At 47.2% G+C, this 143,843-nt stretch overlaps 2 protein-coding genes and 1 long non-coding RNA gene across 6 annotated transcripts in view; 2 read left to right on the forward strand and 1 right to left on the reverse strand.

Annotated features, from left to right (window-relative positions):
• The first annotated feature begins 8,377 nt into the window (after positions 1 to 8,377).
• Positions 8,378 to 86,891, forward strand: PORCN (porcupine O-acyltransferase). Of its 3 annotated transcripts, XM_085629663.1 has the most exons (15): positions 8,749 to 8,882; positions 25,829 to 26,075; positions 29,548 to 29,740; positions 36,534 to 36,577; positions 37,478 to 37,659; positions 46,134 to 46,264; positions 48,055 to 48,072; positions 48,211 to 48,225; positions 52,471 to 52,596; positions 60,277 to 60,377; positions 66,315 to 66,391; positions 68,094 to 68,157; positions 75,371 to 75,456; positions 76,018 to 76,128; positions 85,953 to 86,891. In XM_085629663.1, exons 2-15 carry the CDS (start codon positions 25,940 to 25,942, stop codon positions 86,052 to 86,054), a joined length of 1,386 nt encoding a protein of 461 aa, XP_085485789.1. In that variant the 5' UTR covers positions 8,749 to 8,882; positions 25,829 to 25,939; the 3' UTR covers positions 86,055 to 86,891. The 3 variants fall into 3 exon arrangements, with proteins under 3 accessions (XP_085485788.1, XP_085485787.1, XP_085485789.1); XM_085629662.1 differs by lacking the exons at positions 8,749 to 8,882; positions 48,055 to 48,072; positions 48,211 to 48,225 and adding an exon at positions 8,378 to 8,548 and having other exon boundaries at positions 85,953 to 86,889; XM_085629661.1 differs by lacking the exons at positions 48,055 to 48,072; positions 48,211 to 48,225 and having other exon boundaries at positions 8,379 to 8,882; positions 85,953 to 86,889.
• A 2,675-nt stretch (positions 86,892 to 89,566) lies between these two features.
• Positions 89,567 to 120,827, reverse strand: LOC146797052 (uncharacterized). Its single transcript, XR_014969679.1, has 4 exons — positions 120,652 to 120,827; positions 100,780 to 100,811; positions 99,879 to 99,945; positions 89,567 to 89,965 (listed from the first exon to the last, which is right to left on the reverse strand). It is a non-coding gene; the product is annotated as an uncharacterized LOC146797052 (long non-coding RNA).
• A 22,751-nt stretch (positions 120,828 to 143,578) lies between these two features.
• Positions 143,579 to 143,843, forward strand: part of LOC146797053 (organic solute transporter subunit alpha-like) — a 165,555-nt gene continuing 165,290 nt past the window's right edge. Inside the window, exon 1 of one of the 2 annotated variants that reach the window (XR_014969678.1) lies at positions 143,579 to 143,843. This exon is cut by the window's right edge and continues 275 nt beyond it. The gene's annotated coding sequence lies outside the window, so the exon portion shown is untranslated. The other variant, XM_085629664.1, reaches the window with a different exon arrangement.

Raw genomic sequence — 143,843 nt, forward strand, 5'->3', positions numbered from 1 at the left:
TGGGATAGCATATCACTGGACTTCGTGGTGGGCCTACCGGTAGACCAGGGGATGACGGCAATACTGGTGGTGGTGGATTACTTGACGAAAATGGGGCACTTCATCCCCTGCAAGAGAGTCCCTACGGCCGGGGAATTGGCGTCACTACTCCTAAAGAATGTGGTACGACTGCATGGATTACCTGGGGTGATCGTGTCGGACCGGGGGTCGCAGTTTACTGCGCAATTCTGGAAGACTTGGTGCACTGCGCTGCATGTTAAGACCGCCCTGTCCACCAGCTACCACCCTCAAACGGACGGCCAAACCGAGCGCCTGAACCAAACGCTCAAACAGTATCTGCGATGTTTTGTGGACCAGGGCAGGGAAGAATGGGTCGACTTGCTATGGGTTGCAGAGATAGCCTATAACAACGCCACTCACGGCTCCACACAGTCATCTCCGTTCTATAGCAACTATGGCCAACATCCCAGGTTCTTGCCATTTCTACATCCGTTCAGAGAGGACAGGATTCCCGCCACAGCGGACAGGGAGGCACACATAAAAGACACATTGATGCGCTCAAGGGCTGTCCTAATAGAGGCCAAGAGAAGATACAAGGCTGCGGCAGATAGGAAGAGAAGGCCCGGGCCACTGTACCGCACTGGAGACTACGTCTGGATATCCACAAGAAACATGAGGTTTCGAAAGAACAGTGTGTTCCATCCCAAGTACATGGGCCCCTATCGAATTACCAAGTGTATGGGTCCCGTGAACGTGAAGGTGTGCCTGCCCCAGTCATTGCGGATACACCCTGTCTTTCATGTATCATTGCTCAAACCAGCACCCTCCAAGCCGTCTGGGACACCTCGGCCGGTATGCGTGGAGTCGGAGGTGGAGTATGAAGTGTCGGGCATACGGGCGTCCAAATGGCGCAGGGGGAAGCTGTGGTACCTGGTTGCGTGGAAAGGCTATGGCCCGGAGGAGCATTCATGGGAACCGGCTGAAGGGGTTCATGCTCCGCGCTTGGTCTCCTTGTTCCATCGGCGTTTTCCTGCCAGCGCTGGACCCGTGGGGAGCCGCTGAGAGGGAGGATGTACTGTCAAGAATTCCTGTCATACAAGGGAAACACGCCCTTATGTAAACAGGAGAGCTGTTACATAACTCAAGGAAAACACACCCTTATGTAAACAGGAGAGCTGTTACATAACTCAAGGGAAACACGCCCTTATGTAAACAGGAGAGCTGTTACATAACTCAAGGGAAACACGCCCTTATGTAAACAGGAGAGCTGTTACATAACTCAAGGAAACACGCCCTTATGTAAACAGGAGAGCTGTTACATAACTCAAGGAAAACACGCCCTATAAAGGGAGGAACCGGGAGGTACAACGCTGTCGGATATTGTGTTCACACCGACGTACCTGCTTCGTGAAGAGCAGTGTTCCGGAGTGGTGCTCCAGTAAGGCAAGAACGGAGGTAGGTCGAGTCGTTACTCCCTGGGCCGTGTCTTGCCCCATCGTCACCTGTGAAGGACCCGGAAGCTCTACCGGTCAACCATTGAGCTTCGCTTTTTGACTCGGCTGAGTCCAAGCGCAGTGGCACTTTTGCTGGTTGGAGTCGTAACTCCCAGCCCGACCAGAGACACAGGGACTGCCAGCTGTAACGCACACCAGGAGGTGTTTGCCGCGTTACAGACTCGGAAGTCCACAGGATCGATCGAGCGGCTGCTCTCGGTTCAGTCTTCTTGCTTGTGATTGGGGTATCGGTGACGCATCACCAGGAGGTGACTCCGCGTCCCGGTGCAGTCTGAGGAAGAGGTTGAGCGGCTGCTCCCTTCAGGTAGAGACCCCGGCTGGGTGTTTCCCTGACTCCTCGATTCTCCCCAACACTCTTCGTGCCCCTCACAGCCTACCGATTGGCATTGTCGGCCATTTCATTTCTGCCCTCTGTTGGCATACGCCGGGACCGGCGTATATGCAGAGGACGGTTAGGACCATCCGTGCTGTGGGCTGGTAACGTACTTAGCCTGGAGGATTCCAGTGACTATAACTTGTTTATTCTTTGTATTATATTTGCCTTCATTAAAACAACTAACCCTTCACTAGTGGTTGCGTCCTCATTGTCGTGTCTGTTAAACGATCCTGAGATGTTCAGGGCGTTACAATGCCCACTTTAATTAGTGGACAGCATATACCAGGCCAACTTCTCACACTGCACATCCACAGTATGAACAACACCCTGTCATTCCGTAAGACCATGAAAACGCACCTTTTCCCTTTGATTTAGACTCTGCCTGCTATCAGTAGCCTCCCAAGTCCTGCCGATCAACGCTGGGACCGTGGTCGAAGTGGGGGGGATCGGCAGGGCACGGCATGCCCCTACTTCTTTAATTCTATAGCTTCTGTTCCCCAACGTTTTTAGGTCTCGCTGAGCCAAAGGCTCGAAGAGACATTTTGTATGTGGGATTTTCAAAGTGCTACCCACAGTCTTTTGGCTGGCCTAAACCTTGAGTGCACGATCACATGCACGTGCACAGCTGCTCCCACTCCCCCCTCCCTTCTCTATAGCTTTGGCTCCTTTGTTTTTTATTACACCCTCCCTTCTCTCCCCGCTCTTTTCACACTACCCCCTCCCTTCTAATCAGTTTCCTTTCTGCTCCCCTCCCTTCTCTCCCCACCTCATCGCAGCTTGTTTATTCGCGCGGTCGTGTCACTTTTCAGCTTTAATCAGGCTCCTCTGATGCTGGCATTCCCCCCTCCCTTCTCGCCCAGCCCTTCGGCCACGCATCCGTTTTCGGTCAACGGTAGTCAGACCAAGTTTCAGGTTCGATGCAGCCTTTTGCCTGACGGCTCAGTTTCCACTGATGCAAGCTGCATGTTCGCTGCGTTGTACAGAGCACAGATCTATTGAGGCTATGGTGTAAAAGGAAACAACATTTACCAAATTGCCAATGTGTTCACCAAGGCATGCCATCAATATCCACAATCAGGAATGCTGATGCCTTTTTGTTCCGGAGCTGCAGCCGACAATGCTTTTTATCGACATTCACACCTGAAATAAATTAGCTCAACTTGCTGGTAACTAGCTGCACATTAATTGCGCTCCAAATTCTGTACATGTGACATCGTAATTGCCAACCGCTTTTTACCATCGAGTCAGTTGTTTCTGAGAGATCCCAAATATGTTTAAAAATGTTCACAATCAAATAGCAAATTGCTTATAAAAATCTCATTAGTGATAAAAGACAGAAGCTCTTTTTTTCTTATGATTTTATTCTTTCTCTTTATCCAGTAAGGTGCCTGTAAAGAGATTCCCGTAGGGGTGTAGCCTATTTCAACATAACAACCACGTATTCCGATGTTCCCTCTCAAAATGAGCACAACATGCGTTTTTTTGTTGTAGCATTTTAGTGCTTGTTGCACCAAAATCTACGCAGTGCGGTATTTACCGGGCATTCTCTCTCCATTAAATATCAGCAGGTTTGAAGTGGCAAAATTTATCCAGGGGTTTGAGGGGAGCAGACTTTTCACCCCGTCCCTCATTTTGAATGGCATGTTTTTTTTGTTCTGTTTTTTTTGTCATTGAGCAAACGAGTTTGCACGAGACCGGAAGCACGACTTTAGCAATAATTATGGCCATCAGCCGCCATTTTACCTCGGTGAATGTCGGCGGGTTATAAACTATCAAAATTATAGAGAGCAAATGCCCGTGCAGACAGGCGCATGCGGATTTTGGTGCGGAAAGGACCAAACCACACTTAGGGGCATATTAACAAGCCAGGCGATACAATTCCAATTGAAACCCATGTTAAATGTGAAGGACGTCTAACATGGGCTTCAATTGGAATTCCATAGAGCATATTATCAAGCCCATTATCGCCGCTTCTAAAGCGGCGATAATTTTATCGCCTGGCTTGTTAATATGCCCCTTTGTTCCCCTTTTTGGTAGAAAAAAAATCACATATGCAGTTATTTATTAGCTCTAATAAATACGGATCATCTGGTATTGTTTTCATCTTTAAAAACCCCTCACCACCACTGAGCCACAGGGCCTCAGTAATTAGTTACTGGGTGCCATAACAAACACTTCGCACCACTTGTAACGGCTCTCCCTGCTGCTGGGGAGAGATTGTAAAGTGCAGGGCACACAAAATCGATGTTTGAAATGTTCATAGTAGCACTAAGGTCACAGTGACAAATGTATACGCCTTTTAATACATGAATGTATGTGAGTGTAGAATGCAATCCGTGCCTTGTATCTCTAGCACTTACAGATGACCTCTCACAGAGCAGATTGTGGTGCAAGTGTAGTGTTCCATGTACACTGGCATTCTTTAACACTACGCTGTTACAGGCCATAACTACCTCAGGCCTTCTCAGTTCACACGACGGTACTTTGACAGCAGCTTTTTTAGTGCATTTTACTCGTTTTTTGAACGTGACGTGCACAAAGAAATCAGAAGTGGTCATTTTTGACATAAAAGTAACAAAGATGAATGTAGTTCTGGTTTCCCTATTTTGGGGGCATGCACCTCTTAGCAGTACATTGGTCTGTGGTGATGACCTGTAGAGAGGAGGGTTATCACATCCTGGTATGGTGGGGAGATGGTGTGATTTGTTCCTAATATACCCTAGTGTATACATTATGTATTGTATGTTCGTGACTCTACCTGGTTGTCGAAGGTCAAGAATCTTATCCATGTACTTAACCCCCCCACATGCAAAACCTCACACATCACCAACCAGATACTGTACTCTGGCATTAATTCTCAAACCTTGGTGGCCACCGAGAGAGAGAGTGAACAAGTGAGGAATACATTTCAGTTACTCATCCCTCAATCTGGCCCATATAGTTTTCTCATAAAGTCTGAAGCATCTTACTGATCTTACTCATTTTTGCCTAGGAGAACCGCCACCAGCTGTCATAGTCAGGGCCGGCATTAGTGCTGTTAGCACTCGGTGCGACAACCAATTTTGTCGCCCTGTATCCTATGACCGCCTCCTCAGATTCTGTCACTACAAACAGGACAAGCATTTGCAATGCAATAGGTTTCGCATTACGCAAGTATGTGCTATTGACATTGCAAATAACAATGCCTTTTATTTTTGTTTTTGTTTTCATTTCTAAAACAAAAGGCATTTTCATTTACAATGCCAATAGCTTAAACTCGCGTAAATGCGAGACCTATTGCATTGCAAATGCTTGTTTATTTTGAACGTGCGTCCCGGGACGTGAGAAATATCCACGGCCTCAGAGAAGGCTCGGCATTAGTGGCTGTTCGGGGACGGGTGGGGAGCAGGGAAGGAAAAGGTCTCCTTCTCTTGCTTCCTTCCCAGACGAGACAAGGAAGGTCTCCGCTTCTGCTCAGCCGCTGGCAGCTGCCCCCCCCCTCTCTTTCTTACTCTTATTCCTTCTCTGTCTGTCTAACTCCTCCTCACTTACCGAAGACCATGACTCAGGAAATGGTTCTCACCCTCTTTCTTTCTGTCGTTCATTTGTTCGCCTGTGAAATGGATGCAAAAAAGTAAACTTTTGCTGGAAATGCCGTTTTTACATTTTTCTATTCCAAAGTGCAGCCTCGGAAATAAAAGGTTCATAATATGAAAAATCAATAAAAAAAACAAGACTGAGTGTTCTTAAAGTGGCCATAATGGTTTATTCAAACTTCAAAAACATTAGCGTCACTTTACCGAGTTTGCCAGTGAAGCGCTGTTTTCCCCTTTGTGGGGAAATGCGCCAAACCTGGAGGTACTGCAATACCTGGTTGATGGGTGGATCGGAAAACAAAATGTACACGGCGGCTTTGTGTTCACGAACGTGGTCTTTTTAAACCATACTGCTTTTGTTTTGTAAGCATATAAGCAGTGGACATTGAAATGGGTCCTTTCTGGGCCCTGTAGTTTTCAGGAAAAAATACTCTTTGATTTCTGCATAATGACTGTAAAAGCATTAAGTTCACCATGTTGTTTCTGCTTACATTTCACATGCTTTATTTAACCTTTCATTCCCTATGAGTGTTTGCTTTTTCCAGGATGTTGTTACTTTTTCTTTTAGACAGCATATTGCTCTTGCCTAGTGCGTAATTTGAATTGAGTCGCATCCAGTTGTTTATAGCGGTTCAAATTGGATTGTAGTTGAAGGCAGTGTGAATTTCTCTCAGTGGGGCAGTATGGTGTTCAGTACGGGAGCGGATGTAGCACTGGGGCCAGAGCTGCCGAATTTAGAACTAGGGAACCAGGTTCAGCCTTCATGACCAGTCCACCAGACCACTTTCCTGAGGGAGCACATTCCCATGCTAGACCTTAGAAGGCCCTCCAAAACCGGAAAAGCCCTGGTGTCTTAGCACCAGTAGGTGGACCTTAGCAGTGGCAAGTGTGGGTTAACCTTGAAGGCTTGTCCACCACTATCCATACTGCAGTTCACCTCCAGTCTTGTGGGCAGGCCTACGAAGTAGCAGACCCTAAAGCAACAGTGACTGTCACTGAGGTCACAGGACCCCTGAGAAGAGCTGGCTCCAGGGCGGTGCGACCGGTGTGACTGCAACGGGTGTTGACTTTGAGTGGGGGCGTTGTAAATTATGGTTTTAAAAGCACTTGCTGCCTCCTTCCTGGCCTACAACAATTTTCAGCAATAATAAAAATGTCATGATAACTCCGGTGAATAAACTTCTTCCTAGAGAGAGAGCAGAGTTTTGTCTAGTGGAAGTTTTGACTCATGGAAAGATAGCGCAGAGGGTCAATGTGCCTGCTGCAAAGAAAATGTACCATGCCCATCACAAAGTGCACATATTGTAAATAGGTTAGTGGGTTACTGCTTTTGACAGTAAGATCCTTTTGCTACTTGCAGTTTTATAAGTTAAAATCCTAACAAAGAACAGTGAGCTATTAACTTTCATCTAAGAGCTGCATACAAACTGCAAGGTATAAACTAGAGCTTTATGGTTTTTTCCCTAAGCCTTTGATTATCCTAATGTTGCAAAAAGTGTTCATTTGGATAGAAATCAATAATGATTATTAAAGAGAACCCCCAATCATGGTATTAAGTTTTAAATTCTGAGTTTGTGTTTCTCCAGATCAATCACTATTAAACTATACTACCTACTAATATGGTTGTCATGTGACTCCTACATCTTGTAGTCCTTTGTCTTATGTAACATTTCCTATACAGTGATTTACACGCGTAAAAATGATTGGCTCTGTGTATATTGCTGACGACAGAAACTCCATGGCTCGGAAACAAATGGCTTGTGCTTCCATTTTTAAGCATATTTGGGACATTCTGTGATTAGAAACATAACCCTCTTTGTGAATTTATTTTAATGTCAATAACTCATATTAATTGTTAAATAATCATGTGGATCCATTGGTTGAATTACAGAACATAATAAGCTTTAACTGATCAGTGAAATGCCAAACAAATACTAAAGATTGGGATGTTTTGCCAATCCGGGCCACACCTCTAACTCCGCCCACTGAACCCATCCTCGGGATATTCCCGCCCTCTGGTTCTCCGCCCACAGTTCCCCTACTTTTTTTCCCCCACTTCGACCACCGGCTGGGACACCCCTTTGGTGGGGAAGCTATGCGCTTTACAAAACCCGTAACGTAACTCCTGTTTTAACCAAACGCTGACACCTTTTATTTTTTTATGGCACTTGTTAGCGTTGCAACTTGTCAATATGTAACTTGTTAACGTGATCAGCCCATCTTGTGTACCTGTAACTGTATATATGTAACTTGTTAGCGTGTTTAGTCTATCTTGTGTACCTGGCACTCCAATGAGGTCAACTTTGTAAATATGTATTTTACTCCTGTTTTAACCTAACACTGACACCTTTTATATTTTTTCCACTATAAATATGCAATTAGTTAGCGTTGTAACTGCATATATGTAACTTGTTAGCGTGATCAGCCCACCTTGTGTACCTGTAATTGTATATATGTAAGTTGTTAGTGTGTTCAGTCTATCTTGTGTACCTTTTGTAACTTACCTGGTTCTTTTCTAAAGCGCTCTGACACCTTTGGGTAAAGTTCGCGCTGTATAAAACTGCATTTAAATAACAAAATTGCACACACCTCTCACTGCTTGAATAGTGTTTATTATGTTCAGTTTTCTTCCACTTGTACATGTTGTGTAAACTCTTATCCGAATACTTTTCACTATAAAGCGCTCCGTCACTCAAGGGGCTAGCGGCGCTAAATAAACTATTTAGAAGAAAAGAGACACAAGAAACAAGACAAATATATAAACATTTCTTATAATAAAAACATGCTAATGCACAGTTATGAGGAACTCCGTTTAAGGAAAGCTCCTTTGGATGCATGCGTGTCAACACTCCTCACTCAGGCGGGAAACTCCCAGTTTAGCTGGAACGGTTTTCCTGCAGCGTAACTTTCTCCCTCTTAGTACTGCCTCTGCTACAAGACCGGCTGCTGTAGGAGCCTGAGCCCCGGGCTAATATTCCCTCCTAATCTGGAGTGGTCCCAGACATGCAGCGGGGACGTCGTGGTTGCCGCCAGGTCCTCGGGGTCCCCCCAGGTCTCGGGGGTCACCTACGGGTTACAGGGAGGTGAGGGGTGACGCCCGAGCTGCAACATTGAATCCGTTCAGACCTGGCCCAGGAAACCCCGATGCCCCCGGCCATTCCTGCCATACCAGGTCCAGCATCACAGCTTCCCCAGCCTTGTCCTCCTATTGGCTACACTCAACCCCGCCCATCCACTCTTCGCGCCGCTATTGGCTGCAACTATCTGCCACTCACAGCCCTGAGCAGGCAGCCCCTCCCGCCTCTTCCTCTCCCCCAGGCTTTCAATAGAGAGCAGAGGAGCGAAGGAGAGGCCCCCCACCCCCAGCGGACCGGCGGCTGCAGCCCGGGGTGCACCCCCAGAAAACCAGGGGGACAGGTACAGTGCAAGGGTTCCAGAGCTGCACCGCGAGGGGGGCAGGCACCCTGCCGGCAGTGTATGGGGGTCATTCATTCTTTAGGTGACCCCTGGTGGGGGGTGCTTACTGCAGGGACCCCCACCCGGGAAGACATGGCTCTCAGTGTGAGCTCGGGGAGGGCAGACCGGGTAAAGGCCCCCCCAGCCTTGTGCCATTTACAGGGGTGCTGAGGGGTTCATTCCTTGCCTGGAGCATCCTTCCATTCACGCCTCCCTGCATGTGAACATTGTGGGGTGCGTGGGCGGTTCGCGCGCTCTTTGGGGGTGTTTTTTCCGTGGGTGTAGCACGGAGAGAGCCGGCAGGGAAGATGCTTCCCAGTACGGGGCGCGTGAGGCCAGAACTGTTCATGGTGCACATCTGTAGCTCCCTGGTTACCTGGGCTTCTAGGCGCAAGTCAGACATTGAAGGGTGCATGCAATAACTTTCCCAGAGAGGTTTTTTTTTTAAATCTCTCGCTAATTACGATGCTAAATACTCGAATGCTGTCAACGTAGGGGGGATTCCATTTCACCCCCCCCCCCCCCCCCCCGGGTCCCCACCAGCCTTACATGCTGCTCTTGGTGTTACTGTAAATACAGAAAGGGAGGGTTCAGCCAGGGTCGAGTGGCCTATAGGGCAGCCAGGCACTGCCCAAAGGTCTGATCTGACAGGGCAGTGTGTGCGATGGTTTTTACTGCTGAGTTCTCGGATATCACTCCAAACGAGCTCAAATCTATGCAGTTCCCCGCAGAAAGAGTGTCTTAACCAGTTAAAAACTGCATGGAAATGTCCCGATCCGCCGGACCTGGGGGAGTGGCGCAAGGGAGTGGATTGGTGCGCGACCCAAGAAAAAGCCCTGTACATGGCTCGAGGATGCCCTAAGAAATATTGTAGGGTGTGGGGTAAATGGCTGGGCACTGCGGAAGATACTGAGGGATTTGCTAAACCATTTTGCCGATGTGTATTTCATGGGGTGTGGAAATGTGGGATGCATTGTCCTCCAAGATGTAACAGATCTATTGTCCTCTGTGTTTTTGCTGATTTGCTTATATGTTCTAAAATCAAAAAATTTGAGTATAAAAAAAAAAGAAGTTAAAAACTGCCTCGATTTGCAAACGTGGGCCCCTTCTTTGGCTCTCTGGTTCACTAGTGGGGGCTGCTGTTGTTGTGGGTGCCCGGCTGGGCCTATTTTCTGCCCCAATCCGACCCGGTTCCAGCTAGACTCATTGTGGGTGAAGTGGTGATCTGTCCTGTATGTTTGGTTCAATAAAGAGTTGGTAATGTTGACAGAGGGATGAATAGAAGGATAGGGCTGGTTGGAGCTGTGGGGCCAGCTTGAATGAATGGAGAGCCTGCCTTGCACAGATGTGTGAACCAGATGGCCTCAAGGTGCTTTCTGAGTGGAGGAGAGGAGGCACCTGGGATTCAGAGTATTTACCACCTGCTGTAGGGCAGCGCTTGGTTCCAAGGGCATGATCATGCATAGCATGCGGTCCAAGGACCTTGTGTCAAGCCTACCCCCTTGCGTAAAGATGGTGTTACTGTGGATGCTAGGTGAAGTTGGTTCAGGCATTGGAGAGTTGAAGAGGAAGATAAGCCGGAGAAGAAGGTGGTAATGGTGAGACGAGCCAAACACATATGCAAGAAACATAGAGTTATTTGTGCATCATAGCAACTCCTAGGCCTAAGCATGTGGTTTTACCTGTTGGACCCGTAATAGGCGACCAAGATAGGTATCAACTCTTGGGTTATTCACCCTCAATACCTCATTAACGGATGACACTGTAAAAGTATACTTGAATATTACTTGATCTTCGTATAAGAGAGACATAACTCTATATAATTCAACATCTACTGAATTAATACATGAGGACTCAACTTTAAAAAGGAAGAGGCTTTTTGAATTAAGAACACGAGCCCTGATGAAGTAAAAAAAAGATGCTTTGAACGAAACGCGTTGGCTGGATGTCCTTTGTACGTATATGGATTGAAAATTGAGATATTTTGCAATACATTTAGATTTCCACGGACTACAATTTCTTTCCGGGGGCACCTTTCCATTTGTGGTTTTAATTTATGTCTGCTGGACAGTGGTACCAAACCACGGCAGGTACTGGAAAAGTAGTGCATGGAACCCTAATTTGTTGAAACTCGAAGTGACGTGCAGTACCTGTGGTCCGCCGTTGTTTCAAGTTTTTTGGCCTTAGCACGCGGTGCTCTGAGTCCTGGAGATCCCCAAATGAATGAACATCTCTTCACTGATGGGCGATTGTGGCTCGTGTATTATTGAGTTGTGTTTCATTTTTGATCATGTTTGTTTTTACACAGTTCCTCTCTGCTCATGTCTAGAAATTGGACAGGCACATGTCCAGGAGCCGGTAATAGTTTTCTTAGTTGGCAAATGATCGAGATGTTTCCGTACCAAGTGGTCATTGAGGGATTTTGTCGAGAAGGCACCGAATTTACATGGTTGACGTAAGCTAGTTCAAGGGACATGAACTAAGTGGCGGAGTGTTCAAAACCTCTGCCACACCAGGAAGCCTGCAGACCGTGATCAGTTGGTCCACCCTGTCTAAGGGCACACTAGAGTCGAATAATAAAAGTAATCTGCTGATCTGGGGTTGAGCTGTTCGTGTGATGAAGTGGGTTAATTAAATGCCATACAGGATTCAGTCCAGCCATACTTGATGGTCAACTGGGGGGGTGTTGGCTGAAATGCTTGGGTGTGTGGTTTTGTTGTGCGTTGCATCTGGTTGAATGGAGTGGCCTTATGGTTTGCTTTGAGTAGCACAGAGAGTTGAAGTATATAGTGTTGGGCGGAACACCGGGTTTGGTTTTAGTTATGGCAGTGTGTTGACTGGTAGGGGACTGGGCTGATTTCATGAGTGTTTTGGGGTAAATAAAGGTTGGCACCTGGACCCATCTGGCTGGGGTGCCATGTTTACACTCCTGGGCTTTCACGTGAGAACCTAATTTGTGCTTGAACTTGTAGCCGTGGTTTTCTTACACTCAAGTAATTTGACTGACACACTGGAAGACGACCATGTTCAACAGAAAAGCCCGGGACACGCTGTGTGGACAACATGGAGCGAGATGGCAATCCTAGGTTTAATAGTGAAATTTGTGTGTTAAATGGCGCATGCATGGGTATCATTGTGGCATGCTTTGGGCAGCAATGCTAGATGCTCTCGGTTGCATTGTGGGTTGTATTTAATTGGGTACTAAATTGGGCTGCATTGTGGAATGTAGTGAATTGAATTATTGGATTGAGTTGCGGCATGTGCTAAGGTTGGCTTGCATGGTTTGTTCATTTTTGTGATGGAGTTAGTTGACTTGTGTAATGGGTTATTTTAACATGCAGGTAAGATTGAGTTGAATTGCAGCATTAGTTCAGGATTGGGCTTGTTTTGTACGGGTAGATGTTGAGGTAATTGTTTTCCTTCATTTTCAGGAGTTGGGTGACTAAAGGCAAAGTGTGTTGATGCATTGAGTTGAATTTTAATGGGGCTGAGGATGAGAAGTTGGGATGCATTTGAGTGGAGCTGAAGGGTATTTTGCATGTATTAGAGTTTGGTATATTTGAGGTGGTAGCTGAGGTAAATTGTGCACGTGCAGGGGTCAGGTGCCGTACACCGAGGTAATAGTGTAATCTCATAGGGCATGGGGTTTTCAGAAGGGCACTTGGTCGTTTCTGGGAGACCGGGTGCATATGCTGTTCTCTGTTTGTAAAGATTGGCCCTTCCATTGGTTGTGATAGTGACCATGTCACATTCTAAAATAGGCAAGCGTGTCTTGGGCTGAACTGAGGAACGGTTTTACTTTTCTCTAAAATGTACAGCTGTAAAAAACATAGAATGTGTGAAAAGGATAAGGTGTATATTCCCAGACAAATGTCAGCTTCAAGTGGATGATTCCTCTTAAAAGGGACAATGGCAAGGCATCACTCCAACCAACTAAGTAAATCTGTTTGCCACTTCCTCTGCCTGGTCTCCTGGAATCCTGTTTTGCCAGAGGAACCATTCTAAGCCGGAGTCCCAGAAGAAACTGCGTTGGAAGCGCTTTTCATGTGGTTTGCGAGTACGGATGGGCAGCGGTGCCTTCTCCCCCAGCGAAGGCCATTTCAGTCATTCGAGCTTTCAGGTGATCTGCTCCCAGACTGAATCTATGCTTCACCTCCTGCTTGGTTGCAGTTCTTCTGAATAAGCAGACATGAGCTCATCACATTGCACTGATTAGTGAAATAGCGAAATAGAACTGGATTCCAATTTCTTCAGGACTAGAACATCCCCGTGTCACCTCCATGTAGCTTTTTAAAGCATTGTTTTGTATTCGTTTTGTGAATGCCGAATTGGAACAAGGAATATGAGGTTCGTGGTTAAAGAACATAATTTGAACCCTCTGTGTGTAGTTCAGGAGTGTTTAAATTGTGCACAAAACACTCCTTGTATGCCATGCTGCTGTCCACGCAATAAGGCAAATTGGCCTGCAAGTACATTTGTGACCGAGACCTTAGGAATTGAATACAGAGACTTGCCCATAGCTATCCCTGGGCTCAAAGTTAATCGGTGTGTGTGTGTTTTGCGAAGTCTGGAAAAATAATAGGTTAGAGTTCGTTTTTGGAAGGTGGAATTTACCTTGGGCTGAAGATGGGAGGTGCAAGTTGAACTGAGGATTTCTCAGAAGCGATGGGCCTCAGCTGCTCTGTTATTTTAACACTGTGTCCTACTGAGGTCTGTGTGGGATGTGATGGCAGGTTAGAGATCTTTGTGCTACAGACTAAGCATGACCCAGAGTTGGTTAGAATTGGCAAGATCTGTTCTCTTAGCAGTGCCTCCATTTGAAGTTCAGAAGGTGGGTGGCAAGGTTTGTTATACCCTTAACTAGTAGTGTAGTTCCTATTTCCCTTATAGGCTCTGCACATTGGAATAATATACATTATAGTTTTGGCATAGGACCGAGGTCAGTATGCTCCTATCGGGTACATTAAACTTAATTACTTGTGTGCCAGCTAACTTAGAGATCACTAAAAACTTCTCGAATAAACAAGAAGGGATTAGTTTCTGACAACCGCATAAACGTGACCACTTTGTTTCCCGTAAAATCGGAACGCGTCTCGGAAACGATAGATAACAGTTTCACTCAGTCAATCGTGCATGCTTAGTTTCTCCAGAGTTACACAAAAATAGATAGACGGGCGTTTCAATAAAAGGATGTATTGAACAGTCTTGTTTCTCGTGTAAGAGATATGAGCTGTTACAATCATTAGATAGTAAGCAATATATAATACAACGCAGGGATGACAGCGTCTGGTCAGTGCGTCAGGCCGGGATATGGTCTCTTCCGAACTTGCCGCGGCGAACCGTGCACTCAAGTCTTGCCGAGCTGTGCCGTGGTTTGCCAAGGTAAGGGATGGTATATTTATACCTGGAAGGTGTTTAGGAATGCTAGCATTGACGTAAAGTCGGGCAGAGGAAGACGTCCTGGATGAACCTCTAAGGAATAGTAGTTCATGCATAATAGATGACTTCTTGGAGAAATCAATAATCCTAGCTAGGGAAAGTTCCGTCGGCTTAAGGGTCTGGTTTCTAAGAACTCGTTGTGACGTGGGATGGTTGGATGAAGGTTACCATGCCTGTATTTGGTTTGCATGGCTAATGCCTAAATAAGGACTGGGATTCTATGCCTAAAGAAGGGCAATGCGAATTGTGCCTATATAAGGACATGATTAAGGGGAACCTATGTACGGGCATCTAAATCGAAACACAACACCCACTCCATTGACGAATGATCAATACTGCTAAATGCTAAACATATAAAATTGAGCACGAAAAACATTTGTAAAAGCATATTTAAAATGAGTTCATATTAAAACTTTCAGCTAAACATGGAATGCAAAAAGTGCTGTACATATCAAAAGCAATGTTTCATCCTAAACATATGTGTACAGTGGATGCTTAATGAATAAACATACATATATACATATGATGAAATGGTTCGTAATTACAGAAGGAAAAAGTTCAAAGCCATTTCATATCATGGTACATAAATGCGAAGAAAGGTGACCATGTGTCCCTGGAAGTGTTTCAAAGAAGTCTGTTCTCTATGAATAGTTCTACTGTAAGCAGAGTTTTCAGCCAGAAAAGAAAAAAGTCAATATTCACAAAAGTGATCATAGCCAAATTTAGTCTTTTGTTTTGAGAGGAAAAAAACACAATGAAGGCCGAATTCATAGATTTTATGGTACACTGTGAGCGAAAATCAAGTTATTTGAAGATGCTGGAGAAAACATGAAATCCTCTAAACCTGTAGACAAAAAGTCGTCTACCGTTGTCGATGATAGCTCGATTACCTCGTTTAGAAGACTAACTGCACATAGATGTGATGCACCGTCAGTAGCAGTATTCGCTGCCGAAGTTACCTGTGTGCCTGTTGTACCATCTCGTACCTCAGCAGTAGCATGTTGCGTCTGTGAGATCTCAATGAATGCCGTCATCAGGATCTGTAGCCTCTGGGGACAACACAGAGCATGGGCTGTTATCGGATCCAGCAGAGCATTGATATCCGCTGGCATGACTGATGGGAGTGTTAGACAGATGTCTAGCACGCATTCTTCACCGCAAAGCAGGCAGCGTAGAACAGGTAAAGTGCAATCTTGCTAGATTGGTCTGAATGGCAGAAACCATGTGGTATTTAGTTCTCGTAGACTAGGTAAACCCAGTAGTTGTACTATGCGCTCACGACACTTCCTTTCCAGGAGAGCATTCTCCAAGGTGCTAGGAGTGACGCTGGTGGATTGGCTTGCCATAGCGCAGCAGTAGGAATAAAAATAGGATTCCTGCGACGATTGCTAGAATTAGCGGCAGACCACCAAACACCGAGTGCATGAAGTTTGGAATGATTCCGAGGACTGCCTGAAAAGGTGTTAACAGTCCTGAACATATGGTCTTAAATGCATGCACAATGCCGCTCGTATCAGACATGTTTAAGATACGTCCCAACATTGCTGCGAAATGTGTAGGGCAATTTGTCCTTAACAGAGCCTGTATCTCAGCCGAAGTCCTTGCAACTTGTAGATCATAGGTTTCTTTGGCCGAAGTCAAAGGCACGGTTTGTTGTAAAAGAAGGGCTTTTATTCTGCTCAAAGTATTAATTTGTATAGAAGAGATGTTCAGTGAAGGCCATAAAGCGACGTCCTGACTGTGTCTATTTGGGGGAACAAGACTTGCATATAGCAAGTGACCCTGGAAGTAACCTTTACTAGATATGGGATACCTGGCAACATGCCACAGCAGCTCTGATCATTCAACATGAAGTAACTCCCATTTGAAAGTTGTCCAAACATTGGATTAATCACAGCGGCCAGTGAACCTTGCAGGTGGCAGGATAAATTTGCCGTGGAACCGCTACAGGCCCCTTGTAAACTAATATCCCGACATTTGAGTGAACCGCTCAGTGAATTTTCACAGTGTGTACCGCTAAGAAACACTTCACGCCCCCCACTCCAACATCTGTGTGTGTAAGGTAAATCCCAGGATGTCCTGGTGTATTCTTTACCCAACCTTTCATATTTGCCTACTGGTATATTTTTAAGGCAATACTGAAAATGAAAAGTTGTAACAGGCAGTTATTTTCCCATGTATGATCCATTCTATAGCTGTTTTTTCTGCTACCGTAAATAGCAATTTTTCCAGTTTTTCATTGCTCAGCACTGTATACTTTGCTCCCCTTTGTGCCAGTTCGCTCTGTTTATCAGTGATATTGTAATCTGAAAACAGAGAAGACGTGTTGTTGAAACGCCAAGGCACATCGCCTGCACGCAAGTTTTGTAGCATCCAGCCTAATAACAGAATAGAACGCAATTGAGACTGGCCTTGACGCAGCAGGACCAAATCTTGTTCCACAATGTATGAAACGTTTTTGACGCAGTTTTCTTGGACCTAGCAAGAATTCCCTAAGGTTTGTGTCTTCTTTAAGTAAAGAGAAGTGTTGTTTCACACCCTCTAGTGTGGATGTCTGTAGCCAATCAAGGCATAATTTTCCTACGCTGTATGTTGTTACTACCCCTGGATGCTGTCTTTGAACATAGCGTGGGTCTGGCCTATTGATTGTTAGACTTTGTATCTTGTTCAGGAATCTTTCTTGACAGATGTTTGTGTCTGTGGGACAGCGCAATCATTTTTTTCATTTGAAATCTGATCTGTTGTTTTGTAAAATAGTATGTACGTTGACCACCCCCTGTGTAATGCTATTACTTGCAGGTGTAGGTATGGACGGTGTGTTCATGTCTTTGATCTTGGCTAACCCAAGGCAAGACGTTTGTTGGACTGTGTCGTTCAAAAACATTATCTGCTGTGGGATGATGCAGGCTCTAAACAAAGCTTCTATCCCCTGCACTTGCCAATCTTTTGTACCCCAGGCAGATTTTGTGTCTATTGTGTCTTTCCAAAAGTCGAAACCCTGTCTAGACAGTTGGGCAATAAAGGCTGCAGAATAAATCTTTCGTATAGGTTAACATATTTTTCACTCCGATTTTGTTCACATTTTTAAAGTAAAACGTTTCTGGATTGGATGTATTGTACCCTGAAAAATATGGAAACTTCATTGCAAATGTTTTAGAGCTACTCCTCGGTGGAGTAGGACAACCAAACAAGCCCCGTCTTTTTCGGATTCGGGGGCGTGTTTTTTACTTTCTTTCTCTCCTCTGGAATGTAAACATTCCAGCCAATGGCAAGAGGAGAGAAAGAAAAACACGCCCCCCAATCCGAAAACGTCGCTGCGTTTCTCCGAGACATTTCTGCTTGACCTCGGAGAAAGGCGGTGGTGTTCATGGCGTCCTCTCCCCCTGCTCTCGGCTCCCTCGGTGCTCCCGTGTCCGGCTGCTGCTCTGGTCTCCTCCCCCTGTCCTCTCAGGCGGTGCACGCAGGTATTTGCCAGTGCCTCTTCTACCCGGCTGTCTTTTATTCCTTCCTTTGCTCTCCACCCCCTCCATAAAGTGCAGCGCGTGCACTTCGCTCTTCTATGCCCGATGTTGCCTTGGGGCCGAGCTGCTGCCTGGCTTCGGCACTGGGAAACCAGTCCAGAGTCCCCGTTTGGCCTCGACATCCTGTGATTCTGGGCAAATCACTTAATCTCCAGGTGTCTTAAAAAATAATAATGTGACTTTGTGTAATGTAATCTGGAGGTCATCGAAAGCGCTCTAATGCCCTGGGATCAAATCCGCGCTATCTAAGACTGCAAAGAATAAAATAGAAATCCGAGCTCTCAGAGCCTTTCCTTCCTGCACATGCCAGCCCTCCCTCTCTTTGCTTTCAGTTGCTCTCTGTCCTTTCACTGCCTCCCCTCCCCGCTTGCTAGTCAGTTCCAGCACTTGTTTCCTTCTCTACCCCCATTCACACCCCCCCCTTCCACACACCTCCCATGCCTAAGTAGGCGCCTCGTACATCAGCCGCGAGCCCCGGAGCACACAGGAGTCGTGGGGCGTGCCGGGATTTGCCAGTGCCTCTTCTACCCGGCTGTCTTTTATTCCAACCTTCAGACTAAACATATCTCTGCAGTGAGCGCATTTACCCACTGAGCTGCTTTTACCAACTTTGCATAAAGGCGCATGCAGTAAAATCCTAAACCTTTGCTTCGTTTATTTTTTATGGGGGAATACCTCCACATCAAGGGCTTGGTTATTCATTGTGCAACAGGTCGGTGGCACCGGGACCCAGAGATGTGAGCGGGACCTGCTCCACAGTTACAGCAGTGTTTTAACTGCCAATCGAAGAGATGAGTGGTCCAAACACCTTACTTAATATCTCCCGACATCGAAAGTACGCCCCGCACAACATGTCAGCATCTCCATTAGCCAAGCCTACAAACGGAGTAAAAAGTTCAGAGTGCGTTATTTGAGAGTTCCCTTACTGGAGTGTCTTGAGAGGTGATTACATACCAGGACCTTCGTTTCGTGGTTGGTCTTCAGCAGTCTGCTCGTGTGAAGGTCGAGAGGTGAGCTAGGCAAATGGCTAGAGAGTGGACCAAGGGTGTCCAATGTAGGTCTTAGCGGCAGGCCCCATGCCAGCTACTGCCATATAACTGAATTCTCTTTTATAGAATCATACGTAAAATATGCTATGTGGATTCTCTGAAAATATGTCCTGGGTATGGTCCTCTTAGACCTACTTTGGACACCCCAGAGAAATCCCTTTCACCAAAATGCTTAAATTGAGTTTGGGCTTAATGGAGACTAAAGAAAGTTTACGTTTTTTTTTTTTTACAGTTCCATTAAAACGTAGCGCACGATGCGGCAGTCTTGCGGTTTCGTAGCACTGCGCTCAACAGGCCTTGCTTTTGCATAACTGCAATGTTCTTTATCAACAGCGGATGCACAGAGGCTGCAGTGGCGGGCTTGGCCTGTGGTTAAACTTCTGGCATATTATTGGCTGGTCGGACTGTGGCAGAATAAGGAACATCACCTGACCGACCGTATGCCGGACTGGAGATGAGCCGCTCAGCGGATTTGTGAAAAGGCACACACTAAACTTTCCCTAATTCAGACATATGGTCTAGAGGTTACACCCACGTCCCGCTTGCATGTACATCAGCCACCTGTGCTATTTCACTGGGACTATAACGTGCTCCTGCAGGGCGGATCTTCGCATCAGGTGAATGAACCCACTGAGAAAGCCTACTGGAATGAGAATATACAGTCAACATATTATACACAGTTTTCTGCTTTTACTACTTTAAAGGGATTAAAGCCAACGGAGAAAGGCGGTGGTGTTCATGGCGTCCTCTCCCCCTGCTCTCGGCATCCTCGGTGCTCCTGTGTCCGGCTGCGTGTGTGTGTGTGTGTGTGTGTGTGTGTGTGTGTGTAGGTGGCCCTGTGGGTGGCTCTATTTGTGTGTGTGTTGCTCTATGTGAGTGGCACTCTGTGGGTGGCTCTGTGTGTGTGTGGGTGGCTTTATTTGTGTGTGTGGCTCTATTTGTGTGTGTGGCTCTGTGTGTGGGTGCAAATGCAATAGGTCTCGCATTTGAGAGTGATTAAGCTATTGACATTGAAAATAACAATGCCGTTTCTTTAAATGTTTTAAAAACATAAACAAAAATGTCATGAGCGATGCCAATAGCTCCAACTTTAACAATGCGGAGACCGTTGCATTGTAAATGCTTGTTTTATAATGCTGGGGCCTGGGCTACTGCCCATTTCCTGGCATAAGTATGTTTTAAACTTATAGGAACATGGTTGGAAAAGGCTGGCATAATGATGTCTTCGCCATGTGGGCACTCCCTGACAAATTTCGGTGGCCAGTCTTTTTCTGCTAGAAGTATGTCCAAACCCCTTTGAAAGTTTTTCCCGAAAGAGTGCTTTCACTTTTCTTGGTATGTCTCCCTCCATCCGGAGTGTTATTTCATATAACTTTTGTGGAGAACTAACCCTGGTGTTTACAGTCCCAACTGTGATGTACTCATTCAAGTCCACTATCTCCAGAAGTTCCTTCAGATTCTGGCGAGCTATTGTTACTTCTGCTGCACTGTCCAGCATTGTCTGAGCCCATTCTCCGTTTTTGAGTTGTGTCCTCAGAATTCTCGGCATGACTGATCTTCAGACCTGCTACCTTTTTAGGCCTCGCTGGCGTTGCAGCGCGAAGCGCTGCCGCCAACGAGACTATTGTTGCCGTGTTTACTCCCCAAGGGAGACAGACCTGGGCACGAGCCGATTCCGGTCTGGGCACGAGCCGATTCTGGTCTTGTGAACGCGCTTCACAGTGGAACAGCTTGTGCGCGTTAATTCCAGTTGTGCTCGTCTCCGGAAGACGTGCTGCGCATTAATTATAGTTGAGTGCTCCAGCAGCCTGGGGCGCCTGTCGACATGCTGTGCTAATGATTACTGTGGGGTCTCATGCTGTGATAATTCTCACTTTCTGTGTTGTGATCGGGAGCAGGCGTATTACTTGCGCCACCGCCACGCCTTCATTAGTCATAAAAGCTGCATGGCAAGCGATAATTAGGGCGGCATGTTTTAGGACATTTTTAGCAATTACTTTGTTTACTTAGTGCTATTAGTGATATGTTTCGTGCATCCAGTGCTCTATTTAAACGTGCAGCACTGAACATTTTCAAAGAAGGCGAATCAGCGACATTCATTGGAGACACGACCTATTTGAAGACGCTTGTTTTACTGGGGTAAGTTCTGTGAACTGTTTAGTTTGTTTACTTTATTATAGTATAACTGGCAGGGTTGGCTAAACTATGCAAGAAAAGGAAAAATATGCAGGAGATGATGGTATGAGGCAAGTGTGGCAAATGTATAATTATGCGTACACCATATAAAAGCAAGTTGCAAAATGTCCGGTGTTGGGCGGATGGGTTCACTGTGCTGTTGCGTCGCCTGTAGGTGTGGTTATGAGTGCATGTGACTAGCTGGCGACATGTCCTTGTACTGTTACTTGCCTTTGCACTTGTTGATTTTTGTGTGTATATATATATATATATATAGCACAAACTCGACCCGAAGTTTATTGGAGCGCTGTACACGAGCACCGTATTTACATTACACATTCAGGCACGGGGAGATTAAGTGATTTGCCCAGAATCACAGGATGTTGATGCGACCTCGGGGCTCAAACTCTGGTTTCCAGCACCAAAGTCGGCAGTTTAGCCGACGGACCACATCCTCGCCCTTGCCCTGCTGATTTTCAGGGACGGCTGCTCTGTCTTCACAAGGGTCGGGCGAACTATGACTCCGCTGCCTGACCTGGAATAGATCTGTTCAGTGTTTGTATTTATTTTTAATTTTTTTTTATTTAGCGCAAAATCAATCCGTAGGTATTGGAGCACTTTACATGTATACCACATCTATTATAGAAGGACACATTCATGTTTGGTAGGTACGTGGATATTAAGTTATTCATAACCGGCGGAGCCAAGGCTGGTCTCTCTACCTCTGTGACTCCGGTTGCTGCTCGCGCCTCGTGAATAGCTGGTTTTCCTAGTTATCTGGTGAATACAAAAGCGGGCTTTGCTGTGTTTCTGTTTAAAGGCTACACATAAGGGGCTCAACTGATCGAATTGTAACCAGCTGTCCAACACAATACCGGCAGAAGGGCTCAGTGAGACGTACACGTGTAAGGGGCAGAGGTTACACTCCCGGCAAGTCTGCCTCAGCCTTCATTCTTCCGAGGTGGATCAATTGAATACCATTGATTGGGTAGTAGTTATATCTGTTAACCGAGCGTAGAAATGGAGCAAATTTAATACGGAGAGCTATTTGAAAAGTATAATTTTTTCCAATGTGCCAGATGAATTTGTCTTTAGGTTCTTGGGACTTCTAAGAATCTTGTAGTGTGTACATCAGGCGGGTCATGTGTCTTTGGAAAACGAGCACCTTTTTGTGATATTGTAGTTGCATGATATTTTCACATTATAATAGTGGGGGCTCGGATGTCAAACCTCCTTTCCGGGTGTTGGTCCTTGCCAGTAGTCATCACCTACTGCCAAAGACCTGCTTTTTAAAATGTATATCACCTGTCCACCTCCTTCCCCTTCTGGTACCCCCCTCACTAGTGCCCTCTCTCCCTTTCATTTTCACCCTTCCAGCCTCTCTTCCCCCGTTCTCTCTCGGTCCGCCATTTCTCTCCATGCCCCCATTTCTCTCTCCCTGTGCCCCCTTTCTCTCTCTCCCTGTACCCCCCTTACACTCCATCCCATTTTCCCGTGACCCATAGCTTTGGCTGCAGGTGAGTTGGCACAACTCCTGTGAGAGAAGTGTCTCTAGATTAGGTGGCACATGCCCCTGCTGGGACCATGGTCAGGCGTTTGTCTGTTACACAGAAAACCACGTCTCCGTTAAACTGCAGTTTGAGAGTATTTTTGGTTATTGTGTTTATGTACTGTACCAAATGAATCATGGTGGAACCGGGAATCTTATGCCAGAGCATCCCAGGAATCCAAAAAGTAAAACTGAAACACATTTTGGAGAAAAATCATGTGAGGTTGCAGAAATCGCTTCATCTCTTAGTGGTGTTTAATGTAGGTTCATTTACAAACCCCAGCCATCCTATAAGGTCTCTGGAATGCCTTAGACCTGGCAGAGTCTCTTGATGCCCATGAGCAACAGTAAAGAGCATGTTCACCGCTGAAGAGAGTGACCACTTCACCATTCATCCCTTTGTGCCTGCAAACACAGCTGAATACTTCACCTTTCACCACTTTGCATCTGCAAACAGAGCTGACCACTTCACCAGCTGAACAACATTTGCACAAGCGTCGCGGACACCCCGTACTACCGAATAGTTTTTTTATTTTTATTTTTTATTTTTATTCCATCGTAAATTTTTAGATCCTGTTTTTTGTATTTTTATTCATCCATTCACACTCCTTTACGTTAAAATAGCCATAGCTTTACTGTACAGTTGCTAGAATAGCTCATAATATGGTATAGTGTGTAATTTTTAAATCACTCCACTGCAAACAAAAACATTGATACAAAACACTGCCATTTACAATGCCAGCAGCTCCAACTGCAACAAATGCGAGACCTATTGCATTGCAAATGCTTGTTCTTAGTGAATTGAGGTTTTGGTTTGTTTTTCTGAATGTGTGGATCGTCCCTGGACTTCACGCGTTCTTATTTGTGATCTGACCATCCTCTTCTTTCGGATGTCTGTGAAGATATCTGAAAGGTATATGAGGAACGTGTATCAGTATCTTGATACCTGTCAGGTTCTTTCAAATTATCCCTATTCCTGAGGTTGTATCTCCTTTCGGGATTGAGAACCTTTCTCTTTTGAATGTTGTTTGCTATTTTCCCACTTCTTTTTAGAAGATGTAGGATTGTGTTTAATTAAGTTATTTTCAGTACCTTCAGACAGTTGTGGTTTAACTGTGTAATTCTTGTATTAGATTAAGTAATTCCTCATCTGACATTGCTTCAATGTCAGGATGAGGTATGTAGCCGGCTAAAATCGGCCATGTTGCACCTGGTCTACCTAGTGGACCGAGCCTGGTAATGTGATTATGTTTTAGGGCGCCTTTAAACAAGAGCTGATGCTCCTGGTATGTGAGTGGAATTTCAACATCCTCGAAGGGAATGTATTCCTCAGGTGGTTCATCTTCTTTGAAGAAGTGAAACACATGTTACTGGATTTGATTCTGGGAATGTAATCCATGGATAGAATACCTCTGTCTGAAAAGATTCATGTGCCTCTATCACGAAAACTGCTCTACCACCTCTTGGTGTTAGGCCATGTTTTATAAGTTTCAGAGTGATGGCTCTCCTTAAATTTGGATGGATGTTTATAACACCCTCATCGGTTTCGTTTAAACCTGTAAAATTAAAAGCTGTTACGACTGGGTTAGCCGCAGCTACAACGTTCTCGGTGTTAGTATCCCCGTTAAGGGACATTGTTTCTGAAAAATGTAGAACAAGTTTCAAGGAAACAAATATAAGGTGCACAATATTTTGGAACACTGTATCCTTCAACGTTGAACAAACCAAACAGTTAATACATAGGATTCTCGTCCTACTCAGCTATGGTGGATATTATCCCTACCCACTCCAGACGTCTTAAGGAGAATTATGAGTAGGGGTCTCTGAGAAAAGCACAACTGAGTTACTTCAGTATCTAGCGTTAAATTAGTGCCTTACCAAACCGTTGGGCGCTATGTAGTGTAGTTCCTATTTCCCTTATAGGCTCTGCGCATTGGAATAATATACACTATAGTTTTTGCATAGGGCTAAGATCAGTATGCTCCTATAGAGTACATTAAACTTAATTACTTTGTGTGCCAGCTAACTCAGATGCTACTAGAAACTTCTCAAATAATCAAGAAGAGATTAGTTTCTGACAACCACATAAACATGACAACTTTGTTTCCCTTCGAATCGGAACGCGTCTCAGAATCGTGGAAACAATAGATAAGTTTCACTCAGTCAATCGTGCATGCTTAGTTTCTCCAGAGTTACACAGAAATAGATAGACGGGCGTTTCAATAAAAGGATTTATTGAACAGTCTTGTTTCTCGTGTAAGAGATATGAGCTGTTACAATCATTAGACAGTAAGTAAGATATAATACGCACAGCGTAAGCAGTAAGAAGAAATAATACTGCAATAGCATTGTCTTTTAGCTATGACACATATTCATATATACATACATAAATTAACACAGGCTAAAGAGTGTATACTCGTCTGATGCTTCTAAATAGTTCTACCCCAGTGTACCTAACCTAAGTGTAGTGCGAGGTAGAAGTAGGTGTTGCTTTCTATAGTATGGTATATACTAAGTTTGTATGCCAAGAGTCCCTCTTAGAATGAGAGAGGTGGGAATCTCTTTGCGGGTCTCAAACTCTTAACACCCCGCGAAGGGAGTCAGAGCACTGGAAGCTGGATTCTCTGCGAGCAGGGATGACAGTGTCTGGTCAGTGCGTCAGGCCGGGATATGGTCTCTTCCGAACTTGCCGTGGCGAACCGTGCAGTCAAGTCTTGCCGAGCTGTACAGTGGTTTGCCAAGGTAAGGGAAGGTATATTTATACCTGGAAGGTGTTTAGGAATGCTAGCATTGACGTAAATTCGGGCAGAGGAAGAAGTCATTGATGAACCTCTAAGGAATAGTAGTTCATGCATAATAGATGAGTTCTTGGAGAAATCAATAATCCTAGTTGGGGAAAGTACTGACGACTTAAGGGTCTGGTTTCTAAGAACTCGTTGTGACGTGGGATGGACGGCTGAAGGTTACCATGCCTGTATTTGGTTTGCATGGCTAATGCCTAAATAAGGACTGGGATTCTATGCCTAAATAAGGGCAATGCGAATTGTGCCTATATAAGGAAATGATTCAGGGGAACCTATGTACGGGCATCTACATCGAAACGCAACAGCAAGGTTTGTTATACCCTTAACTGAGTTGAAAAGATTGACCCTGTGTATCCTCTTCCACCCTCAGGGCTTCTATCAGACGTCTACCCATGGTCATTTGAAGGAAGAAGGTTCAGTGCTGCAGAGTGGCTCCCTCCATTCCAGCTGCGATCTGATTTGTGCAGGATCTTGAGGTGTCATGGCACCCGTAAGCAGAAGGGACTTCTACGAGCAACTTCTCCATGGCTGCATCATACCGACAGCCCAACAGGGTTTGGAGCAGGTCTGGCTGCTGCTCCTTATCTGCCTGGGTTGCAGAGTCCTCTGGCGGCTGGGTAAGTCTGAGAAGAGCTGGCATGAAATGGAATGAGTGGCGTTAACGCTCATAATTAGAGTTGGAGTAATCATGGTGCTAAAGGATGAGTGCGCAAGGGAGGAGTTCAATGGAGTCAAAAGATTGAAAAATGTGAAAGTGGTGGATGTAAAATAGGTGGAACCTGAAAGTGTGAGCGAGATAAGACAAATCGACAGAGCAGGAAAATCGGGGTCAGAAATCGCACGTTTCAGGGTGAAGGCAAGAGAAAGGAAAAAAAAGTCAAATGGGCCCAGTCGTAGAACAGGGGGCAAGAAAGAAAAGCAAACTTGATAAGAGTTTTGGCAATTCTAAGGCGTAATGTGTTAACGTCGCTATCTGAATGTAGAAACTCTGCAAAGGATGGGAAAGAGAAGCACACCTGGGAATTCTAAGCAAAGAAGGCAATGAGAGTTCTGATTAATTATTCTTAGATGGAAATTACAATGAGATAACTGGCTAACTAACCCCTTGTAAACTACAACTGGCATTTTAATTTAAAATGTTGATGAAGCATTGTAGAATGGCACCAGAAAGCAACAGGTGGGCCAAGGTAAGAAAAGGCATTGAGGAGAATGAGATACGTCTTTGGTCTTTATATTTGCACGATCAACTTTCACAGGATGGGAGTGATTACCCCCCCCCCCCCCCCCGACCTCTTGCTTACATGAAATAAACATAGAAGAAATGGTGGTTAAGGTCGTTTGTCACTGGTGTCCTGGAGTCTCTCCTTCTACAGCGCTGCAATCTGGGCGAAGGACCGCCCTTCTTCACTTGTTTATCAGGGTAGTGAGTGCGAGCAGTCACAGGCTTCTCAAGGAAGTAGTCTGGGGGGCTAGTGCGCAGATTGCCTCTTTAAGTGATGTTCCCGGGGCCAGGACAGTAGTCCCATTCCTAATATGAGGGCATACTTGCTGCACCCCCTCCAAGTCGCAGGACAAGTCCTAGACTTCGCATTGCCATGAACAGGCATACGCTCCAGAGTCAAAAATAAAAGTTGGGATGCAAGCGACGCATGCAGTCGGGCACTCAGACCAGGGGTACATGCCTGTTTACCTTGCAAGGGACACTCCCACCCAACAGATTTGAACAGAAACTCTACGAAAGGCTTCAACTATTGAAAGATTCCTCATTTAATTGAAGTACAGAACCTCGTCTTCTGTATAATTCGGTAGCGAGATTAAAAAGGTATCTTCACATTGAAGTTACTGTGGGCCCTTCACCTGGGTCATTCATTCACTCATTCATTCATGCACTCGGTGACCATCACCTGATTGTATACTGGCAAGCATTTATGGACTAATGTATGGATAAATGATCGGCGTTCGGGTGATCCAGACATGATGTCCACCTAATCTTTAGCCCCTGTGCAGAGGAAATTACATTGGAACTTTTGTGAGTTGCTATTTAGTCTTTGGCGGCCTCTGGTGATGGAATCCTTAAGTCTCCATGCGTGCCAACCCTTCTTCTTGGCATGATCAAATGTAGATCGCACTGCATACGGCATGTCCACACCCTCCATGCCTCTTTGGTGTACTGACGCACATAATATATCGCTGAAGCGCAGTCTCTGAATGCCCATTCAGCCGTCCATCAGTCATGTGTGAATTTGTTCCACCGCATTCTTCATGTTTTAACAGTTTGTAAAACAGGTTAGCTGGTAACTTTACAGTTAACAACACTGTGGCGACTTCCTTTTTGCTTTCAAGGGATTTCTTGGTTGACCTTGTGCTGCACATTGTGTTGCAACATTATCAATGAAATTGCAAAGTTAACAAAGTCTCGCAGTCTGCTTCCGCTCACATACTTTTATTCCATGTGTGTACATTTTCATGTGACAGTGAAGGAAGTATTGGTCCTAAACCTGTGTCTGATTAATTTCTTCTCTAAATCCGGTGCGGCACACACATGGGCACTTAGAATCACATCAACTGTCTGACCTCATCGTGGACAGGTTTGAATTCCATACCGACTCCCTTGTTAAATCTGCAATAGATTTTGTACAACCGTATTGAAGTGTCATTTAGGTCAAACCTAAAAAAAAGTGGAAAACCTAACATTGATCATGGGTGAGGTCGATGCTTTTGAAACCATACTTCTCAAAAAGGGAAGTAGATCACTGAAAAGGGAGACGTTGGAGGGGGCATTTCAGATTATGAGACCAACACGAAAGGGATAAAGGGGGAAACTGTCTAAGGGACTGATTTAGATTTTGTCAGACGTGTTACTCCATCACAATTGTGGCGGATATCCCGTCCACCGAAATATAAAGCCCATATGATATTATGAGATTTATATTTCGGCGGACGGGATATCCGTCACCGTTGTGACTGAGTAACCAGTCCGCCGAGATCTAAATCCTGCCCTAAGTGAAGAAGCAAAAAACAAAAGTTGGTGTTGTGGTGGTGAAGGGGGTGTAAACATGTTCAGGTTCAGTAAAAGTCATTCCGCCACATATAGAGCAAATGAATATCTCACTTTTCACGTGGACGTCACATGGTTCAAGCACTCTCACAATAGCAAAACACATATCTAAAGTGGAGCTGACACTGTTTTAATGGTGACTGCAGGCAGCTGCCTTGCAGCACCTGCACAAGAAGCCTCTAGAGGGTGCCAGACTGTAAACAATGCACGACTTTGTTGCTAGTAGAAAGAGATTCCCCCAAGGGATAAATTGTCACTTTTTCAGGGGCTTCAAAAATCCTTGCAGCAGAGCTGCTCTGCCAGTTTGAGTCAAGTTAACTAACCTCAAGTGAACATGGTGCAGAATCCGAGTTTAACGTCTGATTCAGCGAAGCACACATGGTGGCAAATTAAAGAACATGGAAATATGTGCACTCCGATGTTCCTTTTAAGTAGTTAAAAATGCTAATGACTGTGGAATACCCGGGTAAACCAGGTACACGGTGTAGAAGGGTCTCTGATGAAGCTTTTCTGGTTTTGTTTGAGAGACCGCCTCCTACCAGTAAGACTCCAGTAGGCTGTGTGCTCTCTAATGCTTCAAGTGCACATGAAGTCTCCCACGCACGCCTGTTCTTTATACGCATACGTGCAAGAGGAATTTTCATTGTGCCCACCCACGTGTCAGTAATCTGTCTTTCTATGTGGTTGTAAAGCTCCACCAGAGGTTTTATTCATTGCTCAAGGTAAGATGTTTATTTCAGTTTTGCTAGGTGTGAACCAGATCAGTGCAGATGCCACATGGGAGTAGACAATTTACATTGTAGTCAAAGTATTTGGTAGGGCTGTAGTGATGACTTGGACGCTGAGGAGAGCATAATAGTGCCCGGGTTTGTGGAGTGTTCGCTGAGGCTAGCTGGTATTGTTGAATTAAGTTTCCTTGATCCAAAAGCTAATTCAAACACTCTGCAAGGCATCTGAAGTGTGTGAGCGCTGCAGTCAGCTGTGTGATCTGATTGGCTCCTGCCGTGTCCAATGGTTGTGTCTCCCACCAGGCCTGCCTTCCTACGTGAAGCACCTCAGCACAGTGGCCGGAGGGTTCTACAGCCTCTACCACTTCTTCCAGCTGCAGATGGTGTGGGTGGTGCTCCTGAGCCTCCTCTGCTACCTCGTCCTCTTCTTGTGCCGCCACTCCTCCAACCGCGGAGTCTTCCTCTCCGTCACCATTGTCATTTATCTGCTTATGGGGTAAGTACTGTGGCCGATGGTAGATATAAACCTTTTGTCGTTCGGAGTAATGCGCTAATTTGAATTCAGATGTGGCCAGCTGGAGTATCTGTTGCCGTTCTGGCTTGGACTTCCTCTTCAATGGCAAGAACATTCTATTGAGTCATGCATTAGACTAGAAAACACTTCTGTGTAAGTAGAAAGCGCTGTAGCGTGTGACTAAGAGTTTAAGAAGGTAACTGCACCTAGAGGTAGATCAGGAAGATTTCTCCTAGAAGAAAGTTCAGAGAGTAGAGTGAAGTTGAATGTGTTGGTGTAGCACACTACTGCAGACCTAATGGCCTTAAGAAACATTAGACAGCCACGTCTTTCAGGGGCTTAGATTTTCTTTAAACTCCTTGCCAGACCCTCTCAAGCAGTTGTGGGTGAGGTGGGCCCAAGGTATACAGGGTCTACTAGTCTCCAGCCGTGACGCTCAGGGTAGCGAGGGTGACCAGTCACAGTTGGGTACCATGCAGTGCTTAATTTGATCTTGTGGGACCCTACAGCACTTATTCTCCCTAATCAGACATTTAACACGGGAAAGAAAAACACACAAAGGTACAGGAGGAGGAAGAGAACGATGGAAAAAAGTCACAGAAAGCAGAAACTTGCAGGAGTGAGATAAAGGGGCAGGGAGTGTCTGGTGGTGAATTAAAGAGGCATGACGTGGAATCAGGACTACGCAGCCTAATATTTGGCATGCTAACATTTAATAGTACCACCTGTGGGCTTCAGAGTAGTGCTTTGGGCACCAGCATTAATTATTTTACAAACTAGGCACTGGTACCACGACTTATATTTAATCAGACCCAGAACAAAAGAGAGAAAGGCAGAAAAGGGGGAGCGAAGGAGAAAGAGAATGACTGAAAAACTGTGAAAAAGAGAGAAAGAAGGTATGAAAAAGAACCTGGAAAAGTGAGATAAAGGGCCAGTGTTGGTTAATGAAAGGGGAATGATGTGGAATTTGGCACCTCGATGTTCGGTAGCAAAGGCCATGGGCTTTTGAGCAAAATTTGGGCCCCAGCACGTCGTCTTTTACATATTAAGGACTTCAAGAGGTGCAAGAGCTAAGAACTCAACAGTCAAACAATTTAATATTTAGAACATTGCATGTCTTTTGTGCAAAATAAATTACTTTAATCGCACACCATAACCAAATACTACGCTATTCAGTTAGATTAGCAAATTCAGGCTGACACCCCTGCCTTGAATCTTCAGTAAGCACTTCATCCTCCATTCCCATTACTCTGCCTGTGTCAAGGCAAGCCTTGTAACTAGAATCTCCAGTGTTCTATAGGCAGAGACAGGAGTAAGACATGGGTGTACATTTGACCCCCGTGTTATATTCATAACTCCGTTCTATAGTTATTACCCCAGACATTGATTTGGGTAGAAATACTTGATTACTTGGCATGCATCATCCCCAGTGTAGTCTGCAGGCGAAGGCCTGTGTTGCCTGCTTAATGGTTCTGCAGGTGGTGTGTGAGTGCAGCCTGTTTCTTCTGCTTGTTTGGCAGACTCCCTTTGGAAGAGGAATTGTCAGATAAGTTTAGCGCACAGGGTTATAACTTAGTAGCACTGTGTCGTCAGCAGTTTTGGTCCTTCCAACTGAGTGTAAACTGGTCCTGTGGCAAGGCAGCTCTGCCCTCTCTCCCCTGCTGGGCCAATTCGTCAGCAGCGAGGTGTCTTCTGCACCCATGGCTTTCTCAAGCTGACCATGCTCCACTTCAGCGGCAACAATTCCTTCTCCTCTGGCGGCGGCAGCACCAGTTTGCAGCCCACAGCCATTGCCAGCAGACATAATGGTAGTTGGTGCATGTGAAGTGTCTTTGGAGAGTCTTTCAAGTATTTGAGGATGACAAGGTTTCAAAGCCCCTCCTATTACAGTGTGGAGTCCCTCAAGGCTCATCGCTGAGCCCGACTCTTTAACGTTTATATGGCCCCGTTGGCGGACATTGTAGCCCCATTTGGGATCCACATGGTAACGTACGCTGAGGATACCCAACTGGTTGTAGCATTGAATCCTGCAGATCAGAGGTCTAAAGGACTCCACTTATGTCTGGAAGAAGTCTCTAAGCGGATGGGCATGTCAGATCTTAAGCTCAACGGTGAGAAAACCAAACTTATGATCCTGGGCAATCCCTTACATTTTAAATCCAGCATGATGTGGCCAGCGTGCAAGGGCCCGGCACCGGTGCCAAAGACCGAGATAAAGAGCCTAGACATCTGGTTAGATCAGAATTTAAACTTTAAGGTGCAGGCTAGAAAGACTGCAGCTACTTGTTATGGCCTGCTCAGAATGGCTCGCAAAGTGCTCCCCCTCCTTCCTTCCCAAGCAAAAAAAGTTTTAGTCCAATCGCTTCTACTGTCCAGGATTGATTATGGTAACGCCCTATATTTGGGCGCCCCTATTGCAGTTGTCTCGAATCTTCAGATGGTACAAAATCGTGCAGCTAGACTTGCCATTCAGCAAAACCTGCACTTCACTCACTCCACTGGCGCCCAGTGCAAGAAAGAATCCGTTTTAAGGCCCTTTGTGTGGTCCATAAAGCCCGGCAAGGTAATGGGCCTCCTATAAATTAATCTATGATTTGCCCATACAAGGCTAAGAGGAAACTGCGATCAGATGAGCTCCATTTAGTTGAGGTCCGTAAGATCAAGAAGGCCAGAAGTGGAGGTCGGCTGATTTCGTATAACGCCGCAAAACTCTGGAACTCTGTGCCTTTGCTCCTTCGTAGGGAATCTATCCACCTGGCCTTTCGCAAACAATTAATGACTATTCTCTTTCCTTAAGTTCTGTTACCTGTCTCTAGTTCTGCCCAGCGCTGGGATGCTTCCGGGTAGCCATGCACTATACAGAAAATGCCTTTCATTTCTCAGCAGGAACAGCATAGAGAGACTGGGAAATCCACTCAAGACATGGGTCGTTTCCCGCTTCTCTCACTAGACTGCTTTCTCTGGGTGTTCCTCTTGCGGGAACGCACTGGCCTTCTCTGTCTGCACAGTCTCTTCTCCCCCAGGACTAGGCATTTAACCTCCCTTTCCCAGCAGGCAGCCAAACGTCTATGCACTAGGCAGACCCTCCGCTCCTCCAGCAGAAAGTGCAGACTTCAGGTGATACCCCTCACCTTTGTGAGACTGGCAGTCAGGCTGACATCAGCCTTGGTCAGGAAGCAGTCCTTCAAGTACTCTGCAGAGCATTCCCTTCATTGGTCATGAAGAACTTGAAGTTGTAAGAAAGTTGTGGTGTTTAGATCCTAGTTTTATGCATATTTTCAAGTCCGGCAATGTAGAGCACTCTCTGTGGCTTCAGAACCAGTTTCGAGTCATTATCTTTCAGGAGTTCTTCTTAAGCTGCTCTCCACACAATCTTTGTGTAAAGTGATGCTTCTCACTGCACATAGCAAATGGAGTGGCCCCAAGCAAGGAGTACCCAAACGTGGGCGAAATGAAGTGTACATTCTCTGCACTTAGCTGTGATCATCCTTCCTGAAGCTGTAGTGACAGACAGACCATAGGGCCGAAATGAACTAGAAACATCTTTACATTGAAGATACCTGCAGTCCCACCCATCACCCCTACCATCTACCAGATGGCAGTGCTCAGCAGGAACTCATTAGCAGCACCTTGCTAACAACATCTTCATGAATTTCTAAAGTTAGCCCTGTCCCCATCCTCCTCACTCCAGTGTTTCCTCTCCAGCTCCAGGAATGCAGGCACCGCACAGCCACTGCCTGGGGAAGCTATCCTCATTCTCCATCTTATGCCGTGCCAAAATAGGAACATCGTAAATTGACCCTCCTGCATTCTCACACACAGTCATGCATGCTTCTATAAATGTATAACATGCGCACTGTAAATAAACGACCACTTGCCATGCACACCGGAGGGCAGTTCAAGGTTCTGGGTCTTTACTTGAGAGGGGCCAGTAGACCATGCTGCCACCGACAAGGAGAAAAAGTCATTAGTTGTACTGCAAATCAAAAACCCAAGGTACATTGCTAGCACCGCTTTGTGTGGTGAAGACACACTTAGTGCACCTCTACAGATCACAAGATATGTTGCAGCCTATCAAGGATGCGCCTAGGCATCTGCACCCTTGCTAGATTAGGGTGACGTCAGGCCAAAATAAGTCCGGAAACCAGTTTCACATGCAGTTAGGCACTCTATGCAGGGGTACATGTCCATTTACTGTGCAGGTGGCTGTCCTGTTTGAACACTACTTGTGTTCTAGTCTCAGTGAAAAGTCTGGAATATTTTAGCAAAGTGGACCTTGCATCGAGAAACCTTGCTTCCCTGCTCCAGCCTGTAACATATCGGGTACAACTAGAATTCAAAATTATCGGACAGAAATTATTGAAATATTTCTGGACTTTGTTGGATACCCTGGGCTCCAAAACAGGATTTTGTTTGATGAACTTCTAGTTTTAAACTTGACTCTTGAAGCATCTGACGGCTAATGGAGGGACCATTGAACGCAGTAGACTGGATCCAGCAGTGTGTAACCCCCCCCCCCCCCCCCATGCGCTCGTTGCATTCTATGCCACATACAAGGGGCGCAACAAGGTGTAGGAGAGTCCACTGGTCAACCACTTGCAATAACCACAGCAAGTGTGTTCAAGATCTCCAGCATCGTGATCACCCTTGAGACTGAAGGGAAGGATTCGCTTCAACCAGGTTGTGGAAAGAGATGTGACCTTGCCATTGCTTCCGCTTGCAAGCCTGTTAACATACAGGTGCAAATGATGGTCACAAAACACCCCGGTGCATGTCACATTTGTTCTGGATTGCAAGCAGTATTTGTGGACGATTTGCACCTAATTTAGAAGCAAAACCAATGCAGATTCATCTTCACGAATGGTATTTGCATTCCTTAGAATCTCTTGGTAATGGCTCGAGCAAAAACAGCCAAGAAGTCTATTTGTGCTTAACCCCTGATCATCTCTACTGCTGAAACCGATGCAAATTGCCCCTATTTTGCCAGAGATTCCTCTGTTTAAGGTGAAGAGAGGTGAAGGAAGCAAATAAATATTGAAAGAGAGCCCCAGGACACTGTGGTCTTGTTGGGGTCCCAAAGAACATGTCAGTTTTACTCACTGATGTGGCTAAAGGCGTCCCCGCATCACCATTTTGAACAGCTCACCGACTCGATATCTTGTGTGGCAGGGCAGAGCAAACTAGGAAATCAACTGGAAACATTTGACCAGAGACGTTTTTTAGTAGATTGGACGAGAGTGTAGACCCCCTGTGGATCCCACAAGTTGCCATATATGAGAACGGTCTTAGCCTGATTGAAGCCTACCCGCCACGAAAAGAGAAGCACTGATGCACAGACTGTTCAGGCCGACTACAACAGAATTCAATAACCTTCCGTATTGCATGCACGCTGACAAGGCATATATTGCATAATGTTAGCCTTCGTAGTCTTTAATGAATTCAAGATCCTCTCTGTATGATAATTGGAGAATCGTCATTCCCCTCCATCTACCGTGGCCAGGGTTCTGACAATGCATCTGCTAGGTTTTTCCAGACTTATGGCCTTGTGAAATTCTCACATATTAAGGAACAGTAAAGGATGAACCTCTAGATTTTGTAATGAGTCTTTGAATTTGACCTGAGACAACCAGTTCACAGTCTGTGCATCTACAGAGATCTGTGATATGAAAGGGGGCCCTTCCTGTATAACCTGACCACAAGCCTGAGTCGCACGAAAGGCCATAGCAGGTGCATTACCGAAGGTAATGGTTGATGAGGAAATTAGATTTTTCCGGTGTCTTTCCCTCAACATATTTTATAAACAGGAACATAGGATTATAGGAAATGTTTTTTTCTTTTCTTTTTTGATTTTATGTTTCACTTTTCCACCAAGAGCTGACCCCACTTGCCACGTTTGGCTGCTCAGGACTGTGTGAGGAGCCTAACGATGGCTAAGGAGTGTCAGAAATAAAATCATAGTGCAAATGTTCCAATTTCCACCAACGTTTTGGCCATTAACGGAATGTTTGTGATTTGGAAGAAACTAGGAGTTCCTCTTTTGGCCCCAGCTGTGATGGCTCTTACGGGTGGGGAGTTGTAAGCTACTATTTGGGTAACTGGACCGAGTAGCAATTCGCTGCAGGACCCCGGAGCATTGCAGCAGAGTACAGGGCTTGGTTAACTGGAGGGAAGGTTTATACTCTTGAATATTGAGTGTAAGAATATGGAGGCGCACTAATCTCATGGAAACAATATCGAGGCAAAAAAAATCTAAAGACAGGCGCACGGAGGGAAAAATAGATTTACTATTCTTAACTCCATATCTCTGTACCTTGAAGATGGGAAATATAGATTTACTATTCTTAACTCCATATCTCTGTACCTTGAAGATGGGAAATATAGATTTACTATTCTTAACTCCATATCTCTGTACCTTGAAGATGGGAAATATAGATTTACTATTCTTAACTCTGTACCTTGAAGATCTGTATATTGTCACGGTGCATGTATGTGGAGTTAAGTATAGAACCTCTATGCATACTTACCTTTCAATATTGTGTCCTTCAATATTGTGTCCACCTTATTAGCGTCCCATGATATCGTGGCCTCTATATACAGGAGCCACCTCAAGGGAAGGCAGCGGAGAGTGGTCCTCGTCTGCCGCTAGGACCACCAGAGGGAATTTGTGCCCATATTTGGTAGACGGAAGGACCTGGAGCACAGAGTGCCCATTCTAGGTCTCCTTGTTGTTGCTTGTACTTGTTTTATATTGATTAAATATTTTCTTTGCTTGCAGGGAGATGCACATGGTGGACACAGTCACATGGCACAAGATGAGAGGTAAGGGACAGGCGGGTCTATCCCTTGTCCTCCCTTTGAAGGTTTGTTCCCGGTCTTCAATCGCTAGAAGATAAACCATGCGGCGCAGCGGCTCCCGGTGACGTTGATTCTCTTATAGACCTCCATTACTGTAGGCCAACTATCCTGATGCCTCTTAGCAAATAGCAGAGGTATGGGATGTTCTGCCCCTCCAGCTCCCTTTGGTGTTCACACTTTTTAGTTTATCTTCGACACTGAAGATGCTTTTCCACACTCCATTTTAGTGAGTCACACACTGATGTCTCAGTGGCAAACTGTCTCTGATCTTCCATTTTCTTTTGTTATTTCACAGCCCCGACCTTTGGCCTGCCCTGTGTTTCCATAGGTCTAGTGCTTCCATACAGGGATGTGCCCATTCCTTGCTTCTGTGAAGGGTTCTGCATGTCTAGTGCCCCATCTGTTTCCAAGTAGAGATGTGCCTGCTCCATATCTTTCCATGTAGGGATGTGCAGATCGGTCTCCCTCTGTTTCCATGTAAGTATGTGCCTGTGTAGTGCTCTACCTCCATGAAGGGATGAGCCTTTCTATGGCTCCCTGTGTTGTCATGGAAGGATGTGCAGGTGTAGCATCAAGACTTTGTATACACCTTTATAGAGTAGGCACAGCTTCAGGCATCTGATTGGGTGCAGTAATCTCTTTTGTTCTTACATTGCTGATATTGTCGCCTCACCCCATATGATCCTGTCAGTTTGGCCGCATCGAGGACCTGAAGTGCTCTACGTATTGATGATCGATCCACCCTGGTACAGATTGGTCTGTCCTCTTCTATCCGTCTGTGTATCATCCTCCTTTCTCACCCACTCTGAGCATGTACCACCATCAGTTTGAATAACCTGCCTGTCCTTTTTCGACCCTTTGCAGGTGCGCAGATGATTGTGGCCATGAAGGCCGTGTCCCTGGGCTTTGACCTGGACAGGGGCATGATCCCGATCATCCCGTCTCCGGTGGAGTTCATGGGTTACATCTACTTTGTGGGGACGGTGATCTTTGGGCCCTGGATGCCTTTCCGCAGCTACCTTCAGGCTGTGGAGAGCAGGAAGCTGGTGAGCATGTCACTCCTGTCTGCAGAGGCTGGGTGGGTTTGTGGGGGCAAGGAAGGCACAGCTGTGGTCACATTGTTCATGGATCCCATCTGGAGTATCACATATATGTACACTGGAGCATACACGTGCTTAGAAGGGTCTCAGAAAAAATCTTCAGAGGAGTGTTCTAGATGCCACATTTTTCAAACCTGAGAGCCAGGAAGGAGGCGTAAGTGCTGTAGCTCCACGCTGTAGCACATAGGATTCATTTTAACATACGCCTTTTATAGCACAGATATATTTCTCGTACTGCGTTGGGAATACTAGAAAGGTGTGCAAAATAATACAACATTGTTGAAATGAAGACACTCTGAAGCGGGTAAAGTTCAAGCGTCTTTATTCTGTCATCCACTCTCCGCCACTGACAGCCTGTTGAACATTCCAAGGTGAACTCTGAAGGATCGTACCAAGAAGGAGGAAAGGCGGGGGAGGAAGGAAGCTACCACTAGGAAAAGAAAAGGAAAGTCACCTCAGGGAAGGACCAGGGAAAAGGAGAGATATTACAACACATCTCCCTTCGAGGGAAAAGGAAAACCAGGGGAAAGGACAAAGTGAGCGGGTACCAAGACCTGTGAGTAACAAGCTTAATGTAACAGAGACATAGAAACCCCTAGAGTCTGGACGGCGGGGATCGCCAGCAGGGAAGGAAGGAAAAACCGCCCTAATTATCCCATCCTCGTCGCCAGTGTTGAAATGAAGACACTCTGAAGCGGTTAAAGTTCAAGCGTCTTTATTCTGTCATCCACTCTCCGCCACTGACAGCCTGTTGAACATTCCAAGGTGAACTCTGAAGGATCGTACCAAGAAGGAGGAAAGGCGGGGGAGGAAGGAAGCTACCACTAGGAAAAGAAAAGGAAAGTCACCTCAGGGAAGGACCAGGGAAAAGGAGAGAGATTACAACAAACATAGTACACATCCACAGGTTAATACTGAACATAATGCATACATTATATTTATAAAAACAAACATTGTTTAGCAAAATACCACTGTCATAAATACTGTTTAAATTAAATGTTTATTTGTGACACAATAAGTGTCAAGTGGCACTAAATAAAAACAAATGGTCACCTTGGAAGGAATGTTATTCAGATATTTTGTGCTGGAAAGAGGTTTCACGTGAGACAATGACCAGGCGCAGGTTTCTTTATTTAAAGTATTTTTTTCTTGCATCTGGTGGTTCCCAGAAACCGGTTTTGCATCTTCAAGCTTCGGCAGCTCTTGGCCTCTCTACTTCATCTTCTTCCATTCAGAACTAGGTGTTGCCAGATGAACAGTTTAATAAATGATGCTAGAGATCTTAAAGCACCATCTCTTGAGCTGGAGGACTGGAGGGGGTTGTTTTTCCTGCCCCCAGTGGTTTAAATATTGGCTTTAGTGCTGCTGAAAAGACCAACCAAGCCTTTCGTGACTTTTAGGGTCAGTTGAGGTGGGCGATGCTTGGGAAGTTGGAGTCCACAAATGGGAAGCACCTAATTATGTTCTCCTTTCACCTGAGGAAGGACTCGCTCTCTTTTTTCTATAAGTGCTATTTACAGCCCTGCTATCATGGTGACCCTTTGCTTCTCACATCACTTCATCAACAGTCGCACTCTCCATTTTCTTTGTTCCTAGAACGGTGAATAAATCTTCAAATATTCACCAGCAGACAACTAGTTGTTGTTAATGACCCTGTGCTCAAATTGTCCAAGAAATTATATGTAAAAGAGCTTCACGCAACTTAATCTTCAAAAGCGTGCCAGGTCTCTGGAAGTCTGTGTAATGAACACTATATTTAACGGTGCCATGGGCCAGTAGTCTTCCATGAAATCACAAATGTACAATTATTACAAGAAAAAAGATTTCTGTTTTATTCTCATTTTGCATTATAATTGCTCTATCGCCCACCATGCAATCGATTCTTAGCTGCCAGTATTAATCTTCCAGCTTGAATGGAGAGCTTTATGCTGTTTTATGAGTCTAGCTACAATAATTTAACTTTTGTGTAAATGTAGCATTTTGATAAATGTAGCATTTTAACACAAATGTGCAACTTCAATATTAGGAATATTATTGTAGCCTATATCCATGGTACTCATTTTATATATCTTGGAAGTAATGTTGATGGAAAACTGGTGGTGATGTCACATCCTGGAAGTTGAACCATTAAGCCCCTTCAGATCCTTGAAAGTTTGGTGCTGTGTTCGCTGTGAACCATGTTTGCAGTTCTGGGATTTCTTTTTTTACAAGTCATTATTTTTAGGTATGTGAGGCCTTTTTGGTTCCAATGAAGCCGATCTAGAATAGAACTCCTGGAATACGTATTTGTGAAATTAAATTCAGGATGGGAACCGTGGTATCCGAGCAGCCGTCATCAGATGACTCTAAACAAGTAACAACTTCCTATATGTCTCAAGAGGAGAACTGTGCTACAGAGAGCTGGCTTTGTGTTCAGAGAGAGATCGCTTGTCATGAGAAGACCCCACAGAACCTTGATGTTTGTGGTAAATCATAAAAGTATTATAGGACAGGGATAGAGCTAAACCTAATTAAATTTCAGCAATCTGATTTCTAACGGCAAAAGTAGTGTAGTGGCTATGAATCGTGCTCCGTTCAGCTGCCTATGCACGGAAGTATCCTTTTTTAGGTCTCGCCTAGCTATTGCGTTTACGCAATCGCTATGCGAGACTCTAGTAAGAGGGGCATTTCAAAGTGCTCCCAAAAGTGGATTGCATGGCGAGCACGCGCACAATCACGTGCATCGTGCCGCCATGCAATCCGTTTGGGGAAGTGCTTCAGCCCACTGGCGCGTGCATGTGTAGCCACAGCCTCGGCATCATACTTCAAAGGGGCCGCTCCCCCGCCTGGAATGCGCTCCCCCGCCAAGCGCGCGCGCCACGCTCCGCCGCGTCTCGCTGTAATTGTAAACATATGACAAATTTGTTTCAATTTCGCGCGGCGGGCGCTCGCGTCCGGACCACTTTAGAAGCCGGGCTTGTCTTGTGTCTATGATCACGATCGGTTTCACTTTCACGGCGGCCGCGCGGCATTACTACCCTGCTTTTTTCCCCTGTATGAATCCGGCCAGAAAACACATTCCACCAAAGCACTAAAAGATACCTTGTCCCAGGAGCACTATTGTTTCCGCTGTACATTTCAAAAGCTTCCTTATCCAATTTGCTAACACCACCATCTGCCTTCCTCTTGTCTGCTCTTTGAACGCACCTCCCCCGCCGCGTCTTGCCGTAACTGTAAACATATGACATATTTGCTTTCACTTTCGCGCTGCGGGCACTCGCGCCCTCACCACTTTAGAAGCCGGGCTTGTCTTGTGTCTATGATCGCGATCAGTTTAACTTTCACGGGCGGCCGCACGGCTTTCCATCTTTGATGAGAGCCATAATTCCTCAAAGGGGTATTGATGTCCTCTGTGCTCAATGTGAGAGCAATTTTATGTATTACAGTGACATGAAAATCTAACCTATATTACAATGTTGTCTACCGTACGCTCAGAACCCTCCTTGCAATAAAAAAAAAAATAGCTCGACGTTATCGAAAGTTATAGAGATAAAGGTCAGAGTTCGTCACGACGTCCATCCAATACCTGAAGAGGGAAGCTGCCAACATCTGTGATGCCACTAGTATTCCACCCTTACGCACATTTTCGCTTCACCCACCTACTCACCCAATGATATAGGAAGGCTGAAAGGAGTGACACTTTCATCACTCATCCTCCCTTCTGCTTACTGCGTGATACTGATTTGGAGTGGACGCTCACCGTGGACCATTCTTCGTGAGACAACCAGGATCATAAATCCTTCTCTCATTTTGCCTGTGCTTTGGCTATAACTTCAGCAAAATATCCTTGGTGCAACAACATCAACTGTTGCATGGCTAAACACTTATAAGGTACAAGGTTTCGCCATGCAACAGGTTATGTTGTTGCACCAGGGATATTGTGCTGCAAAACTAAATACTTATAAGGTCCCAAAAGCGAGACCGATTGGCTATGCCAATGCTTGTTTCTAGAGCACTTTGATTAAAGGGATATTTTTTACATCTCTAAATTCGACTCTTATAACATCGTTCGATCCAGTAGCCCACCATGCATCACCTACTGACACAGCCGCCTCCACTGAAATACCTGCCTTCTAATTGAAATCAGCTTTATTATAATTAAATCTTGCTCATCCTTAGTTTACTAAACCCTCTCCAGTCTCTACACGTTCCTTTGCCACCTGCTTGCCGGCTCTGATCGGTTATTCATCAACGCATGGACTAGTACTCACTGCTGTAAATTTACCTAGCGCGCACCTGTCACTTTGCCTATTTTCATATCGTTGTTATAAGAGACTGTAAATGAAAAGGCTGGAGCAGGATGGCTCGGCTCCACCGAGACCAGGGGAAACGATTGTATTCCATGCAGGTGGGAACAGGCAGTGATGCAGAACACCTCCAACAGGCGTCTTAAATGATGCCAACTGTTTTCCCCATGAAGCTGACTTGATCGTCCTGTTCGATTACTTGGCGACATTTAGCACCCCGGTCACCACGCCTTCATTAGAGGAATAGCTAATCCTGGTTTCACATGGTTGAGCTGTAAGGTTAAAAAACACCTTCTTATTAAAAAGCATTGTGAAGATAGTAACTAAATCCATGCCCTCCTAAGCATCCAGGCACCCCATCGAAGCCTAATGTTGGGGAAGACGCATGCTTTTCAGATTTGATCTGACTGCACTGCAAACTTTGCAAGATCATGACTGGGCGCAGAACAAGAGCATTCTTGACCCTGGAATGCTATCCATGAGGCTTTGTCGGAGGCTCTGTATGAGTGAAATGTTTTCCAACATCATTTGAAGACCTACAAAGTTTGTGTTCACCTATTTAAGGTTTAAAATACTATTGGTCACATGATTCTGTTGGAAAAGTTGGAACAATAAGAGGGCATAGCTGGGCTTGCTTGCTCTTGGATCAAGTCGTTCCTGACCAACTTAAGTCAACATATAAGGTTGGGGTCGGCTGAATGAGTCCAATCGCCATGGTTAAAAGCTGTGTCTGGTGTTCTTCTGAAGCAGTGCCGGAGTCTATGGAGATCATTGGAAAGCCAGTCTAAGTAGTTCGGTTTTCAGAAGTTTCCTGAAACTCTTGTCGTTGAGTTCAGATCTCTTGTTTGGGTTGAAGGCGTTCCACAGTCTAGGTCCTTGAACCTCATGGGTCAACCACCATGTTTCATAGTTTTGAAGGATTGTTGGTTAATCCAGTGGGTAGATGCTGAGTGGACATTTTTGGTGTACGCATTACGAGGTGCCCGTTTCTTTAGATATAAATAAAAAACGATGAGGCTCTTAGATGACCTAAAGCGAGCCGTTAAATAGACAAACCACTGCACTGAGGATGTGGGGCGTTAGTAACCCTATCGACCTCCTTGCTGAGAGCTGCTCTAGTTGCCCATCACAATGTTGACAATGGGAGTCTGGCACCTGGAGGTTCCTTAGCATTGACTATAATGTAAAATGCTGTGGAAGAACAATTGGTGGAATATCATTAAGACACAAGATACACTGTACCAGGGTCCAATGCAACAGAAGGGCCAACCGCTCAAGGGTGCGTTGCATGAGGATCCATTGCAGCAGAATGTACCTCAGCAAGAACCAATTCAGCAGAGTCCATCGCAGCAGGTGCATCGCAGCGGGTCCACCATAGCAGCGCGCATCATTGCAAAATGCATAGCACTGTGGTTTCACAAGCGGACATCATTCCACAGTAATCTCGTTCATTCTTTTGACCTTGTTACTTGGGAAGAATGGTTGGTGTGGCCTGCCTAGGTTTTTGAAATACCCTTATTACATGATACAAGTGATTGACCACCCTAGAGGGCTGCCTTTCCATTTAAAGAGCTCCCATGTGGAACTACATGTCTTTACACAGATGGTAACTATGTACTCATGAGACCCACAGACCTATGCACTTAGGATGGCGGAGTCGTCATCGCAACATTTGGCTGCTCTGAACCGTGCTACTGAAACACCCTAACATTGAATGAGCGTCAGAATTAAGCTCATTGTGCGTCCTTGGGTATTTCACAAAGTACGTGTTCTAAGTATACATATTTCATGTATCATAGAGCGCGGCGGCATCTGCAGTACTTTCACCTAATACCTTTTCTAATATTGGAATATCAATACGATGGGAGTTAACTGCTCAGTAACAGTGCTTCTCAGAACAATTTATCCTTTCAAAATATTTCATCAAATATTCTAGTCAGGTTTGCCACTTGTTTTATCATTTGCTTGGATGTTGACTGTGTAATTTTCGATACCTTTCCCACTTAAAGAATCCTACGGAACCACTTTTTCTAAGCTTTCCAGTTGGGTGAAGCAAAAGACAAGATCCCTATTTAGTCTGGGAAAGACACTCTGCCCATGTGTAGCCACACCCAGCCCTGGCATTAAATGCCCCTGGTTATAGAGGCAGCCAGCTGTGGCAGTGGAGCAGCAGCATTCGCATGGTGGTAGTGCTAGCCCCATGCTGATGTCCAGTTCTATCAAGTGGCCTTGAAGGAATTTGCAGTTAAATAGGGGAGTCCATGACTGTACATCTGGTCCTTAGACCCATGGTAGCAAAGTGTTTTTTGTGTTCGCAAACTGCCCGATTCTCAGAATCGGGCTATATGCAAACGCAAAAAGGCATTTTTCAATGTACAAAGACCCAATCTGTGATTTGGTAACCTATTACTGAATTGCAAATTGAGTTTGTGATTCAGTATTAGGAAGGGATTTTTAGGGTGTCCCTTCCTAATACTGAATCGCAGTAGTATGTGTTAATGTTTTGCAACCGAAATCTGGTCGCAAACATTTGCGTTTTACCACCTACTTCAAAAAGGTGGTAACCCATTTGCAAATGGGAAGGGATCCACAAGGGACCCCTTCCTCTTTGTAAATGTTTGTAAAAACATTTTTTAAGAGCAGGCAGTGGTCCCATGGACTCTTAAGAAAAGAAAACGTTTAATTTTTCTTTCTGAAACGTAACCTGTTTTCCTTTAAGGAAAACGGGCTGCATGAAAATAAAAAAATTGCATTATTAAAAAGCAATCACAAACATGGTGGTCTGCTGACACCAGCAGGCCACCATCCTTGTGATTTTTGCAGTTCCCAATTGGTTGCAAGCCGAGACCTACCTCATAAATATTAATGAGCTTGGTCTATTTGCGATCCACTGGAAATCTCAAAATGTGTCAAAGACACATTTGTACATTAGTGTTTACGATTACCAGATAGCAGATTTTTGTGATCTGCTATTTGGTAATCGCAAACAATTACCAACGTACATCTGACCCTAAGTGTGCAGCCTGGAATGAAAAGTTGTAGGCCCTGGAAGGGGGGTGGGGGAGAGGAGGGGCGAAGGGAGGGAGTACCTACTATTCAAAGCAGTACATGATTAAATTCCTGCGACGTCTGTGCCTATTGGGTTGTGTGGAACCCATGGGACTCAAATGCAAATAACATAACCAAAGCGCATTGGTGTGATCCATGTAGTATCACTGTGATCTGGAGCTAAGGCACATCCTTTTTCATACATTTTGATGCCCCACAAGTGGGGAAAAAATACAAAAGGGGCGCATGAAACTCTAAATAGTGGTGACATTGACATCTAGGAATTTATGCAGCCAGAGAGCAGTTTTATCTGGTGGGGGTATGGGCTGGTAGCGAACCTTCAAAAGACATTATACATGGAAATTGTATGGGTGGTTAGAGCTACTGGGTTAATTGATCAACTGTCCTTATAGTTTACAAAAGTATGACGAGGACATTTGATGGCCTGACATATTTTGGGGTGCGTAGAAAGAGGTTTAACCAGCGGACGAAAGGATGTTGTATTCTCACTGTGTTGTGGTGAGATCTCACCTGCAGCGTTGTGTCCAGTTGTGGCCGGTTCTCCAGAAGGATCAGTGGGACCGAACCCTCAGGAGAGCCATTGAGATGGTGCAAATTCTTGTTCAGTGACCTCTGTGGCAAATCTTTACAGTGTAGCCCCGGTCCTACAGAAGGCGTAACCTGACCTTCGTACTCACCCAAATTTCAGGCTTTTTTGGATTTTTTTGTTGTTTTAACAAGTGCGTGTCATTCATCTAGGGATTTCCTGTGCTTGAATGCTGATCTTGATTAAAAGATAATGTCTACATTTCCTTACACTGAAGAGGCAGCCCCATGGCAGTACGCTTGTAAGAAACGAGCCAGGTTACACAGACTATTGACCAGTGCGTATATTGGGTTGCTCACGCAAAGCCCCCTGAGGGTGGGTAAGAGCAAGCGTTCATTGCCTACATTTGTAATAACACTTTAAATGCAATGCTGCCCACGGGGTGTATTGTTCCGAATGGCCCTGGCTGCTCCTCTGCCAGCCGGGAATGCTGCACGACCAGGTGATTTTCGTACTTACGACTCTTTTTCTCTCTCCAGAGCTTCTCCTGGGTCCGGAAGGTGTCTGTCAGTCTGCTACTGTCCCTGCTGTGCCTCATAGTCTCCACCTGTGTGGCACCCTACCTCTTTCCCTACTTCATTCCCGTGTATGGAGACCGTCTCCTCAGAAAGTGAGTATATGCCACTGTACTCTTCCCTAGTGTGCCACCCTCAATCAAGAGATCCCCAAACTCATGTGGGTTAGAGCTGTACTTCATTTTTCCCTAATCCCTATGCTGCTTCCCCAGCAACATCAAGTGAGTTGGTGGCTCCTGCTCAGAGGTCAGCTGGCAGCTCCTGCCTAGAAACTCCCATGAGCTGGTAGCTCTTACCCAGCAATTCCCATGAGCTGGCAGCTCCTGCCTAAGAACCCCCATGAGCCGGTAGCTCCTGCCTAAGAACCCCCATGAGCCGGTAGCTCCTGCCTAAGAACCCCCATGAGCCGGTAGCTCCTGCTGAAGAACCACCATGAGCCGGCAGTTCCTGACCAGAAACACCCATAAGCCAGCATCTCCTGCACATGTACTCCCATGAGCCGGCATCTCCTCCACATGAACTCCCGTAAGCCGGCAACTCCTGCTCAACAGCTCCCATGAGCTGGTAGCTCCGACCCAAGAATTCCCATGAGCAGGTAGTTCCTACCCAAGAACACCCATGAGCCGGCAGCTCCTGCTCAGCAGCTCCCATGAGCCGGTAGGTCCTACCCAAGAACTCTCATGAGCGGGCAGCTCCTGCCCAGGAACTCTCATGAGCGGACAGCTCCTGCCCAGGAACTCTCATGATTTGTCGTGTTTTATTTCGTATTAATTACATTATTTGTAGTCAGGGTATACACACTTTAATTCAAATGAATACAAATAATGTAATGAATACGAAATAAAACCCAACAAATTATTGTCCGTACTGGAAAAAGTTACCCTTTGGTGAGAAGGTAAAGGTGATAATGAAGAGGTGTTTGGGTAATGATAAAATTAATGATATATTTATGCTGAGGAGACCATGGAATCCAAGATAATATAATTACAGTTATTGCAGGCGAGGTGACCACTTTGGAAAAGTTAGGGCACTGTAGAGGTAATGGCAGGAGAATGGATGGCATGTATCCATCTCAGTGGTGCTTATTGGGTAACCCATGTTAAATTTATTCTACTTTTGCACAGTCGCTGGCCCCTTTGACCACTTCTCGGGCCTTTATATCTAGGACGTTCGTGCAGAGTTCGAAGTTGTCTGAGTTGGCAGTCATTTTACTACATGCATAATTTATCTAGCAATGGACTTTATTGTATCTCTACAGCCTTCATTTAACTCGCTGAGCTATCTTGCCAGCCGTCGGGATGCTGCTCTGCAACCATTGCAGCCCTTACTCAGTACATGTTCCCTCAAGATTGACTTATTAAAAGTGCCTTGGAAATGACACTCGCTCAGGGCGAGCAAAACACTTTAATGGACAATTTAGATGGCAAGCAATGTGCTGCACTGGTAGTTTCTTGAATTGCCGAGTAAAACCGCGGGGCTGGTCTTGATTGAACTGTGCTCGGGGACATGGTGGCATGGTGGGTGCATTGGAGGACGGCTTCACTGTTTGAGCCTCGCCTCTTTTTGTGCGTCTTTCAGTCTTTTTCCAGCTGAGCAGTACTGCTGGACTTTCATCAGTTCACTGGATGGCTTCTCCCTCTCATTCATTTTCCATTCGCCTTCCCTCATACCTCTCTCTCATTGACTGTTCGTTCGATCTCCACTCTTTGCCCCTTTTATCTCCCTTTCCATTCGCTTCCCTCATACCTCTCTCTCATTGACTGTTCGTTCGATCTCCACTCTTTGCCCCTCTTATCTCCCTTCTAGCTGCCAGATTCTCACTGTACTTTTTCTTGCATTATTTTTTTTTCTTTGCCTTTGCACCGCTGACTCTCTCCGTCCGCAGCAAGAAACGGAAAGCCAGGTAACTGCTTTCACTTTGCTTTTTCTTACTTTTACTCATTGCAGTATTTTTTTCTGTCCTTAATTTTCCGCAAGTGTCTTTTCTAATCTCCAGTGTATTTCTTTTGTCTATCCTCTGTTTCTGCTCCACTGATGCTAGGGGTTCTGTGGTCAGGTGAGTGCTCACTTGCCTCTGATGGAGGCTGCATCAGAAAGGGTGGATGGATGTGTGGGAGGGTTTGAGAGGAGCAGGAGGGGAGATGTGCACCAGAATCAATATTGAACAACTGCAGGATAAACCCAACAGCCTCCAATTTTAAGGTTTCAGCCTACTAATATAACTGAAAATAATTGATCTGTGCGCCTACATTTTTACTTTTCACTAAAACCAAATCTACTAGTATGCATGCTACTAAACTTGTCTGTATGATAAATCTAATAACAATTCAAAGAAAAGGTTCTTGAGCTGCTTATCCATGTGCTTTAAACCCAATATACTCCTTGTATCCCGCTGTATTTCACGATGAAGTGGATTTGGAGTGGTTGGTGGAAGAGGGCACTTTTAGGCATGGTGTCTGGATTAGAGTATGGTCTCTATCTCTTTGCTCGTTTGTTCCTACGCAGGATGCGAGAATAGTTTTCCTTTGTATTGATGGCCCACGAGCGGAATGTTAAAGCTGCGCAGATCTTTGGCATCGACTGTAGGCGGGCTCATGGATCTCAAAGGTGGCAGAGAGGTATTGGATATGACTGTACACTATGGCTTAGGAATTTGAAAGTATCATGGCATGTCTGGGAGACAACAAAGGTTCTTTAAGAGAGGCAAGGTGTTTGTTTTTGCCATTGGCCTTGATTTTTTTTTTTCTGACTTGCCTTCAAAGGTTGTGGGTTTTCTTTGCAATTTATTACGTATTGTCTACATTTTGTTCTCTTAAATGTTAGCATAATCTGCAAACTTGAGAGCTCGAGGGCCGGCTTTCTTCTCTGAGAAATGATAATTGACCCAAGCAGGGTAATGCAATGTTGCTTATGGTGGGAAATGAATCCAAGTTCAAGGCTGAGGGAGGCAGCTGTAGGCTTGGGTTTTCTTGACGCCGCGTTGCATTTGCTCAGTCTCTTTGGTGTTCGGATTTGGCCAGCCCTTCTACTCTTCATTGGATTGAACATTTAGAGTGTGGGGTGATGTCCCCTTTAAGGCTTTCTGTGAGGCTGGGGAGGTGATGTGTGTTATATTTATGTGATGGAAAACCAGGCACCAGACTAATGGAGCGACTTCATGCAGAGCTTGACTTAGTACAGGTTTAATACAGATCCTCCTAGGACAACAGGGCTTTGATTTTGATTTGATTTATGCATTTATAAAGTGCAGCGATCACTCTGGAAGGAGCATCTTGGTGCTATGCGGAGTGAGCGACCAAGGGAGTTGGGAGCTGTGAAAATCCAGGCCTCAAGAGCTTTCCTAACGAGCGTCTCTGACTCCAAAAGTCTTAGTTGAATGGGCAAAAGGTTCCAGGCTCTTGTTCCTAGACTTGCCACGGGCTTTAAGACACTGACCCTTGTTTATGTGAATTCGGTGTTGCTCACCATCTAGAAAATGGACGCAAAGTTGCTGGAAATTGCTGTTTGCCAGATATCATTTTTACCTACTCACAGAGGATTTTCAGATACCAGCTTTACTTGTTTATTTACTTCTATATAGAAAATAAGAAATTGATGGTGTCCCCAAATTTTCGTTCCATAAAGTTACGTTAAAGTATTGCGCCAGGTGTGCACTGGGGCTGAAGTATTGCGTCAGGTGTGCTCTGGGGCTGAAGTATTGCGTCAGGTGTGCACTGGGGGGGCTGAAGTATTGCGTCGGGTGTGCTCTGGGGCTGAAGTATTGCGTCGGGTGTGCTCTGGGGCTGCAGTATTGCGTCGAGTGTGCTCTGGGGCTGAAGTATTGCGTCGGGTGTGCTCTGGGGCTGAAGTATTGCGTCGGGTGTGCTCTGGGGCTGAAGTATTGCGTCGGGTGTGCTCTGGGGCTGAAGTATTGCGTCGGGTGTGCTCTGGGGCTGAAGTATTGCATCGGGTGTGCTCTGGGGCTGAAGTATTGCGTCGGGTGTGCACTGGGGCTGAAGTATTGCGTCGGGTGTGCTCTGGGGCTAAAGTATTGCGTCAGGTGTGCTCTGGGGCTGAAGTATTGCGTCGGGTGTGCTCTGGGGATGAAGTATTGCGTCGGGTGTGCACTGGGGCTGAAGTATTGCGTCGGGTGTGCACTGGGGCTGAAGTATTGCGTCAGGTGTGCTCTGGGGCTGAAGTATTGCGTCAGGTGTGCTCTGGGGCTGAAGTATTGCGTCGGGTGTGCTCTGGGGCTGAAGTATTGCGTCAGGTGTGCACTGGGGCTGAAGTATTGCGTCGGGTGTGCTCTGGGGCTGAAGTATTGCGTCGGGTGTGCACTGGGGCTGAAGTATTGCGTCGGGTGTGCTCTGGGGCTGAAGTATTGCGTCAGGTGTGCACTGGGGCTGAAGTATTGCGTCAGGTGTGCACTGGGGCTGAAGTATTGCGTCGGGTGTGCTCTGGGGCTGAAGTATTGCGTCGGGTGTGCACTGGGGCTGAAGTATTGCGTCGGGTGTGCTCAGGGGCTGAAGTATTGCGTCAGGTGTGCTCTGGGGATGAAGTATTGCGTCGGGTGTGCACTGGGGCTGAAGTATTGCGTCGGGTGTGCACTGGGGCTGAAGTATTGCGTCGGGTGTGCTCAGGGGCTGAAGTATTGCGTCGGGTGTGCTCAGGGGCTGAAGTATTGCGTCGGGTGTGCTCAGGGGCTGAAGTATTGCGTCAGGTGTGCTCTGGGGCTGAAGTATTGCGTCGGGTGTGCTCTGGGGCTGAAGTATTGCGTCAGGTGTGCTCTGGGGATGAAGTATTGCGTCGGGTGTGCTCAGGGGCTGAAGTATTGCGTCAGGTGTGCACTGGGGCTGAAGTATTGCGTCAGGTGTGCTCTGGGGCTGCAGTATTGCGTCGGGTGTGCTCTGGGGCTGAAGTATTGCGTCAGGTGTGCTCTGGGGCTGCAGTATTGCGTCGGGTGTGCTCTGGGGCTGCAGTATTGCGTCGGGTGTGCACTGGGGCTGAAGTATTGCGTCGGGTGTGCACTGGGGCTGAAGTATTGCGTCGGGTGTGCACTGGGGCTGAAGTATTGCGTCAGGTGTGCTCTGGGGATGAAGTATTGCGTCAGGTGTGCTCTGGGGATGAAGTATTGCGTCAGGTGTGCTCTGGGGCTGAAGTATTGCGTCAGGTGTGCTCTGGGGCTGCAGTATTGCGTCAGGTGTGCACTGGGGCTGAAGTATTGCGTCAGGTGTGCACTGGGGCTGAAGTATTGCGTCGGGTGTGCTCTGGGGCTGAAGTATTGCGTCAGGTGTGCACTGGGGCTGAAGTATTGCGTCGGGTGTGCTCTGGGGCTGAAGTATTGCGTCGGGTGTGCTCTGGGGCTGAAGTATTGCGTCTGGTGTGCACTGGGGCTGAAGTATTGCGTCGGGTGTGCACTGGGGCTGAAGTATTGCGTCAGGTGTGCTCAGGGGCTGAAGTATTGCGTCAGGTGTGCTCTGGGACTGAAGTATTGCGTCAGGTGTGCACTAGGGCTGAAGTATTGCGTCAGGAGTGCTCTGGGGCTGCAGTATTGCGTCAGGTGTGCACTGGGGCTGTTCTCGTCCGAGGCCTGGTTTGGATCCTGCAAGATCGCGTGCTCGGTAGAGAAGAATGCACCACCAGCGGTTTTAGGAACAATAGCACCAACATTTTGCTGATGATTGTACATAATTTGCAGGAGCCTATGTAAGTCATGTAAGGGAACCCTGTCTCTTGTCTATGTAGGGAACTCTGTACAAGCATGCTTTGAAGGGCAGGTACTCTGTGCAGGGGGGTGTTTACAAGCATACCTGACATCGTATTAGGGATCCCCTAAAAAAGTGCTTTAACCCCTTCCCTGCTCATGACGGAACCGTTCCGTCATGAGCACAGCCCAACCGTGGCTCATGACGGAGCGGCTCCGTCATGAGCACAGCGCCACTGCGCTGCCCCCCCGCACCCCCCAGCACCGCGGCGGAATTCCCGCCGCGGTGAAAGGGTTAAGGTGCAAGTAATGCGCTTGGGTCTGTTGGTTGATTTAAAAGTGGGCTGTACAGGGCTGGTAATGGGCTTGATGCTGTTTGTACCTCATGCAGGCATGGTTTGCAAGGTAGGGTGTGTGCCTCGCTTTGTGAGTTAGGCTTGCAGTCACGTAACATGCGTGGCTTTGTAAGAAGTTACTTATATGGCTTCTTGCCAGTCCTAGGCCTACATTTCTGCAATGCGTGTAGTGTATGCCTGCACCACCTGCTTCCCAGCTGCTGCTGCTGCCTGTGAATCCGTAATGCGCTGTCTCCTGACCTAATACTTTCCCTGTCCTCAGGTGGCTGCGGGCCTATGAGAGTGCACTCTCCTTCCACTTCAGCAACTACTTTGTGGGCTTCCTGTCGGAGGTGACGGCGACTCTGTCAGGAGCTGGTTTCACCGGGGAGAAGGAGAGCCTGAAATGGTGAGGAACAGGGTTAGGGGCTGGGCAGGATTTTTCCCAAGGTTCCCTAATGTACCGTACCAAGCTAACGCAAGTCTCGTCAATGTTTATATTTGTGTGGTATGCCTCTATAATGTTAACTTCCATTACTAGACATTACAACTGAACAGGGAAGCCTTCTTAAGGCATGTACTGTGCACTGGTCAAAATGAGTTTCACAGCTACATAATGACTTCACTGAAACCTATGGTTTTTGGTATCAAACACCATGTATTAATAAACCCACACTGATTCCAGTGCTGGATGCATTAATACATGAACCCAGAGAGTACATTAGAGGTACTCCCTGAACCCTACTAGCCTTTTAGTGTGCTGGCTGACTGGACTAATCCAGCCTGCCACCACAGACTAGTTTCTGACCCCCTAGGAGGTGAGATCTCTGCTGTCGGAGGACAGAAACAGTGCCTGCTCTGGAGAGAGGTGTTCTTACCTCCTCCACCAGGAAGGCTGGTAAAGCAGCATTCCAAGGCAGGTGGCTTCTAAGGCCTCTGCAGCCTTTGGTATGAGAGACGTGTCTTCCCCAGACAATAGAAAGGCCACCCCCTGCCCTCTGGAAACCAGGACAGGCGGGAAAGTTAGCTATGCAGGAGGCGTGTTGTACTGCCAGGCTGGACACTCCTCTTGGGTGACCTGCCTGAAGTGAGCACTAAGTTAGGAATTCCCCTATCTTGTGTGAGGTAGAATTTGGAATTCTGGGACAGGGTGATGCCCACTCCCCAAAGGAAGTGGCCATCTAGGGGATATAGTTTCCCCAGGGGTAAGTAGCCCATTAGCTACTACCCCTCACTTCTCCTAATGCCCTTAAATTGAGTATTTAGATGTGTAAGAGGCTGGCCTAGTATATGATGTCTACTAATGTAAGTGGGCACCTTGCACCAGTCCAGACAACCCTTATGGTGATTTAAGAGGTTTTAGACATCCTTAGAAAGCTCTCTAAGTGGTAGCTGTGGAGAGTAGCCTTCAGGCTTAGTCCAGAAAGAGTGTAAAGCAGACTGTTTTACCAGAATGCAATCCTATATTATAGATTAAGTGAAAAGAACCACAACAAGTATTTATAAAAATCTGTATTTACTATATAATACTCTCTAGTACGTTCCAATATCTCCAACATGGAGATAAACACAATACTTCAGCAAAGAAACACAGTAAATAGCATAAGATATACAGTGAACCCCAGAGGGGGACCAAACCATATACTAAGAAAGTGGTATAAGAACCATGATTCGGATCAAGACAGGGTCAAAAGGACGTAGAACTGCTGGGGACCCAAGGAACCACGCAAGGTGAGTAGATAGGGACCCCACGGAGAGGATGTGCAGTGTGGAAACATGACAGCATGCTTCGTATAGCTCTATGTGCAAGTCACGGTTGGATTTTTAAAGATTAAGGACCCTTCCCAGTGGACCCTGAAGAAACCCTGTGGAAGACAGAAGGTTGAAGAGCCACCCCACCCATGGATACCCTAGTACCCTCGTTACCTACACCACGGAAGCCGGACTTCAGGAAAGTGCCGCTGTGGAAGAAGGAAGAAGTGTCCGGTGGAATGCGAGGATGGATTCTTGATGAGCGGTACCTGCAAGCAGAGGAGACCGGGTCTGTCCCTCAGGAGTGACCAGGAGCCTTGGAAGACGAATGCGCTCCGATGTCGGGTGTTGCAGGATTGATGACGAGGTCCTTGACTCTGCAGCTGCAATGATTAGGAGCCATGCACAAGCTGTCCCACGAAGGATGTCGAGTGCTGAGGGGTCGGTGTCTGGCGGGAGCACCAACAAGCCTTGGCAAATGCAACCAACGCAGAAATCAAAGAAGGAGCAAGGTCCAGAGGACTCACCACAAGTAGGCTAGTCAGGCCAGGCCCCAAGCAGTCTGGGGAGCCCAAAAGAAACAAGTGTGACCCTCAAAGGGACCCACAGGCTGGAGACACTGAAGTCGCGAGAGGACCTCAAGCAGCTCACCAAAAGATGCAGTCCACGATGCAATTTGGCTGAAGATTCTGGTTACTGGAGGTGCCCGAGGTTGGGACTACTTGGAGCCCAAAGATCTTCTTGGAAGGAAGGAAACAAGCCTTTGCAACTGCAAGTTGGACGATGTGCACAGGGGTTCGGTTATTGCAACCCCCACGGAGGATACTGGCCTCAAAATTGGTAGGGGCAAGCCTCAGGAGCTTTGGAAAACCACCACCTGTGTTGCAGAGCCCACGGAGTCCGGAGGAGGTCAGGATCTGCGGACGGGCCGACTTCGTTACGGTGCCCGCGAATGCAGGGGAGTGACTCCTTCACTCCAAGGTAGATTTCTTCAGGTGTCTTTGATGCTTCACAGGCCTTGGAAGTTTCCTGTACGATGCAGCAGACTGGAAGGGAGACAAAGTCAGGCTCAAACAAAGTCCATCACAGTCCAGAGTGCCCAGACAGTAGAAGTGGTGTCTGTCAGGGGCGTAACACAGGCCCCCACAGCCCCCGCGGTGCGGGGGCCCCCCGAGCTACAGGGGGCCCCCTCAGCACAAAACTCTGGCCCAAGAAGTCTGGATTAAATCTGAAGTGGGGGCCCCTTCGTGTACGTGGCAGGGGGGCCCCCCTCAACTTTCGTTACGCCACTGGTGTCTGTCTGAATCTTATCCCATGATGAATCTAGGGACCTACACACAGGTAAGCCGTTAAGTACCCTAGGCAAAGGGTTGGGAAGATTCATGGGACCCTCCCAGGGGAGGGTCTTGACAGGGGGGAGGTTACTTTCATGTCCTTTGTCCAGTTTTGAGCAGGAGCCAACGGCTCCCAGAACTGGTTTGAACTGGACTATGCACTGGGACACCAAATATGCCCCTCATGCAGACTTTGTGGCGCTGGCAAACACACCCACCCGGTCCCAAAATACACTAACTCTTGTCTGGGAGGTGGTCACAGCTCATTGAGACAGAATGCCTATCGTTCCACAGAACAGAAATGTGTCTCTGGTCGGCAGCATCCATTTTGTGCTGTCCGGATCTAGAAGGTTGGCACCGGTAACACTAAGAGCCTAACGGGGGGCTCTTCCAGTGCTTTGAATCATACCTCCCCTCACACACTGTGTACGGTGTGGGGTATGATTCCAACATGTTTGACACCAAACATGATAGGATTCGTTAGTCGTTTTCAAGATGGTCATTGCGTAATTACGTGATACCCCTCTATATGGTATATGGCTGCTTCACTGACAACCCGGGAGAATGGACTCCGTAGGCTGCAGGGGTGTCCTGCTTATGCAGGGGCACCCTCTCACTTAGAACCAAGCACCCTGCCTTCAGGATTGCAATGGCCTGCTATAGGGGTGACTTATATGTTTTAAGTGCATCGACACTTTGCTATAGGAAACCTATATATTAAGTGGTGCAAGCACCATCTTACATAGGCTGCAATGGCAGGTCTGTAGTTCCATTTTGCATGGTCTCCCATGGATGGCTTAGGGCATGCTTCAGTCCATGGGAGATCTTTGGGGTCCCTATGTCCTGGGTACCTTAGTACCATATACTAGGAGCTGATCAGGGTACCCCAGTATCCAATCTGGTGTGTACCTAAGTACTAAACACAACCATTTAGGGAGAAAGCAGATCGACAGGGGTCCTGATTAGCAGGATCCTAGTCAAACTAGTCAAAAACAGCCTCACATCAAGCAAAAAGTGGGGGTAACCATAGAAGCAGAACCTGCTGCCTAAGGAGACTACCGACGCAACAGCCACCCAGGTAGAGGTATCCATGTTCCTACAGGTCAGATACGTCCTCCCTCCAATTGTGTGGCTGAGAGGACCGACCGGAGCTGCACAACACCAATACCTGGTGTACTGGACCCCTTGCAGCAACCAAGGCTTGTTGTGCCTAGACCGGACACCAACACAGGGAAAAACCAACCTGCACAGCGAGGGACTTCAGGAACCGTGAGAACCACAACGCGAGTGGTCCCACTGCCATGTTTGCCCCCTTCTACACAAGACAAAGAGTGTCCTCGACCATCGCCACCCAACACCTCAAAGCACTGCTGCACCTGCGCTCCAGAGCCTAACTCCGAGGGAGGTGACAGTGCCCTGTGGGTCCTGAGACCCACAAGACCCGGGCCCATCCTTGGGTTTGGCCAGAGTGGACTTCCAGTCTCCTCCTGTAGCCTCTTTCTGCAAGCCCTCTCCAACCGCGCAAGCCACCAGCACCGATACCAATGCCAAAAGACACCACTGCACGCAAGCCCCACAGCCCGAGGAGAAGTGGACCAAACGTTTCCCCACTTGCCCAAGCGTCTCAAAGGTCGAGCCCTTCCTGTGGGTTCCCCTAGACTGGTACCCGAGTCCCAGCTTGCAGCCTCTTCCTGCCTGGACTGTTCCCCAATTGAAGTGACTAGGACACCTGATGCCGTAACACATCTCTGCACCCGGACGCCCCAGAGCCTCCCGAGGTTACCTGTTGGTGTGGCCTTGTACTTTGCCCCATACTCATTTTAAGTCCAAAAGAACAGTCCCATAAGTCGCCGTTAAGTGCTCTAATGCAGCACATGTTTTTCCTCCATAGGATAACATTACCGCTCCCAAAAATTGCACTGTCAACTATTGAAAGCTGTAAAAATGTATAACTTGAAAAGTATTTACCTGATTCCGATGATCTTGGTATTTAAGTGCAAATAAAAGTATGTGTTATTTTTATAAATTGGTGTCTGATTTCTGTATTGAGTGTGTCGCACTCACTGCCTTTGTGTGTGCAATAAATGCTTAGCACTACCCTCTGATATGCCTAACTGCTCACCCACACTACCACAAAAGAGAGCATTTGGGTCATCAATTGTGCCTCTGTAAGCCAACTGGGGTTTGCCTGGACCTTTTACACTGTGTACCCCTTTTTGGTCCACTGTATAAAGAGCCACCTTCCTACAAGTGTGAACCTTGAAACTGTAAAGTCATGCTACATTACACTCGTATCATTGTAAAACATCTTTGAGATATGTCTGTTGTCAGCTGGTTAATCAATGCTGACTCTTCCCACAGTTTGAAATTATAATGTATTTGTTTGGAGTTTTTGGAAATGAGAAGTGAGTGTGCAGCACCCTCTTTTCACCTCTCCTCACAAGCGACCTCAGACCAGTTTCATTTGTATGGGCCTCATTAGTGTTTCCAGTGCAACATTTTTTTTATCCATTGTAGCACTGCACACACAGACTGGCCATATGCAAATCAATCCTGGTCCTGCTCCAATAGGAACCGTCGAGCCCACCCGCCAAGCCAGGCCCCTCCAGTTGGGAATACAAGCAGCCGCAGAATAAATGGTTCAGTCGCTGTAAATCCGTATTCTTTTGCCTTTAAAATCTGTCATTTACCTATAAATATATTTCCTTACCTGCATTAATGTTGGCATATGCTTTTAAAGGCAATAGATATTCGCTTAACAAATAAGCTTGGGTACTGCCAATAGGCTCACATTTGGGAATTATTGGCTTTGTCAATGCCATCTGGCGATGCTGTAGAGGATCAGCAAGATGCTGTGCAGCATGACCAAAAGAACAACAAAACAAAAAAGGTGCAATGATGTGACCTTTGTATTTTGTGGACAGGCGCGTGCACGCTTAAAATGATGCAGGTGGCTGACAATTGTTTTTACTTACCATTCCAAGGTGTATCAGTACATTTAAAAAGTAGTGCAAGGTTAGTGGCAGCAATTTGTTGTCTAGTCCTCCCCAAAAATAAAAAAAGATTTAATTTAAAAAAGACTGGGTTTTCGGGGCAACAGGGGATCATGTGAGGAGGAAAAGCATTGGGGTTTGGGCTGGGAGAGGGGAAAACCAGCACACCAGGGAACACAAGGGGAGGGAGTTTGGCTGGGAGAAGTAAACAAGAGAGAGTTTGCCACAAGCAGCACATAGTGCCGGAGGGGCTATTTGGTGGCAAGAAGCACACATGGGAGAAAGCTGGAAAATACATGCATTGTTATGGAGTGCTTAAGAAAAATAAATAATGAGTTCCCCAACAGTGAACTGGACAGGAGCCAGCAAATCAGAGAAATGGTAACGAGTCTATGCTTGAAGGGAGCGACAAACACAAAATGGGCAAGGCAGGACAAGGAAAACCATTGAATAAGAAGCAAGCAAATGAGAGTGAAGCTAAAGGTAACCGATGGTATGCAATGCGCGAGCTAGAAGCCATTTAAGTTATTGGTAAGCCCATCTTGGTCTGTGGCAAGCAGACAACTTGTGCTGTCTGGTAGGCTTGACCTAAAAACCTGTAAGCACTGTAGCTGTAACTGAAAATAGGTAATTGTTTACCTGATGAAAATATGCAGTCGTATAAAAGATTCAGTCTGCTACATGAAAATAAGAGCATCCAAAATGTTTTGTATTTATGAAAGAGCTAGGTACATCTTTAGTTTAAAGATTCCGTTTTCTTTAATGGATGAGAACAAACATTAAATTATTCTCCTTTTGGCGCTTTGGGGGGGGGGGGGAGGGGGAATAAAAATTTACTTTAACGTACCATGAAAATACCAAATGAGTTGGTTAGAAAAATAAATAAGGCAGTCGCAAAAATGTTTGGTCGATGAAGGAGTTGATCGGCGCGTTCCTTTTTTGTCTTCATCATCTGTGCAGACGATGCACTTAATGAGCTGTGGATTGTGAACTTTGCTATGCCTGTGTTGGCAGATAATAAAATGGGCAGCTTCAGAACTTCAAAATGAGCCACGTATTCTATGTGGCGGAATAAGAACCGTTTTTCCAGCAGATCGTACCTCTGTCAGTGAGTTTAGGGTGGTGCGAGTCAGAGTTTTTCTGACCAGTAGTGTGGTGTAACTATCAAAAAATGATAGTTCATCAAGCGAGTTGGGTACATAATGAAAGGCATTTTAGGGGAAAAGGAAACATTTCTTACTTGTTTTTCTAAGCCTATGATGGCAGAAACTGAAAGATTGAAATATTTTCCATTGTTATAAGTGGAATTTTGCCTTTGGAAAATACTGCAAATTCTCATTCATCAAGTAAGAATTTGGAAATTATGACCATAAAATGGGTTGTGAAATGGTTCCTTACTTTCCTGTTTACAAACACCAAAGCCATATATTTGGCAACGCTTTGCCCCCTGCAAAGCACACGCTCCTCACGCAACTGCATACCAGTGGAGACCTTTGAAGACACTTGCGGGAACGTAGTATAAGTTCAACAGAATTTTGTAGTCCAATAACTGGCAAACAGCCATCCAACAATACTAGCACTGCAGACTGGTTTTCATGGTAAAATTCAAATTCTAAAGTTCTCTTCCACTTACATCTGTAACAGTACATCGAGCAGCCCAGTCTTTAATGGCAAAGGCAGGGAGTCCAGATCTCCATGACTCGGGTCACCAAAAAAACCCACAGCTGTATGAAATGGACACCGCAGGTCTGAAAGTGCTAGCAGAGCAAAACAAATGGTAGAAATAGGCCATATAAATGCTGGCAATCTCTTGCACTCATGCAGACACAAACTATGCCAGCAGCAAGCAGTAAACCTAGAAGGGCCTCTGATGCGCCCTAAGAAGCAGGGTTTAAAATACATGACTATTCACTGCTGCTGTGTGAGGAAACGCCCGGTCAGGCAGGGCTTTGATTTCCTTTGTCGAGCTAATGCTTTTGTGTATGTTCTCTGCTTCTCTCTCTCCTGCAGGGACCTGACGGTGTCGCGCCCTCTGAACGTCGAGTTTCCACGGTCCATGGTGGAGGTGGTGACAAGTTGGAATCAGCCGATGTCCCGCTGGCTCCACTCCTGTAAGGCTGTTTCTTCTGTTGCGGTTTCCAATAGACCTCTCATCTGCTGTGCCTTGTGCACTGGGTGGCGACGCTAAGCTTTGTACAGGATGGGCCCATAACATTCCAGTTTGCCACAAATACCAGTTCTTGCAAACAGTCTCCTGCTCTTTACTGTCCTACTTTCTGTGACCAAAATCTTTGTTTACAGCATGTGCTTGTCTGCCGCATATTTAGCATAGTAGCCCTCTTTATTTACACATTTGTGCACTGTAAACATTCCATTTACACCATCACTGTCAATGATGGTGTTTATATGATTTCACCATCTACAAAATACTTACAGCGGGTGTCTCCATTTAGGGGATCGGTCTCAGTTTACGATGGATGCCTTGGTTGTAAACAGTTCTCTGTATGTACACACCTCTTCTTTGCTTTGTAACATCTGCCTAGGGTGTAGCCTGTGAAACTTTCATTACATTATACTTTTCCTATGTTTTCAGAACCTGTTTTTCAGCATCCACAGACATTCACTGTATAAGTCTCTTCATTGTTGGTGTTTCTCTGATTGATTTTATCATCTTTTCACTGCCCCTTGTGCAGCAATGTTTCCTACATACAACACATTACACACATTATAGCTTTTGCTTGTGTATTTACATCTTATGGCTGTTTCTTTACAGCATCAAGCTCTGTAGGATTTGCTTCCCTTCATGGTCCAAGGCCCTCTTTAGTGTATGACTCGGCCATAGCTGTTCACAGCTTGTTGCTCTTTATTTAAAGTCATTACAGTAGTTCTTAACTCTGGCTCCTGTAAATCCCCACCTTAAAAATTATTCAAATTAGTATTTCACCAACTTAATATGCAATTGATGAAATAGTTTAATTCACAAACGCAAAATGTAGAAGTACAGCAAAGCGCATCAATTTTCGAATTCCTGAAGATTGACAGTTTTAATGTTTGATTTTCAATTTTGTTTTTTTATGTATATATACTTTATTAATTTGCTAATATTTAATATTCTAAAGAGGACCCGCGGCACGTAGGTTAAGAACGGCTGTTCTGTTGCTCTTACAGCACAGACATGCCAACTTACTTTAAATAGAGATTGTTTGAACAGGTACCTCTGTTTACGGTGTGTGAAGCTCTGTCAAATATAGATGTTTGAGTTGCACACAGTTCCTATATGAATATTTTTCCTCTTCCAGTTTGGTACCCTTTGTTTATTTAATTCACCCCTTTCTTTACAATATATTATGTTTACAGAGGCCTGATTTCTAACATATCTGAACATACCTGTCGACACTCAATAAGTCTCTTGATTGTTGGCATCTCTTTATTCTCTCTATACGCGTTCTGCACTTCTAATCGTGGCTTGTACCTTAGTTTATCACTTCCAACTGTTTCTTTAATGCATATGGTTAACAATTTACTGCAGCTTAGGTTAGACTTTGCAGTTCTGTTTACTGTATGCAATCCTTTGTTTGCAGTGCATAGCTCTTTGCAACATTTAATTCTGTTAGATATATATACTTATATATATATATATATATACTGCTTCCCACTCCAAACGAAGAGGTAGAGGCCACTCAGGGATAAGTGCTGGGAAATCTTTATTCGGTACAGCTCACGCATAATGCATTTCGGCCGTTATGGCCTTTCTCAAATGCCGCTGTGTTCAAGGTGCAGCTCCTCCTCCACTTTTCAATGTTCAGAGTTCACCCCCATTGGCGGAAATCCGTTGACCAGTGGTATATATAGATATATATATATTACTATCATACAGCTTGGTACCTGCATTTGCAGTATTTGTTTAAGCACCAATTATTCCTCACCTTTGTACAGAGGTTTCCTGTACATCAGTTGTTTTCAAACCATTTAACGCCGAGCTCTCATGGAGTAAAAAAAGAATCCCCTCAAACGACTTAACTTCTATTTCTTGATTATTGCAGTGCCATTTACTTAGCTGCCCAACAAGGCCTATCAAAAAAGCTCCAGAGGCTGCAATTTGCTGCTGTTTGGCTCTTGAAAAAAGTGAAAAAACACGAATCAGCAAGAAATGGGCTCAAAGAGCTTCATTGGCTGCCAGTCAAAAGCAGAATTCATTTAAATCTCTTTGTGTGGCACATAATGCCCTTCACAGAACCAGCCCTGAGTACTTGCGAGACAAAATGAGATGGTATTCTCCCTATAGAAGCCTGCGTTCAGCTTCATCAAAGACCATGGTAGTGCCCAGGATTCATAAAGCTTCTTGGGGTGGCAGAAGCTTTGGACATGCCACAGCCAAGGTTTGGAACCAAATGCCACATCACCTCAGATTTCAGGCAAACATGCTCACTTTTAGGAAACAGTTAAAAAACTGGCTTATTTGTCATCCCTATTAGTTGTGGTTTCTTACCTTTTCCTCTGTTTCCACCCACTGCAGTTCTTGCCGCCCGTGCCAAGTTGCCCTTGTGAGCAATCGTTTGCGCTTTACTAATTTGATATTATCTTATCTTGGCAGTATACAATGTTAACTATTTCACATATTAGCAAGTTAATTGGTGTCTGAGGTAGAAAAAAAACCATGATATTCCATTGTGCACGGCCACAGGGGTGTGGAATTCCTATTGATGTCCAGGACAAGTAGTCTCAAGCCGTCCAACGCCCCCTTTTGGCTGCTGGTTTTCAGATCCGCAGTATGGTTGCAGGATTGTGTGCTCATCAGGCAAGCTATGAATCCAGATGTTTAAGATGCTTCTTTATTAGATGCAACTACGCGCAAACGAATGAAAGCGAGGCTGGTGATTTTATTTTCAAAACACATTGTACTCAAAAAATATTAGCAAGGGAAAAATATTGTCCCTGTGAGAAGAAACTCTCCTCCCACCCTGAAAAAAGTTTTTGTCGGGATTACGTGTCTGAACTTTTCTAGGGTCGGAAAGGGTTGTGGAATACATTCAAACATGCACGTTTATGAGGGTACACAAACTCACAGTGCAGTCCAGCCCTGGGACCATCACTTCCCTCCTTATTGTGGCCCCTGTGTGTAGATTTGCTCTCACCAAAATCTTTATGCCATCAAATTGAATTATGAGTGAAAAATCTACTTTTAGGTTTATAAGCCAAATTTAAATGTGTGGATCGTCTATTACGTTTAGACTCTGACAAGACTTTGCAGAGTTTATCTAGTTGTAAAGGGTAAAACATGTTGAATCATTGATATAGCACTCACAGCTTCACTTATACTTGGCTGTGGTGTGGTAAAAATGGGGAAGACCTGAGGGAAAAGTACATTCAGATATCGCACTTTTTCATCTTGTTTAAACCATTTCTGCATCAGTGCAGAAATGGTGGAGAAATCTGCGCTTAAAACGCGCAGGGGAAGTGGAAGTTGTAGAAAAAATGCGATATAAATGTGGTTTAATATTCCGCTTCTTATGGCACTTTTTCCTCCAACCCTCTATGGATTCCTTGTCTTGTCGCAGGATGAAAGTGGGGTGTAATTTAAAGGATGCAGCAATAGAGGTAGCGGTTTTCGGAGTCGAGCTTTTAAAGTTATTGCTTTCATATATCGTGAAGCATTTGTTTTTTCCACAAATGTTAAGCAGTAAACTACTGTACGCACATAAAGGCGATAAATGCCCGAGAATCCTACCAACCAAGCGCTTATCTGCCGCAGGCTATGGTGCTAAACGGGCATGGAATGCCTCCTGCGCTGACTGTGGAAACCTACACCTAATGTGTGCTAGTACTTCGTGTTCATTAGAACCACAACAAAACCACATGTTCTCAACAAGTGATTTTGTATATTGCGCTCTCCTGTTATCCGCTTATGTGGAATCGGAATCACCGCATGGGCAGATCTTTGAAGTTAAACTTGCTGTACTCCGTAGCAGTTGGTATGTGCTCATAATTATGGCAAACAAGGGAACTGCGGAACAGTGCGATGAAATGATGTGCCAAAGAACTAGACGATGTGGTCGAGTGGAGAATGTTGAGCTGGAGGCGGAGAACATCTCCTTAATCCTCAATTGGCAACCTAGGCTCAGCCACAATCAGAGTCTGAGGTTCTTTATGGTAATATTTTGTGAAATTGAGTGAATGTTTAAAAAACATGCCAGAGCAATTAACAAGACATTTCCTCAGAAACTAAAGTAACAAAAAAATAAAAGACAATGATGCACCTTGAACTCTTCTATAATCAAAACCCCTGCAAAAACAACAAGGTAATGGAAAGAATGCTTGAATTAATTAGGCCTGGGCTAAAATTCCGTTCGCGGAAATTGCGATAATTTGACATTTTCGCGTTCCGCGGAGAGCGCGAAAATGTCAAAATTTCTGCAATCCGCATCTTACCGAAAATGTTTTTCTTGCTCGCGCTGTAAAAAAATACATTCTTGCGTGCGCGCGATCGCCTTACCTGAATACCCGCGTTCGCCGACAAGTTTTCCCGATCCGGTCGCGTTCTCCACGAGATGTTGGTAGCCATTTGCACTGTCTCGCGACAGTTCATGCCCGCATTTACGTCATTTGTCACGCAATCACGTCATTCGTCGCGCGATCACATCTTTCTTCTCGTGATCATGCACCGCTAAAGTATGAGATGAATGAGATCTCGCGCCCGTGAGCAACTGCATGGGTAAGTTGGTGAGCTGCGATCACGCAGAAAATACCGCGAACGGCCGGGAAAAAAACTTCCGCGACTTCGCGATATTTCAGCGTGTTAGCAGAGATTTTTAACATTTTTGCGATAGTTTGCGAAAGTGAATTTCGCAGATTCCGCCTGCCCCTAGAATTAATCTCTGCCCTGAACATCACTCGGAGCTGCATTCCAGTCCACTGTTTTTCATCCACTGTGCCACTCTTGACAGAGACCAGCTATATGTAAATCAGTCTTGGTCCTGCTCTAGTAGGAATAGTCCAGATGAAACTGCCAGGCCCGGTCCTCTTAAAACAGAAACATATGCAACCTTGCACCGGTTTTGGCCTGCTTGGGCCTTGTGAGTTCTGTGGCACAGTGAGCACAGGACCCGTGTGTGGGCGGACCCGACACACTAAGGGCATCCAAAGCAACAGCACAACAAAGTGATGAAGGAATGCTTGAATTAATCTAAGCCATAGCCAAGAAAATGATCATCTATGAACTGCTTTACTGTAGTGACCTCTGTAGTTTAAGGTGCCTTTTAATCTATGTAGTGAATGTGTAAATTGTAACACTACAGGGGGACTAGTGCAAGTGAACGCACATCCTTTTTTCTAGCGCCGGTCAGTTTTCACTTGCCTAATCTTTTTGGTTAGAATACATTGTTTTTCACATAGAGCAATATGTTAGTGCTTTGTGATGCCAGCTGCTGCCTCCAGAGTGTTTCGTAGTTAAGGAATTCATGGTGATTGACAATAGAACAGGAGATACATGAAAACGTAGCTCTAACACAGGGAGAGATGAGACCATACATCTAGATCAGATTCAGGAAGTTCTTCTATGATGTAAGAGACGTGCCATGCGAGAGGCAGGAAGTGAGCACTCGTCCCCAGGCTGTGCACAAAGTCAGAAGTCCAGGACCATTCAAGCTAGTGACATCTAGAATAGTGGAAACAACCTGGGTGGGGGAGTGGATATGTCATAGCAATGAGAATAGCCTCCCAAGGTTATTGTGTATCATGGCTCTATATCAGTGATGCCCTACTTAAGTCCAAGAGGATAGATGCAGCCCAGATTTTCAAAACACCAATGACTTCCAGTCAGAATAATTATTAGGACATTTATCTTGGCTTGCTGGCCTGAAAATCTGACTTGGATCCGACGCTTTTGGTCTTACGACTCCTCTGCCCTATACATCCAAAACTTCTCTCCAGATTTATGGAACGCTGCTAAGAGTATATGTTATCTCTGCCAGTGTGGAGTGTACCTTTCAGTTACATTATTAAAATGTTCTCCTAGAATAACCATCCCTTACATCTTGTCTCTTTTCCAGATGTATTTAAAAATGCTCAAAACCTTGGGACGTTCTCTGCGGTGATTGTGACCTACGCCGCCAGCGCGCTGCTGCACGTGAGTATTGAACACGGTGCCAGTCCCTTCCTTACGCAGCTTGAGCTCTTTAAGTGGATCATTTCGCCCATTAAAAAAGTCCAGTTATTTATAGGCTGGTTCTAAGAGCTCCGAAGTGTTGACAGAAATGGAAACTCAGAAACATGGGGAAGAGGTCACCTGTTTGTGTTTGCACGGTGTTGGACAGAGGTGGAAGAAGGACTAGAATTCAGGTCTCCAAGATTCAAAGTCACATATGTATCCATTAGACTGCACCTAAGAATCCATGCATACGTAAAATGAAAGATTGGGTGTGGGCGCATTACCCATACCTGCCCTGTTTGCTTTCGACTCCCACCCTGCCCTGCAAGAAGTTATTTCCTTTAAATAAAGGAGCAGTTAATCCTTGCTGCCGGGCCTGGCTTTGAGAAACCTCGTGTGTGGCTGCATTCGTGACTGCTAAAGCTTTTGGGGAGAAAGGTGCTGGGGAAGGGGGAATTGAGCAGCATGGTACAGAGCGCTGAGGTGAAAACACTCAGAACGCAGAAGGTGATGGGTGGCTGCTTGCAATAAGTCTAACCACTGGCAATCGCTTTAGGTAACATTCCAACCCATCGTTCTTTTGCTCACCATGCCACCTCGGTTTGGAATCAGTCTTGACCATGCTCCAATGGGAACAGTCCAGCCTGAACTGCCAGGCCAGGCCAGGTCCTTCCCGAACTGGAACACAAACAACCCAGGACCCGTTTCGCCCACGTTATCAGCTCATTAGCCGGGCACAGCTTGGTTTTAGTAACACAGTGAGCATGGGACCCACATCTGGGCAGGCCCATGCCACTTAGGGTGGTACATGAAACACAAAAGGTGAAGGGAGGCTGCTTGCAATAAGTCTATCTGCTGGCAATCGCTCGGGGTAGCACTCCAGCCATCATTCTTTTGCTCACCATACCACCTCAGTTTGGACAGTATCCAAAGGGGTGTTGAGCACCATAGAGTATAGAAATGGGCTAGGGGCATTGAGCACGAGGAAAATACTGCACAGGTTAGGGGCATTGGGCACCACTTGCTTGATATGACTGGAAAAACTTTCAAGGGAGTGAGATGCTGGCTGTTGGGGGGGGTTGTGCTCTTGGACTGCGTAACCTGATATCCGACTATGCAGCCCTTAATCGAGAGCTGAGACCGGGTGTGGGATACTGTAGGGAAGGGGGTGAATTGTTTTGGTTAAAGAAAGCTTTTGTGGAGCTTGAAGTCAAGGAATAGGGGCATTGAGTGCATGGTGTGATCTGTGAAAGCTTTCATGTGACCTTGAGAACTTTCAGGCAGTATGGTGCCCACGATCAAGGGCATCGAGCTGAGTGGGTGTGTGGCCATAAAAGCTCTTGGAGTGTAGAGCAGGTGGCAAGGTGCATTTAAGTTGATGGGTGTATGGCTTGACATGTGAGCAACCTTGGTGACTGGGACAAGAGGGCAGTGAGGCATGTGGTCTGAGGATGCTGTGAAACCTCAGGTAGCCCAGTGCTGGGGGAGTGAGCATAGTGGGTGGAGAGCTACTGTGTGGGTTCAGGAGTGGCTGGGAAACGTTCCAGTGTGTGTGATACTTGGTGTGGGTAACAGAGTGCTGTTGGTGCATGACGTCATGTGACTGTAAACTTGTTGGGGTACCCCCTGCAAGCGGTGGGCTATTACTGAACTCACCTATTATTCCCTGTTTTTGTTTCAGGGACTCAGCTTCCACCTGGCAGCTGTCCTGCTCTCCCTGGGGTTCATCACCTATGTGGAGCATGGTAAGAGCTCTCCTGGTTCTTCTTTCCCAAACAGGGTCTGTTGACTCTCAGTGAAGTCTTCAAACTGACCGACACTTTGCCTGAGCCCTGCAAGCATCACCTCACCACCCAGAGGATGTCGCAGGGTTTCATCAAGTGTCCTCACCATGCACCAGGTGAACCTCTCTGCCTCACGAGTGGCTGCTGCAGCTGGTCTCGTACTACAAAGAAACCAAATGGAGTCATCGCCATCACCCAGCCACTTGTGTCTTTGAGAAACCTTTACACCTAAATTCCCTGTGTCATTTGGTAACGGGCCCACAGTTTAACCCTTACAGTACACCGCAAAGTTAGACCACTGGCATGGATATCACTGTGCCCATAACACCATTCAACCGTACAATCAACACACCCCATCGTACAACAGCACGTGTAAGTCTAAGTCATGACTCCTATTCAACACACTCCCGATAAACCAGCAGATGGATATTTGAGATCCCTCCACAGGCCAATACCTCCAGTCATTTCACACATAAACCGGTCTGCCTAGCTACTGCTCACCATATATCCCAGTTTGCATTTAAGCAATGTTGCTACACCTTCAGGTACATCCCAAAAACCTATAACACATAATTATCAACAACAAAACAACAAATATACTCTACCTGCTACTTAATACAATCCATAAACAACTCCGGTCTGCATAGATTTGAAACCAGGGATTTAAGGTACAGAACTCTATTTGAACAACATAACACGGCAGGTGCCTGTGCTATCCTTCTACCTTGTGAGGCAAGCTTGGACTACTGCTGTCTTTACTGTGCTTGGACTGCTGCTGTGTATCCTTTACCTGTTTTTTAGGTCTCGCTGAGTCAGCGCGCATGCGCTGCTCGGAGAGACTTTAGTAGGTGAGTTTTTAAAGTGCTGCTGGCTGGCGACAAGCTTGCGTTCACGCGAGCGCGCATGCGCGAACCGCCAGCCTTCAGCGCCCCTCCCCCGCCTTCGCGCTCTTTATTTACTTTACTTATAATGTCGTTGCATCAAAGCTGCCGCTTTACTTTTTTTCCTCTTTATTTACTTTACTTATAATGTCGGCACCCACGCTTTAGCTTTACACTTCATAAGCTAAAGCGCGGGTGCCACAATTACTTCAAGAGTAAAGAAACAGAGAAAATAATTTTTTCTATTTCTTTACTTTTTAACCATTCGCGGCACCCGCGCTTTAGCTTACTTAAGATGTTTAACGCTAAAGGTGAGTGCCGTCATTGTAACAAAAGTAAATAAATAGAAAAAAAAGTGGCGGCCGTCATTTATTTTCTATTTGTTTACTTTTCTTACAATGGCGGCACTCACGCTTTAGCGTTAAACATCTTAAGCTAAAGCGCAGGTGCCGCAAATGGTTCAAAAGTAATGAAATAGAAAAAATAATTTTCTCTATTTCTTTACTTTTGAAGGAATTGCAGCGCCCGCGCTTTAGTTTAAGATGTTTACATCTAAAGCACGGGTTCTGCTATTGATTTCCAATGTCTGTGTGTTCGGCAGACATTGCTCTAAGTCTCGGTTTAATCCTGCATTGTCTTGGTTCTTACGCTAAGGTTACTGCAGGAATTTCATTCAGTATATATAAGATTTTACTTTGAAAAAACAACATCATTGTGTTCCCAAATCTTCTTTCGTGTTCCATAGTCATTGGTCCCAGGACTACGCCTCCTGCAAATGTCCTTAAATGCGCAGACTGTCAAGAGCTTCTCTGCGTCCCCTGCATATTTCTGTTAATGCACAGTCAACGACAGGTCTGCGATCTCTGCACATCTCCGTTAATGCACAGACTGTCGAGATGGTCTGCGCCCACTGCATATCTTCGTAACGCACAGACTTTGTAGCTGCTGGTCTGTGCCGCTGAAGATTTCTGTTAATGCTCAGACTTTGTTGCCTGATGGTCTTCATCGCCTGCAGACATTAGTTGATGCCTAAATTGTCACCCCCGATCTGCGTCCCCTGTGGAGCTCTGTTATTGCAGTCTCTGTCACCATTTGGTGTCGAGCTGCATCAGTGCCTGGCCTCTGCCACCATTTGCCCTGCGCCCCTGCAGATCTCCAGTAACGCACATTGCCTGTTACCTCTACCTTGCTACCGCTGCAGAGTTCCGTTATAGCACCGTCTCTTTAGAGCTTGCTGTGAGTCCCCGGTAGAGCTCCATTAATGCCCAGTTTCTGTCACAGCTTGCCTCGTCCCGGCAGATCTACGTTAATGCCCCATCTCTGTCACCACTACCTTCCGCCTCCCTGCAGCCTTCAGTTAGTGCAGAGTTTGTCTCCTGCTAACAAAATAGATTTATGCGTGTACCCCACTCTAATTAGATTCCCGAGGTATGAATAAGCGCTCTTCTTCATCTGCACCCCCCTGTACTGCTGAGGTATTCCGCTTTATCATACCTCCCTTTCACCTACTGAACCATACCATAGTCTGATGCCTTTAAACGCCTCTCATACACATGCACAATATTTGTTCTCCGGTCACTCATGGCGCAGTGAGCAGGGGGACACGTGTGGGCATACCCGTCTCATGTAGGGCGTCCGCTGCAACGACACCTAACGTCCCAAGCAATCACCAGGCACAGAGATTAAATGAAGCACTCCTTTCGCCATCTTTTTTTGGTGCATACACCAATTCTGCCATTCTAGCGCTGTTAATAAGAGGCACTACTGTAAGGGTACCGAGTTTGCTGACCCCGTAATCATAGCCTAAGCTTTCAGTTTGTGACTCGTAGATCATCTCCTATGTCCACAGCAAGTGTCTTCCTCGCTTAGCCAGCTGGTTGCCTTTCCAGCTGCCAAATTCCTTGAGTTGTCAAAATGATGCACACTGCCGGTCCGTCCCTCCTGATGGCCAAAAAGACCATAGCACTACCTCGAGGGCAGAGGGGTTCTAGAGGACGTGTCTAAGACAACAGCATAGGCACCTTCCTTCAGAGATTGCTCACCTCCGCTATTTGCTGGACGTTTCAGATATCCTGTCTGCAAGTGGCCTTGACTCTGTGTCCTAGCCGAGTGCAGACAGAGAAGCTCCTGCAGGGAAATACTTCTTTGCTGAAAACCGTATCTTGGGCGCTATATTTGTGGGTGTCCACTGGCGCAGGGGCAGATGGGTTTTTAGACCCTCACCAGTCCCCGCAGGACAGGGAACTGCTGCTGTGTGAAAAACATTTTCTGAGGCGCTACCGGTGCAGGAACTGATAGAGATTTATAGCCCTTTGCCTGCAGGGAGAGGATGCGGTCGTGAAACAGTAACATTTGTGGGCGTCCACTGGTGGCGAGTGATACATATTCAGAGTCTCAGATGATGGAGATCCTGCTGTATGTTAGGCGCTACATTAGTGGGCGTGCACTGCTGCAGGCCTCATTAGTGTTTGTAGCCCATTGCCTGCAAAGAGATGCTGCAGTATTAAAAGCCGTATCCAAGGTGCAACATTTGTGGATGTCCACAGAGGCAAGTACTAATAAATGGTTAGCCCTTTTCCTGCAGAGATGGCGCTGTGCTAAAGCTGGTCCACTCTACTTTACTTCAGACCCGGCCTCTGCTTTACTCCGCTCCAAGCCACTCTGCTTTGCTCCATGCCACTCTGCTTTACTCAACTTCACTCAATGCCCCTCTGCTTTACTTCAAGCCACTCTGCTCCACTCTGCTTTACTCAATCCCGCTCCACTCCACTTTGCTTTACTTCACTCCCCTCAGCTCAACGCCATTCTCCTTTACTCCACGCCACTCTGCTTTACTTCAATCAGTGTCAGTCTGCTTTACTCCACTCTTCTTTACTCTGTGCCACTCTTCTTTACTCTGTGCCACTCTTCTTTACTCTGTGCCACTCTGCTTTACTCTGTGCCACTCTGCTTTACTCCGCATCACTCTACTTTACTCCATGTCTCTCTGTTATATACAACTTCACTCTACGCCACTCCACGCAGCGCCACTCTGCACCACTCCACACAATGCCACTCTACTCAACTGCACTCCACTCTACGCAATGCCGACCCCCTCTGCTCAACTGCACTTCACTCTGCACCACACCACGTATTATCAATCAATGCAGCGCCACCCACGCAATGCCACTTCTTGCACTGCCACTCCACACTACCCCACTCTGTTGTATGCAACACCACTCCAACCAACTGCACTCCACACAATGCTACACAACTGCACTCCACTTTATGCCACTCCACTCAACGCCACAGACCTGAAGCTTAGATCCTACCTATTTCTTCTTTTTCATCACCAAACCGGTAAAGCTATCTACACAGTTTAACACCACACAATTCACCTCCACACATTTGCAATCCACACCACATAATTTTACATCAAACTGCATAATACAATTCAACAACACAATTGCACAACACACTACATACATCTAATCCACACCACACAGTTCCACATCGTGCCTCTAACTTCAACGGCACACCATATAATTAAACTCCACTACATAGCACTCCACAACACAAAATAACATTCCACATAATTACACTTCATAACGCACACTCCCACTCCACATAATTCCAGTACACTCAATACCACATATTTACTATCCATATAATTCCGCTGCACACTATTCCATATAACTCCACAAATCCAATCCATGCCACACCACACAATTTCATGCCTCACAATTACACAACTAAGTAATCCAGTCCGACACACACAATTCCACTACACACCACATACATAATACATTCCATAACACATAAGGAACAAACATTGCCATTTACAATGACAATAGCTTTAACTCAAACGCGAGACCTATTGCATTTTTAATGCTTGTTGTGAGGGAAGCTTGCACTACTGCTGTCATTACTGTGCTTGGACTGCTGCTGTGCATTCTTTATCTGTTCATTGTGTGGGGACGCTTGCACTACTGCTGTCTCTACTGTGCTTGGGCTGCTGCTGTCTTTACTGTGCTTAGACTGCTGCTGTATGTTCTTGCCTGTTCTTTGTGTGAGGGAAGCTTGGACTGCTGCTGTCTTTACTGTCCTTGGAATGCTGCTGTGTGTCCTTTACCTGTTTCGGGCGAGGGAAGCTTTCACTGCTGCTGTCTTTACTTTGCTTGGACTGCTGCTGTCTCTACTGTGCTTGGACTACTGCTGTGTATTCTTTATCTGTTCTTTGTGGGGGACACTTGCATTCCTGCTGTCTTTACTGTGCTTGGACTGTTGCTGTGTGTTCTTTACTTGTTCTTTGTGTGAGGGAAGCTTGCACTACTGTTGTCTTTACTGTGCTTGGACTGCTGCTTTCTTCACTGTGCTTGGACTGCTGCTGTGTGTTCTGTACCTGTTATTTGTGGAAAGAAAGCTTGCAGTGCTGCGGTCTTTACCTGTCTTTACTGTGCTTTGACTTCTGCTGTCCTTACTATGCTTGGACTGCTGCTTTCTTTACTGTGCTTGCACCGCTGCTGTCATTACTGTGCTAGGACCGCTGCTGTGTGTTCTTTACCTGTTCTTCGCATGGAGGGAGCTTGCTCTACTGCCGTCTTTACTGTGCTTGGACTGCTGCTGTGTGGTCTGCACCTGTTCTTTGTGTGAAGAGAGACTGCACTACTGTTATCTTTACTGTTTGACTGATGCTGTATGTCCTTTACCCGTTTTGTGTGAGGAAAGCTGGCACTACTGCTGTCTTTACTGTGCCTGGACTACTGCTGTATGTGCCGTACCTGTTATTCGTGTGAAGGAAGCTTGCACTACTGTTGTCTTTACTGTGCTTGGACTGCTGCTGTCTTTACTGTGCTTGGACTGCTGCTGTTTATTTTGTACTTGTTCTTTGTGTGAGGGAAGCTTGCACTATTGTTGTCTTTACTGTGCTTGGATTGCTGCTGTCTTTACTGTGCTTGGACTGCTGCTGTGTGGTCTGCACCTGTTCTTTGTGTGAAGAGAGACTGCACTACTGTTATCTTTACTGTTTGACTGATGCTGTATGTCCTTTACCCGTTTTGTGTGAGGAAAGCTGGCACTACTGCTGTCTTTACTGTGCCTGGACTACTGCTGTATGTGCCGTACCTGTTATTCGTGTGAAGGAAGCTTGCACTGCTGCTGTCTTTACTGTGCTTGGACTGCTGCTGTCCTTACTGTGCTTGGACTGCTGCTGTGTTTTCTGCACCTGTTCTTTGTGTGAGGAGAGCCTGCAATACTGCTGTGTGGTTTTTACCTGTTCTTTGTGTGAGGGAAGCTTGCACTGCTGCTGTCTTTGCTGTGTTTGGACTGCTGCTGTATGTCCTTTACCTGTTTTGTGTGAGGAATGTTGGTACTACTGCTGTCTATACTGTGTTTGGCCCGCTTCTGTGTGTTCTGTAACTGTTCTTTGTGTGAAGGAAGCTTGCACTTCTTGAACCTGTGCTCTATCTTTTCCACGAGAGTGAAACCTGATTGCTGCATCGACTATATGTAACGCTTTACAGTTGGCTTTGCTAACTTTGTTTGAAGGAATCCTGCCCTGCTGCAGTGTGTGTTGTATGTCTGTAAGGGGAACATGCACTGCTGCATGTGCTGTACATGTTCCTTACATGTAGACCGCTTGTACTACTGCTACCAGCGATGTATGTACAGCGAGTCCAGATGGCTCCATGTAACTAGGGTAGCACTTTACCAGGTCTGAGCTTTACGTTTACCAGTAATTCCTTTCCTAAGGTTGATAAAATGAGAACCATTTAGTTTGGTAACGATAAACATGTTAATTCACCGCCAAGATAACCTTAGGGGTGCAAATGCGCTTTTTAAATACCCCTCAGCTGATTCGAGCGTGATATAAATTAAATTAACATAACATAAGAAATGCATGTTATGTTATGTCTGTAAGGGAAGCGAGCTGTTGTTATATGTGTTTTTCCATGAGGAAAGCTTGTATGAATGAAGCTTGTGTTATAAGTATGACGTCTTTACCGTACGCTTTTACTGCTGTTACCTGTGTTGTATGTATTATGTGTGTGAACAATTCCTGTGCTGTGCCCACATGTGCATCCTTGTGCGAGGGAGGATTGAATCGACAATGCCCATTCTTTCCTTAGTACATTTACCAGGGAAACTGGACCTTTTACCAGTCACGTGTTGCCTAGAAGTCACGGGCACTGCCAGCGCGTTGCTTGTGGCTAGTGCGAGTTTGTTTTCCCTATGCCTCCCCCCCCCCACCCCCCACTTTTGAAGGAGTAGTTGTCCATGTCTTTTGCTGATTTACTTCCCTTTGGGTTTTCCAGTTCTCCGCAGGAGGCTCGCGGTTATCTTCAATGCCTGTATCCTGTCCAGGCGCTGCTCTCCTGGCTGCACCCATCTTCACAAGACAGTAAGCATCTGCTGCCATGGGCTCCTTGGAGAGCACTGCCTGCTTACCCATGGGAGGGTGGAAGGGCTGCAGGGGAGGCTGCTGGCACCATGGAGAGATGGGTAGAAGTGAAGGGGTGTGTGTTGAGAGTCTGGCAGCACAGAGGACTCTGGGCTATACATGTAGGCCATCAAGGATGTCTCCAGCCTGGAGGAGATGGTCCTGAGAGCCTGCCAGTACTTGAGCGAGTAGAAGGGCGGGATCCTACTGCCTTGGGTGGAGAATGGTGGAAGTAGATGGATGAGTCCAGGTATCCCTCAGCCTGGAGCACTGGGCATGATTGTGTCTGTGACGGAGCCATGGACTGTGGCAAAGGGAGCCCCACGAGCCTGATTGAGAGTACGACGAAAGCCTTGGAGTCTGGAGGAGAGCATGGAGGAGGCTTTGGGTTGGATACAGAGGTTTAATAGTGTTGAAGGTGATTGGGGGGCTTCTCCAGAGCTTCTGCCAAGGGTGGCATGATTTGGGGTTTGTATTTGTGTTTTTACTGCTGTTCCCACTTCTCTTGCTTGTTTTTGCCAGGATCTCTGGGTCCGAGGTGTAAATCTCTTTTTTGGAGCTCTGTCCATTTTTCATCTGACGTACCTGGGCTCGCTCTTTGATGTTGACACCGAAGATTCCACGGAGGAGCAGGTAAGAGTCTGGTGTGTGTGGGTGAGGGTCAGGAGGAAGAGCTCAGCCCCAACTCTTGGTCAGTCCCTCTTGAGCCACCTACTCCCACTGTGCCCTTAAAACAGATGCTCAGAAATAAGACGGCCAAGTAGGAATGCGCAACATTTGCCTTTACAGGCTCCGCTGTCATTGGCAGTCTGTGCTCAGTTCACTGATCATAAATTATACTCCGTTTCTTGCTCATTCGCCCTGCTCGGCCTGAAGAACTGAGATATAGGGAGTGAAGCATGTAGCCGAGCCATGGGATCGCTTCATTCAGTCCTCCAAATTGCCACTTTGAAGCCCTTCAGAAATATCAACTTAGCTATTCCTGACACAAGGCATATCCTGCGCGCACACAATCCTTCCCGCCCCGTCAATTGCGCTGAGCACGTTCACACTTATAATACTTTGTCGATTTTGATCAAAACTACTCTGTCCTAATCCTAGAACTAAAGCACAAAAGTTAACTTTGAGTAAATCTGAACATTGTTGTATATTTTATAAAGTTGACTTAGTGGTTTTGACCAAATTGGAAAATAGATCAGATCTAAATGAAAGGATTTTTAAAAAATTGGGTTTATTCACTCATTACATTTTTACAACTTGTATCCCCATGTACTTAGATCCCACAGGAGTCCTTAGTTATACTTGTTTAACCCCTTCCATGCTGCGCAGATTCCGCCGCTGTGCTGGCGGAATCTTGCGCGGGCGGGGTCATGACGGAATGGTTCCGTCATGAGCACAGCTCAACCGTGGGTCATGACGGAACCATTCCGTCATGAGCACGGAAGGGGTTAATACAGTTTCACAGGGACAGTTTTGTTACAAACTTGTGCACTTATTTGGTTATTTTCCCTATTAGTTTCTCTGGTGTCAGCTCATGATGGCGTAAGTTAAACTTCCTCTGCGTTGGTTTTTCGGTTGCCCTCAGATAGTGTGTCTTCCCGATGTTCTAGTTCCGTCAACGCTGCTTCACATATCATTCCTCAATTCTCCTCCCCTCTTTCGTACCGCAACCTTCTCCTCACTCTGCGTTCCACTGTTACCCATTTAGCTAGTCTTCCTCCCACTTCCTAGTGTCGTTGCTCTCTTTGATTGGTGTGCATGTCTTCTTTTGGCTAATGTTGGCCCAGGCTTAGCACCTTCTGACAATGCCTAGTTGCATTTGCCGCGTGGTAAGAGTGTTGTTAGCCATAGGCGGATATCACACTGCAAAGCCTGTTGGCGTATGTAAGTTCAGTGTGCCTCTATCCAGAAGCTCTGTACTCCACTGTGTATGTATGTGCCTGCGTTTATCATGTATTTGTGGATGGTGTGGGTCTGTTCCGGGCTGATTCTCTGCATGAGTTGAGGTGTCCTGTATATCCCCTGCATACACTTATATTGATCCTCTTTTATCAGATGTTTCTGGTGACCTTTTTTCAGTATGTGAATATCTTTTGCCAGTTCTCGGCTCCTGTTTCTTCTCTAGGTCCCTGCTCCATGCTTCTTTCTTCAGCCTGACTTTTTATTCTCTGTGAGTAAGCAGGCCCAGTATTACCTGGTGATGAAAGTGCCTCCATCTCACAATTCTAATATATTCTTGTTTATCTAGTAGTGAATGTCCGGTTCCTTAGGGAAGTCTGCCCATCCCTTCTGAACTGGCTTTTCTACTCTCCCATGTCTGAGGACGTTGGCATTGCTAATTGTCCATCTAGTACAGAAGTTTACAAATTCCTTCAATCGCCCCTTTCCGTACATGTCTTCTGGTCTATTCAGTTTCCGGTTGCTGTCACATTAAGCATTAAAACTTGGTGGTGTGGGTGAATAAGGCTGCAGCTGTGTCGATAATTGCTGTGTGTACATATATTTGTGCCCCTTTAGCTCTGCTGTTGTATTTCAGACATGTATAATGGTTTGTATGTATGTGGGTAGTGTTCTGGTCTTTTTCTTTGCTAGCAATGGTGTGACAGTCAGGACAGTTGGGTGTTGATTGCTCTTGTTAATTTACCGGTTGGATCCAGAGCTCCTTCCCTGAACCAAGACAAGCCTGGAGTCTGTTTACAATCTGGAGCCAACGCACTCACCCTTCCTCACACAGCAGCCTTAATGTTTCTAACAAGACCCTCACTCTTGCCTCCCTCCCAATATAGTCCCCTCATTAGAGTGTCCAGTCCATGCAAGCAAGAGTCTGAAATGTGTCACCCTTTACTGTGGCATGTACTGCACTCGGAAAGGGACTATAACTTTACTTTAGGCTCCTTGTCCCATCAGGGACATCAGTTTTTTTTTAGCTACTTCTCAGTGCTTTTTAGGTCTCGCCTGACCCAGCGCATGCGCCGCTCTGGCGAGACTTAAGGAGAGGGCTCCAAAAAGTGCTACCAGGCCAGCCTAGAGCTACAGTGCAAGTGCGCGGGCGCGCGCGCCGCGCTTTACCGCGATTACTTTCACTGTCGCGGCCTAGCCAATAGGTCTCGCTTTTGGGACCTTATAAGTGTTTAGTTATGCAACTGTTGCATGGCTAAACACTTATAAGGTCCCAAAGGCGAGACCTATTGGCTATGCCAATGCTTGTTTAGAATGATTTTTTTAATCATTGCTTCTACATTCTATTTACAAAATGTATCCAGATCTGCGCAGATCAATCTACCCATATATTTTAATGGCCTTGCTTGTACTGCCAACAGGGATCCAGCGAGGCTTCCCTGGTCAAGCTCCCAGGGAGGGTATAATGTAGACTTGGGTTTAGTCTAAAGCCAGCCACATAATGATCCCACTTCTTGGAACATCGTTTCTGCCTCGTACCAGGGTCCTTGACTGCTTGTAATATGGCATATAATGATCTAAAATGCATTTTTTTCTACTAGTGTTCTATGTCTCTTGTTCTAAAACTCTCTATTTGTGCTTGTAGTTCAATTACCATTGCAAAAACAGGTGGTGACGTCGGACACCCTTAAACTCCTTCCGCTGTATACTTTACAACTGCCCGATATTAGTTTACCTGTTTTTCCTGTCACCTCTTCGTATAGTATGGATACCATCACAAGAACGGTTGGCCTAATCCATATCCCCTATGGCTTTAAACATGTTTTAAGTTTACTTACTGTATTGAAGGTCTTGTGTACACCAAAGCTGGGCAGTGCACAGACCCCTGGTGTTTTCTCTGTGTTATGTAATAGAAGTTCTTTCCTTTATTGCTATTATTGGGTTGTCACCTTTTTTTCGGTTCACTAACAAAGCAAGTCCTACCATCTCACCGCCTTCATGCTGGTGTTTGGTTTACCTTATAACTGTGTTTGCCTAGTATTTCTCTAGTTGCCCCAATTCCTTCATTTTCTCGGGTTTTGTTTCCTCTAAATTGTCACCTAGTGGTAGTTTTCTGTTTCTTTATTTTCTTTCTCTAGTTTATTGATTTCGGTTGCTAATGTTTTCCTGACCCTATTGTAGGTACTCATTGATTTCCCGCTTTTCGTGACTTTAAAAGCCTCCTGTAGTGTCCCTGCAAATTTCAGTGGAACTTTAAAATTCTATTATGGCTTCCCTTATCTCTCCCCTGAATGGCCAGCCAATGAGGGCTGTCATCTGTTGTCTCCACCGCTCTACCTCCATTTGACTGGCATTGATGCATGATCAAAAAATGTACAATCCAAATATTCTGCCCCTGGGAATTTCCCTATTTGTTCAGTGCATGTCATTGGAAAGTCAGTCCTCTGGTATGTGACATACAGTGATGAATAAAAGGAGGACCTTCTCACATCACCTTGTTGCATCCACCAAGCTGGATCCGCCTGCCCATGGTCACCATTATTGGCGTGGATGAGCGGCATGTGGTCTATCAGTAGTTCTTCATCGTTTATCCCATAGTCAATTAATGTCCCCATCCACAGTAGCTTATCGTGTGCCTACTGTATTAATACGTTTGAGATTTCTTCGAAAATGTTAGTAGTATCTCTATTGGGTGCGTTGGCATCTTTGTGTATTTTTTCTACACTCATGGGTATGTTTGGCGCAATCAATATTAGAACCGCTCTGATCGAAGATCTAAATTCCTCGTGGGGTTGCACTGCTCTTCTTTTACGAATCTGTCTTGTAGCTGTGTCTAGTCTTCTATTCTTCCTTTTGGAAGAAGGTTGGGTAAGGGGTTAGGTGGGGCCAGATTCCTCTGCTCTCATAATTATTTTTATTTGTTTAATGTTGCATTTATTGGGTTTTACAGTTAAATAAAGACATGACTTGCTTCTAATGTTAGACTACAAGGATAAACCATTACGTAATCTGCATATTTGAAGCATTCACATGAGTATATACAGTAAAAGAAATCATGCGAACCATTCACTAACAAACAGGAGCCACAGAGATGACATTCAGCGTACACAACAGGCACAATTCCATATCTCTTATACTACAATTCGATTGCCAGGTTAGTTACACCGGTCGGTCTCATATACCAGTGACATGTTGGATAATAGCATTTACAATTACATTGAGATGTCCACCGTATCAGGGAGCGAGTCTGCGGCCGGGAGAGCCTTCCCAGCGAGATAAGTTTGATACAATCCCCAGAAGTTTTTGGGACGACTTTGGGTGGGAAGTAGCTCACTATACAGTTCCGTTTGAGTGTTACAGTACGACATGTCTTGCGACCACTCCTGCATTGTGGGTGGAGGGCCTCTCGCCCAACACATTGCTATTCTACGCTTTGCAATTAACACTCCCTTTTCAACCAATCTACGAATTCCCTTCTTTATTTTCTTAGTGTAGCCCAGCAGGGCGATTAACGGATCAGGGAGCATTGTCGCCTCAGTAATGTCCCTCAGTGTCTGGAATACCTTTTCCCAGAACTTTGCAATTGTTGGGCATAGCCAGGCTACATGTAGGAAGTCCGCAGTACATACCCCCCACCTCTCACACTCAGCTGTCTCACTCAGCCCATACCAAAAGAGCCGCTCCGGCGTGTAATAGACTCTCTGTAAATATTGAAAATGGTTTAGCCAGTGTCGGCCGTTTAAGGAGACCCGGCAGTCGCCTCACAACTTAATCTCCTAGTGTCATCTATGACCGTATCCAGATCCTTTTGCCACTCAAATCTAGACTTTGTGTAATAGTTCTTACGATAGGCCTGTGCAACCCCATAAATATTGGACACTAGTTTGCAGGGTGTTTCTGCTTTCAGTATGATTGTGAGCGGGGTCACCTCAGAAGGCTCCGCCACGTCTTTGCCTAGTATCTCACGCAGAGCATGACTCACCCTATGGTACTGAAATTGCACTAGTGGGGTGACCGCAGTACCCTCTGTTACTACATCGCCCACGTACGAGCTTTCCCCTCCAGGAGGAGGTCACCCGCTTTAGTTACACCTATAGTCTGCAATGCTTTGAGTATAGCGCGATCTTTTCTCATAGGGAGCCAAGCGCACCATTCCAGCGGAACCATTGGGGAGTATAATATGTTACAGGCCTGTCTTTTCACCAGTCAATGCCATGCGTGAACCGTGGAGTTTGAGTCCAGGAAATCCCGTATGACGATCTGGGGGGCGAAATAGGCTAATGGGGAGGTCAGAAGGAGCAACCGCTACCTTTTCAATGTGTAAGTGCGGAGGGTCTAAAGTCTGGTGTAACCAATGAAACGCATGTGAGCTTTGTTCTACTCTGTAATACAAGTCCATATCTGGGGCTCCCAGTCCACCGAGATAGTAAGGTAGAGTGAGAACCTTCCACTGCACTCTCTGCTGCTTTCCCGCCCACGCCAGTTTAGTCAGTATGGAGGTGATAGTTTTTAAAAAGTGTACTGGGAGGACCATGGGGATATTTAAGAATAATAATAAAAACCTCTGGAGTATCACCATTTTCATCAGCAATATCCGCCCCCAGAAGCGAAATAGTCAATCGGATCCATCGATTAACGTCTTCCTCTAGTTTAGTGACCGCCCTCCCATAGTTTTCCTTAAAAACTATCTCCGGGTCCGTATGAATTTGTATGCCCAGATAGCGGAACGGTTCCGTGGTCCAAGTTAAAGGGAAGTCTAGCTCAAAAGGAGGGGTGGATGCCGTCGGGGGGGAAGATTATGGACTTGGTCCAGTTAATTTTTAAGTCTGAAAGTTCACCAAATCGAGCAACTTCCCTAACTACCGGAGATAGTGTCATCCGCATATGATGACACTATTAATTTATAGGCCGAAAACCGTAGCCCCCGAAAGCCATGGTATTCCCTGAGAGCGCATGCAAGGGGTTCTGCTACTATAGCATATAGAAAAGGTGACAGTGGGCAACCTTGCCTAGTGCCCCTAGAGGTTGTTACCAGGTGCGGTAACCAAATCTCCCGTGCGTATTCTGGCAGCGGGCAAATTGTACAGAACTGCAACCAATTTCAGAAATACTCCACCCACCCCCATTCTTTCCAAAACTGCTCGCATAAATGGCCATTCTACCGAATAAAACACTTTCTCTGTGTCTAGAAATATCGCAGTTGATTTGAACTCTGGGTTTACATGTTGGAGTGTGCCGAAGAAGGTGCGCAAGTTGTATGTTAGATTACAGCCAAGGACAAACCCTGCCTGTTCTGTGCTGGCGAGACTCCGTACTAAGGGAGTAAGACGATTGGCTAGAATGTTGGCATATATTTTGGTATCTATGTTAAGTAATGACAGCGGGTGGAATGAGGAGCACTCCTCTGGGGGCTTACCGGGCTTAAGTATAGTGACTATCGTGGCTTCTCTCAATGACTGGGGCAGTTCCCCTGATTCATAGAGCTCTTCGAATAGCGTTACTAGATGAGGAACCATGAGATCTTTAAACTCTTTGTGGAAGGCCACTGTTACACCGTCTTGCCCCGGGCACTTCCTGATCGCATATGGCATAAGGCCTCGTGTATCTCCCAGGCCTCTAGCGGCCTCATCGGGTACTCTCGTTGTTCATTCGTGAGCCAGGGTAATTTTATGTGCTCTAAATAGTCACGGATCATACTAACATCTGTTTGGGAGCGGGAGCGATAAAGTGATTTTTTAGTACTGCCTAAATTGGTTGGCTATGCTTTCAGGATCTACCAACATCTCTCCCTCCTCCGACCTGATTGCCGTAATCGTTGATGCTTCTCTCCTGTGCCTCAATAGCACCGCTCTCCCTCCCCGTAGCTTCTAGCAACTGCGGAATTCCTCATATGCTTAAATTCGCTATCAGTTGCCTCCTGATATTCCGCGAGCGGTTTTTGCAATTCGTCGTTTCCTTCCATCGCCCCATCTCGACGCAATACTGTCTCCAACTCAGGCAGATGTTTCTCCAGGTATTCTAGCCTGCTCCTAATAGCACGAAGCACCCCAGAGTGCTTAGATATAGCAATGCCTCTAATGTATACCTTAAATGTTTCCCAAACCGTGGAGAACTGCGAAACCGATAATATATTATTTGCAAAAAAATCTTCGATTGCCTCAGCCATCTCAGCTTTGAAAGCGGTGTCAAGTAGCGAGTATGGGGGAAACCTCCAAGTGAACGGGTTGGGCTGCCTCTGCGGACGACACAGTACCAAGAATATGGGAGCATGATCTGACAAGGTTCGTAGGTGAACCTTACAGTCTCTGACCTCCGAATAAATTTATCACAACAATAACCAGTAGTCTATTCTAGTGTGGAGACCGTGTGGAGCAGAATAGTGTGTATTGCCCCCTTACCCCGGGAATCTTGCCCTCCAGACATCCACCATATCTAGCCGTATTGTTGTGTCCGTAATGAGTTTCGCTGAGGCCGAGGTGCAATGCTCTGGGCCCCCGAAGGCAGTCTAGCATTGGGTCTAAGATGCAATTAAATCTCCTCCCAGTAACAGCAGTAGCGCTACATCGACACTGGGGGATGTGAAAAGGGATTGGTAAAAGTGACGGTTATCGTAATTAGGCCCATACAAGTTAATTACTAGCAATTCTAGGCCTTTCCCACTGCACCTGGAAATGGTGAACCACCCCTCTACATCAGCCACACACTGGTCTAGTTTGAGTCCTGACTTCGGGTTAACCCATGTGAGCACCCCTCTGGCATGGGAAGTAAACTTCGAGGCATGGAACGAGCCCTGCAACACTCTCTGCGTTAACATCATGCTATCCATAGGCAAATGAGTTTCTTGTAGTAGGGCAATGTCTACAGAATGCCGTTTAAGATCAGCGATAACATTCCGCACTTTACGATGATTATTAAGGCCCCGGACATTCCATGTTAAGAATCTGAGTAACTGACCTTCCTGATGGGTCATCTTAGAGAAATACGGGAAGCTATAGGTAACAAAATGGATCTTACACTGTCCAACCCAACCGTCTGCTTAGAGTAACTGGAATGTACCTTATGATCATTACTTTTACTGTGGCTCCAAAAAAAGTTCCCTACAAACACCCCTCTAACCACGTTGCGTCAACCCCAACTTGACACAAACTATTCGCTCCCCCCCCCATAACCCAAACAAGTATGGCTTTGTGCCATCAGGTGGTGCACACACAGGGGAGGATGTTGCCTCTCCGCCAGCGCACTCTCAGCAACCGCCAAGAGTAACAATCCGCCATTTCAATACCATTCTGGCAGGTTGCATCACGCTCTCATAAGAATGTATTGTAGTATTGTCTGGTCTCCTATTGTACTGTGGTAGGACTTGGAGTAAAGGGTTAGTTGTTGATGTAAATCCCTGCTCTTAACATGCGTTGTGCTAATGTCTGCCCTTCACAAAGAGCTAGAGAAGGAGTAAGGAATTAGTTGGAGCCATAATGCTCTTCTAGTGCACAGCATCATTGTAGCTAATGAGTATAGACGGTGTGTGTGTGTGGTTCAGTCCCCTCGCTCTCCTCTGTACCTCTGGCATGCTCACCATGCTTCCAAAGGGCTTCTAAACCCACCAATACTCTCTGCGAATCCTGAATGCCTCAGATGTGTGTGAAAAGAGCCCTGTGCTCTTCCAGTTCATCTCCAGACACTTGTTTTTAGGATGGGGACAAAATCGCCCCACCCCTCAGGTAGTCCAATCTTTCTGAACACAAATTCTGAAACATTTGTAGGAAGGAAATACATGATCCTTGGTGTGTTTGGTTAGTTTCTTGCCCACAGGGAAGCAATAAACAACCTGACCCTATAAAAAGGGCCAATGGAATTAGTAATTCGGCAGCCACAGCATTTTCTGTATAGTTATGGATTTGCCACCTAATCCATCGTCAGCCGCATATTTTACAGATTTTAACAAAAAATGTTTCTTGCTCAAAAGGATCAAAAGTGACTAAAGCGCTGTCACATTGTTTTGCAGTGAAGTGGCAGGCCCTTTGCGGTGCAGTGACAGGCTACCCTTTCCTGTGTTGGTTTCTGGATTTAAGTGTTAAACTGACACTCATGAGACCTCTGCCCACACAGAGTTACCGTTGTAAAAACGACAAACTAATGAAGCAATACTGCCACAAGTCTGCCACATAACACTGCATTTGTCTTTTTTCTGCATCATTTTGTTAGCTGCATCGCATTACTTGTTATTCCACTGCGGCATAATTCCATGTGCCCTGCCTAGAAGAGGTAAACTGTATAAAGGAAAGGTTAGAATTTCTCCCAGATCCTCCACCACAGAGGAGCTGAGCCTTGGTGTTGGAGAGTGGAAGCTCTGAAAGGCGGGTTTCAAGCAATGGTATTCTGTGGGCTGTACTCGAGGCCATTTCAAGGCACCTGGGCTAAAACAATAGGTTTGGGGGGGGGGGGGGCGGGAGATGTATTCTATTTTAAAACATTTATCACTTGTGCACCCTTGTGTTAAAGAACCAAAATGACATTTGTGTGAAAGCAGGCACTTACATTTTTGTCTCTTTTTATTGCAGGGATATGGGATGTCCCACACGGTTTACATGTGGTCTGAGCTGAGCTGGGCTAGCCACTGGGTGACCTTTGGCTGTTGGGTCTTTTACCGCCTGATTGGTTGATCCAAAGGGATCCAACCAAGGATGTCTTATTCCAAGCAGAGGGACTCTGCCGCTGTGGCGATCTGGATCTGTGCTCTGCCGCAACATCCATTCTGCTCCTTCCCCCTTCCGCAACCCTGTCCCCTCTGAAACTACATTACAGACTCGGTGTGAAAAGGCTGACGATCTACCTACTGAACCTTTTGGATGCTTTTCAATAATGTGCCAACCTGGATCTTGGCTGCTGCTGAAGATTTCATGCCCATGCCAACACGTGAACTCGAGTGACATCCTTTCCGACACTTGTAAAAAACATTGAGCAGAAGTATTACCGGCTTTTATTCCAAGTGGATATGACGGAGGTTCTTGGGGTGCAGGTAGCGGTACGGTATATGTGGATCTGGAGGCAGAGAGATCCAGCACCTGATGATTATTAACATGTGAACCATTGCGGTGAACAGGAACTGCTTGGTGGCCTGTGTTGTTTCTATTCCTTCAAGACCTACTGCGTTGTACTCTGTTACTGCGTGGATTTCCACACAAGACACTTGCCACAAGTCAAACCGACCCCCGGTCAGACTGCTGTTGGTTTGAACTGTAAATACTATTTGAGGTATATGTTCTTAACCTACCACGTGTACTGTCCTGTGTGACCTATAGCAAGCACGCCATTCCCACTGTGTCATCTCTCCGGACCCCACATGCGCCTGCCTGTGTGGGGAAGCTCAAAATAAATTCCCCTGTTGCTTGGGTGGGCAAGGGGACTTGTACATATTTTTCAGACATGGCTTCCTCTTTTGTATGTCCACTCCAAAGCACAGTGAGTTCCAGAGACATTAAAGTCAGTTTTATAACATTTTTGGGGCCATTTGTGTTTTTTAGCCACATGAAGGTTTGGAAGACTGAGTGGTGTATATAAAGTCCTTTTCTAACGTAATCTGCTGAGATCGAGCAGTGGCACACACTTCATTGCTTGACTTCAGTATAGTCTTATCTTTGTGTTTATTGTGACAGAAGTGAAATTGTGTTGTATAGCAGGGGTACTCACAAACTTTCTCTCGGGGGCCAAATTTACAGTGTGGTTTGTGGCCGAGGGCCGCACCTGTGGGGGCGGGGTCAGTGGTGGAGGGGGCGGGGCTAGAGCAACTAAAAAAAACTGACCATGAGGTTGAACACAGACCCCTGCCGCGGACGCATTCGTCCACTGAGCCACCAGACCCAGCATACACACACACACATATGTATACAGTTCATTGGGGATTTGTCCATCAGAAGAACCGCACTTGAACACAAGCTGCTTTTCCCCACAAGCTTTTATTAGGTATGGTTCGTCGCGCTTGCCTATAATTATTCACACCTGACTGAGCCCGACGCGTTTCGATGACTCTCTTCCTCAGAGGCTCACACAGTCAGTAGTATGCGAATGGAAGTTCCCCGAGTCCTTGTTTGGCAGTATATCGTACGCAACGTGCTGTCTCATATAGAGCAGCCCATTTGGTCATACGACATACTGCCAAACAGGGACTCTCTCTCTCCCGGTCTCACTCTCTCTCTCCCGGTATCCATCTCGCTCTCTGTCTCCCTCTGTCTGTGTCCCTTTGTCTCCCTCCCTCTCTGTCTCCCTCCCTCCCTGTCTCACTCCCTCACTCTCTGTCTCCCTCTCTGTCTCCCCCTCTCTCTGTCTCCCCCTCTCTCTGTCTCCCCCTCCCTCTGTCTCCCTCCCTTTGTCTCCCTCTGTCTCCCTCCATCTCCCTCTGTCTCCCTCCATCTCCCTCTGTCTCCCTCCCTTTGTCTCCCTCTCTCTCTCCCTGTTTCCCTCTCTCTCTCTCTCTCTCCCTGTCTCCCTCTCTCTCTCCCTGTCTCCCTCTCTCTCTCCCTGTCTCCCTCTCTCTCTCCCTGTCTCCCTCTCTCTCTCCCTGTCTCCCTCTCTCTCTCCCTGTCTCCCTCTGTGTCCCTCTGTCTCCCTCCCCCTCTCTCTCCCTCCCTCTCTCCCTCCCCCTGTCTCCCTCCCTCTCGGTCTCTCTCTCGCTCTGTCTCCCTCCCTCTCGCTGTCTCCCTCCCTCTCGCTGTCTCCCTCCCTCTCGCTGTCTCCCTCCCTCTCTCTGTGTGGCAGCTCGGGATGAGACAGCGTACCGGGCTTGGGTGGGTTTGGGGAGGCCGCATTGTGAGGCCGCAGGTAGGGCAGCACCAGCGATGCTAGCCTGTTCGCCACAGAGGGGTAGGAGCAAATCGAGGCTCGTGGGCCCTGGTGAGAGGCATAAGAGATGCCTACGGTGGTGTGCGGCCCGCAGAGGAGAGACTGCTGAAAAAGCAGGTCCTTGCGCTGCTGTTCACTCGTCTTATCTCCCATACAGGCCATCAGGCGCGCAACACCCATTGGACTCAAAGGGCTTCAGCCCCCCCCCCCGTCGCGTGTGGCAGCCGGGATGAGACAGCCTCGCTGCGCACACACAGCCGCACCCAAGCACTTCACAGGTCTTTAAAAGACCATTTGCATGTTAATGAGGCCTCGCTGTTTCACCCCTTCTAAGAGGCCCTGCAGCGCCACTCTGCCTATTGCTTAAAGATTCAGCCCCCCCTCCCCCGAAATCAGCTCCACTCTGCCTAAAGCTTAAAGATTCACCCCCCCCCCCTCCCCCCGCCGCCGAAATTTAGCTCTAGTTGCGCCTCTGCTTGCGAGGCACTGGTTTTGCGGATGCTTCTTTACCCAGTGAATGCGGCCCCCGAGGAATAACAACAGGCGGAATTGCAGTTGATTGCCAACTGTCTGTTGTTTTACTCGAGGGCCGCATGGAAAGGGCTGGCGGGCCGCAACTGGCCCGCGGGCCGTACTTTGAGTACCGCTGTTGTATAGTGTTGTGGCGGAAGGTACTTAATTGCCGTGGCAACTGAAGCCCTGGCGATACTGCCCTTTTGCTGATTGGTTTAGCAGAGCATATCTGCTGCCACACAGCACACCTGTATGAAGGGTGGAGGCGAAGGGACCATATATCGGGCGTATATAAATCAAGAGGTACATGGAGACTCACGCTGCAAGGTTAAGAGAAGCTCTAAACTGAGATTAATTGGCAGAGCAGTGTGTGGTTCTTAGTGTTGGAATGGCAGGTGGCGCGCGGTAGGACTTGGCTGAGTTGGAGCAGTAGAAGTGGAAGGGTATCCGTACTAGAATAACAGATGGTGCATCCTTTTTGCCTATATAATATTTATTATGTGTCATTGAAGGTAGGGAGAACATTTGTTTTGACTTTAATGCATGGTTTTGGTGGCAGATGATAATACATCCTCAAATGTCCCCAATCTGCTGAGTGTATTGTATTATAAGTTTTTCTGACGGAACCCTTGTAGTTCCTACCAGACTAGAGCTGTGATGTAGGTGTTAGAGCGGAACGCAATGAAAGCTTGGTTTAGAATGTTGAGTTTACAGTTACACGCATAAGTATAAAGAGATGTAATATTAAGGTCCGTGTGTGGCGTGGTCATTGGCAGGTACCCAGGCTGGGGTGGACGCTGCACTGAGCAGCAAGAGTCGGTGGAGGTGGTCTCTGGCAACAAAAGACAAATCTTTATTACATTCGCATTTATTGAAAATATAGGGACGGACAAAGCCTGTTCCATGTTCACGCAGTCCACAGTTGTTGCACCCACAAATAAGCAATATAGCGTTCTTGCGTGGGAGAGTCAGCACTTTGTCAGCCCCATCCACTCCTCTCACACGTGCACGGCGTGAGCTAGTTTTGACTGATGGCCTTGATCAGCAGGAAGGGCCTGACTGGCGGTGGTGGGCGGTGCCAAGAGACGAAGGGCTTGCTGGTGGTGAGGTTCTCTGCAGTCTCCCGCTGCATTTCTGACATGCGGCGGCAGGATCCCAGGAGGGTCTCCAGAGCCATCTTGACAAAGGCTTGGAAGTTACTGCTTCTCTCCCTTCGGCTGTCCTGTGGGGTCACAGATTGAAAAAGGGACAGATGAGAAGAGTAAGAACAAAAGCCCCAGTGATCACTTGAATGAGATGTGCATTAAATCATTGTCTTGCCACCGCCCCCTCTGCACATTTACGATGACGGTGTATGTTGGGCAGGGCTTGGTGCAGTAATGGTTGTTGTGTCTTAGAAGATAGTAAAGACTGTGCCTTGTGTCTGGAAGGGTGCCAACGAATCCCTGTTTGCGTCAAGAAAGGTGCTAAGGAACAAGGCTTTCTTTGTTTTAGAGGGTGTTAAGGAAACGCACTTTCCTATGTCTTGGAGGATGCTCAGGTGTTGGTGTTTCCTTTGCCTTGCAGTGTGCTAATGAATTGCAGCAGTTTGATTTGAAGGGTGCTTAGGAATGACTGTTTCTTATGCCCTGGAGTGTGCGAACAGTTGCAGCTGTTAGTTTTGGATGGTGTTAAGGAATGGCCATTGTGTGTTTAGGAGAGTGCTAATGATTGAGGACTTTGTGCTAGATTGTGGTTAGGAATTGTTTGCATGTCATAGCTTTGCATTAAGTCTCCGGAATCCCCTTTCATGTGTTGTAGAAGGTGTTTGGGAATCACTTTTGCTAAACAGCAGTGAGGAATTATGGTGTCTTTTGCTTTGTAAGGTATCTCTCATAAAGTTGTTAGGACTCACTATTACTACTTCTATCCGGGATGGTGCTAAAGAATGAGGGTTTCTAATGCTTTGAAGGGTGCTAGTGTTGGTGGTTTATTTTGGTGATTCTAAACAAATCCTTGTGTTTATATGAACTGCTGGTTTAGATACACATTCTCTACATACTCCTGTCATCAAGCAGGCATGGACGTCTGCAAGTTATTTTATCTTTGAAGAAGTATTTTGTTTCCAGATATCTCATGACTCCTTCCTTAGCCCACAATGCACCAGGATACAGACTCCAACCTCAGATTGTTGTTTTCCACCATCGGATTCATACGGTTGAGTTTGAAGTCTGAGACCGCTGACATCCTCTCGGGTCTTTCAGTCTGAGTTGTCATTTATCCTGATCCAAGAAGAATTGTGGATGGGAGAATCGTTCACCACCTCGCTTCATCTCCCAAACACATTGGAGCTATTCCTTTCCGACCCACTGGTCCTTTTCTTTAACTTTCTCCATGACTACACAAACCATCCCTCTTACAGCGGCCTGTTCCCTCCTTTCACTCAGACCAGGGGAGTCACTACGACCCCCACGATTCATATGGGTCTACTCCGTGCGCTGGGGAGGAGGATGGCCCTCAGGGACATTACAATGTTGAGAAACGTTGAGCTGCAGGAGGACTCTAACCAGCAGCTCTATCCAGTCCAGGCATCACCCCCAGGTGCCACTGTGGCACACAATGTTGGTATACAAAGGGTAGCTTTCCAACATTAAAAAAAAAACTTCATGTGGTTGAAGAAGATGACTTTTTAGTGGAGATACTTTAAAAAACTGAAAGGTCGGTCCAGTACTTACCCATGCAAAGAAACATAACCAAGTGGACCACAGAAAATATTAAGGAGCCGTTCAAGGTACATGTGGTCACTGAGGGTAAAAAAAAAAAAAAAAAGAAGCCTGCCCAAGATGACCCTCTGTACATTAGAGGACATGTCCCACTGGACTCTTTGGTTGCTCAGATGGGTAGAAAGAGCGATTGTGCCCAGGCAACTGGGGATGCCACTCACTGAACAAGGCAAGCAAAATGATAGATGCTGCAGCAAGTGGTTCGCCACTAGGGTGGCCACCAGGGTGATATTCTCAAATTTCATTGGTCTCTTTTCCAAGTTCCACTGGGGTAAAATTGCACAGCTGGTGACACATTTGGCGTAGACGCATTGAATAAGGTAAAGGGAGAGGTAAAGGTAACTCCAGCAGGGGAGCCTCCACCATTACATAGTGACATGCCCTCCACACACCCTGATCACACCACACCTGTGGCTGGTGAATAAGGATGATTCAACAACATTGTTCAAGTGGGTCTGCTTGGTAGCTCATTAGGATTATTATCCAGAGTGCTACCCCACACCACCAAACATAACGCCTTGCCAGCACCCTTGACTCAGGAACCTCTGTGACTATTGCAAGAGGCAGTACCGGCACTTCGCAGCAAGAGCGCCACTGTCCCAACACCCCCTCACCAGTGGGGACATGGAATGTGCCTCTGTACTTCATCAGTCTCAAGAAAGACGGCACCCTACGGCCTATCCTTGACCTCTGGCAGCTAATTCAGCCACTACATTCTGTTGGAACACTTCAAAATGACCCCCCTGCAGGACACCATCATGGGGCTCTGCATTGGAGACTACATGGTGACAGTTCACCTCCAGGACACCTACTGCTGTATCCCCCATACATTGCTACTACTTGGGCTTTGTGGTTTAATGGACAACGCTACCAATTCAAAGTTCTGCCATTTGTGATCACAACAGCCCCTGGGGTGTTCACCAAATGTTTAGCGGTTGTGGCAGCACATCTAAGAAGAAATGCCATGCACATCTTCCCATATCTTGGCACCTGGTTCATAAAGCGCAGCATCTGGCAATAATGCCGAGCACACACCCAGGAAGCAGTGTCACAGAATCGAGTTCATAGTCCGTGCAAACAAAACGCATCCACCTCTAGAGCCACAGCAGATCGAACGTTTTCTACGAGCTGTGTTAAACTTCATCACAGGGGAAAGGATACCCAAAGAAAGAGAGGGTGATGACATTCGAAAGACTGCCACCTCTTTTTGAGAAACAATCTCCCCTTAAAGGGGGGGACAGTGCTGGGGATGATGGCTTCATGTATAGGGATCATGCTTTATGCAAGATTGCACGTGTCCACTAACGAGTGTCTATCGAGGCAGTGGCCACAAGTGGAGGGTTATTGGGAAGATCTGGTGCTGGTAGGGCCCAGAGTTGAACACAATCAAATGGGGGAGCAACAAGAATTTGTTGCTAGGCCGGCCGTTTCTAGACTGTCAGCCGCAAGTGACCATTACCCCATATGCCGCACATCTCAACCACATTACTGTTCAGCGTACCAGGATGCGAAAACAGGAAGGTCACACCAGTTACCCAGAGCTGACCGCAATTCATGTTGCACTGAGAGCATTTTACACCCTCTCTTAGAGAGCAAAGCAGTCATAGTAAATGTACTGCTTCCAGAATCATAGGAATAAGGCGTCCGTCACCTGGAAGAGCGTCTATTGGGGTGGGCAACAATGTTTGTGGACCCGCTAAGCAGGACATACTAACAAGTGCTTAAATGAAAGATGAATCCCAAGTATTGTAAATATATTTCAAGAAATGGGCTCATCCCCACAGGGTATGGGCAATGCACTATTGTTGAATTGGTCGGAAAATTTGCCTACGCTTTTCCTCCTCTGCCTCTGATTCCATATGTGCTGAGGAAAATTGGGCAAACATCCGTGACTTTCATTCTAGTAGCGCCGACGTAGGCGAAGCAGCCTTGGCACTTGATCCTTTTGGAAATATCAATTCAACCGCATGAGAAATCACCAATGAGAACAGACCTCTTGCCGGAACATTAGGGTTCGCTCAGATATCCAAATCTCAAGGAAATGAACCTAGAAATCTGGCACCCGCAGTCCTAGAGGTGGTTATTTACCGCTTCCTCCGAAGTGCATGAAATTCTGTGTGAAGCACTGACTCATCCCTCCTAGAACCCCATCGGCACATATGTGGGACCTTACGGTGGTACTTTGAAGACGTATGGGACCTCCATTAGCGTCACGACACTCCTGTGAAGTGCAGTTCCTGTTGTGGAAAATAGCTTTTCCAGTTGGAATCACTTTGCTGAGGAGAGTTCGTGTTTTGCAAGTGACTATAGTGAAGTAACCCTTCATACGAGTTCACAAAGTCTGAGCACCCTCAGTGCAAACCCAAGGTAATTTACTATTTCCATGTGAATCAGAGTTGCCTTTCATCTTCCCACATCCTGAAATAGTGGTAGAAAGACATTAAACACATATTTCAAAAGGGCTCTGATGTATTGCATTGTTTGGACTAAATCCATCCGCAAACAACTTTTTCTTTTCGGGAGCCTCATTTACAAAATCCAATTTCAAAAGGTGGTTTTGCGAGATGGATAGTAAATCACATACATATACAATGTTGAAACAAAACGCGCACTGCACGCTATTCCCAAAGCACATTTCACTAGAATGAAGGGAGCAAGTCTGACTTTTTTAGGGAACATTCCAATGACGGATATCTGCGAGGCTGCTACATGGTTAACACACATTTACTCGGCACTACTGTGTGGATATTCAAGCCTGTGTGGATATTCAAGCCTGTCAGGATGCTTAAGAGCTTTATTTAACAAATCCACATCCCATACTTCCACATCTTATGTGCACTAGCCACTGCTTATCGAGGGGAAACTGTTTTACAGTCTGTTCATAATGTGTATCCACAGCAACCGTTACCCTGTATTTTTCTGTAGCTTGTAGTGCTGTAGATTCATATGTGCCCTCCCGCCTCCCCGGAAGCAACAATGACTTAGGATACTGGTTATTAGTCACAATACACTTTTCTGTCTTGCTATGGTATGGTCCATTTACATGACTCACAAGCTGGGAACAACAACTGGAGGTGTAGTCTTTCCCCTCTTGCACTGTGGGTAAGGAAGGAGACCCAAGATATCATGCGACCAAAGACTTCTTAGAAGAAAAACAACTTTTAAACATCCACGCCCAACACTAGATGCAGGAGTATGCAGTGCATGTGACTACAGGGTAGGAAACTTTTCCTTGTTCTGGAATCATTGAGTGTTACACCTTTGAGGGTGCTAAGAAATCACTGCAGTATCTTGTGGTTAAAAATGTTTCGAAGAGTCATTATTGTTTGTCATGGATGATGGTAAGAAATAGTGCTTTTTAGGTCTCACTGAGCCAGCGTGCATGCGCTGCTCGGAGAGCATTTATTATACGGGTTTTCAAAGTGCTACCCACATGATTTTGCAAGCCTGAAGCTTGAGTGCACGATGGCGTGCACGTGCACAGCTGCTGCTCGCACTCCCTCCTCCCTTCTCCCCCTCCCTTTTCGTCAGCTTTGATCAGGCTCCTCTGCTGCTGGCATTCCCCCCTCCCTTCTCGCCCAGCCCTTCTTGTCACCTCGGCTTGCACTCACCCCTCCTTTCTCCCCTTTCAGACGCTTTCGGCCGCTTTGATGTTCTCAGTGAGCCGCGCGGCCAATGCTGTCTTTCTTTTCTTATTTTCTTTAACCTTCTCAACAGTCTCCTCTGTTACTCCTCCCTTCTTTACCCTCTCCTGCTTCTGTAACAATCACCTTTTCGTTCTTGATACCCATTTGTTTAGGACATTGCTTATATACCTGCTTATTTTGTTAGTCTTTTTTTTACCTCTGCTTTTTTACCTGCTTGTTTTATCTTCTTGTGTGCTTTTTATGGTTTCTTCTCTTTATCACCTCTATTGCCATTGTTGTCATTCATCACCAGCTCCCCACTCACTGTCCCAGTCCCTCTTCATCCTCTTTCCTCACCGCACTCTCTCTCCCTCCTTCTCTTCCTTCCCTTATCAAGCCTGATCTTCCCCATAAGAAAGGACGGGACTCGTAAGGAACACAAGTAGACGTTTCCTTCCCTCAAGTTCTTCATGACAGACTGCATTGTTAACTAATCCAAAGTGGTGCTTGTGGCTGTTAAGAGACCTGCAGGTGATTTCTGCCTAAACCGAGGGATTTCACGCTGGGAGCCCCAGTGTTTGGATTACACTGTGATCGCTTCGATCAGAAATAGTAGGCTAGTGATGTCCCAAGTGGACTTTTTCCTTCCGATTATGTAATCAGTTAACTTTGCAGTTCATTGTACTGTGTAATAAATAAGGCCCGAGTTCTCTCCCTCCCCTTGCCTAACTAGGATGCCATCGTTTCCATATCCCATCTTCTGGCAGTGTCTTCAGCAGGACCGTCCTGCACTGGTCTCACGAGGTTTGCTAAGCCATGTCTCTGGCTGTCATCTGTACTCTTTGTTTTCGCACAGTATTTATGGCCACCCAACAGGCCTCTCTAAACATTGTTGACTGTTTCCTAGTACTGTTATCCACCATATGCTGCTTTGGTGCCGGTCTGGCTTGTTCATGTTTCTTGTGTGCATGTTGGATGAAAATATGCATTTGTGCAATTAGACACACCCCACCCTACATACAGTACTCCCACTCCCATGCAGTTGTCTATCCACCCACACATTCATCCATCCATCCCCGTATATACGCCACTCAACCATTCAGCCATTTTTTCACCGACACCTGTCCCTGTATTCATCCATTAACATAATCCCCATACATCCATGCATCTAGCTAGGTCTCTCTCCCATCCATCTGTCCAGCCAATCCATTGATCTTTGTATGAAGTTGCGTCCATTCATTCATCTAATCGAATGCATTGATACCCGTGCACCCATCAACATGTAAGTGCATGTATGACTGTCTTACTTTGGCTCTTTGTGGATTGTGTTTAATGTTGCTTCTGTTAAGGCAGTATCTTATACACTGCATATGACACAAAAGTGTACAGCCATTTCAACACAATCGCATAAACATAAAATAAGTAATATCTGAACGGTGTTTTCAACAGAACAGCATAGTAAGAGTTATAATGCTGTGAATGAAAATGCTCCCCACTTTTGTTTATGTAGTAAAAAACAGGCATAATTGGGGTGCAGTAGACACTTAATACCTCTATGCACAAGAATCTGTGCTGCACTAGTGACATCAATGCCACTATTTGCTAGCACTTTTTGTATAATTTCTATTACAGGGTTTTTATTGCTAATCTATTTATTTCAAAACACACTGTATTTTGGTCCATCGAAAGGCACTACAAAAACAGCTTGCATAAAGGAGCCTTGAGTTTTAATATTCTTTTAAATGCACCGTGTGGAGCGCACAGGATTACTCTGAAAGTTGTAATAGGAAGATCTCACCAGAAAGGTGTTCATTTGATATCTTGCCTCACCATGAACTGAGAACTAGCTCTGTTTATTTATAGTCCCGCTGCATTTAAGGCATGCACCAGGCCACAGCTCTCACCTAATCTCCTCCACCCCATTGCCATCATACCAGAAAGAAAACTCAGTAGGTTAATAGGCCTGCAAAGGTGTAAGTCACTTGTCACATGTTGGACTCCCAGTGGGTTGCTCAGAATTTTATCTGTCATACATGAGTGCAGAGCATTTGGGGCATGAATCAGAAAGCAGGTGTCATTCCATGCCCTCTGCCCAGGGCCATCATGCTAGATAAAACTTACTTATCACATCTCAGAATTACAGTAGGTTGAGCAGCATTTTGTGTCGTTAGAAAAGAGTGGGATTGAGTTGGGTAGCAGCAACATCTGTTTAGTTGCAATTCATACATGTGCACTTGCCACCCATCATTGTACTCGGGCATCCATTCAGTCTTCCATTGGTTCACTCTTGGATTCAGTCACTCACCCATCCACAATAAAACAAACAAACTCAACAAGCATTGGCATAGCCAATAGGTTTCGCCTTTGGGACCTTATAAGTGATTAGTTATGCAGCACAATATCCTTGGTGCAACAACATCAACTGTTGCATGGCTAAACACTTATAAGGTCCCAAAGGGGCGACCTATTGGCTATGCCAATGCTTGTTAGGTTGTGTTGGGAGTGCAAAGTGATTGTGGTTTATAGATGTTTCAGAATGCGGTCAAATACGCTGCCTATTCCTTGGAGGCTGCCAAGGGGCTGTGTTTACTGAGAATGTTGCTTAATGATTATTATCAGTAGTTGTTCTGTTCACAGGAGAGTATCATCCGTCGCAGAGGGAGTGTGCTGAAGGTAGCGCAGAAAATAGGAAGTGGTTTAAGAAAAGCGGAAGGACATTGAGTGCTGCGGCATCCAAGATTCATTTTAACTAGGAGCAAAATGCTGAACTTGGATTTGAGAAAACTGAAGGAGCAAAACAATCGAGGAGAATTGAGGGCTCATGAAGTTCATTGCACAGGGGAGTCAAAACCATTGGGTTATCTCATCCAGGGACTTAACATTTTTCAAAAGCAGGATGAACATTGCTGGGAGCTGGAATAGGCAGTGCAGGGTTGTTGGTGGAAGGGAGTTATGCTGCCCAGGTCTGGAAAATGTGTGGGTGGTATGCAGGGAATGGGAAGATGTTAGTGCAGTTCAGAGAGATGGAGGAGGAAGTGTGGTGCAATGCTGAGAACACGTTTGGGTGCAGTATAAATAGCACACAAATGTTTTGAACAGTGAGGGGGGTATGTTTGGGTGCAGGCTGCAAGCCAGGGAATTTAGGGATACAGTGAGGGATGTACAATCAAAAACCTTCTGTAGGAAGCATGGGTGTGTTCATTAGCAGGGTTTATTCCAGTTCTTTAGACAAAATCATCGGAAGGACAAAGAGAGAGTAGACAGGCCAGAGGAAGGCTACTGAGATAGGAAATGGAGATGCAAGCAATTAAATATGTGTAATCTAGAATGGTAAAAGGAATTTAGGAGAGAGAGAGAGAAATACAAGAACATCTTGTGATTTACATATCCAAAGACCATAAAGTGTATGGCTGCCCGGAGAAGGCAGTGCAGAGAGCCGGGGACCTTAGGAGTGCAGCGTGAAGAGCTAGTGAGTATCGGTGCAATGTGCGGAGAGGAGGTGGATGTCGTGGTCCAAATATGCAGTTTGGCAAGCAAGGGAATGGTGAGGTGCATAATACAATACGTAATTACAGGGATTTGTGTTTTTGCTGTAGGAATCACAAGTGAGGTATCACCTGCAGTATTATGTCCATGTCTGGAGAGCAGATCTCCAGAAGGTAAAAGACACTTTACAGTCCAGAGAGAGCTAGCGAGGTGGTGCTGTGCCTGCACCAAAAATGTTCTCAAAGAAGATGCAAAGATTAACATGTATGTTGCCTAGAACAGAAACTGTAGTGACATGGACACTTAAATACCTCATGGTATAAATGCTGTAAAGAAGCTGTGCATGTTCAGGTGTATGTGTGGCCATGGAACAAGATGTCCATGGAAAATATTTCAAACCGCCTGAAAGTGAGTGCAGTAATGTAAAATCAGTACCAGAATTTACGGTGGCTTCTGGTAAATGAGCTGTAATTGAGCAAGAGCAAAGTCTGCATTCGACCCAGTTACAAAGATACCATGTTGCCGCAGACCGAATAAGTGTGCTCATCGTCCTTTGGGACCCCATCTCTAGGACTGCGTGCCAATTCCCCAGTAGGACCTAGCCCCCACACCAGTGTATTTCGTAAACCAGGCTGCAAGTTGTTTCCTGCACATGAACTGCCTGCAGAAGTACTGTGAAAAGCAGGAGTATCATATCATTGCAGGGTGTGAAAGGAGAGGGAACACCTACATATTTTAGGGGGGGGTGAAGGAAAAAGGAAAATAAAAAAATGGAGCACATAATATTTATTCCTCTGAATGCTGAGTAATTTGTTTGCTTTGGGGTGCCATTGAAAATATAGGATTGTTATAGATTTCCAGGACTATATCTAGAATCCTTGCTGAATCCCATAAGAATGGGAAAAAGAAGACCCAGATTTCCAACATGTTTGCGGATCTTCCTCAACCCAGTTATTGCCAAGCTCCCACCCTCTGCTGCAGAATAACAAAACACACTAAACAAATCTCGCACTAAAGAACCGAGTGCTCCTGCCCATAACCTGTGCAGTCATTTGATGTGTACAGTGGGGTGAAACCCGGGGTGTCTCCATAGAGTGAAGTTTTACTTCTCTGTGTGTGTGTGTTGCATCATCCCTTGCTGCAGTGGCTTCTGCTTCCACAAGGACATGAGGTGATCACCTGAAAAGCCTTGCGTCCTTGATAAAGTGATGCCCTGGTCCTCTCCTACCCAGCCCGCAACCCCTCGACACCCAGTGCTTACCTCCCTGCTTCTTATCATCTGCCTTTTTAACCTCCTCCGCCTTCTTGGGCTGATCTTTGGGATTCGGCTGTGCGAGGGTGAGAGAGAGAAAGAGAGTTAAAAGTTAGTACGTGTGCACGTGCCACCATCTTGCCCCCAAGACCTGAGGTACCATGACCACCAAAAGCTCTGTGCACCATGGTTCTGCTGTCTAACTCGCCCAATGCCCCATCATCAACCTAGCGCCTTAGATTTACAAGAACAAGGTTGCAGCGGAGGTCTCAACATGCCGCACTTCTGTTGCCATTAGCGGATTAAGACCTAGAAGTGATGATAATCATAAGGTGCAAATCAATGGGGTCCTCTCATTGCATAAAGGTGTCCAGAATACTGGAGCCCAAACGGAATTCAGAATCGACTTGAGACTGGGTGTTGTTGGTTACATACTTGACTACACCAAGCAGGAAAGTCAAAGTTAGTGTCTAATCCAAATTCCTAAAACGTCCATGGTCATAATCATAAGGATTAATTTATAATATATTGTTTTTTATGTGCTGTTGTTCTCCATCAACATTAATAGCATCATAACATAACATAACACGTGTATTTGTAAAGCACACTTATTACCCATGGGTCTCAAGGCGCTGAATAACAGATGTTTATTGCACCATCCTATTCACCACTTCTACCATCCTCTTCGTACCAAAATTACAATATTATTTAGTATATAGTGATGCATCTGATGCTGCATAGAGGGCTGTCACATTAGATAAACCTGAATAAAGCCTGAATGCCGTGCGGCCTTGCCACTCCATTGTGATCCCTAAAACAGGCCCAGAAGTGTTGCCACCCTTTGCTGTTACAAAGCGTTATGATGTACTTCTACGCACCCCCTAGTAGGTACCTTTTAGACTGGACTTACCTTGGGAGAAGATTTCTTGTCTGACTTGTTGCCTGCAATTGAGAGAAAACAGATAATTGAGTTGGTGTGAGGCTTGGGTCAATAAGGAATCATGCAAGTAAAGGAATCTTGCTAAGGAGCAACCTACCCTAAAGGCTAATGCTACTGATTTTAGATGGATTAGTCACAATATACTAACATTGTGTTGATATTTGATATTCAATGTCAAAAAAACAATTTTACATAAACATATCTGTAGGAGAGTAGGGTCTGCTTTCTATGTTCACCCCCACTTTTTAGGTCTCGCGAGCCAAAGGCTCGAAGAGACATTTTATATGTGGGATTTTCAAAGTGCTACCCACAGTTTTGGCTGGCCTAAACCATGAGTGCACGATCACATGCACGTGCACAGCTGCTCCCACTCCCCCCTCCCTTCTAGCTTTCTTTCACTTTAGCCGCTCTGCTCCTCTGCTCCTTCCATTCCCCCCTCCCTTCTCACCCAGCCCTTTGATGCTCTGCTCGATTCGCTGCTCTAGGAGTGACCTATAGAAAGGGGCCATCTGTTTGTAATTAAAGTCGCCACGCGCGCTTGTTTATATTGCTCTACTCTCACTCCCCTGCCTCTCTCGCCCTCGTTTTCCGAAGCCAGGGCGCATTTCATTTGGAAATAAATTCCAGTCGCCACGCGCGCTTGTTTTATTTTATGTGCGAAGTGCGTGCTTTCCCGTTCCTTTTGCTCGCGCACGGCGTCTATGATGATCTCAGCTGCTGCTTGTTTCTCCACCACCCCTCATGCCGTGTCTTGTCTGCCTTCTGACCCCTACACAGTGGGATTTCCCCCATCTCTATCAACCCCACTCCGTGTCTTTTCACTTCCCAGCGCTCCTTTTCTCCCCCTTCCTTGACCCAGCTCACTTTCTTAGCCTTCCCTTCCTCCTGCTCGGTGTCCCCTCTCCCCCGTCTCCTGTCGCTTCCTCCCCCAGCTCTCCCCTCTCCACACTCCCCTTACCTCTAACCTCTCTTCACTTCAGCCGCTGGAGCAGAAATTCATTAGCAGCCGCCCTGGTAATGTCCGGCTTCCGAAAATAATTACAACCCTTTTTGAGGCACTGCTCACATACGATTCCTTCTCTCACTTTCGCTCCCTCTGCTTCTGTCTCTTTCTCTTCCTTTCTCTTCCTGTCTCTCTTTTCCTGTCTCTCTCCCTCTCCCTTACCCTCCCTTTCTATCTTGTCTCTGTCGCTTTTTCTCTCTGATACACAAACACAGGGACTCGGTGTATCTTTGTTACGTTCTCTCTTACCTATCTTTCTCTCTAACGCGCACACACGTCCTCACTCTCACTTTCTGTCTTTTTCTCTCTGACACATACTCTGTCTTTTCTTTCTCTCCTTGATACATGCACTCAAATTTTCACGTTCTTGCTTTTTCTCACTGACACACACTCCTGTTCTCTCTCTGAAACACACTCTCTTTAACAAACATGCTCTCTCTCTCTGTTACTCCCTCACTCTTTCTAATTCTCTCTGCCCCTTTCTCCTTTTCTCCCTTCTATTTTTCTGTCTCGCTCTCCTTCTGTATATACCGGTTGTCCCACTGAGTTGGAAAGCCTTCTGTGTACTCTGCAGTTGCTGGAGCAGAAATTCATTAGCAGCCGCCCTGGTAATGCCCGGCTTCCGAAATAATTACAACCTTTTTTGAGCCACTGCTCACATACCATTCCTTCTCTCACTTTCTCTGCCTCTGCTTCTGTCTCTTTCTCTCCCTGTCTCTCTTTTTCTGTCTCTCTCTCTCCCCCTTACCCTCCCTTTCTATCTTGTCTCTGTCGCTTTTTCTCTCTGATACACAAACACAGGGACTCGGTGTATCTTTGTTTCGTTCTCTCTTACCTAACTTTCTCTCTAACGCACACACACGTCCTCACTCTCACTCTGTCTTTTTCTCTCTGACAGATACTCTGTCTTTTCTTTCTCTCCTTGATACATGCACTCGAATTTTCATGTTCTTGCTTTTTCTCACTGACACACACTCCTGTTCTCTCTCTGAAACACACTCTCTTTAACAAACATGCTCTCTCTCTCTGTTACTCCCTCACTCTCTCTAATTCTCTCTGTCCCTTTCTCCTTTTCTCCCTTCTATTTTTCTGTCTCGCTCTCCTTCTGTATATACCTGTTGTCCCACTGAGTTGGAAAGCCTTCTGTGTACTCTGCAGCTTTTCAGAAATATGGAGATGCGGGAGGGAGCAAAATAAAAAGACACTGCATATTTTTTTTTTTTTATGTTTACATGGGAAGGAACATTAGTGAATGTGCTAACACCCTTGCATATATTTGTTACATATTAACAGCGCATATATTTGTTCATACCTTACCAGAACGTACCTCTTTTTGAACACGCAATTTTAATTCCTAGAGTTGTATGAATTTGACTGTTTCCTGTCTATAACAAGTATTTGCAATGCTCTAGGCCTCACATTTTAGAAACTTTGACCCATTGCTATTGTAAATGGCAGTGCCTTTTATTACTGCCGGTTCTTAAAAAAATAAATAAAAGACATTGTTATTTAAATTGCCAATAGCTCAAAATATCGCAATTGCGAGACCTATTGCATTGCAAATGCTTGTATTTCAATGTTACCAGTTCATGCAGAACACACAGCACACAGAGGAATACCTCCGTGCCATGACTGGTGGTAGGCGCGCAACACCCATTGAACTCAAAGAGCTTCAACCCCCCCCCCCGTCGTGTGTGGCAGCCCGGGATGAGACAGCTTCCCGGGCAGACACAAAGCCCCGCCCGAGCACTTCACAGGTCTTTAAAAAGACCATTTGCATGTTAATGAGGCCTCACTGTTGTTTCACCCCTTCTAAGAGCCCCTGCAGCTCCACTCTACCTAGATTCAGCCCCACCACCCCCGAAATCAGCGCCACTCTGCCTACTGTTTAAAGATTCAGCCCCCCCCCCGAAATTTGTGCTTAGCCCCCCCCCCCCGAAATGTGGCTCTAGTTGCGCCTCTGACCGGTGGGCTCTACTCACAGAATCCTCCAGTGCAGCCCTGTACCCTCCCACAGACATGCAGCTAAGATGGGTGGGCATCACCCGACCCCCGGCCCTGCCCTAGAGTCTGGTGACTCCTTGTGAATGAATGAAGCGGCGCTGCCATGGAAAGAACCAGAAGGGTCGCTGCAGGCGCTGCTTGCGAGGACTTTCACCTGATGGAAATGTTGTATATTGAATTTGAAATGTACTAAAGAAAGTGCTGCACAGACCAGGCCAGGCTGCCGCTTCTCGGGGCCCTTCGAAGTCCTTTCATGTTCTTGTCGTGAGCCGTATGCAGGAGGGCTGCAGCACTGAGCATCGCTCGCCGGATGATGTGTGTCTTTTACCTCCTCACACTGCATTGCACGTTTCTGTTCTCTGCATTTTTAACAGGTTCTGTTTGTGCAGCTGGGTCATGTGCCATCATTGACAACTTACATTTCAACAATATTAGGAAATCTCAAGTTGCCCTTCAGTTTTCCCCTCACGCTCCAGCACTTGACCGGCTTTTTTTGCAAACTCAAAACTACATGTACCAGAGTGCAAAGCGAAGCGCCTGTTTAATGCTGACTTGAGATGGCTGCACAGCCATCCAAGCTGCTTTGATTGCTGGTAAGCTCTACAGGCTGTAAGACGTACTTACAACTCACTGTCTCAGCAACTGGTACCTGTTGACCTGTTCCTTGAAAAATACGATGTGTTACAGATCCTGAAGTTGTCCGTGGCCTGTGCGTACAAAGAACTGTGCATACTGAGGGCAACTGCTGCGGCGAGTTGATAATACACAAAACATTTAGGCTTCAGAAGAATGCACAAAACCACTTCCTGCAAATATACACCATGTTGTACATCCTAGGACCGCACACAGTACTCTATGCCACATGTGATGGTGCACTGCAGAACACCAAGAACATGCACTGGCAGGGCATCAGAGCACGCACGAAGCGCTTGTAAAACACTGCAACAATAGCAGTTGTAGCACTCGCTAAAGCAGAGGCTGTTAAGTGGCACATGTACAAAAGATGCACTTATTTGACACGTGTTGTTTTGAGTGTTTAATGTTATGTTTTGCTATTTTAATTTTGCTACAGATTATGTATGCAAACATTTTGCTTTGCCAAACTCGCATTTTACAGGTTTGCCAGTCAGTCTGACTGGCAAACTTATAAAATGCGTTTTGCTAAGAGGAGCCAGCAGGGGGTTAGCGGAGGAGCATTTTGCCAAAGAAATTTTGGCAGCATAGGAGTAAATAACACCAGGTGTGTGAATTCGGCCAACAAATTATTCAAAAGTATTAAAATCGCTGATTTTAAAATACAGTCGGGGGCATACTTGCACAGCGCGATGGTTACCTAGAGGCTTCTGGCTCGAAGTGTAAAAAACAAAAAAACGGGGTCTAATACAAGGGAAAGAAAATAACATTCATATATTGAGAGGCTATTAGCAAAATAAAAATGTTATGCTTTGTAAACTGCCAAATGATCTCTGGTTTTCCGATAATGTCCACTTTCCCACATTAGGAAGGCAGTTTTATTCACTATATGGCATGACGTGTTTCGGTTAATGCCTTTCTCATATGCCGTGAAATTGCTGAGGTAACTGCTGCAGAGTCCTTAAAATAGTCCCGCCTCTCCTTTGAATGTGGAGGCCACACTTGACTCACATTTGTTCCAGAGCCATCGTTATGGTTTCAGGGCAAAACTTCAACTCCCACAATGCAGCTTGATGAACCGCCAAAGTGTGGAATGCCTGCAGCTTGGATATTGTTTACTTGCTGTGAGTTGAATGTTGTATGTGAGCGTGGTCAGGCTGAATTTACAGCTCAGATGACAACAAGCATTTGCAATGCAATAGGTCTCGCATTTAGGAGAGTTTGAGCTATTGGCATTGTAAACGACAATGTCTTTTATTTATGTGTTGCTTTTTAAAACATGAATAAAAGGCATTTCCATTTACAATGCAGATAGCTTAAACTCTTGCAAATGCGAGACCTATTGCATTGCAAATGCTTGTTGCTTTTGCTTTACTGGTTTTCGACTTAGATGTGGCTGTGGGCCTGCTAATCAGACCCACAGCCCTGCTGTTCTCTCTCTAAATTGATACTATGTACTTTAGGTGCATAACCCATTTGGATAGGCTCACCCTATTGGCCCCTGTACAGTGTACCTTAGGTACCCAGGGCATAGGTGTACCCTAGGCCTACCAGGGGCTGCAGCATGTATTATGCCACCCCTGGCCTGGCCTTCCATTATGACACAACTGGCTGATCACTCAGCTGGGGCAAGGTCGTGTAATCACCCCTTGCTTAGGTGTAGTATTCTTATACCTATCTTACATATAGACACATGTGTACCTATCAGCCACTCCTATCGCAGGCTTTAACAATCCTGGGGGCTGAGTGCTTGGTAACATGTGAGATGGTGCTCTAGCATGAGCTGAGCCTGTCTGCAGCTTTCGGAACCATGTCTTTATAGCTGTTCTATGATATAGCCTACCATATACTCTTAAAGTGCCTTATAATCTTAAACGGTTATGGTAACTATGGTTTGGCTGTATCAAAACATGTTGTGTAAGGTGTCAAACACTTTGGAATAATACCCCCATCCCATTTCTGGGGATGAGGATATTATCCCTCCCTTCTAGAGGGAGAAGACATGTTGAAACCTACTTACCCGGTTAAAGTTAACCAGAGCCCCAGCACCACAAAATGGATGCTGCTGCCACGACACAAGTCTGACCTCCTGCTGCTGGGAGTGATCCCGGCACGGGAGGCTTGGACAATAGGTTTCCTGCCTTGGGAGGTGCGAGCACCACCCCAGACAGGCCTTAGTGTATTGGGGCAGGGAGGGATGAATGAAACGAGACACTGCCTGGGGCACACAAGGTGTCCCATGCATAGTCCAGTTCAAACCGGTGCTGGGGCACACCAGCCCCAGTCCTGGCACGAAACTGGACAAAGGAAAGGGGGTGTAACCATCCCCCTCCCAGGTCCCACCCATATGGCGTGACCTAGCAGGCAACCCAGCCCCCCAGATTGGTATAAGAGTGGTAGCTGGGCCCCAGGATATTAAATTATCCTGAACCTGCATCTTGAACAGAAACTCTGGACCTTCGACATTCAACGAAAGAAGAAGACTGAAGAATCTCCCTTGTGGCCAAGGAGTGGCTACCCTGTGCAAACAGGCACCATCAAGAGACTTACCCTTTGCTTTGCTGAAGTTCTACGAGGGACCGACTGCAGAGCCCGACCAGAGCCTTGACTTCCAGACTTCTCCGACCCTGATCCACATCCACAGCCGAGCTGAGATCCGTGGAGGTGACAAGAGACGTGGGACCGGCTACCTGGGAAAAGTGGCGAGTATCTTCCAGCGCAGCTTCTGAGGTACCCTCGAAGTTGTGCACCGGGGATTGAGAAGCCCCAACCCCAAGCACCATCTGCACCGAAGATCAGCCCCCCACACTCCACGAGTCCTGTGTGGGGCCCTTCTGCATTTTCCTGCTTGCCGCGTCTGTCCGGTTGCTTGCCCGTTGGCTAGCGGCCTTTGTGACGACACACCTTTAAATCTTCACTGCTGGTTTGGCTCCTCCAGACTGGCTTCCGCTTCTCTGCAAAAGAGAAGCACCCCAGACCTTCCTGGTCTGCACCAGAAGCAAGTCCTCCATTCTTCGTGGGTTCCGCTTGCCAAGGCTTGGTGAGTCCTAACTCGACTTTGACGCCGCCGACAGCAAGAGCCTTCGTGGGACAGCTCGCCTCCTGGTCCTGGTCGTCCTCGACGTCTCCTGGGTCCCGTGGCTGCTGCGACAAGCTTCACCTCTCCACCTGCAATCTTCACGACATCGCCTGGTTCCTTCCTGGTTCCACGTGGTCACTGGCTAGTGACCTTGACTCTGTCCCTTCTGCTTGCAGGTACCCTTCCTTCTTGATCCCGGCCTTGGGATCCACCGGACACTCTGCACTGACTGCCTGTCAGCAACTTTCCTTCAGGCATCCATAGAAGCCCACGAAGAAACTCAACGCAAGTTCACACCTATGCACCCGCAGCCCGTGGGCTAGGTAACTTGGGTACTTCGGTGCTCACAAGGGTAGTAACTATCCTAGGGTCTAGTTTCCGAGTCTCGACTTTCTAGTTACTCCAGAAGTGTCCTAAAACTGCTTATTTCTAACTGCTAGTGATTCTATTGACTTTTACGCATTACGCATGAGTGTTTCCACTCTGCACCTGAGTGGGCCTCCCACTTCCTAACTGTTGGTAGTGTAGTGTAGCCCCAGCGATGGCCTAGGCCTATTCTATTTCCGTGACAGTGGTCCTTATACCACTGACTTAGTATATGGTTTGCGTGGCCCCTAGGACCTAACTGTATTACTTACCTGTGTGACTTAATGTATGCTTGAATAAGACTGTGTTGTACTTACCTCGAATCTCATAAAGAGTGCTGAGGGTTTGACTAGAATAAATACACTTTATTTTATATATATATCTGTTGTGGTGTCCTTTCATTTGGTATTCAAGTGATTATATATGGTATCACAGCTGGCTTCACATGCCATTCAGAGTTTAGCCTAAGACTGCTTTTGTCCATGCTACCACTAGGATAGCCGGTCTATAAGGTTGACTTTACAACCAATCACCATAAGGGTTGTTTGGACTGATATAAGGTGTACACTAGAACTAGTGACATCATACATCAGGCCAACTTCTCACAATATCTATTTTTCAAAATGACATTTAATGTTATGTTATGTTATGTTATTTGATTTTGTATAGCGCTCAGATGCCGCAGCAAAGAGGCGTCCTGGCGCTTTGGAGATAGGAAAACACAACATCACAGAAATAACCGGAGGGGAAGAGACTAGGCGATGGAGAATAGGAAGGTTTTTAAAGACTTCCTAAAAAGGAGCAGGTCCGGGATGGCACGAAGAGAAGCAGGCAGCGAGTTCCAAAGGGTGGCTGCCAACACCGAAAAGGAACGACCACCTATTCGCGCTTTCTTAAAACGCGGAACGATAGCTAAATTGGATCCTGCAGATCGGAGGGATCTGGAAGGAACATAATGAAGAACAGTCTGGGTGAGAATGGGAGGGGAGGCTAACTTGAGAATTTTAAAAGTTACGCAGAGTGCTTTAAACTTAATTCTCTGGCCTACTGGTAACCAGTGAAGATCTTGGATGGTATGACGAACAGAAGCAAACTTAGGAAGACCGACCAGCATTCTGGCCGCAGCATTTTGAACCCGCTGAAGGCGGGCTAGTTCTGCCTGATTAACACCCAGAAGCAGAGAGCTGGCATAATCCAGTCCGGTAAGAACCAGAGCTTGCACAATGATCTGTCTGGTGTCTGCGTCAAAAAATTTAAAAATGGGCCGAAGGCACTGCAAGGCACCGAAACAGGTGCCAGCTACACGTTTGGTATGGGGGGTGAAGGAAAGTTTATCGTCAATCCATACACCCAAATTTCTAACTTCAGCTACAGGAATGGGAACAGGACCCAACTCCAGTGGCCACCAATTGTCTCCCCATAGCCCAGTTTCCTTACCAAAGATGATAACCTCGGTCTTGGAGGCGTTGAGTTGGAGTCTATTTTCCGCCAACCAGCCTGCCACGGCCTTAAGAGCTGACTGAAAGGTAGAGGCATCCATAGTGGAGTCACCATTAAGTGCCACCGCCAGCTGCGTGTCATCGGCGTATGGCACCATGGTGAGACCAAAACTACGGGCTACCTCCGCCAATGGCTGAACATATAGATTAAATAAGGTAGGGCTGAGAGCCGAACCCTGCGGAAAACCCTGGGGAATGGGGCGAGGGGCAGAGACATAGGGCGGTAAAGATACCTTGAAGGTTCGATCCATAAGAAAGGAGCGAAACCATTCAAGAGCCAACTCTCCAACTCCTGCCTCCCCGAGACGCTGCAAAAGAATGTGGTGGGAGACCGTGTCAAAGGCGGCACTGAGATCCAATAGGATCAGTGCCGCCGTCTGACCCCGGTCCAGCAATTTCCTAATATGCTCCACCACCACCAGAAGAGCAGTCTCGGTACTGTGGCCCGCGCGAAAACCATTCTGAGATTTATCCAGTATATTGGCTTCCTGCAAATGAGAGGAGAGAATGCCATTCACGTGAGCCTCAGCTAATTTGGCCATCCAGGGGAGGAGGGAGATGGGACGGTAGTGTTCTAATTTAGCAGGGTCCAGGGAGGGTTTTTTAAGAATAGGTATGACGGTCGCCTGCTTCCAAGCAGTGGGGACACTACCAGTGCTAAGAGAGAGATTAATAAGGCTATGCATAGCCGGATAACAGCACTCAGCACATTCCCGAAACTGAGTAGGTCTCATAGGGTCATCAGGGGACCCAGATTTGACTTTGATTGTCAAAGCTTTGAACTCCTCTTGTGTAGGGCTGGGAATAACCTGTAGCCGCTTGGAGGTCAATGGGGCTCTGATATTCTCAGTGATGGAAAGATGTGAGAATGACCTGTAGATGGCATCGACCTTTTCAACAAAGAACGAGGCCAAATCCTCACAGTGAGCCATAGATGCTGGAAAAGTGGTGGCAATCTTTCTGCTAGTGAGGTCCTTACAAACCCTAAAGATAACCTTAGTCGGGTTCGTACTGTTCTTAATCTGCTGGGAGTAGAAGGCTGCCCTAGCTGTACATTTGGCCCGGTGGTACATTCTGGTGCAGGTCCTATAAGCTGATTTAAGGTCAGCATCATAGGTTCTGCGCCATGCGCGTTCCGCCTTTTTACAGGAAGATTTCATCAGCTTAAGGGATTCATTGTACCAAGGGCTGGAGGGGCTAGATCTAGTCTTACTCCACCTAGCAGGTATAAGAATATCCAATGAGTGGTTCAACCACTTACAGAAGCTGTCATAGCCAAGGGAGACTTCTTTAGGAGGATGAGGATGGTGCTTCATCAAAAGATGGTGAAAATGCTCTAAATTCAGGTTTCTCCAGGGGCGCTTGAGAATATCAGGAGTCTTATTCCTAAGGGGAGGAATATTAGTGGCAATATGCGTCTCGATCAAATATTGATCGGTCCAGGCCATAGGCTTGGGCTGGAGCACTGAAATATTAGTCAAGATATTCGTCACAAAGGGGTCAAGCAAATGTCCGCCAATATGAGTAGGTGATTCTACCAATTGGAATAAATGAAAAGCTTCAAGAGCAGCCAAAAAACTGTGCACCGAATTGGAGAATGGAGCATCCATATGCAAGTTAAGATCGCCAATGATCGTAAAATTGGCTGTTTTCAAGACAATAGAGGAGACCACCTCCAGAAGACTGAGACGGAAAGCGCTCTCGGGACCAGGAGGCCTGTAAATTAATAGTCCCGAGAGAGTAAAATGAGGATTTACAGTGATGTTAAAATGCGCGCTCTCACATCCAGCTATAGTGGTCGGATTCCAGGCACACGGATAACATGTTTTAACTGCAACCGCAATGCCTCCGCCTCTAGCGTGACGATGAAGCGAGTGCATAATATATCCCGCTGGGAGGGCTAGATTTATAACCGCCATAGACTGGTCATGAAGCCAAGTTTCAGTACAAAAAAAGATATCTGGGTTCTCATCAGTAATCAAAGAAAATACTTCGTGAGAATGAGAGGCCAACGATCTCACATTCAGGTGAAAAATTTTGAGGGCAGGATGGATGACTGAGCTCGAAACAGAATCAGACCTATAAGCCCTAGAGGCTATGGGTTGGCGACTCACTATAGGCAATGGAGTCAATAATTTGAAGGAACAAGTAGGACATTGATATGGTCCACTTAATGGATCCAAGGCACCATAGTGGCAACCACTTACCCCACCACGCAGCCGACGCAGGTCTCCGGCAGCTATCATCCTGAAACGACCAGAGTGCCCTGCCCTAGCCCTGCCTTAGCGCTGACGGGCGCAGACGGGCAGGACTCTGGCGAGACTCAGGCGTAGGGAAGGCGTGACCGCTGCGTGTGACCGCTTAGCTTCAAGCGAGCATTAAGTAGGTGCGTGGCGGCGAACAACGCTAGAGCGCTAACCCCCAAGAAGGGAATTGCCTTCCCGATATGGCGTCGTCCCGTGTCACGTGACCCAGAAGCCCCGGAACCCGGACCCGCAAAAGAGCGGTGATATTACTCCAATTATGTGCGGTAAGGGGCGGGGAGGGTCGCAGCAACAGGATAAAAGCAGGGGAAATGTAAGTAAATCAACATAAATACAAAATAGGGCAGTTTAAAAGATAGCGCGAGCCACAATACAGCGCTTGTCCCAGTAACGCTGCAAGCGCGGTGGTCAACTTCTCCAGGCTGACCCCGTGTCCAAGCTCACCTTAAGTAGGTGCGTGGCGGCGAACAACGCTAGAGCGCTAACCCCCAAGAAGGGAATTGCCTTCCCGATATGGCGTCGTCCCGTGTCACGTGACCCAGAAGCCCCGGAACCCGGACCCGGACATTTAATCATTGTTTGGGTCACAATAATATCTTGTTCAATTCAATAATACATGGGTCAGATGTTAGTCAAATTCATGCTTGCCCAATGCATTTCGGGCCTCTTTGCGGCCCTTCTTGGCTTGGGTCAACCATCGAAGGAGATTTATGAGGTCACAAATAACGTTTACTGTCATGATTTAGGCCTTTATATAGTCTGGAAAATCATGCCCACCAAAGTTTCACACGCCATGTTTCGGTTTCATGCTCCATGCACATGACGTCCTGGTAGGCCTTCGTAGTTGCTTCTCCAATTGGACCTCTCCTCTTCACCAACAATATCCATAGGTGACTCCTCTATCTATATCACTCCTGAATGGTTCATATTTTAGCCACATGTTCTTCCTATAATATTTGGGGTAGGGTGTGGTATAACAATTTTGTAAGCCTTTCGGTCATCAACGCCACGTGGTGCCATACAGCTGAGTTTGGTATTGTGTGGATGGGAGCGCTTAAACACACCTGTGACGTGAACGTTACTTCTACACATTAAGTCAAGCACTTGCTACAGATGCTCCAACAGAGAGAAAAGCACTCCCCATAGGTGTACCTTCTTCGCTGGTTTTGTAGGAGTTGCAAAGTCCTGACTTGGAAGTGCCTATGATATGCCTGGCGCTCTCCTGACCAGATGTGCAAAGATCAGAAAAATTGAAATTAGTTGAAAAATAAACAAGCATTGGCATAGCAATAGGTCTCGCTTTTGGGACCTTATAAGTGTTTAGCCATGCAACAGTTGATGTTGTTGCACCAAGGATATTGTGCTGCATAACTAAGTACTTAAAAGGTCCCAAAAGCGAGACCTATTGGCTATGCCAATGCTTGTTAAAATTGTTATTACTGCCTGAAAAAGCCAAGTGTCTGAAAGCTCATAAAATCAGAAAAATTTAGATCACTTCCTTCTGTGACCATTTTCGCACATGCCCACATTAGAAATTGTACCAGTCAAAAGCCTCGCTTTCAGCCTCACTTTCTCTTTAAAATGTCAGACGCCACCACAGGAAGATGCAACATAAGCTGAAACTGCAGTGGAGGCTGCAGGCATCGGTGCTGCTCTAATGCCCACTACCACCTCCGTGGCTCACTGTCCTTAAACATTCGCTCATAAGGAAGTGGGTTCTTCTGATAAATTTTGTTTGTGTGTAGGTTTCAATTAAATACCTGCGGTCTCTAGTGGAAGCCTGTTTGACAGCATTTACTACATTAGTCTCTTCTGGGCATTTAGAGCAGTGCAAAGTCATACCTCGGAGGAAGAGCAAACGTTGGTTATGAATCTGATAAAATTGGTAAAAGCGGTGTCGGATTTGGACAAAGAAAAGGCCACAGACACCATCATAAAACTGGCCCCCATTAGTGATTTCAAGCTATTCGTTCGACAGCTAAAAAAAGTTGCCCATGTTTGTAAATTGGTGCCGTTTTGTACTTGTAAAAGACACATTGCATAATTGTTCTACCAGGTGTGGGAGACCTTGCAGGCATATATGTGCGCATGCTGTCTGCAAGCAGGGGAATTCAACAATAAATAGGTCTCGCATTTGCAAAACTTTGACCTTTTGGTATTGTAAATGGCAATGCCTTTTATTAGTGCATGTTTTGAAACACATAAATAAAAGGCATTGTCATGTACAATGCCAATAGCACAAAATCTCTCAAAAGCGAGACCTAAGGCATAACAAATGCTTGGAGGGGGGTAACACAAACAATGGCAGAGTGAGAGGTGGGGTGAAGAATTAACACAGACAATGGGAGGGTGATGGGAAAGAAGGATAAACAAAAGAAGCAGCACAGGCAGGAAGAAGGAAAGAAGCAGCAGCAACACTGACACTGAGATAGGAGGAGGACACGGGGTGAGGCCGCCTTTAAAGTGGACTTGACAAACACTGCGATTCTGTGGGAAATATTATTTGAACAACACTAACTGGAATAGCTGCCCCTCAATCTTTATGTTGAAAAGAGATGTTAAACCCAAAAGGAAGCAACAAATGCAGATTAAAAGTGACATAAAAATGGACACAGACTGGTTGATAATACCGCACCGGAAGCCGTTAAGTCAAAGCTGGCCCATGATGTGCACGGCTACGTTGGCCCCTCGTTTCTTGTGCACAACTTCCTGTTTACTAAAGCATAGCCACCATTGTCTCATCAGGTACAAGTATAAGCTCTGTTTACAAAGCACACACTTCAAAGCAGTTTTAACCCAGTACCAAGAGGAATAACAAAGTAAAGAAGAAAACGCTACCTGAGTGTTAGAAAGAACTGGATACAAACAGTGTTCTGGGAGGAGGTATCATTCTAGGTAGATGTGTGAGCTGAGCTCCATCTTTCACAAAGAAAGTAGAGGTTAGCTTGTTTCTAGGTCTTTCACTTAGTTTACCATATTGGGATAGGGTATTTATTAAACATGCAGCGCCGACAGAACGGTTAAAGAATTCTGTTTTAATCTAATAATTGAACACAACTGCGACGCCCACATACCTGCACAGTGGGGAAAAACGGACATGCTTTGAAAAATCCTACATCTGAACACAACACTGCACAACTTTGCACTTTCACCAGGAAGTGTGATTTGCCCCCAGTCTGTTTCTGTCACTGTGGAAGACTAAAAGCAATGTGTATGTATGATGGTCATTTAGGTAGGTTTCACAGCTGTAATTGGGCAAGATGAAAACTAGGCCGGCTAAAAAGTGCACTCTTGTGCAGGGCCCGTGGGTCAAGGCACTGGGGTCAGCAAAGGGGTAGGCTGATATGCGTGGAAGGGAGTGTTATGTTGTTGTCTGTCGTACAAAGTGTTAAACGGGACACTTCGGAAGTAAATTGAGAACAACAAAAAACGGCAGACAGAATAAGGAGGTATAACATGTTAAATGAGACACATTGGAAGTAAATTGAGAACAACAAAAAAAGGCAGACCGAATACGGAGGCACAAGTCATCTGCAGTTCACAGGCGTTAACAAGTATTCACGACATATTAGCAAAGCAAAGGGCAGCGCTTGAGGTGCTGACAATGCATGATGCATGGTTACCCAGTGCATGCTTTGGGCTTTAAACTCTTGACATGCTCCCTTTAAACAAGGTGTCGAAATCACACTGTACACAATTGCCGCAAGGCTGCGACGTGCATTTATTTCAGTTTGTTAGATGCCTTTACAATGAAGGTGTTTGAGCCGTGCGGACCAAAAGTTCAAAATAAAGTGGGCTCAAGTATTGTCTGTTTGTGAGGCCTGTTGCCGGGAGCCCCCTGCTCAGTGATGTTTTGAAATAAAACATGGTTCTGTTTTTCAAACTTGAAAGCTGGTGCCGTGCTAAAACACAGCGTGGCGCCAGTGTACTTAAAACAGATGTGCGGCTAAAGTATTGCCTGTTTCTGAGGTCTGCGGCTAGGAGCCCCTGCTCGGTGAGGTTTTAAATAAAACAAGGCTCGTGTTTTCCTAACTTAAAAGCTCTGTGGTGGGGGGAGGGGCGGAGCGAGGCGCTTGGGAGAGCAAGGAAAGGGTGCCGCGAGGAATGCACATAATAAATACATTTTAAAAAGCAATGGCCGCGCGAAAGTGAAAGGAAAAAAAAAGCTGACGAAAGCCAGATGGCAGCTGTGCACGGCACGCGCGCTTGTGCGCATAACAGCAAGCTGGTGGCCCGCTAAAGCCTCTAGGTAACACTTTCAAAACCCGCTTACTAAATGTCTCGGTTGAGACAGCGCATGCGCTGGCTCAGGCGAGACCTAAAAAGGAGTAGTACACTTAAGTCAAACTCATAAGAATCAAAACTAAAAATGCAGAAAACCATTTGAAAAGAGTTTAGTGCTCTCTCTAGGATACAACAAACAATAACATGATTACTACAAGTTAATAGAAGAGCCAGCTATGGCTGGGGGTAAAATGTCCCACATACTTTGTACAATCACTCAACCCTTAACATCTAGCTAATTGCGTTTTCAATCTTATTCTGCCACAAAGCTAATTTCTTATTTAACATTTTTCTGAACGATATACTCTCAAACCTGTTTAAACTTTTTTTAAATGGAATATTAAATTCTGAACAATGCCTGTGCTTGGCGGCACTCGAGGCTTCATACTTTTGTCTTAGATTTAGAGTATGTTATTTTGGGGGCAGGTAGGGAGAGAGTAGCACTTGGAGTTTTTGGCATTATGTTTCTTAGTTATTTTGTGTCTGATGGTGGTTTTAAGAGGGGCGTTGTCCCAATTTTCTTTTTGGACAATGAATGATTGTTTTGCTATTATGAAGGTGCTTTATGATAAGGGGATCCGAGATGCTGCTTGGTGGGGGCAGCATTTGCAGGGACCAGGTGGAAAGGATTGCCTCCCGCCACCATTTTAAAAGTACTGGAGAGCTTTGGTACTCTACTTTGTGTATCTCTGCAAAAACTTCTCACCAAAGAGTTTGATTTATTTGTTACTTCATTTTCTTTTACTGTTGGACTGAAAGTTCCTGGCATGGTGCCCAAGTGGCAACCTGCTCCAGGTTTTATCATTCTCGCAGACCTGGTATGTTTTCTTGTGTAGGAGACTCGTGTCAAGAGTCTCTACATCATTTTAGCATTGCTTACCAACAGTGCGGGACTCTGTTGAGGGATACCGGACGTGACCCTCCTTTTAACTTTGGTGACTACTGCGCCCATGACCAGGCCATAAACCTACTAAAGTAATAGAGGGATGGAGGCCTTTTTACTTGCACCACAATGGGAAGCTCTTCATTGTAAATCACTGTAGAAGGTCAAGGATGGATCCCTGGTTGCAGGTAGTGTGCCCAAGAGTGCTTGAGTCCAACAGGAGTGCCCCCCGCCCCCTTATTAATGCAGCCCCAAAGTTAAAGGGTGCTCCTTCTCCGTGCATGTTGCCCCCCTTGCACCTCCCCTCTGATTCTGGTCTCCTTATAAAAATCATTGTAAAGGCAAGCGCAGCAGGAAGGTTCCTTTTGTGCCCACCTCATCAGGACCATGTCAGTTCTTGGAGGTTAGTCTGTTGCCTAACCAGAGCAACACCTAAACAATGGGGGACTCCAATGGTAGGACCACAATACTGCACACTTCACACAATGAGGTGGGCCCCCTGCTCATCCCCTACATCCTGTCTTACTCGGCTGGCGAAAGAAGATCCCAACCAAAGGTGCTGCAATGGCCATAGGTTGTTCTGGATTCCATGACCCTCCCAACGAGTGATCGGTCCTCTGTGGCTGGTTGCTGTTGTGCACCTGAAAGGAAAAGCCTCTTTGTGATTGACACTCATCGTCCATAAAGTTTTGGTGCTCACATTAGTCAGAGTGCAACTCTGAATGACTGTATATACGCTGACCTGTCTGGCTTATTAAGTGTTCACCTTTTATCGGAAGTTCAGCACGTATGCGTAGAGGAAAGCTGGGACCAGAGACAGAATACTTGGACTGGAATAAAACTCTGCTACTGTTAACTAAAGGATGAGAAAGGAGACAAAGCGTCCTGTGTGAAGAGAACCTTTTTCGCATTAGGACAGACCACGAGTTTGCTAATCTGGAGCATAGCAGCGAGAAGCTTGGGAACCATGTCTGCTGAGACTGTGGGCCAGATGAACTGCCCAACCCACCAGATTGTGACACCAAAGAGGTTGAGGTCCGTGTTCTCTGCTGCTGCTACACCAGCAGCTCTCCAGGAGCAGCTGAAGAAGAGTGCAAGACCTTTGTGGCTAAGCCCTCCACTGCATCTGTGACTTTCTCAATGGAGAAGAAACACATGAGGCCGCTGTCCCTTTGCTGGACACTTAATCTGTAATTTCTCTGATCCAGGAAAAGAAGAGCAAGAGGCCTGTGTGCCGGTGCCCACTGCTGCATCTTCGACTTCACTGGCTCGGCTTAAGAAGAGCAGAACCCCTGTGCCTGCCACTACATCTGCAAATTTGGCAACACCCTGCAAGAAGCCTGTGTGGCCTCTGTGTTTGTGCCACCACTGTATCTGAGATTTTCCGGTAAGCAGCTGAGATGGCATGCGAGGCCTGTGTACTTTGCCTTCACCTGCGGTTCCCTAAACTGTGGCAATGAAGAAAAGCACTAGTCTTTTCTGCCCCAAGACCATTGCCTCATAAATGTTTCCGGTGTGGCGCTGACTATGATTGCCCAACTGTCTACATAAGCAAGGCCGACTACAGCCTTATCGTCACCTTTCTGAATTTCTTAGAGGAGAAGCGGGTGGGCTCTGCGTGCCCCCATCTACCTGCCAACCACTGTTTTCTTTCAAATGGCAGCCCATATCACAGGATACCTGAGCTTTGCTCATACAGAACCTGAGGTACCATGTTTTTGAGTTCTAGGATGAAAGTATGTCCGCTCATCGCAAACTTAGTACGTTATTTAACAGTGTGTCTCTGATTAGCAAAGCCCTATGTTGGCTGTATCCTTTCAAAGTAAGACTTGAATCCACATGCAGACCCTCCTAAAGCTAGATTGTCACAACTATATCTCGCGCCCTCACCTTGCACTGCTTCTACCCCCGCATATTACAACACTCATGGCACGTTCAATGACTGCATTGATATCATCCTTAATGACATCTAAAATTACATCATTGATAACAACACTGCATGGCCAGGACATGAGTTCTCTTTACTTGAAATAATTATAATTGGTTGATTTCTGTGGTTTTGTTATTTTAAAACATGGTTTTAACTGACATTTTCACCTAACTATAATGTCCCTTTAACCTTTGGTTTTTGTGTGTGTATCTGTCTGTCTTGCATAAGGCAGTGAAAGGGCTTCTGGTGTCCTACAAATCACTGCATGCCCCTCCAAGAAACTCTCCTAAAAATCACTGCATGCCTCTCCATGGGACTCTCCTAAAAATCACTGCATGCCACTCCAAATGCCAGAGGAAATATGACCACTTCACACCCACCAGGATAGAACTCCAAGTGCTCCCCTTGCCGGTCTGCACCATTCTCAAAACCAGAAACATCATCTACAAAGCAGTCACGCAGCCTATCTGGCTGCTAAGCTCACCATCTCCAGTGACTTTTTGACACTACTGCAACCAGGACACCATCAGACTGGAGACAGATACGTTTACAAATGAGAAAACAAGGCAACAGACCTTCTCCATCTCTGCGCTCAGGATATGGAATGACATTTCCTTATCCAACAGGACCACCAGAACCGTGCTCCATTTTAGGGGAGAGCTGAAGACTTACTCCTTTAAAGAGCGCTCATCGCTAAACAATAATAGCCCACTTCCCCTCTCACAATCTCGACACTCGTTGACAGTATCTTTGTCTTTGACCTTGTACAGTGCTGTCCTGCCTTTTGTGTAGATTCACGGTTTACGAATATCACATACAAACCAAACATAATATCAATGTGAGTTGGAAATAAAAATGACAACTTCTTTGACTATCAAATACTATTGTCTGTGCTTCGCTTCTGTTACTCCGTTAAAAAGATCTGTTTTAACACTGTAGCGCTGGTTAGGGCAGTGGAATAAGTACCCTCTAAAACATTCCTCAAATACCAAGTTTCTCACTTGTCTTTTTCTCTTTCACCAGACATACCTGAGCTCAAAAGTAAATAGCTGCAGGTCAAATTCCAAAAGAATTTTAAACATCATCTTATTTATAGAGTTTAAAATGCAATGGATTTACAGATTTTCAAAGTTGAAATCCAAAATCTTGTTACTCTGTGCCAAAAATCATACATGCCAACATTTCAGAAGCGGACAGGGGAGATTTAAAAAAAATAATTGGGAGAATGTATGTTCCCCTATGACTTGTATTGAAGCAGAAGCAATCAGTCGGGAGAGACAAAATAAAGTCATTTTTTAAAACGGGAGTTTCCCGCCTGAGTCGGGTCTTTTGGCATGTATGCAAAATGTAACTTTGACCTTCAACTTTGAAACTATATTTGAAAACTCGTTGCATTTGAAACGCTATAAATACATTGTTTTTTATATATTTTTTTGTATTGGCCAGCAACGATTGACTTTTGAGCTCAGATACCTGGGGTCAAAGGGGGAAAGCCAAGTGAGAAACTTGGCATTTAAAGACTAAATGACCACTTATTGCGAGTGGTTCCTTCATAAAACAATTTCTGCATGATTTAGTTTGCATTTGGACATGTGTTCCTTATTCACACTAGTGGAAGAAAAGGCAAACCCTTTTGCAACACAATCCCATCCACGCCTGCCCCAGCTAACTTGTTCCTAGGGGCGAGTCGCATGAGACGCCCACGTATGACGTCAGCGGAAGCGAACAAACCTAACAAACGCCCGCGTATGACGTTATCGGAAGCGAACCATCCTAACAAACGCTGAAGTATTTTGGCCCTCACAGGACACCCTCCGTGACGCATGTCATTAACATGGTCGCCCTGTGCAGCTCGTTACCCGCCCCACACTGCCCGAGGCCCACGGCAGCGGCCTACCTTTCGCTCCTGGCATCTTGGCTCTCTCGGGGGGCGTCAGGGGTGGAGGGAAGCGGCTGCACGGCTGTGGGAGGCGGCGGACAGAGGCGCATTTATGTGCCCGGCCTTGAACACACCACTCCGAGAAGGGGCTGTTCTGGAAACGCGGCCCTGAAAGCGGGGCCTGCTCTGCAATGGAGAGGGCACCGTCAGCGCTTGCTGGGCCCCTGGGCATGTGCTGACCACCGGCCAAACGGCACCGCTGATGCCGCTCTCCAAACAATTCATCTGCCAACTCAGAGAGCTTGCGGCTCTGCTAAGAAAAGTCTTTCAGCACAATCAACACAGCACTGTTAAATGTATGAGTGTTGTGTTTTATTGAATTGGGTGACAGTAGAACCTGTTATTTACAACTCTTAGGAGTAACAGTAGTGAGGTACGAAGTACTGCATCAAAAATACAATCTCATTAAGGATGCAAAAAAAGGCCTAATACTGATATCCTTGCAATAAATATTACATGCATCTTCAAATTAAATATATATATATTACCTACTGGCGGTCGCCAGTAGGTAGTTATAGTTAGGACCCCTTTTCCATAGGAAATCCGCAACATTCTATTTTGAATAACTTTGGCGCCGGTCGACGAATCCTCGCGAATTTCTCAAAATAGGTGGGGCGCTACGCTCCGCTCCTACCCTGAAAGTCTCGGGGGGATTCGTCAAGCGGGGGCTGAGATAAAAGGGGGGTCCCAAAACGCGTTTTTCCCATGCATTTTTCCATAGGACCTTTAGAACGAGCTACAGCCCGAACGGCTGAACAGAATTACTAGAAATTTGGCAGAGAGGTAGTCCCTAGGTCAAGGAAGTGCCTTTTGTAGGTTTGGTGTAAATCTGTTCAGTAGATTCTGAGAAAATAGCCTTTAAATCAATATATATATCTGAGCCCGCTTACGGTACGCTTACCGTAAGCGTACGGTGGCGTGCGCGAGCGCGATTCTGATTGGCTCTTAGATCTTAGTAAACATTCGAATCGGCCGAAACCAGGAAGCGGCGTCCGCCATTTTGTCTCTCGCACTGAGTGTTATTTATCAAACATGATGCCCAAAAACATGTTACGGGGCTGTTTTGACAACTCCCTCCCACATAGTCATGTTGAGGGAGTCCCCAAACATCCCCCACGAGCAAAAACGGTATTATTTTTTTTTCGGCAATTTGGCCGATTACGCTTACCGTACGCTTACCGTACGCGTACGGTCAAAAATTATAAAAAAAAAAAATCCACACTTTCTCCATCCCGTGTGCAAATGGTGGCCGAAGGCCACCATTTGTGAATGGCTCATTAGTGCACAGAAATTCCCAAAAAAAATTCAACAGATTACCGATCACAAGGAAGCGCATAATATGTCCTCCATGTGCGCACGGTGCGCGAAGCGCATCGTGCGTACATGGCCCATCTAGCGTAACGTGGGCACGGCACTAACTGCGTAAAGTGGGTGCGCGGTGCGCGAAGCGCACCGCGTGCTCACTGTGCGCGCACGGTGCGCGAAGCGCACCGTGCGCGCACGGAACGAACTGCGTTAAGTGGGCGCGCACGCCACGAATGGCGTAAAGTAACTTAGCATTTAAAAAACCGTACAAATTCACTGAAAAAACCATAGGTTTCACACACGTTATAGTTAGGAATTAGCATTTAAAAAACCTTGCAAATTCACTGAAAAAACCATAGGTTTCACACATGTTATAGTTAGCGGAAATTTTACTGATAAAAAACCAATGAAATTGCCCCGTTATAGTTAGTGCTGGCAACTATAACTCACGCGACCGCAATCTTCTGCTGATGACATATGTTTCTTTATGAAAAAAAAATATTTGTAATATATGTATAGCTAAAACTGTATGGAAGAAGACATGGGCAAATAAGTGTCTAAATACAGTATTAGCATCAGCAGAGGATTGCGGTCGCGTGAGTTATAGTTGCCACCACTAACTATAACGGGGCAATTTCATTGGTTTTTTATCATTAAAATTTCCGCTAACTATAACATGTGTGAAACCTATGGTTTTTTCAGTGAATATATATATATATGTATATAGTGGCGGTCGTCCCAGGTTATTTACAGTTAGGTCTGCGTTTCCATAAGAAATGCCTTCTGTTTTGCTAATAAGTTTGGCGCTGTTGGAAGAATCCCTACAAAACTTTCCCAAGAGTGTATCTTTTCTGCCTAGTTTGTGCATGAAAGATTTCGGGGTGATCCGTCTCGTTGGTGCCAAGAAAAAGTAGCTTTTGTGATACTGAGTCAAAAATATTTCTGTATCTGGATGGTTGGATTCAAGGAATCTCTCGAACCCAATTTTAAAAAATAGAGCATTCCGATTAGCCCAGGTTTTTTTTTTTTTTCCCTTTGCCAATTGGCTCCCATGGGAGCGAGCACTCTTGAGGTGCCATTACAAGACTCAGGGACTTAGTCCCATGTCCTGAGCTTTATTAACAAAAAAAATATGAGGGTAGGGGGGATACTTTGTCACCTTAGGGCTTTTGGAGGGCGAGGTCTCAGACCACCCTCCCGCGGCCACACTAAAAAAAAAAAGAGAAACTCTTTATGTGTTTTAATTCTATTTTAATCAGACTGCTAAGGTGGGCCAGTTCCTGGGGATTTTCTCATTTTAATTTTGCGATGGGGACATGAGTGGGGCCACCCTCCCTGAGTCTATCAGGGCACTGGGTACCCCTTCGCCTGGAGCCCAATGTAATTAGGAAGGTAGGCATGCACCCTTCCTCCATGGCCCTCTTTCCATGGGGCCACATAATTACGACAAGCATTTGCAATGCAATAGATCTCGCATTCACAGGAGTTTGAGCTATTGGCATAGTAAATGACAATGCCTTTTATTTATGCTTTGAGTTTTAAAACATAAATAAAAGGCATTGTCATTTACAATACTATTAGCTTAAACTCTCGCAAATGAGCGACCTATTGCATTGCAATAAAGGGTCTTCTCAACCGCTTGTTAGATTGTAAATATCAGAGGAGGACACCGGCCTGCAAGGTCTTTGTAAATTACACAGATACAAAGTGTAAAGTGAGAGCTACATATGATCCGAGCTATAATCACTAACAGAGCGCCCCATCACCTTTCGCTCTGTGATTACACTGTCGCGGCTCAGGAGGAAGAGTGGGAGTGGGGGGCTATTTCCCGCCCTCTCTGTGATTTAAGTGTGCTGTGTGGCATTGCGTTATGTCATTGCTATCTTTGGCCTAATAAACACTCCAGCTGTAGTAGGGCCCTTGGCTTCACCTCCTTCAGGGCAGGCTGTGCTTTATGGCAGGCATGGCCGGAGGGAGGGATGGTCTCGGAGGGAGGGATGGTCTCGGCTGCAGCTCCGGCCTCGTACAGTGCCCACGCTATTACTAGTGAGCGAGATGCGCTGAGGTGGTGGTATTGGTATTAGTGGTGGTGGCATTGGTGGTGGTATTGGTATTTTTGGTGGTGGTGGTATTGGTGGTGGTACTGGTATTGGTACTGGTGGTATTGGTGGTGGCGGTATTGGTCTTGGTGGTATTGGTGGTGGTGGTATATGCATTGGTGGTGGTGTTATTGCTGGTGGTATTGGTACTGATGGTAGTATTGGTAGTGGCAATGGTGTATTAGTGGTGGTGGTATTTGTGGTGTATTAGTGGTGGTGTTGGTATTGGATTGGTGGTGGTAGTATTTGTGGTGGTGGTGGTATTGGTGGTGGTGATGGTATTGGTATTGGTGATGAAGGTATTGTTGGTGGTTGTGGTATTAGTGATGATGGTGGGATTGGTAGTGGTGGTGGTATTGGATTGGTGGTGGTGATATTAGTGTTGGTGTTGTTGGCAGTATTGGTGGAGGTGGTGGTACGGATGTATTGGTGGTGGTATTTGTTGTGGTATTGGTGTTGGTATTATTGGTGGTATTTGTGGTGGTGGTGGTAGTGGAGGTGGTGGTATTGGTGGTGGTGGTATTTGTGGTGGTGGTGGTAGTATTGGTGGTGGTATTGGTAGTATTTGAGGTGGTGGTGGTATTGGAGGTGGTGGTGGTGGTGTTGGTATGGCGGTGGTATGGGGGTGGTATTTGTGGTGGTGGTGGTATTGGTGGTGGTATTGGTATTGGTGGTGGTGTTGGTGGTTGTGGTAGTGGTGTATTGGTGGTATTGGTGGTGGTGGTATTGGTGGTGGTGTTATTGGTAGTGGTGGTATTGGAGATGGTGGTACTGATGGTATTGGTGGTGGTGGTATTGATGGTGGTATTGGTACTGGTGGTATTGGTGGTGGCGGTATTGGTCTTGTTATGTTATATGCATTTATTACGCGCACAGCTACTCAAGTGTCCCGGCGCGAATCTATAAAGGTAGTGTGCTCATCATCAAACAAAAAGAAAGGTTTTCAGTTTTTTCCTAAACTTGGTGGTATTGGTGGTGGTGGTGGTATTGGTATTGGTGGAGGTGGTACTGGTATTGGTGGTGGTGGTATTGGTACTGGTGGGGGTGGTGGTATTGGTGGTGGTATCAGTGGTGTATTAGTGGTGGAATTGGTATTGTTGGTGGTGTTGGTATTGGATTGGTGGTGGTAGTATTTGTGGTGGTGGTGGTATTGGTGGTGGTATTGGTGATGAAGGTATTGGTGGTATTAGTGGTGGTATTGGTGGTTGTGGTATTAGTGGTGGTGGTGGGATTGGTGGTGGTATTGGATTGGTGGCGGTATTAGTGTTGGTGGTATTGGTGGAGGTGGTGGTACGGATGTATTGGTGGTGGTGGTATTTGTTGTGGTATTGGTGTTGGTATTATTGGTGGTGGTATTGGTGGTGTTGGTGATATAGGAGGTGGTGGTATTGGATTGGTGTGGTGTTATTGGTGGTAGTGGAGGTGGTGGTATTTCTGGTGGTGGTATTTCTGGTGGCGGTGGTAGTATTGGTGGTAGTATTTGAGGTGGGGTGGTATTGATAGTGGTGGTATTGGAGGTGGTATTGGTGGTGGTGGTATTTGTGGTGGTGGTGGTATTGATGATGGTGGTGGTATTGATGGTGGTGGTGATATTGGTGGTGGTATTGGTGGTGGTAGTAGTGGTGGTATTGGTGGTTGTGGTAGTGGTGTATTGGTGGTATTGGCATTGGTATTGGTGGTGTTATTGGTAATGGTGGTATTGGTGGTGGTGGCGGTATTGGGGGTGGTGGTGTTGGTGATGGTAGTATTGATGGTGGTGATGGTGGTATTGATGGTGGTGGTGGTGTATTGGATTGCTGGTGGTGGTATTGGTATTGGTGGCGGTATTAGTGGTGGTGGTGTATTGGTGGTATTGGCTGTGGTATTGGTGGTGGTGGTACTGGAGGTAGTGGTACTGATGGCATTGGTGGTGGTATTGGTGGTGGTAGTAGTATTTGTGGTGCTGGTGGGATTTGTGGTGGTGGTAATTGTGGTGGTATTGGTGGTGGTGGTGTTGGTATTGGTGGTGGTGGTATTGGTGGTTGTGGTGGTAGTGGAATGGGTGGTGGTGGTATTGGTGGTGGTATTGGCAGTGGTATTGGTGGAGGTGGTGGTATTGGTGGTGGTGGTGTTAATAAAACAGGCTTTTGAAAACAACCCGTCCGGTGACTTTAGTACAGATGACATGTAACACAGATGTGCTCTTGTCAGCTTCAGCCCATTAGCACAGGATTATGTGCTACCTGGAATTCACATGACTTAATTTGCTAATCATTTCTAAATATATTTTACTTGGGGGGGTTGAAACAGACACAAGATAATGCTGGTTTAAAGTGATTGAAAGCGGGCGCCCGTGTTATGGGGGCGGCCGTGCTTTTTAAAAAAACACAAGCGGTTTCAACTGATGTTGCGCATGTCCGGCCTGTAGTAAGAGAAACTCAATAAAGTAAATAGTGCTTACAGACTAAATTACACTTCCCCGAAGTAAAGGGGCCAGTCGCCATGGGAGGGTAAAAATGAAGACCAGGCCATACTAAGGAGGGAATAACACGTTTATTCACGAATCCGAAGGCAGCATTTATGAAAGACAATGACACAAGTTTATGAAAAATATGGGAGGAGAGTGGACGCGGGTTCTCTCCCATACTCTACTACAGCAGAGTGAGCAGCGCATGCTCGCTGCCACTTGGCTCAACCTAAAAAGGGGAAAGGTGCCTCGTGCCCCCCTACCTCTGGTTGTACCCACCCCAGATCCCCAAGGCAAGATATAACACAGTATCTCGGACAGCCCACCCCCGGACACTGGTTTCCTTCACAGGAGAATGCGGGCATACCCTGCCCACAGTTTCCCAGACAGGGAACTGCACTTTGCTCCTTGCTGGTAAGAGCAGTAAACAATGCTACTCCCACGGGTGGGAGCAAAGGAAAGATGCCAGCCCCAGTATGGTGTGGCTGGGGAGCCAGTTAGGGTTGGTGGGCCCTTGGACTCCCCCCTACGACCCCCAACATAGTTGTTTGTACGTGAGCAAGGTGGGCCCCCACTAAAGTCCCTGGGGGATGCAGTCCCCAGGGCTGTAAAGGCCCAGGGAGGGGTTATTGCTCACCCCTGCCCTTATTTTAATAAAAGAGGTCCCTGGGTCATTTATTATTCACTGTTACTCTGAAAGAGCCCCCTGTAAGTCCCTGCAAGGGCTTTATTTTTTAAATATTTTTTTTAATTGGTGGTGTCCTAAAAGAGGAAGGGGCATCACCAAGCTTTTAGAAAAAAATATTTTGGGGGCTGCAGATAGTAAAGCAGGCCCCCAGCACCATTAAAATAAAAAAAGCAGTATGCCTCCTGGGTCATTGAATCCATGACCCCAGGAGAGCTTACCATATTTTTTTAAGGCACTCTTGCTGGAGCTCTGTGTTTTTCAGCTGGAGTGCAAGGTCCTGTCGTGGTTATGTTTATGATTACATATTCTTGGCAAAAAGATGTTAAAAGAAAGACTCTGATGTTTTTTTTCTTTTCTTTCTTTTTCCTTTTTTTAAAACAATGTCTTAGATTATTTATATTTACATGTTTCACCCAGAAAATGCAATAATAAAAATGATGCAAAAAAAGAGCCACAGGCATTTATTTTATTAAGACTTTATTAAACATTTATATAATAATCAATATTAATAAACATTGCATTGTGTGAATTACAAAAATATACATTTGATTAAACCTATTGGTGATTTCTGGAGAAAGGTGATAGGTCTGATATATATATATTGATATGCTCACCACTTGATAAAGCCAATAGGCTCACTTTTTATATTTTGATGTTGTGACTCTATGGCAGAGTCACTAAGTCTGCTTAAGTGCAGGGGGTTGGACGTAGGCCAGGCCCTGCAGGCAACCCCTTGCAGCACACAGCCTTTGACCGTGTGTGGCAGGTAGTTGGCCTGACATATGTTAATAAAATATTACTTAACGTTTAAAATATCCTAAAAATTCCCAGAAAAAAACAAGTGGCCTTAAGTTAGGTGGAAATCTCAGTGACAACCTAACATTTTAAATAGTCTGCTGCAGTTTATATAGACATATTTGGGCAGTTGTCACAACTCAAATGCCTAATTTTTACAAATCCTTTACATTCCAAAGGGGTCAGCCAATCAGGCTGGGATCAAGTTACCCTCCAGTGGGGTTTGGGATAGCTTGTGGACACAGGGTCAAAGTGAGCCTTCCAGGGGATTCTCCGATAGGAAGCTATGCAGGTCACGTACAGATGGCCATGGACAAAGAACGAGCAGGAAGAATGAGCCGGGATGGGATTGTCCTCTGTGCTCAGCACTCATCCTATTTCTTTGGAACAGCATTCATATATACTTAGATATATGAGGATGAATGCTGACTGTATCAAATAAAAATAGCCATGATTTCTTCATGTTTTGAGTCCCGGAGAAGCCTGGAGATAGTACTTGAGTAAGAAATTGTTACACAAGGAGACCAGTTGGTGACTCCTCCAGAATGCACCTTGGCATCCCTAAAAAATTTAGCTCATCTACCATTAACCTTGACTTGGTCAAGGGGTGATCAGGAGAGCTACCTCCTTAGGTCAAAGGCTTGGGGTCAGTGGGTGCCATCTTCTTTCAGGGTTCCCGAAAAGGTGATCTTAAAGTGCATAAATTGCACATTAGTAGCCCATGGGGTTTAGGAACCTATTTTAACTATTAACAAAAACAAAAAGCAGTGGGTAAAGAGGCGAGAAAAGGAAAATGACGCACATCAAGTACACAGAGTTATCAGAGTCTTTTGTCCTCACATCATCCCAGTGCCCGCACTTTCATCCTTGTTTTGGATTAAACAAGGGAGTGTGAACAGTATTATATGGTCGATTTTCATTTATATTTACATATAAATATTGCTTACGTTGATATGGAACATAAATAATTTTCTGTCAGTTTTCCCCAGTTTGGGTCAGTGAATGTTCAGTTCTCGAGGGTCATGGTGCTTCCATGACTCGTGTTGCTGTCAGTTAACATATACAATCTACAGGGTATGCGGGAGATGCATCTTGTTTGCTCTTGAACAGTTTTTCCGTGTAATTATGCCTTAACAGTGCTAACCTCTGATTATAATTTTGCTTTAATATAACTGATTCTTTCTGTTTTAAATATTTGAACCTTTACTAATGTCTGCAAAACCAATAGTTTAGTCTCTTTTGCTTCTTGGGGGCTCACTGGGTCTATGGCCTATGAGCAGCTTTCTTAAGTTTTCATTAGAAGCCTTTACCCTGCTTTACCATTTCCGAGTAAGAAAGTTGCCTGCTGAAAGTGAGGCAAGGCTTTGAAGCTTTTTGAGGGGGTCAGCTGAACTTTGTGTCCTATTTTGCCAGAGCTGCTTCCTGAGTTAACCACCAAACCTGTAGGGACATAAGCTTCAGTGCTGCGAGCCTTCATCTGATGTTCAGACTGTTTCCTAAAGACCATGAGGACCACCCACTCTGGGTCCCCCACGGACCCCTGCCGCCATCACATCTACCAGAGCGCCACAGACATCATCGCTTCCAAGCTACAAAGAATCATCAACTGATCCTTCGAGACCGCCTCCTTCCCCGATGACTGGAAACACGGCGAGATCAAGACTCTCCTAAAGAAACCATCGTTGGACCCCAGCGACCTCAAGAACTACAGACCAATCTCCCTACTTCCCTATCCGGCGAAAGTCATTGAAAAGGCTGTCAACAGCCAACTCGCCTCCTTCATCAACGAGAACAACATCCTCGACTCCTCCCAATTAGGCTTCAGGAAGAACCACAGCACAGAGACCGCCCTCATCGCTGCGAAAGATGACATCCGCTCCCTCCTAGACAGAGGAGAGACTGTGACCCTTATCCTCCTGGACCTCTCTGCGGCCTTCGACACAGTCTCACACCACACCTTAGCCTGCCTACTCCACAAAGTAGAAAACCAGAACAAAGCCCTTGACTGGATTTGCTCATTCCTCTCTGGCAAAACGCAGCAGGTCAGACTTCCTCCCTCCATCTCTAAGCCCATACCAACCACCTGCGGAGTCCCCCAAGGATCCTCCATCAGCCCTACTCTTTTCAATGTCTACTTGGATCCTCTCGCTTCCATCGTCCGATCACACGGACTCAACATAGTATCGTACGCAGACGACACACAATTCATTCTGTCGCTATCCTAATCCAACCATCCTCCATGAGTGCCTAGGAGCTGCCCCCCACCCCAGCCCTCGGGAATCCAACCACGGACCACGCATGCAACCTCTGAATCATCCTGGACTCCGAACTCAAAATGGACCACCAGATCAACGCCGTCACCTCTTCCTGTTTTCACACCCTCCATCTCCTACGTAAAACTTTCAACTGGATCCCCATTGATCAGAGGAAAATCGTCACCCACGTCATCAGCAGCAGACTGGACAACGGCAACGCACTGTACGCCGGGATCAACAAGAGCCCCACCCGCAAACCCCAGAACATCCAGAACGCCGCCGCCAGACTAGTCCTGAACCTACACGGCCACTGCCACATTACCCAACACCTGCGGGCACTACACTGGCTCTCCGTCGAGAAGAGAATCACCTTCATGCTTCTTCACCCAATCCCACAAAGCCCTCCACAACACCGGCCCCGCCTACATGAACCACCACTTCTTGATCCACGAAACCCAACGATCCCTCCGCTCAGCCCCGTTTTCCCTCACAATGGTACCACGCTTCAAGAAGACCAGAACAGGAGGTCATTACTTCTCCTTCCTCGAGGCAAAGGCCTAGAACACCCTCTCCAGCTCCGCTAGACACCCATCCTCCCCAACTTCCTGAAGGACCTCAAGACATGGCTCTTCAGTGAAACACCATGAGCATCCAGCACCGCACGTACCCTGAAAGGCCAGGTAAGACCTCTGACCCACTTGGCCTCCGACCGTCCTCCATGAGCGCCTAGGAGCTGCCCCCCCCAGCGCCTTGAAACCCTTCTGGGTGAGTAGCTGCCCTTAACAAACCCTTGATTGATTGAAAATATTTCCATAGAAGCTGTAATTAAAAGACCTGTTAACTTACTTAAATGTATGTTTCACCACAGGCCTACCACATCCCTGGTGTGTGGATTCTAACATGCCTAGGGTGTAGCGCGGTGGTCTTCATACTTTTTTATGCTGCGCCCCAGTGTAAAAAAGAATCAAAATGTTTCACAATTATTCTATTAAACTGGCAATGTTTTAATATGTCTAGAGGTATTTAAACATTGCAGTTGAGTCTTGATACCGTTTGAAGGATGTCATCAAATACTTGATTGCCAATCATGCTATTCTGGTCAGGCAGGCCTTAGTAAAGTGTAAAAGTATCCACAGTGTGATTATTAGAAGTGGGGGTTCTAAAGAGTGTTTGGAGTCCCTTTTGACACCCACTCCCAGCCAGGATATAAATGACAACAGATGTTAGTGATGGCCCATCACAGAGCTGCTTACTGCAGCTCATTTAGTTTTTAACTGATGATAAGGCACTGTCATCAGCATAATGCTTCTTATGGCCAGAGCCACCCTCATCCACTCCTGCCCCCCACCCACCGGGATCACTTGAGGCCCCTCTAGGTGGGCCCGTCCCCAGTTCGAAGACCCTCTGGTCTAGAGTCTACTGTCTCTAGTTCATCCCTAGTGAACACAGTCTAGCAGCCACTGGTGTCTAGAATTTTGATGCTGCACCCCATTGCCTTCTCTGTTGCCTCCTTGTTATCTCAAGTATAGAGCAGCAGAAGAGTCTAACACATTCCTTTAACACATTCCTGGTGCCTGGGGTTGAGTGTATTGTTGATGTTTATACTCGAGTTGATCCCTGGTTTCCAGCACACTAGCACATCCCCGGTCCCGACATCTACCGTGCCCTTGGTGTCTAGCACATCCCTGGCGTCTAGTGCATTCTTGGTGTTTATAGTGTCACTGTGTCTAGTATGTCGTTGTTGTCTAGCTTGCACCAGCAGGATATATTATATAGCACATCTCTGGTATCTAGCATGTCCCGGGTGCCTACTGCGTTGCTAGTGTCTAGTGCCTACTGCACACTTGGTATCTGTGTATGCTCCTGGTGTCTATTGTCTAGCACAACCCTGGTGGTGTCTCGTGTCTGGAGTCTAGCTCGCTCCTGGTGTTCTGCTAGTCCCTGGTCTAGCTCATCACTCATGTAAAGCTCGTCTGTAGCGGTTAAATCTTTCCTAGGCTCTAGTTGTCCTTTGTGTCTATTGTTTTCATTGTTTGTAGACCTCGTGGTGTGTCCTTCTGGCTCACTAAGGCCTGTCTGTATAAGCATTATTCCTGGCCCGCCTCCATTGTACACACAGTACTAGGCTGACACAGCCTCTATTGGATGAATTGCCTAGGTCTTCTTAATGTTACAGCCTCCATTGCACTGCATTAACAACTCCATTGTGTGCACTAGACTAGGCAGATCTTTCTTGCAAACCCCCCATGTTTGGGGTGTCTAGGCTTCTTGCTGACACAACCTCCACTGTGCACGCTGGGGAGTCTGACAAACCTTCCTTGGGGCAAGCTATGATCAGCCTGTTCCCAACACATCTATCATTCTGTGCACCATGCTAGGCCTCCTGGTGCGGCCTCAACTGTGGGTGCAGGACCTTTATCCTAATGCAGCCTCCATTAGTGCACAAGGCAGGCCGTCCTGATGCAGCCTCCATTGCGTGCACCGGGTTAGGTCGTGTGCCTGACACAGGCTCCACTGAATGCGCTGAATTAGACCTTCTTCCTGAGGCAGCCTCCTTTGTGGATGTTAGACCTTTATCCTGGTGCAGCCTCCATTGTATGCACAGAGCTAGGCCTTCTACTTTATGCAGCCTCTGTCCTGAAGCAGCCTCCATTGAGTGCACGAGGCAGGCCTTCCACCTGCTGCAGCCTCCTGTGAGTGCACGAGGCAGGCCTTCCACCTGCTGCAGCCTCCTATGAGTGCACGAGGCAGGCCTTCCACCTGCTGCAGCCTCTTGTGAGTGCACGAGGCAGGCCTTCCACCTGCTGCAGCCTCCTGTGAGTGCACAAGGCAGGCCTTCCACCTGCTGCAGCCTCCTGTGAGTGCACGATGCAGACCTTCTTCCTGATGCAGCCTTCTGTGAGTGCACGAGGCATGCCTTCTTCCGGACGCAGCCTCCTGTGAGTGCACAAGGCAGGCCTTCTTCCTGGTGCAGCCTCCTGTGAGTGCACGATGCAGGCCTTCTTCCTGGTGCAGCCTCCTGTGAGTGTCGAGGCAGGCCTTCTTCCTGCTGCAGCATCCTGTGAGTGCACGAGGCAAGCCTTATTCCCGGTGCAGCCTACTGTGAGTGCATGAGGCAGGCCGCCTTCCTGATGCAGCCTCCTGTGAGTGCACGAGGCAAGCCTTCTTCCAGATGCAGCCTCCTGTGAGTGCACGAGGCAGGCCTTCTTCCAGATGCAGCCTCCTGTGAGTGCACGACGCAGGCCTTCCTGGTGCAGCCTCCTGTGAGTGCACAAGGCAGGCCTTCTTCCTGGTGCAGCCTCCTGTGAGTGCACTAGGCAGGCCTTCTTCCTGATGCAGCCTCCTGTGAGTGCACGAGGCAGGCCTTCATCCTGGTGCAGCCTCCTGTGAGTGCCGAGTCAGGCCTTCTTTCTCGTGGAGCCTCCTGTGAGTGCACGATGCAGGCCTTCTTCCTGATACAACCTCCTATGAGTGCATGAGGCAGGCCTTCTTCCGGATGCAGCCTCCTGTGAGTGCACAAGGCAGGCCTTCTTCCTGGTGCAGCCTCCTGTGAGTGTCGAGGCAGGCCTTCTTCCTGGTGCAGCCTCCTGTGAGTGCACGAGGCAGGCCGCCTTCCTGATGCAGCCACCTGTGAGTGCACGAGGCAGGCCTTCTTCCGGATGCAACCTCCTGTGAGTGCACGAGACAGGCCTTCTTCCTGGTGCAGCCTCCTATGAGTCCATGAGGCAGGCCTTCTTCCTGGTGCAGCCTCCTGTGAGTCCATGAGGCAGGTCTTATTCCTGATGCAGCCTCCTGTGAGTGCACGAGGCAGGCCTTCTTCCTGGTGCAGCCTCCTGTGAGTGTCAAGGCAGGCCTTCTTCCTGCTGCAGCCTCCTGTGAGTGCACGAGGCAGGCCTTCTTCCTGGTGCAGCCACCTGTGAGTGCACGAGGCAGGCCTTCTTCCGGATGCAGCCTCCTGTGAGTGCACGAGACAGGCCTTCTTCCTGGTGCAGCCTCCTGTGAGTCCATGAGGCAGGCCTTCTTCCTGGTGCAGCCTCCTGTGAGTCCATGAGGCAGGCCTTCTTCTTGATGCAGCCTCCTGTGAGTGCACGAGGTAGGCCTTCTTTCTAGTGCAGCCTCCTGTGAGTGCACAAGGCAGGCCTTCCTGATGCAGCCTTCATTGCTTGCACCGGTTTAGGTTGTGTGTCTGAAATAGCCTCCATTCTATAGACAGAGATAGGCCTTCTTCCTGATGCAGCCTTTTTTGCGTGTGTTAGTCCTTTATCCAATACAGCCTCCATTGAGTGCACTGAGCAGGCCTTCCTGGAAGAGCCTTCTGTGAGTGCACGAGACAGGCCATCCTGATGCTGCCTCCACTGAGTGAAACAGACAGATCTTCTTCATGATGCAGCCTCTATTAAGTGCACGAGGCAGGCCTTCTTGATGCAACCTCCATTGAGTATACGCCTTTCTACTGCAGCCTCCTGTGAGTGCACGAAGCAGGCCTTCCTGATCCAGCCTCCATTGTGTGCACCGGGTTAGGTTGTGTGTCTGACACAGCCTCCACTGTAAGCATTTTCCTGATGCAGCCTCCTTTGTGGGTGTTAAACCTTTATCCTTATGCAGCCTCTGTTGAGTGCACAAGGCAGGCCTATCCAGTGCAGCCTCCATTGAGTGCACGAGGCCAGTCTTCCTGGTGCAGCCTCCATTGTATGTGCAGAGCTAGGCCTTCTTCCTGATGCAGCCTCCTGTGAGTGCACAAAGCAGTCCTTCTTCCTGATGCAGCCTCCACTGAGTGCATGAGACAGGCCTTCCTTATGCAGCCTCCTGTGAGTGCACGAGGCAGGCCTTCCACCTGCTGCTGTGAGTGCACGAGGCAGGCCTTCCACCTGCTGCAGCCCCCTGTGAGTGCACGAGGCAGGCCGTCCTCCTGCTGCAGCCTCCTGCGAGTGCACGAGTCAGGCCTTCTTCCTGGTGCAGCCTCCTGTGAGTGCACAAGGCAGGCCTTCTTCCTGGTGCAGCCTCCTATGAGTGTCGAGGCAGGCCTTCTTCCTGGTGCAGTCTCCTGTGAGTGCACGAGGAAGGCCTTCTTCCTGGTGCAGCCTCCTGTGAGATTCGCGGCAGGCCTTCTTCCTGGTCCAGCCTCCTGTGAGTGCACAATGCAGGCCTTCTTCCTGGTGCAGCCTCCTGTGAGTGTCGAGGCTGGCCTTTTTCCTGGTGCAGCCTCCTGTGAGTGTCGAGGCAGGCCTTCTTCCTGCTGCAGCATCCTGTGAGTGCACGAGGCAAGCCTTATTCCCGGTGCAGCCTACTGTGAGTGCATGAGGCAGGCCGCCTTCCTGATGCAGCCTCCTGTGAGTGCACGAGGCAAGCCTTCTTCCAGATGCAGCCTCCTGTGAGTGCACGAGGCAGGCCTTCTTCCAGATGCAGCCTCCTGTGAGTGCACGAGGCAGGCCTTCCTGGTGCAGCCTCCTGTGAGTGCACAAGGCAGGCCTTCTTCCTGGTGCAGCCTCCTGTGAGTGCACTAGGCAGGCCTTCTTCCTGATGCAGCCTCCTGTGAGTGCACGAGGCAGGCCTTCATCCTGGTGCAGCCTCCTGTGAGTGCCGAGTCAGGCCTTCTTCCTCGTGGAGCCTCCTGTGAGTGCACGATGCAGGCCTTCTTCCTGATACAACCTCCTATGAGTGCATGAGGCAGGCCTTCTTCCGGATGCAGCCTCCTGTGAGTGCACAAGGCAGGCCTTCTTCCTGGTGCAGCCTCCTGTGAGTGTCGAGGCAGGCCTTCTTCCTGGTGCAGCCTCCTGTGAGTGCACGAGGCAGGCCGCCTTCCTGATGCAGCCACCTGTGAGTGCACGAGGCAGGCCTTCTTCCGGATGCAACCTCCTGTGAGTGCACGAGACAGGCCTTCTTCCTGGTGCAGCCTCCTATGAGTCCATGAGGCAGGCCTTCTTCCTGGTGCAGCCTCCTGTGAGTCCATGAGGCAGGTCTTATTCCTGATGCAGCCTCCTGTGAGTGCACGAGGCAGGCCTTCTTCCTGGTGCAGCCTCCTGTGAGTGTCAAGGCAGGCCTTCTTCCTGCTGCAGCCTCCTGTGAGTGCACGAGGCAGGCCTTCTTTCTAGTGCAGCCTCCTGTGAGTGCACAAGGCAGGCCTTCCTGATGCAGCCTTCATTGCTTGCACCGGTTTAGGTTGTGTGTCTGAAATAGCCTCCATTCTATAGACAGAGATAGGCCTTCTTCCTGATGCAGCCTTTTTTGCGTGTGTTAGTCCTTTATCCAATACAGCCGCCATTGAGTGCACTGAGCAGGCCTTCCTGGAAGAGCCTTCTGTGAGTGCACGAGACAGGCCATCCTGATGCTGCCTCCACTGAGTGAAACAGACAGATCTTCTTCATGATGCAGCCTCTATTAAGTGCACGAGGCAGGCCTTCTTGATGCAGCCTCCATTGAGTATACGCCTTTCTACTGCAGCCTCCTGTGAGTGCACGAAGCAGGCCTTCCTGATCCAGCCTCCATTGTGTGCACCGGGTTAGGTTGTGTGTCTGACACAGCCTCCACTGTAGGCATTTTCCTGATGCAGCCTCCTTTGTGGGTGTTAAACCTTTATCCTTATGCAGCCTCTGTTGAGTGCACAAGGCAGGCCTATCCAGTGCAGCCTCCATTGAGTGCACGAGGCCAGTCTTCCTGGTGCAGCCTCCATTGTATGCGCAGAGCTAGGCCTTCTTCCTGATGCAGCCTCCTGTGAGTGCACAAAGCAGTCCTTCTTCCTGATGCAGCCTCCACTGAGTGCATGAGACAGGCCTTCCTTATGCAGCCTCCTGTGAGTGCACGAGGCAGGCCTTCCACCTGCTGCTGTGAGTGCACGAGGCAGGCCTTCCACCTGCTGCAGCCCCCTGTGAGTGCACGAGGCAGGCCGTCCTCCTGCTGCAGCCTCCTGCGAGTGCACGAGTCAGGCCTTCTTCCTGGTGCAGCCTCCTGTGAGTGCACAAGGCAGGCCTTCTTCCTGGTGCAGCCTCCTATGAGTGTCGAGGCAGGCCTTCTTCCTGGTGCAGTCTCCTGTGAGTGCACGAGGAAGGCCTTCTTCCTGGTGCAGCCTCCTGTGAGATTCGCGGCAGGCCTTCTTCCTGGTCCAGCCTCCTGTGAGTGCACAATGCAGGCCTTCTTCCTGGTGCAGCCTCCTGTGAGTGTCGAAGCTGGCCTTTTTCCTGGTGCAGCCTCCTATGAGTGCACGAGGCAGGCCTTATTCCCGGTGCAGCCTCCTTTGAGTGCATGAGGCAGGCCTTCTTCCTGGTGCAGCCACCTGTGAGTGCCGAGGCAGGCCTTCTTCCTCGTGGAGCCTCCTGTGAGTGCACGATGCATGCCTTCTTCCTGATGCAGCCTCCTGTGAGTGCACGAGGCAGGCCTTCTTCCAGATGCAGCCTCCTGTGAGTGCACAAGGCAGGCCTTCTTCCTGGTGCAGCCTCCTATGAGTGTCGAGGCAGGCCTTCTTCCTGGTGCAGCCTCATGTGAGTGCACGATGCAGGCCTTCTTCCTGGTGCAGCCTCCTGTGAGTGTCAAGGCAGGCCTTCTTCCTGCTGCAGCCTGCTGTGAGTGCACGAGGCAGGCCTTATTCCCGGTGCAGCCTCCTGTGAGTGCACGAGGCAGGCCGCCTTCCTGATGCATGAGTGCACGAGGCAAGCCTTCTTCCAGATGCAGCCTCCTGTGAGTGCACAAGGCAGGCCTTCTTCCTGGTGCAGCCTCCTGTGAGTGTCGAGGCAGGCCTTCTTCCTGGTGCAGCCTCCTGTGAGTGCACGAGGCAGGCCTTATTCCCAGTGCAGCCTCCTGTGAGTGCATGAGGCATGCCTTCTTCCGGATGCAGCCTCCTGTGAGTGCACAAGGCAGGCCTTCTTCCTGCTGCAGCCTCCTGTGAGTGCACGAGGCAGGCCTTCTTCCGGATGCAGCCTCCTTTGAGTGCACGAGGCAGGACTTCTTCCTGGTGCAGCCTCATGTGAGTGCCCGAGGCAGGTTTTCTTCCTGATGCAGCCTCCTGTGAGTGCACGAGGCAGGCCTTCCACCTGCTGCAGCCTCCTGTGAGTGCACGAGACAGGCCTTCTTCCTGAGACAGCCTCCTGAGTGCATGATGCAGACCTTCTTCCTAGTGCAGCCTCCTGTGAGTGCACGAGGCAGGTCTTCTTCCTGATGCAGCCTCCTGTGAGTGCACAAGGCAGGCCTTCCTGATGCAGCCTTCATTGCTTGCACCGGTTTAGGTTGTGTGTCTGAAATATCCTCCATTCTATAGACAGAGCTAGGCCTTCTTCCTGATGCAGCCTTTTTTGCGTGTGTTAGTCCTTTATCCAATACAGCCGCCATTGAGTGCACTGAGCAGGCCTTCCTGGAAGAGCCTTCTGTGAGTGCACGAAACAGGCCATCCTGATGCTGCCTCCACTGAGTGAAACAGACAGATCTTCTTCGTGATGCAGCCTCTATTAGGTGCACGAGGCAGGCCTTCTTGATGCAGCCTCCATTGAGTATACGCCTTTCTGCTGCAGCCTCCTGTGAGTGCACGAAGCAGGCCTTCCTGATCCAGCCTCCATTGTGTGCACCGGGTTAGGTTGTGTGTCTGACACAGCCTCCACTGTAGGCATTTTCCTGATGCAGCATCCTTTGTGGGTGTTAAACCTTTATCCTTATGCAGCCTCCGTTGAGTGCACAAGGCAGGCCTATCCAGTGCAGCCTCCATTGAGTGCACGAGGCCAGTCTTCCTGGTGCAGCCTCCATTGTATGCGCAGAGCTATGCCTTCTTCCTGATGCAGCCTCCTGTGAGTGCACAAAGCAGTCCTTCTTCCTGATGCAGCCTCCACTGAGTGCATGAGACAGGCCTTCCTTATGCAGCCTCCTGTGAGTGCACGAGGCAGGCCTTCCACCTGCTGCTGTGAGTGCACGAGGCAGGCCTTCCACCTGCTGCAGCCTCCTGTGAGTGCACGAGGCAGGCCTTCCACCTGCCGCAGCCTCCTGTGAGTGCACGCGGCAGACCTTCTTCCAGGTGCAGCCTACTGTGAGTGCACGAGGCAGGCCTTCTTGCTGCAGCCTCTTGTGAGATCCCGAGGCAGGCCTTCCACCTGCAGCAGCCTCCAGTGAGTGCATGAGGCAGACCTTCTTCCTGCTGCAGCCTCCAGTGAGTGCACGAGGCAGGCCTTCTTCCTGGTGCAGCCTACTTTGAGTGCACGAGGCAGGCCTTCTTCCTGATGCAGCCTCCACTGAGTGTATGAGACAGGCCTTCCTGATGCCGCCTCCTGTGAGTGCACGAGGCAGGCCTTCCACCTGCTGCTGTGAGTGCACGAGGCAGGCCTTCCACCTGGTGCAGCCTCCTGTGAGTGCACAAGGCAGGCATTCCACCTGCTGCTGTGAGGGCACGAGGCAGGCCCTCTTCCTGATGCAGCCTCCTGTGAGTGCACGAGGCAGGCCTTCCACCTGCTGCAGCCTCCTGTGAGTGCACGAGGCAGACCTTCTTCCTAGGGCAGCCTCCTGTTAGTGCACGAGACAGGCCTTCTTGCTGCAGCCTCTTGTGAGTGCACGAGGCAGGCCTTCCACCTGCTGCAGCCTCCGGTGACGGCACGAGGCAGGGCTTCTTCCTGGTGCAGCCTACTTTGAGTGCACGAGGGAGGCCTTCTTCCTGTGCAGCCTCCTGTGAGTGCACGAGGCAGGCCTTCTTCCTGCTGCAGCCTCCTGTGAGTGCACGAGGCAGGCCTTTTTCCGGATGCAGCCTCCTTTGAGTGCACGAGGCAGGACTTCTTCCTGGTGCAGCCTCCTGTGAGTGCCCGAGGCAGGCCTTCTTCCTGATGCAGCCTCCTGTGAGTGCACGAGGCAGGCCTTCCACCTGCTGCAGCCTCCTGTGAGTGCACGAGACAGGCCTTCTTCCTGAGACAGGCTCCTGAGTGCATGATGCAGACCTTCTTCCTAGTGCAGCCTCCTGTGAGTGCACGAGGCAGGTCTTCTTCCTGATGCAGCCTCCTGTGAGTGCACAAGGCAGGCCTTCCTGATGCAGCCTTCATTGCTTGCACCGGTTTAGGTTGTGTGTCTGAAATAGCCTCCATTCTATAGACAGAGCTAGGCCTTCTTCCTGATGCAGCCTTTTTTGCGTGTGTTAGTCCTTTATCCAATACAGCCGCCATTGAGTGCACTGAGCAGGCCTTCCTGGAAGAGCCTTCTGTGAGTGCACGAGACAGGCCATCCTGATGCTGCCTCCACTGAGTGAAACAGACAGATCTTCTTCGTGATGCAGCCTCTATTAAGTGCACGAGGCAGGCCTTCTTGATGCAGCCTCCATTGAGTATACGCCTTTCTGCTGCAGCCTCCTGTGAGTGCACGAAGCAGGCCTTCCTGATCCAGCCTCCATTATGTGCACCGGGTTAGGTTGTGTGTCTGACACAGCCTCCACTGTAGGCATTTTCCTGATGCAGCATCCTTTGTGGGTGTTAAACCTTTATCCTTATGCAGCCTCCGTTGAGTGCACAAGGCAGGCCTATCCAGTGCAGCCTCCATTGAGTGCACGAGGCCAGTCTTCCTGGTGCAGCCTCCATTGTATGCGCAGAGCTATGCCTTCTTCCTGATGCAGCCTCCTGTGAGTGCACAAAGCAGTCCTTCTTTCTGATGCAGTCTCCACTGAGTGCATGAGACAGGCCTTCTTTATGCAGCCTCCTGTGAGTGCACGAGGCAGGCCTTCCACCTGCTGCTGTGAGTGCACGAGGCAGGCCTTCCACCTGCTGCAGCCTCCTGTGAGTGCACGAGGCAGGCCTTCCACCTGCCGCAGCCTCCTGTGAGTGCACGCGGCAGACCTTCTTCCAGGTGCAGCCTACTGTGAGTGCACGAGGCAGGCCTTCTTGCTGCAGCCTCTTGTGAGTTCCCGAGGCAGGCCTTCCACCTGCAGCAGCCTCTAGTGAGTGCACGAGGCAGACCTTCTTCCTGCTGCAGCCTCCAGTGAGTGCACGAGGCAGGCCTTCTTCCTGGTGCAGCCTACTTTGAGTGCACGAGGCAGGCCTTCTTCTTGTGCAGCCTCCTGTGAGTGCACGAGGCAGGGCTTCTTCCTGGTGCAGCCTACTTTGAGTGCACGAGGGAGGCCTTCTTCCTGTGCAGCCTCCTGTGAGTGCACGAGGCAGGCCTTCTTCCGGATGCAGCCTCCTGTGAGTGCACAAGGCAAGCCTTCTTCCTGGTGCAGCCTCCTGTGAGTGCACAATGCAGGTCTTCTTCATGATGCAGCCTCCTGTGAGTGCACGAGGCAGGCCTTCTTCCTGCTGCAGCCTCCTGTGAGTGCACGAGGCAGGCCTTCCTCCTGCTGCAGCCTCCTGTGAGTGCACGAGGCAGGCCTTCCACCTGCTGCAGCCTCCTGTGAGTACACAAGTCAGGCCTTCTTCCTGGTGCAGCCTCCTGTGAGTGCACGAGTCAGGCCTTCTTCCTGGTGCAGCCTCCTGTGAGTGCAGCCTCCTGTGAGTGCACGAGGCAGGGCTTCCACCTGCTGCAGCCTTCTGTGAGTGCACGAGGCAGGCCGTCCTCCTGCTACAGCCTCCACTGAGTGCATGAGACAGGCCTTCCTCCTGCTGCAGCCTCCTGTGAGTGCACGAGGCAGGCCGTCTTCCTGCTGCAGCCTCCTGTGAGTGCAAGAGGCAGGGCTTCCACCTGCTGCAGCCTCCCGTGAGGGCACGAGGCAGGCCGTCTTCCTGCTGCAGCCTCCTGTGAATGCAAGAGGCAGGGCTTCCTCCTGCTGCAGCCTCCCGTGAGGGCACGAGGCAGGGCTTCTTCCTGATGCAGCCTCCTGTGAGTGCACGAGGCAGGCCTTCTTCCGGATGCAGCCTCCTGTGAGTGCACGAGGCAGGCCGTCTTCCTGCTGCAGCCTCCTGTGAGTGCACGAGGCAAGCCTTCTTTCTGATGCAGCCTCCCGTGAGGTCACGAGGCAGGCCTTCCACCTGCTGCAGCCTCCTGTGAGTGCACGAGGCAAGCCTTCTTTCTGATGCAGCCTCCCGTGAGTGCACGATGCAGACCTTCTTCCTAGTGCAGTTTCCTGTGAGTGCACGAGGCAGGTCTTCTTCCTGATGCAGCCTCCTGTGAGTGTATGAGGCAGGCCTTCTTCCTGATGCAGCCTCCTGTGAGTGCATGAGGCAGGCCTTCCACCTGCTGCAGCCTCCTGTGAGTGCACGAGGCAGGCCTTCTTCCGAATGCAGCCTCCTGTGAGTGCACGAGGCAGGCCTTCTTTCTGCTGCAGCCTCCTTTGAGTGCACGAGTCAGGCCTTCTTCCTGGTGCAGCCTCCTGTGAGTGCACGAGGCAGGCCTTCCACCTGCTGCAGCCTCCTGTGAGTGCACGAGTCAGGCCTTCTTCCTGGTGCAGTCTCCTGTGAGTGCACGAGTCAGGCCTTCTTCCTGGTGCAGCCTCCTGTGAGTGCACGAGCAAGGCCTTCCACCTGCTGCAGCCTCCTGTGAGTGCACGAGGCAGGCCGTCCTCCTGCTGCAGCCTCCTGTGAGTGCACGAGTCCGGCCTTCTTCCTGGTGTAGCCTCCTGTGAGTGCACGAGGCAGGCCTCCCTCCTGTTGCAGCCGCCTGTGAGTGCACGAGGCAGGTCTTCTTCCTGGAAGAGCCTTCTGTGAGTGCTCGAGGCAGGCCTTCTTCCTGGTGCAGTCTCCTGTGAGTGCACGAGGCAGGCCTTCCACCTGCTGTAGCCTCCTGTGAGTGCACTAGGCAGGCCTTCTTCCGGATGCAGCCTCCTGTGAGTGCACAAGGCAGGCCTTCTTCCTGGTGCAGCCTCCTGTGAGTGCACAATGCAGGTCTGCTTCCGGATGCAGCCTCCTGTGAGTGCACGAGGCAGGCCTTCCACCTGTTGCAGCCTCCCGTGAGTGCACGAGGCAGACCTTCTTCCTAGGGCAGCCTCTTGTTAGTGCACGAGACAGGCCTTCTTGCTGCAGCCTCCTGTGAGTGCACGAGGCAGGCCGTCTTCCTGCTGCAGCCTCCTGTGAGTGCAAGAGGCAGGGCTTCCTCGTGCTGCAGCCTCCCGTGAGTGCACGAGGCAGGCCGTCTTCCTGCTGCAGCCTCCTGTGAGTGCACGATGCAGGCCTTCCACCTGCTGCAGCCTCCCGTGAGTGCACGAGGCAGGCCTCCTTCTTCCTGCTGCAGCCTCCGTTTTGCTCACCGGGTTAGGTCTTCTGCCTGACACAGCCTCCATTGTACGCAGCAGTCATTGTCACCTACAGTCCCTGAGTGAGGATGGACTTGGACCCCTCACCTCGACGTTCACACCTGGTCCGGTCAATGATTAATGAGCTATTAGGAAGGGCACCTGGACTCCACCACCATCAGCCGCTCTGGTGGGGGCGGAAGGGAGTGCCGGGCTGGGAAGACTCTATCTGCTTCGTTTCCAAGGGGAGAGGGAGCCGAGAGGCTGCAGGGGTACAGAAGAAACGAGGGAGAGAAGCGTACAGAGGGAGGGCGGGAGAGAACGAGGGGAGAAGAGGTGGACCAGGGAATGCCTCTTCAATCAGGGCGATGGAGGGACGCGTTCTGACTGCGATCCGGTGACAAGGAGAACCTTGTGGGAGGCAAAGCACGTGGAGGAGGAAGATAAGAAGACA

Source organism: Triturus cristatus, chromosome 10 (genome assembly GCF_964204655.1).
Source record: "Triturus cristatus chromosome 10, aTriCri1.1, whole genome shotgun sequence".
Classification (NCBI taxonomy): domain Eukaryota; kingdom Metazoa; phylum Chordata; class Amphibia; order Caudata; family Salamandridae; genus Triturus; species Triturus cristatus.

Bases quoted from the DNA above. Each gene is read 5' to 3' on its own strand.
- PORCN (XM_085629663.1), top strand. From the start codon at position 25,940: ATGGCACCCGTAAGCAGAAGGGACTTCTACGAGCAACTTCTCCATGGC. The intron at 36,578-37,477 runs GTAAGGGACAGG...GACCCTTTGCAG, and splicing joins CACATGGCACAAGATGAGAG to GTGCGCAGATGATTGTGGCC. The intron at 68,158-75,370 runs GTAAGAGCTCTC...TGGGTTTTCCAG, and splicing joins CATCACCTATGTGGAGCATG to TTCTCCGCAGGAGGCTCGCG.